General features: G+C 38.1%; 6 protein-coding genes across 7 annotated transcripts; 3 read left to right on the top strand and 3 right to left on the bottom strand.

Annotated features, from left to right (window-relative positions):
• Positions 1–5,340: 5,340 nt before the first annotated feature.
• Positions 5,341–29,259, top strand: CHGB (chromogranin B). Its single transcript, XM_053460415.1, has 5 exons — positions 5,341–5,492; positions 16,555–16,598; positions 23,251–23,341; positions 24,989–26,706; positions 28,852–29,259. The coding sequence occupies exons 1-5, from the start codon at positions 5,444–5,446 to the stop codon at positions 28,933–28,935; spliced, it is 1,986 nt and encodes a 661-aa protein (XP_053316390.1). The 5' UTR covers positions 5,341–5,443; the 3' UTR covers positions 28,936–29,259.
• A 2,963-nt stretch (positions 29,260–32,222) lies between these two features.
• On the bottom strand, positions 32,223–45,750 carry TRMT6 (tRNA methyltransferase 6 non-catalytic subunit). The gene is made up of 11 exons (XM_053460416.1): positions 45,510–45,750; positions 42,395–42,519; positions 42,197–42,306; positions 41,055–41,146; positions 40,242–40,325; positions 39,019–39,143; positions 36,540–36,910; positions 34,915–35,000; positions 34,079–34,181; positions 33,714–33,800; positions 32,223–32,617 (listed from the first exon to the last, which is right to left on the bottom strand). The coding sequence occupies exons 1-11, from the start codon at positions 45,611–45,613 to the stop codon at positions 32,450–32,452; spliced, it is 1,455 nt and encodes a 484-aa protein (XP_053316391.1). The 5' UTR covers positions 45,614–45,750; the 3' UTR covers positions 32,223–32,449.
• A 12-nt stretch (positions 45,751–45,762) lies between these two features.
• On the top strand, positions 45,763–65,805 carry MCM8 (minichromosome maintenance 8 homologous recombination repair factor). 2 transcript variants are annotated; one of them, XM_053460411.1, is made up of 19 exons: positions 45,763–46,134; positions 47,798–47,995; positions 48,578–48,664; positions 51,362–51,444; positions 53,238–53,384; positions 53,614–53,717; positions 53,796–53,994; positions 54,414–54,499; positions 55,654–55,805; positions 56,059–56,257; positions 56,498–56,528; positions 57,353–57,493; positions 57,961–58,102; positions 58,648–58,843; positions 60,246–60,465; positions 60,661–60,870; positions 61,233–61,309; positions 64,597–64,786; positions 65,613–65,805. In XM_053460411.1, exons 2-19 carry the CDS (start codon positions 47,818–47,820, stop codon positions 65,703–65,705), a joined length of 2,535 nt encoding a protein of 844 aa, XP_053316386.1. In that variant the 5' UTR covers positions 45,763–46,134; positions 47,798–47,817; the 3' UTR covers positions 65,706–65,805. The 2 variants fall into 2 exon arrangements, with proteins under 2 accessions (XP_053316386.1, XP_053316387.1); XM_053460412.1 differs by having other exon boundaries at positions 47,798–47,974.
• Positions 65,806–70,809: 5,004 nt separating this feature from the next.
• CRLS1 (cardiolipin synthase 1) lies at positions 70,810–76,318 on the top strand. The gene is made up of 7 exons (XM_053458914.1): positions 70,810–71,257; positions 72,005–72,142; positions 73,630–73,759; positions 74,231–74,316; positions 74,862–74,930; positions 75,171–75,262; positions 75,746–76,318. Exons 1-7 carry the CDS (start codon positions 70,922–70,924, stop codon positions 75,834–75,836), a joined length of 942 nt encoding a protein of 313 aa, XP_053314889.1. The 5' UTR covers positions 70,810–70,921; the 3' UTR covers positions 75,837–76,318.
• Positions 76,319–79,236: 2,918 nt separating this feature from the next.
• Positions 79,237–85,621, bottom strand: LRRN4 (leucine rich repeat neuronal 4). The gene is made up of 5 exons (XM_053460033.1): positions 85,520–85,621; positions 82,626–83,291; positions 82,022–82,223; positions 81,112–81,246; positions 79,237–80,585 (listed from the first exon to the last, which is right to left on the bottom strand). Exons 2-5 carry the CDS (start codon positions 83,272–83,274, stop codon positions 79,361–79,363), a joined length of 2,211 nt encoding a protein of 736 aa, XP_053316008.1. The 5' UTR covers positions 83,275–83,291; positions 85,520–85,621; the 3' UTR covers positions 79,237–79,360.
• An 8,108-nt stretch (positions 85,622–93,729) lies between these two features.
• On the bottom strand, positions 93,730–112,872 carry FERMT1 (FERM domain containing kindlin 1). The gene is made up of 15 exons (XM_053460132.1): positions 112,488–112,872; positions 108,227–108,389; positions 105,522–105,755; positions 103,858–103,998; positions 102,996–103,209; positions 102,779–102,881; positions 102,276–102,383; positions 101,714–101,845; positions 99,517–99,566; positions 98,741–98,865; positions 97,604–97,710; positions 96,542–96,763; positions 96,097–96,221; positions 94,428–94,569; positions 93,730–93,918 (listed from the first exon to the last, which is right to left on the bottom strand). Exons 2-15 carry the CDS (start codon positions 108,375–108,377, stop codon positions 93,745–93,747), a joined length of 2,028 nt encoding a protein of 675 aa, XP_053316107.1. The 5' UTR covers positions 108,378–108,389; positions 112,488–112,872; the 3' UTR covers positions 93,730–93,744.
• Between the last annotated feature and the right edge of the window lie 31,307 nt (positions 112,873–144,179).

Below are 144,179 nucleotides of genomic sequence, written 5' to 3' on the forward strand. Positions count from 1 at the left end.
CGAGGTTCCAAAGAAGAACTGAGATGAGGAAGAATGAAAGAAATAAAGGGGTGTGAATATCATTAAATATATATATTTTTCCAAGGGAGTTTCAATTTTTCCAAGGGAGCCTCCATTTTATGAAAACTGTTTTTTGTGTGCAAGTGGTGGTGATTTTGTAATTTAATGCACTGACAGGAACATACTTTATGATTTTATGTAGAAAGAGCCATTCTGATGGAAGATGCTACATATGGTGAAAACACCTAATGACCAACTAATCCTTCATATTCATTGGTCCACTATCACCATTTCCTTTTCTTGCGTTTGTTTGCCTATTACCCATTGTGTTCCTCCAAAATCAACATGATACATTAAAATAACACGCCTGTTCATGTTACGCCACATATTATAATGTTTGTTTATATATATATATATATATATATATATAAATATATATATATATATATATATATATATATATATATGTGTGAGAATGGAAACAATAATATATATATTAGTTAGCAGCCACTGGATTAGCAGAAAAGGCCTGACTGGCTTTGTATCGTTACCATGTCCCCTATCCTTTCTCTCTGGTGTGGCCTGGGTGTGATGTGTAGGTGCCTGAGCTACCTGTGCATGAAAGTAAATTCATTTGAGGAAACAAAGCACATTTTATACATTTTTTTCTATGTATTCACTAGTAGCACACTGCATAGATAGAATGTTGTTTCTTACCTGCAGAAGGCCTTATACCTTAATGAATAACAGGCCAGCAGTCAGTCTCAGAAGATATGACTGGATAGAGATTGCTTTCAAATGTCCCAACAGGAAATCTTGGCCATGGTTTACTGCAGACTGACTAAACCTTGTAGCTGCCCTCAAGTTAGCTGCTGAACTTGACTGAAATGTATGGTTTTTAGTGACTGCCAGTTAAACTCTGAGCCACTGAAGTTCACAGGTTCTCAACATTCTCACGTTCTTGACCAGTGTCTTATTACTCTGATACTACAACCAGGTTCATGGATACTCCATGTAAGTCTGATGCATGCCGAGGAGAACACAAGAATCTCATTAAGGGTTACAGAACGACACAGCGACATCCTGCAACCATTGCCAGCTTGTGAACCAGTCATGGCCCTGCTGATAATCATCAAAGAAAGCAGTGAGGCTGTATATTTTATCAATTATTGTTTTCCCAAAAAATACAAAGCTTTGATGTACTCCAAGTCAAAAAAGTTTAATTTGTTAATAATTAGAAACATTTGCATATATAGCAACAGAAGGCAAGAAAGTTATACCAAAGGCAATAAGCGTTCCTTAGATGTTCAAGAGCAGTTTTTCAGTTTTTCACCCAATTAAATGTACAGTCTACTGCCTCAAAACAGTTGATGAATACATATAAAGCTGAAGCATATCCTTAGCTTTTATCACATGCAATCTGACACCTACTGAGAAGAAAACATAGGAATACTTATAAGAAAATCAAAACAATCAGCAAAACTTTATAAGACTGTGTACAGATGATGAGATCCGTACAGTAAGTATAAATTATGTGCCTATGTCTCCTTGCCTAAAATGGTCCAGCCATTTCTTACAGGCATCTTAATCTGGAGTCACAATGCCAACTGGAAAGTGCGCTCTTGAATTTTATAAATCTCCAAATTCCAAATTCAGATGGCCACATGATGTACTCACCTCCAGTAAGTTCCAGCGCTGGCTCTGCTAAATGCTGTGTCCAAGGGTCTGTTTAGCCCCCGGTGTGCATGTGTAACGCATTCCCATTGATTCTAATGGGAGCACTTTCCTGGCGTTGATTGCCTGCTGAAGCTGTAATTAAGTGACAGGACATAAACCCATTGATTTTATTCAAAGTACTTGCTGACACACATTGACATCTTCAGCAGTTGATCAGAAGATTTTTTTCTTATCAGGTAACTTGGTTCTTGGTTGGATAAATGCATATTAAAGTAATCACATAGGGTTAGGGTTACTCACAGAGTAATGTGCATTCTTCTATAGTAGGGGTGTCAGGGACATTAGACTGTCTCTTTAATATAGTATCATATGCAAACACAAACATTAAATACCTATCTCTAAATTATTAATATGAAACTTTACCAGGACACCTTATTTTTAACACCAATAATGTAGGAGGAATGAAGTAGGAAATTACTTTTAGATAAAAACTTTTCTACCCACTCACATTTTTAGCCTTTGGGCAAGATCCTTCATTTTAAAGACCAACCCTCCTGAGGTACAGTACATAACATGCTGCAGCTGAATGTAGAGTATTTCTACATCCCTGTCTTGAAGTTTCTTTAGAAACCAAAATCATAAAGCCAAAGAGAATGTGGCTGGTGATGTTGAAGTATTTTTACATTGTTATCACTGAAACCCACAAAATGTATTTTCACGAAAATGTATATATATCACAGTTAATAAGTCTGGACAATATTAATAATTGTAAAAAAAAAGTTGCAGGTAAGCAATTGTTGTAAGAGTGCTTACGCCATTTGAGTAAGAAGGTAAACCAGGCTTCAGCCTGTCGTAGGGGACCTTATAGCATTTTAAGTTAGATAGGCATCTAATCTGTTCATTTTTTTTCCATCTGTAAAAACTGAGACCCTAATCAGCTCCGTCTTAGATTCAGGATAGCTTTATGCCTATCACATGCATGTAATTCTACTAGGAAACTCTATGTCCATGGTCTCCTACAACTTAAAAAAGCAGTATACCATATTTAACATAACTTACAAATAGACACATACACACATTTGTGTGGTATATGCATTGGTACAATATGTATGGTATGTAACTGGATGATATTATAGCTCAGATGGGGATGTCATCTACCTGTCTTCATAATAGGGTCTCATTATATGGTGTAACAGTATAGTTCCTGAAAGTATGAATTACTGGATTTATGCTGCCATATGGCATCGTACACTTTACAGCTTTAAGTTCCATTCCCTGTAATTGATCTCAGGCACTTCAATTTTCAGTCCAATTACACAAGTAACTGATTTAGAAATAAACATGCTTCCTCTAGGGCACAGAACGCCGCTACCAGAGACCCTGCTCGAAACCCATCATCTGGCACAAACAGGTAACCATAATACATTTAAAATGAATTGTTATCCAGCCTGCACCAAAACAGACATGTTAAACCCATGATACGAATCTCATTTTGTTCTGTAAAGCTTAAATTGAAAGGAGAATGAATCATTAAAGTAATTAACAAACTAAGCTTTCCAATCTCTGTAATTCTTATCCTAATTTACTAAATGGATCATGTGTTTTTACTGAAGATTGTGAAAACTTATACCTATCAGCCGTTATGATGTTACCCAGGGCAATGCACTCATCCAAATTCTGAAAGGTTTAACTTCGCCTGAACTCCTTGTACACATTAAACCATTATAATATGCTCACAGATGACACTCTCATATATAAGGCTCATAAGGACTAATCCTTCTTTATAAAATACATATTAGAAAATGAATGTACATTAAATTAATTAAAGGACGGCCATTTTCTGGGTCACAGGATCTTTTAAATTAATAAGATTCGCAGATTTGTTTACAAAGAACATCCACATGCAATCATTGGCTCAGTATTTTTCCATTATTAATAAAGTACCATGTGCCAAATATCACCAAGGTATTTAAACTTGGAGGCCCTGCAAAACAGCATATAGCAGACACTTATTGCTCATCTGGCACATTGGCAAATGCCCAGTAAGCCATTGCCCTGCTTCAAAGGCCCCCGATCTCCCACTCCAGTGGCCACCAGCTGGATATACCTGGATCCACGCTATGTGAGCATAAAAAGGCAATGTGCGACCCGCCATATCCAGCCGTCGCTTATGTCATTAAACGTCCGTCAGCTGTAAAGTGCCAGTGTCGCCTCGTTATTCCCAGGCCAGTCCTGCCAAGTAGTATCACATCTGGCATACGTATTACCCACTAAGATGACCATACATTTTAAAACCTCGGAATACCCTAAATAAAAAGTGTGCATATGAACATAGAAACAACCCAATCATGGTGGAAACGCTACTCATAAATAAAGTCTTTAAGACACTTCTGCAATTAAATGTGTTATTGCAAGTAAAGAATAATGTGTGAAGGCCAGATCAACATAAAAACCAATTAGTGATGTGTAGAAGTCTGTAGCTTCTAGATGAGTGAAAGTGAAGGTCTTCCTTATAACATATTACATTTTATAGTTGTGCTGTGCAACCAAGTGGGGAAAAAACCTTTTGGGTTTTTGAATAATTATAACATCAGTCTGGGTCTCCAAGCTTTTCTGTCTTTAATATTAATAGGGTACTGAGCAAACCAAAGCTAGGGGGTCACACAAAAATTCCTCCCCTATATCTATGTACCCACATCCCCCCTTGCTCACCACCCTTTCGCACAAGGGTTTTACTCCCCTAAGTGAAAGGACCTTTTTTTCCTCATTTTTAGCATATCTTTGTTTTCTAAAATACCTATGTTTGCCAAATGCTAGTTCATACATGTGCCTTGGCTAGTGACCCTGGGCAACACCACCTGGGCATGATTCTGGCAGTTTTCAATGACTGAGGCCACTGCTTGCTGACCCCACATATGTTGTGTTACCACCAGAACTAAATCATCTCTAGAATACTGTTAGTTTGGTGCAGGAAATATATATATATATAAATAAATAAATAAATATATATATATATAAATATATATTTGTGTGTGAAGATGGATACATTTATCTTATGATTAGTGAGATAAGATTTTATCTTTTTTTTTAAGGAATTATGCATTATCTAATGGATAATATATTTTATTACAAAAGTTAAATTTTATTCTTGCTGCATTGGAAATGTGTCAAAATAAAAACTCACCTGTCAATAATAGTTTGTATAATAAGACAGCACTGTGTACTTATTATTGTGTGTGTATATATATATATTATGTGTGTGTATATATATATAAATCTATATATCATTGGCAATGCATTACCATATGATCGGTATAGAATAAAGAAGACAGGAAAGCTAATTCAGGCATTTGTTTGAGGTTGTATGGTAATCAGATACAGGGGGTACACAGCCGTCTCATTTCTCTCCCATCTCCTAATCTCCTGTAGGGATCGCTCATTGATAATGGAGAAGATCGCTTAAACACACAGCCTGTTTGGGGGATCGTGGTGACGCAGGCTCTGGGCAGGCACATCGGGGTAACTCTCCGGGCTCTTTAACATGCAGGCAGCAGCCCAGCCTCCCACGCCTGCAGCTTCTCTTTAAATAGAGCCCGGCGCAGCAGCAGCTGTTATTGAGCTCGCAGGATCCGGCTCTAAAAGAGCTCTGAATACGGGAGGCGACACAAGAACCGGCTCTCTAAAGAGCGCAGACACGGGTCCCCTCCTAAGGAGCCGCATCCTCAGCATCTCGTTACCTAAGACACACCGGGCAAGGGCGGGGAAGATGCCGCCCGTCGTGGTGCTTCTGAGCCTGTTGTTGGGCACCCTGGAAGGTAAGTTATCCCTGGTGGACGCGGTGATGGTGGGGAGAGAGCGGCAGGAGGGAGCTTTTAGCAGTACCCTGGAGAGCAGCCCCTTCTCATCAAGGGACGCTGAGCTCAAATCCCCAGCTTCAGCACCAAGGACAGATCAATGGGATCCAGTCATCAGGATGGAGAACAGATTCTAGAATTCGGTTTGGATTTTTTTGGGGTAAAAGTTTTAACAATAAGTCTTTCGGGGCTGGAGGTATCTAGGGCTATATACAGGCACAGCCAAGTCTAGTGGGTTATAAATGGAACCACCATATGTAACAATTAGGACAATGTGGCACCCCATAGAACTGGCTACAGATCCAAGCAGGCTATTTCCTATACTGCTGTCACCAATCTGTTAAGTTGCTGCTTCTTTTTTTAGAGACAGTCATACAATATTAATAGAAAATCATTTTCTATGATGTTTATACACTAGAAATCACAACTGAATAGGAGCTATTGCTTCATTTTCGAGATCCACGAGAATCCCCAGCTTAACAGTGCTAGATATGTGCTGATTAATCAGACCCTATATAGATAGAATCTATATGCTCTGTTTCTATTGAGTACCTGGAAATCGAGTTGAGGAAAAGACCCAAAATGCCATTGGATTTCCAAAACCCATGTCAATTGCATATATTATCCTTAATAATATCTATACATTTGCCAAGTGTTTTCTTGCTAGCTCACTAAATTCAGTTGCTACCTAAATCTGTACATATATTTCCATACAATAAAAATGTATGGGGGGGTTTAAATACTTTTGAAATCTTAATTCCCAAATGCAAACATTTCTTCCTGGCTGTATGTCACGGCAGGCTATTATTATTGGTGTAAGGATATGTTAATACCTAGATTTGATCAACTACAGCTTTTATTACAGTGCTTCATAATAAAAAATACTTTGTAAATAACAGGGTGTGTTGTTTACTAATAAGAGGGACGCCTAGTGGCCGACAGAAGCACTGCAGCTTTTACATACACTACTGGACTAAGATGGCTGTAGCCTGATGATATCCGGATTGTTTTCTAGTGATAAGTTAATAATATATTCAAAACTGTATTTCCATGGAAATCACATATTTACAGTGGGTATATAAGTATCAAAGAACAGTTTTGTCCAAAATAATGTGAATATATATATAGAAATCAGCCACTTGCTAGTACACCTGATCTCAAGCAGAAATACTCATACAATATAAGGGGTTGATCTCTGTAACCAGAACTGGACAGCTTGACAGAGATGAAGGATTTTTTTCCAACTGACTTTTTAGGAATGTAATACGTGTAGGAGTTTGTTAATCCATTACATTTGAACAGCAGGGAGATGGATCGCAGTGCTGGGATCTGTAATTAAACGGGTTTACTGCTGTCAAACTGAATGTAATTCAAGTTTATCAATAGCAGTCTTTCTTTCTGCGTAGTGTATGCAGTAGGGCCATATTTTGGACTGGACTCATTCCAACTATTTTTTTTATTTTCAGTTTATCTTATCTAATGTCAGATTCTGTTCTATGGATAAGTTGTAGATATCTTGTGTTATCTGTTTCTTTTCTAGCATATTGTCAGATACTTGTAATCTTTCTAGAATTCATTATACTTTGGGCATTTAGGGCTCTTATCTAATTGTCCTCGAATTTCCCATTTGCGTTATCTGTTAAAAAAAACATGATACAGAGATTTGGAGAAAAAAAATTGACTAGCTAATCAGAAAGTGGGGGTCAGGGGCGTGTTGGAAAATATCAGATCTTGGTTACATATTGTATAGGATGAGACAGATGATGAAATTAATTCATTTGTTTTTTTCTCAGTTAAACTGTTCTTGACAATCACCGTGATTTAGGGATTTGCCTAAAACTTCACAATGTTTCAAATGCAGTCTGGGAAACATTTTCTTTATTATGAAGCAGTAAATTTGTATGTTAGGGTTCCCTTATATTCAAAGAGTCGTGGACCCCAGAGATGCTGTCTCTTGGGAGAAGAGGAATCTGTGTCTCTTTTAACATGGACCTCTGTTCCCCGGGTCCCCGGGGTACCTGGAGTACTGAGATGTGAATGATCAGCCCCTGTATAGCTCAGGTAATTGAGGAGAAGGATGGAGGCTCCTGGCTGCAGCACTAGGGACAAGAATTACAGGAGGTGCAAAGCGAACAGATCGTCTGTGACTTGGGGGCCACTCGCAGCATAAGCCCCCTGCAACCTATAGTATTAAACCACTAGAAACCACATGGGCTAAATATTACATTGCCCAAGCAGCGCATCAGGCGATATAAATATTCCTACTGGAATCACATATAGCCCCCCAGTTCTTTTTGATCTTCATCTCCTATGATCATCTGCCAGCCTGAACAAACACTAGTAGGAGTTACTCACCAGGAGAAAAAGCTCTCCTCTGCTTGTGATTTTAAAAGACTTTATAAACCAAAAACATTTTGTCCAGATCTAGCGCTGGCAGTTTGTAACGTGAAGCGCTAAGGCTAGGTCCCTTGGTTTTGCCAATCCTGCTGCTGACCTGGATTGTAGTAATTTAAAGATTTTTGCCGCCTTGTTTTTTAAGTCCAGTTCTAACATGGACATTTGTTGCTGATAATGCAATCATTTCAATCGCTTCTACTATTCTATCAGCTTAGTAACAAGGGTTCAAATGTCTGAGGGTTATTCATACCTGCATGTTATATATGAATATGATAATGCAATTATGTGTCTATTTATATATATATATATACATTACTTTGATTTTTACCAATAACTAATTATCCCATCTAATGCAATTGGTTTGGGATTACCACTACAAGGGGAGAACTATATAATATATATATATATATATATATATATATATATATAGATGTTTGAGCAGGGCCTGTCTCACCTGTTGTTTCTGTAAGTCAAATTGTTATGTTATATACTTGTTATGTCCTGTATACCCTTTGTACAGCGCTACGGAATTTGATGGTGCTACAGTAAACAATAAATAATATATATATTTAGCTGAATCATATCAAATATAAGTGGCTGGATAGAATGTAATTAGTCATTTATGCTGTAAATGTGATTGTGAAATGAGATTTTTATTGAAGTATATAGTGTTACTTTCTTAAAGCTGGAAGGTAGAAGAAAACGCTAATGCATCTGTATATTAAAGCCATTCCACAAGGTATATATATATATGGTGTATGAAAGATAAATCTACATTACCCATCATATATTTGCTAGATATATAAATTGTTAGTAATGTAAAAGCTTGTGATTAATGTAAAGGATTAAATGTCTTTAGGTGGGATTAGGGTGATGAGTGCACCAGTGTCTAAACATTGGACATCAATATTTTTGTTTGCAATTAATAAGTGTTATTGGAAGAATAACCTTTCATTTTGGTAAAGGAAACCATGTTCAGTTACATTTTGGGAAGAAGTTGGATAGTTGCCATTTAATGTACAATTTACATAAATTGCCTTCATTTTACCCTGATTTTACCCGTATCGGGACTGTATTGTGTTTTTTTTATTGTTTCTGTTGATGAAAGTAGAATTTTTATTATTTCTCACCAATTGGTTGTTGATCCATCCATACAAATTACAATTTAAACACCTGTTTCTGCCTTGAACTATAAAAGCTATTATGCAGTAAGTAATGTTATATCACAATTAGAGCTCAGTAATCAGAACAATCGATTCTTTAAATAAAGACCAAGCATTCAGTGACTGCCTTTCAGTTAATAGTTTCCAGTCTTATATGTGAAGGACACTGAGCCACCTCCTTTGATTTACAAATTAGTAACAACCACAATAAAAAAATTGAAGAAATTCAGTGCAATGCATTGTGATGATGCATATACGTGTTTTATATGTTTCAAAAGCACCGGTGGTTTTCTTTTTTAAAACAGTTATATATATATATATATATATATATATATATATATATATATTTTTTTTTTTTTTCCAGGCAGCTGCATATTAGCCATTTGTATGTGTTTTAGCTCTCTTACTTTGGTCGAATCTACTAGCCAAACTGCTTATCCTACTGCCCGTGGTAAACAATAAATAAGAGTCTCAATCACCCAGCCTGACATTCTGCCTATAGAAGAATTAAACAAGCAGAACTTCATTAGCATTGCCATAAAGAATCAGCTCGGTGTGGTGATTCGGCAGTGACCCAAAATATCACATGACTAACAACAATGGCGGCCTCTAAGTCTGCAAAAAAAATAAAAAAGACATAAACTGTTTTTTGTCAGACCTAGCCTACTTTACTGTACAGAGAGATTTATACTTAAGGAGAAAAAAAATCTTTTCCATGGTACCTTTACTATGACTGGCTGCCTGTAATTTTTTTCAAACGTGCCACCCTTTGCACTTACCTGTATAACAGAGCGTGCATTATTTATTCTGTTATTGTTGAGAAAGTCCTATATACAAGGCTGACATCAAGTCATTATAGAGAATGTACTGCACTCAACTGAACAATAAGCAGCTTTCTCTGACGGCAATACGGTGGGCATTCCAACCCTGAAGGCATGTGAGCAATTCTACCTTTTAAACCATTCATGAACAGATGTGTCCCGATAGACATGCACGTTAAGTGCTATTCAAAGGACTGAGTTCAGGCAGATTGTTTCAGTATTATGAAGAGTTAATCCTAGCGAGCTTCTACTGCAAGAGTAGCCGGACTGGCCCTGCATAATAGTGAATAGAGTCCTTTGGTACCAGCTATAACATCTCATAGGAATATGGGTACTATACAGCGCTCATCCAGTACCTGATCCTAATAACCATTTTCAGGATTGTTTCAATCACTTGTATCATGCATATACATGATTCCCATGAAATTCACAAATCCCGAGCATGCACCATTTAACCTCATACATGCATATTGACATGTTCTAGTACTAATGAGTAAAGGTTAAACGCAGAAGATGTGCGATGTTTGGGAAGGCCATGTTATGCCGCAGTTAACCTATTAAGAATTGGTGATGTTTTATGGTATCGTAACTTAGCCCCAAACAAAACCTGTCGCTTTTCAGTTTGGTTCGATAGATTTACCTATATAAGGTAGGTTTTATATATATATATAAAAAAAAAATATATAACCTACCTTATGTGTAAAACAAGGATTTTTCCTCCTCATTAAGTTATTCCTCTTTGGTGACTGACCCCCTTTTGTGCAAGCTGATTGTAACTATGGAACGAGGAGAAAGAATAGCCGGGGAAAGAAATTAATTAAAATGATAGTTTTGTCATGTTTTCCCTTAGATCTCAGCTTTCCTGAAACGCATACTGTATCTCCAAAACACCTACAAAAACCATGTGCTATAGCTATAAATTTACTGATCTTCATAGTAATCACTACCGCAGTACAACCCAAATACATGAATAAATAAATAAATAAGGTATTTCTTTTTGGAACACAAAGTTCCAAGAAGTGCAGATAAAGACATAGTCATGGCTGGCTAATCTATTAAAGGGTTAAGGGGCTGCTTCCATTAAGCAGGCACTGCATGATGGTGTAATTGTGGCTCTTGGATTTAATGTGCATGGCTGATTGTAAAGAGAAGTTCCTCCAAATTCTGCATAAAACGTGACAGTGGATTTAAGGTGACATTAATTATTAATAGCAAGACTGGAGATCAGACAGCGTATTCCTACAGGAACAGATCAAAGCATCTTGTATTATGAGCAGGGAATAATCATCCCTGAATTAACTAATGTATTTCTCATTTTGGGTTACCAAATATAAATTTGTTTACAGGCAAAGTAACGGAAGGGTAGCTAAAAGCAACAACGTCGCTATAAAATATGAAGCATTTTTATTTAGAAAGTTACAGAAAAGCTCAAATCCAAAAAATATCTTGGACTACCTTGTGTGCTGAGCGCTTTGGTCTCAAGAGCTTACATTATTCGTGCATCATATTTTCGGACTATCATTGTGAAGTCATGAGAATCGTACAGGCCAATGCTGACATCATATTGATTTTGTTAAGTTAGTCTTGGGATTTCGTAACACTGTATTCTTCTGGAAAGAGAAGATCACTTACTGGATTAATAGGGCAATGGCATTGACCAGACTCTAATGATCATTGGAATACAGTAAACATGACACACTAGGAGACCTATTAATTGGCAATAACCCGGTATTTCCACCCCATTGAGTGTTACTATGTGTTATGTTTCATCCAGAAAGATTTATTTAAGTTTTGTATCCCTAATGTTTGGAAATCCCTAACTATACAGCTTTCTTTTGGGACATGAACTTCTATAGGCTTTTTAGTCTCCAAATTATTTATAACATATTTTGAGGATTTATTTTCTTTAATATAAGAATCTTTACAGTAGCAGCCCATTTTGCGTCTGCTGGAATAAGTTAGGTAGCCTTAGCATAAATTAGATTTCCCAAATTGCTTTCAGCTTCAAAAGAGCACGCTGAATTCAACACAAATATATTGATACTGAAAGAACAGGCATCTGGTTAAAATTCATTCTGACTCTTTTTCTGCATCTCCTCTCTTCCAGCATGAAAGGGTCCGACGGCTAGTCTAGGCTCAAATGTACATATCTCTGCGGTAGGGAATGTTTGGGAAAAAGTTATACATACAGTGCATAGGAAGATTATACCAAATACATGCACTTAGTACTTGGAGGCACTTCATTCAAAATGTCTCTAATATACGTGTGATGAGTTTATTGTGTTATTGGAAAAACAATGCATTGATGCTCATCAAAGACTCAAGTATGGTAGCCCATTCCGAGCTGGCTTCAGACTTCTTTCCGATGTTTCCAAAGGTTACTGCTAATTTTACAGTTACCAGTTTTTGTAAATAGTATTCAGGAATGGTTGGAGAAATACATGGTTGTATAAAAATTGACCATCTGCATCACAGCTGCTTTTAGCATGGGTGACAATAAATCAGTACACAGACTTCATCGTTTGAAATTGCTGCAATAAGATGCATGTTTTATTAACATTACTGAGTTAAGTTCTTGAATAGAATGGGGGGGTTTTAAAAAAACACTTAATCCTCCTCACTATAACTGTGCAGTTAATGTGTGCTTAATTTATTATAATCTAATGATGACAGTAAATATACACCTTTGTGTATTATGTTTTTTTTCTATTTGTTATGTTGTATCATGTTATATTCTTCATCGGTATAAAATAAAATATATACATTGTTAAGGCTTTTTTCTTATAAAATTCTTTCAGTTCCTCAATCAAATCCTCACTTGTAATAAAGTTTTACGAATTCAAAAGGAAGTAAGATATGGCAATAATATGAATGTGTCCTATCATAGAAAAGGAATAATCTTTATATAGTTATAGATTTCTATTAGCATAATGAGCAGGCACTCACTGCTAACGGAGCTCAGTCTGCAAAAGTGGCAAAAATAGGGGAATATACTTACCTCACAAAAGGAGTCTTGGATGGCATCCCAGAAGTCCAGGAAAATGGGGGAGTAAACTTGGCACAGATAATCCGGAAAAAACTAAGCCCTCAGCAAGAAGGATTTGGGGCCTAAAGAAAGAAGGTGCGGTAACATTTTCTTAACAGAGCCCTCCCAACATTAAAATGATGCAGAATTGGAAGCAATCCAGTGATTTCCCTACAGAGAAGCAATGCCAATGGTTAACTGAGATTAGATTACAAATTAAAGAAGACATTGCTTCTTTTAAAGGCTTGGAAGATGGAATATCTGAATTAGAAAATAAAGTGGATGACATCACTGAGGTATAGAATTAACTTCTTGCTACCTATCTGGCTTTAAAAAAAGATGTTGGTAGACAACAAAATAAGATACTGGATCTGTAACACCATTCAAGAAGAAATAATATTTGCATACCTGGGTTTCCAGAATCTATTTTGGGTAAGGTTTCAAATTAATTTGTGCAAGATTTTTTTTTTTGCATATTTCCTTCAATCGATGTTCCAGTAGCAGATATTATACTTGACAGAACACATAGGCCACCCAAACCCAATGGAATCCCCACAGAAAACCAATGGGATGTATTAACCAAAATTCATTTCTTTAATCTAAAAGAACGGATCCTTAGGTGCCATATACAAGACGAGGAATCCCCTGAAATATATACAACATTAGAATTGTATTCAGACCTTTAACTGGGAATAATCCAGAAGAGAATTGGCACCTGTTACTTTATATATCTCTATTATTCTGACCTCTCTGTGCACTTTGGCAAAAGGGGCGGAGCCAGAGAGACAGCCTTTCCCCCATTCTGCCAATCAGGTTCTGCCCTTTTGCTGAAGTTCACCTGGAGGCCATGTCATCGGAGAAGCAGAAAAAGAAAGAAGAGAGAAGAACAAAAAAATGCAAGAGAAGAACCTGAGCTGCGTAGCAAGTAAAAAGGTTCCAAGAGGGTCTGTCCAATACTAAAAGAATACATTAAACATTTAATAGGCTGTAAAAATAACAATGACTCCAGTGATGTCACCATGACATCATAAGGGTAAATATCTTGTTCCAAGAAAATGTAAAAATAATGGTCAACAAAGTGTAAAAAATAATACAGATTTAAAAGTGATTAGTTTTCCCAAACCTTTATACCCGCCATTAGCAGGAATGATATCTAAAAGGCTACTGATTATGCATCTACAATACTACTAATGGTAGCCTAAAGTGAAATGTCTTATAAACTGGCTCATGATGTGTACTTTTCCCTAGAACAACTATTGAGGTGGGGTTTGAGACCAAATGACATCCAAAGGTCCCAGGTGCATAGTTATGTTACTGCAAACTAAATTGCATCCTTCCCACTGTTGCCCGAAATGGCAATGGCAACAGACCCGCCACCACTCACATTACTCAAAGCTAAATTATACCATTTGTTTAGGATGGATTGGGTGGACTCCACACTGACAAAAGAAAGTCCACTAGGAAATTCTTTACCATGTGGGGTAATTATATTGGATACGTTGGATACTAATGTTCAATCCTTAGTCGGGTCCACATCTTGGGACAGTCTTCAACTATTGAGGGGTAGGACCCCCATAATAATACTAGATGCTACATGATAGGGACATCGGTCCGAGGGGAACAGGGGTGGCGAGGGAGAAGAGGGATAATATGTTATTTTTTCTTTCTCTTTCCATTAAATATTTAACAACTTGGGACATTACTACTCATCAAGGGCAGAAGGGACAAGGTGACTTATCTACGCAATGCAGCATTTGACATGTATGGAGCAGTGGGGTTTGGTTGTTCGCTCTTTGTTTTAGTTCATATTCTTTTGAGTTTTGTCTCCATTTGAATGCTTGGATCCACTCCAATTGTGCACAGCCTAGTATGTAGCATTCCCACAGTGTGGGGCAAATATATTTGGCCTCATTGCACTTGCTATTTTTGAATGGTTCTGTTTAAGCAATATTGTTTTTCTGTAAAGGAATATTGTGCTGCGCAGCTACTGTGAACATGTGGGGTGGTGTGTCGAAAGGCAAATGCTGTGTGATGTAACCTTAATGTGCCTGATATGCAGGACCGCTTTTTGTCACTGCTTTTCTTCTTTTCCTTCTCTCTTTATTGTACATTATGTGATGTAATTTTGCATTGTTTTGTAACCTGACATATGAAAGAGCAGACAAAGCAATAAAAATAAAAAAAAAGTCAAAATAGGTCCGCTAGAAATATACCCAAAGTACAAAAATAAGAAAAAATAGTCTAGAACGTAAAGAGGGCATTTTACACCCTTATAAAATAGCAGTCAGCTACTTGCACTTACTATTACCCTTTGTAGATGAGTAAAAGATTTTTAAAATAAAAGTTAATGAAATATGAACTTTTGAAAAAATCAAATACAATTTATAATGTTTTATATGAGATGATCAAAATAATGTTATCTAAAGAATAGATATTTGCGTGGGTACAGCAAATGAGAATGAAGAAAATGACAGCTAAACACAAATATCACAGAAATATTAAAACAGCCATTCTCACGAAGGGTACAAATCGGTTAATAGACATCAAAAACACGGAATATCTGACGCATTCAATTCAAAATACAGTTAACGTATATGATCCTAACTGGGCTCCTTTGTCCAGAATTATTAACAACGAAGATCTTTAATTAGTTTGATGAAAAATAACAAACTAAACAAATTACTGAAAATGTGAAAGTATCGGTATAGAAAATACTATATATCTAGTATGAGATAGTTATTTACTAACTCACCATTTAGGTTTAAGGTCAGAAATATTTGGTTCTTTTTATTTTACCTCTTTGTTTTGTTACATTATAATTGTTTTATTAATATATTTAAAAATTATACTGTTCTATTACATTATCCTTGAACATTGTTATGTTAACATTGGGTTAATTATCTTGTGTATAAATTATGTGTAAATAGATACTTTAAAATTCTAATTCCCCCTCTTTTTTCCTAACAGGTGTCTATTAAAACAGCTGGGATATTCATATATGTAACTTCAAAGTCTTCTCTTGGCAGACAGCGTTCTCAGTTGCTTTCATGTGGAAATCTGCTTAATATTTTTGTCTAATAATCTAGCCATTTATTTTAATATATTTCAGAATACAAAAATAACTCCTGATTTATTGCGTTCTATTCATTTTGCTTTTAATAAACACTGATCACATCACATAAACATTATCACCCAGCGAGGCTCCATTTTTTTGGTGACAGGGTTAAATGTATAATGAACCTTAAAAACGTAATTCAAATTTTCATGTGTTTGTGATGACCCAGTGGAAATACCTCCAAAGCTGAAAGGGATGATTGGGGGAAAACCTCCTGTTTTTCCTCTATCTTGGAAACTATGATCCATCTCCTTCACAGCCTAAGCAGAATAATTCCCGGGGAAAGCTTTTGAGAGCGAAAACTCTATGTATTTCTATAAAATATTCAAACATTATATACAGATGCAAAGAATTTCCTTCTCATCTCCTACGTTGTCTTAGCAGGAAGAATGTTTTACTATCACATCAGTAATTGATGACCAATGGAATTATTGTTAATTCTAATGTGAGAATTAAGAACAGTAGGGGGTTTATGTGACCATTTTTTACTTTTCTTTTCTAGTTGGTGCGGCTCCATTGGATAAAGAAGAATATCCTGGAGAAATGGTAGGTTATTATTCTTTTTGTTTGTCTGTGATATTGATTCCAATATTCCTGGCTCCTTGGTTGATCCCCTGGGCATCTTATTCGCATTGATCTGAAATCACAATCTACTATATAAATGTCTCAATCGATGGACTACCACTTTTGGTCTTTGAGATGTAATCATAGAAGGGAATCCATTTTTAACCCATCTGTAGATAATCTAAAAACATGTTTTCTTTTACTTGTAAAATACCTATTATCCTGCTGTCAGTAAAATTAAACCGCCATTGTCTATACAATCCATGATCCACCAAACCACAAAGTGAAGACAGTGGGAAGTATAGTTTAGCAAAGACTTGGCTGAGGGTAGTTGATATCATGTAATGTACTGGGCAGATTCCTTACTCTCAGTATAACCCGTATCCACTTGAAATATTATTGTCCCAAATATAAATTCCTTCCAACATATTCTTCATGTCTGGGGAAAAATCTTTACAATATTTCATTTTTTAAATGGACGTTCTTTTTACTTTTGAATGGGGTATGTGGGTGACTTGTTTTTTTTGCGGCTCATTAAATGTGTATCTCTGCATCGCACATATCACCTCCCTCGTTTTACCGGGGTCTAAATATGTGCTTATGCCATATATATATATATATATATATATATATATATATATATATATATAGTGCCAATAAAGCCACAATAATAATGTTTTTTTGCATATAACATATTTTATGATTTCATGTTTGTGACCCTTTGTTCTAATGAGTGAATGGGGAGAGAGTACTAAATGTTATATAGATTTAATAGGAACTTGCATTAATGTAGAATATGATGCCCTTTTAAATCCTTAATTGGAATAGTTACTGGAAGATAAAAGCAGGCGCTGCAAAAAACCTAGACAACAAACAATATGAATTTTACAAAACATTTTTATATATAAATCAATGGCAAATCCCCCAAGTAATTATTGTAAACTGCCCATTCTATAGGATTTGTTTGTATTGAAACAGAACCAGCCTCGTTAATTATTCAGACCTATTCTTACTATTAGCTAGTAAGATCAGTTACCAGTTACCAAGGTGAACAAAGCAGTTTAACTGGTATTATCTTTTTTATGACATTTAAATATGGGCAATGAGGCAGTGCGATGTCTCTTTGCGGCTCCCTTTGTTCCTGCAGGTTTTTGGTCTTTACTCCATCGCCTTTTGTGTTGTCTTGGAAATTGAAGACCTCATGAGCTAATTATAGAATAGCTTATCATTGGTGAACCTTTTGTGAAAAATCAATTTAAAACATGAGTAAGGGGGTGATTGTGCTAGGAAAGTCAATATTTGGATGAGCCAACATGTTCCTGACTTGCTGTCTCTTGTGCGGGGAATGGTTAATGAGGTTGGAGAACCTGTATTCTTCTCAGTGTTGTTCCACTGCATCCCTGACCTAGAATATGTGTCATCGGAGACGTTTAGGGCTGTGGTTCGCTTCGCACGCTTTATGAAAATAGCAGAATGTTTCCGTAGCGGTACTAGACAATTTCTGGTTCAAAGTGATTCTCGTTACGTTCTCTTGCACTGTAGGACAAAAATACATATACCATTTATTCACTAGAGGTTAAACTGTTTTAACCATCAAGATTTGTTTCTGTTTCTATGGCAACTGCCTGTCAGTGCCTGCGTTTGTGTCACAAAAAAAAGAAGACATTTTATACAATTTAATAATTATTTCAGAAAAGGTTTTTTGGCCATTTAGCAACAATAGAAATTATTCTAATATTGGTTTTAGATATAAAGGTATAAAATTCACAGAGTAGGTAGAACAGCTCCGTTAGTAAATCTGTGTTATAGGTCTTTACTGATTAAAATAAGCAATACTATATATTTTATAATATAAATATTTTATAATATATCAGGTGGTGCATATACCGCCCAAAGCAACCGAGAGTCTTGATTACTTTAATATGCATTCAATAAACCTACTGCAGGAGGAGCTGAAGCTTTAGAACCTCAGTGCAGTCTCTCCTCTGTGGTCCAACAGTTTATGTCGCTGATTGTAGAGTGCTGCCATTTAGTGACAGGAGAGCTTTTTCTGTTCATGCACATCGGTAGTCTCATTAGACCCCTGGAATGCTCATAGTGCCAGTGTTGGAGCTGACTGGCAGTAAATATATCATGTTACAAGACTTGTCCATTCCAGCTACACTTGCAGGATGCGGCTAAGACTACCCGCCAACGTCAGTGGGCGTTCCCGCTGACCTAGAGGGACACACCCCCATTTAAGGGGGAAATGGGCGGGGAGCGGAGAATGTCAGGGCCCCGCTTCTGCGACCCAGAGAATTTGGGTGTCGACCCAGGGAAGTGGTGCTTCCCCGAGTCTCCAGGCAAAACCCGGAGAGTTCCCAGGTATGGGCATGGGTCCTGAGAGCCAAATAGCTGCTCGATAGGAAAAGTGGGAAATGCGTACACGGTATCCTGCAGATTCCCACCATGCTTTTAAAATTAATAGCTACAAAAAGGGGCAACTCAGCTATAATATCCTTTAAAGTGCATACAATGGCTGGAATGAGCCTTTAAGAGTATAATGATTCAGATTCGTACGAATTGCAAATTTACAGGATCTTGGTAAATACGGCGATTCGTACAAAGCCCTGAAAACTAGGCCAATTCCCCACGAATTGGACAAAAAGCAAAGCCCTTCATCTGAGGACAATATGACGGCACATTGCCCTCAAAATGGTGGTGCTTGTGGTGACGTCCTCTCCTCAGATTGGAAGATTGAGGAGATGACATCACAGCACCGTCACTATATTGCCCTCATTTCATGTCCCCTCCTCCGGATTGGAAGGTAGGACGTCACTGCAGCGCCACCCTTTTGGTGGAAGTTGACAGCTTATGTTCGCGGAGATGCAGATGAAAAAAAAGACAATTAAGGATTGAAGATTAAAGAGAGAAGAGAAGGGAGGAGATAGAAGATGAAGAAGAAGATGTGGAAGTGGTTGTTAGAAACGGTCGGTAGAGAATGTGAGAGAGTTAATGAAATGAGAGTGTGAGTGACAGTGTGAGAGTGAATGAGAGTGAATATGGGTACCGGGCAATAAGTTTAGTTCCCGGATTAAAAATGCCCCTGAATCTTTGGCTGAACCGAATCGGCAGGGAACAAAAATTGTTGCCCGAAAACGAATGGGGATAAAAACAAACCAAAAAATTGGGGCGAATGATTTTTAGGCCATTTGTGCATGTCTAATAGTAATATACTGTATTTTTGTGATTCTTGATCCCACTCAACTAACAAGATTCAGGGTGTTTCTGTGAAATATGGGTCAGTTAGCCTTTTTATGACTTAGATGAAAACCACTTTTAAACTATTAGAGATTAATGGTTAAAAAATGCACTGTGGTTAAAATTAGACATACAATCTTATCTGGGTGGCAGATGTTAATATCAAAAACTCAGCATGTGAAACTGCAATTTTAATTAAGAGCATGAAATGGAGAAAAGAAGAGAAGAAAAATCAAAGTGTCCCTCTGAGCTTTACAGTAAATATAAGCTCAGTCATTAACGATTTGCTTCGTGACTGAAATGGTTTTTTGTCAGTAAATTTTTTTAAAAGCCATTAAAATCATGGGTATGTATCAGAATAGAATGTACTCAATTTGATATAAACAAGTTCAATCAGGATTTAGGGAAATGCAAACAAACCAGAGTTAGACCCTATAGAGTGGCTGGTGGACAAACAGCAAGGATGTGTTAAGGCTCTAGGGACAAGGATATGGAAATAGGGTAAAAAGAACATTTTCATAAAAATAACACAATTCTAATGAGATGTATCAAAGTTTATGTGCCCTTTCTGTCCAATACGATCTTATTAGAACATTTCTTTGCGGTGACTCATATCCATTGGGACATGTATCGCGCAAATGACAAGATAACACATCAAACCTTTGCTAAATATTAACAAGAAACGAATCCATTTTTAAAGAATGGCTTCATTTAAGTACTTGAGTCTGTGAACACGGTAGTAGAAATGTAAGTCTGGACCACTCAAGCGATGAGCGAGTGCTAAAAATAATCAACCTTGAGGGCAAAACGCATTTACCAAACAACACAGTCAGCGCTCACTATCCAGTACTGAAACACATGTACAGGAAAGGATCATTTCATTGTATAGTGGACAATCATATTGGTTAGTGTTGTTGGCCATCAGCCAGTTTGCTTGACCAGTTTTGGATAAACTCGTCTTCTTCAGAGGCGTCATAGTTGATATGTTGTTTGGAAGTTGTCGTTTCAACTGAATTGGCCACCTTGAATTCATAATATGGCCTTAATGTGTGACTTGAAACCAGTCAATAGCCGTCATCACAAGAGCTGTTGCCACCTGAACACATAATACGGAGTAATAAGTGAAACGCATTGTAAGAACATGTTTGCATTGGAGCTAGGCCATCACCTAGACCTTATTTATGTTCTGTGTTAAAAAGACTGAGGTGGCTGTAGGCTTTTAAGAACGCTTTATAAATAGCCTGACGTAATTAGAAAATAAATAACATTTAACTAAATGTCTATTCCTCGTCTATTCTGCCCATTCTTCTATCATCTGTAAAAGAGGACAGAATGGAGAGGGGGTGTTATAGAAACATTCAAACACAAGAAGCGATTTAGCAGAAGTAAAAAAGGGAAGTTTATTTCAAAGAAGAAGAAATGTTAGAACAAGAGACCAAAATCTACAACAAGAGCATCAGAGAGATGTAAATTTGACTTTACCGAGAGGAGCGTAGATAAGTCGAGAAGCCCCCCAGTAGAAGTTGTTAACAGTAAATCATTTAAACATGCATAGGATAGGCGTATGACTGTCCTGAATATAAGATGAGACAAATGAAAGTCATTACAGGAGGAAAAAAGGGGTTCTTGCTGTCTAATTCTATGTTTCTATGTGAAAAAACATGTCATAATGAAACGGAAGCTAACAGCTGTCTCGTGTTGGCATTGACATCTAATGTTCATTGCGTTATACGACTTCTGGTAATATAGATTGCATTCTGTACATTAAGATATTCACGAGTTGACAGAAAGTTGTTTTCTGTGATACCTGAAAGATGCATTTTAATTAAGGCAGACTTATTTTGGGACACGTCTTTACTATAAAAAGAATGTTTAGGTTGAAAGTTAACACCCCTGTTTTTAGCCGTATATACAATTAAAATTTAGACTGGGTTCGAAAGGAAGCTGGAGCGGCTAGGAACTGATTTTTAAGGACTAACTGAAGAATTTGTGATTTAGTATTCAGTGGCGATTAATTAGGTTAGATTCTTAATGTAAAAATCAATAGGCACTGAATGTGCTTTGATGAAACATTCGGTTACGATAAATATAAACTGCCTTTTTTTAAGTTTTTCAATGAAATATAAATTCTGTAGAGTTTCATTTTTGCATAATTGCATTCATCTGTCATAAAAACAGGAGTGAGGATTGTGTTAGACGTGAACATTCTGAGATAGTCCAAACATTATTTCTGTACAGTTAATGCATTAACTTAAACATGAAGCCCGATGGGGTATTATAGGTGTTTTTAACAAATATTAAATCTGAAATTTTCAATGAATAATAAATCCCCCAGGGTATGATGTTCATATCCCACTCATCCTGAAGTCAGTATTTATCTAGCCTTGGATCCATGCCTGTGGGGTAAAAAAATGAATAGATTTATTACCGAGTTAAGTACCTAAAACTCCAGGAGATTCGGGAGCATTTCAAGTACGCCAGTGTCCTCAGGGCCCCTGTTCCCCCTGGGCATAGTGCTGTGTATGCATGAAGGTGTCTTGGGACTGTAGCCTCTGAAAATCCAATATGAGAAAAGAGAGAGAATTTTTTGTTTTTTTAAACTTGTGCTTCTCCGAAGCAGAGTAAATGATGGCAGCAAATATGAAACCAGCAAGACCAACAATGGAACAGGTCTTCAGTGTCACTTGTGCTAATAAAATAGTTTGTCCACTCTTCTTCTTATGCCACTGTTGTGCATTTTCTTTGGGAAAAGTGTTTGGTACCTTTACAACGGCTTTTCTATAAACTAGTACTCAAGAATTAAGTTCTTCTTGAATGGGAACATGACTAAGGAGGCAAACATAGGGAAAATTTACCGTATCTTCTTTGGTGAGCTGGCAATGCATGACCTGTTAACCTATATAGACTCCCAGGTGGACCCAGGCAAACGATCTTCACTCTTCGGTACTTTGACACTAGATGTTTCTTAGGAATTTTCAACAAAACCATGGGGTGAAAATCTCTGATTTCCACTTGAGAAATATAACAGCAAGTTCTATGGTGAAGCTGGGGTTTACTGAATAACACTCTCTTGCATCTGTAGTCAACAGTTAGTAGACTGTAATGCTTGTGGCTTCTGCATGTTAGAGTAATGATAATGAACCATGAAGTAGATTAGAAAAAATTGTCAGGAAAGCTACGTTGATATTTATTCTACTGATGCTGCATGGCAGTTTTTGCTCAGGAAAGGTCTGTCTATTGAAATAAACAGTCAGCTCTGTGGTCAACCCCTGCAACATTTTCTGGTAAACAAAAAATAGGTTCTTAGGTGGGTTTGTAAATATTAAAGCGTTTGGATTTGTAATGATGACAGTTGTCCACCAAACATTCAAATTGGTTGTACATTTATTTCTAGGTAACGCGGTGTATAGTAGAAGTACTTTCCAATGCTTTGGCTAAACCCAACGCACCACCAATTGATCCAGAATGCAAGGAAATTCTGAAAAGTGAGTATTTTCAATTATTTTTTCAGCTCATAACTTTGACATTGATTTGTCCAAATTTACAGTTGTATTAATATCTGGAAGACTGAATGATACATAGCTTACTTTTCAAAATATGTTTTTATATATATTTACAAATATTTATTTAAATAGCCCTATTCATGTTCAAGGAATAAATGAAAATATGCCAAATATTAGTCTTAAAAATCCTTAAAATCATTGCGTCAGTCATACTTGACTAAATTTTAGCGGTATTTCAAGGGTTTTGTACTAGATTTTTTTTTTCAACAGAACATCATTAACTTTTATATAGCTAAATTAAAATCCAGCTAAATCTAATTATGATCTTAGCTCCATTCTCCTATTTTCAAAGCTATTATTTCTGCTGGCCTGGAAATGAAAAGAAAAACTGAGACGTGAAATTAACATCAAAGTCAAATATCATAAAAAATTATATACAGATTAAGTTTCTTTGTGCAAATGGCTTTGCTCTTGTACTTGAAACAATGCACGGAAGAAACAAAAGTAAAATGTTTAATGTTCTATTGTAAAAATGTAAAAAATAGCATTGGATTGGAATAGGAAGGGTGTTACCCTTTTATTTACACATATAATAAGAGATCGGAGGCACAAATTACCTTTCATTTTGAATATTTCCTTAAAAAAATAAAATTATATAAGAACATATTTTTCTCTGTAATAAATAATGATAATGACTGAAGAACTGTGAAGAGAAAGAACACATTCTGGGCATGTTAGATACCGATCAGTATAAATGTGGCATATTCAGTAATCATCAAATTTAGATGATTACATTTGGAAATAAATCAAAGAAACCTAAAAGTGGATGAAAGTACTTGGCAAATTCAGTGTTCATAGAACATCTTTTGACTGTAAATGGGATTGAACGTCAGGTGCATGTCTTGAGTTTCCTGCAAACTGCATGGCTTGCAGTAAAAAATCATGGTACGTATTGGAGTAGTGACCATTCACAAAAGGTGACCATATGAGATGGGCTATGGTGGCCTTTAAGATATAGGTTTATGGCATTTTAAAAGACTCCATTGTCAAGAGCAGAAAATATTGAATATCTATTAAGGATACCAGCAATGGAATAGTCGGTGTGACTGCTGCCTGGAAAGTAACAGGAATAGAAGATATCAGCCAAATGGGACATAATTACATTTAACAAGTCAATTCCTGTATATTAAGAGTAACTTTGTCGCTGATGATTTGCGCTATTGGCTGTACCTGTAGCACTTGATATAATCTCTGGGATTGAAGTTCTATAAACAGGGTTCATGACTTTAAGAATTGGAGTCAGACTTGGAATTCCATATTCACATGCAAGCCCAAACTATCAAAATGACGATGGAATTCCCATGGAAAAAAAATGTTGGTGTACTAAGTGTAGAATAGCGCTGGCTTCTGCATTAAAACATTGTTAAATCTTGCAAAATGCTCCTAAAATTCCAGGCCCAAAGGGCCTTATTCAAGTAAGGTTTCCATAAATGAGGAAGATATTATAATTATCCAGATAGTCATTCTTACGTTAAAGTATATATTGTTATACCTTTTATACAGGTATGTAAAAGTCTGCAATAATTATATGTAAGTTCTTGTTCTCTAACATTGTAAGCTTGTTTTTAGGTACAAGGCTTGGCCGCAATGAAAAGCAAGGGGAAATACCACAGTTTGAAACAAGGAACCTCAAGGAAATGACCCTCACTGATAAACACCTACGTGAGACCAGTGAAGAAACTAAACAAGAAGCTCCAGAAGACAACATTTCACAGGAACAAGATGAAAAGAAGAGGCATCATGAACAAAGTGAAAGTCATGAGAAAGAAGAGGAAGGGAGAGACAAAAAGAACCATATTGAGGAAAATGAGGAAGATACAGGCCATTCCAAAGAAAGAGACTTTATAGAGAATGAGGGAGAAAATAAAGATCACAAAGACCATTATGAAAATGAAGAAATAACTAAAAAAGACAAGGGCAACCTTGAATCAAGACATGATATTTTTGATAAGAAAGTTCACACATCGGATAAAAGTGTGGAAGAGTTCTCTGAGGAAGGTGATGAAGAACCTAGAAACTTTGAGGAAATAATGAAGAGACACCATGGACATATAAACTGGAAAGAAAACCTAAAACGCCCAGAGGAACATCAGACTTCTCACTCCTATGAAGTATCTGAAGAGTCAAAGGAAGGAGAAGATGAAGAGAAAAGAAGTCATAAACCAAATCATGACTTTGGCCAAAGGTTGCTTGGTTATGAGGAAAAGAGAAGCCATGAAGCTGAACAAAAAAAACACATTGACTTACACGAAGAACAGCCATATTCCCGGGCACAAAAAAGATATTATGGATTAAACTCTTTTGAGGATGATATGAAAAAGAGTCACTATGATAAAAGAACACATCATGAAAACCAAAGCTCAGGAGAGTTAAAAGAAAAGAGGCATTTTCATAGAGGTAGCGAAGAGGAAAAAGAAAATAGTAACCAAAGCGATGAAAGTTATGAAAATGAACCAAACAGACAGCATTTCGAAGAAGTAGAGGAGAAAAGGCTCCATGAGCAAAGAAAGAGATGGCCAAATGGACGAAATCCAACAGCAAGATATAATTATGAACAAAGCAATGAAGATAGCAATGAAAGTAAAGACGATATTGACAAGCATTACTTTAATGACAGGGGTGACAAAGAGAATCTATTTGCAAAAATTAGGCATCAGAATGAAGGAGAATCACCATACAAGCATGATGTGAAAGAAGACAAGAGGCACTATGTAGGTGAAGAAATGGTAGATGAGATGAAAAGATTCTACCCAGGGTATTCTGAGGAGAAAGAAAAAAGACATAATAATGAAGAATTAAGAAACCATCACTTTGGGGGAAGTAAAGAAGATGCTGATGAATCAAACTACATTGACAATGAAAAATTCAAACGTCATTCTGAAGAAGAGGGAAGGCCAGTCAATAAGTATGGCCTCGCTGATAACCAACTTAAATGGAAGAACAAATATTTTGATAATGATGACTCCCAAATTTTAGACAGTGAGGAAGAAATCAAGCGTAACATGCAAAGCAAACACATTTTTCCTGAATACAGTGATTATGACTGGTGGGGAAAAAAGCAACTTTTGGAAGATATGAGTCATGGATATGGTGAAGAGAGAACCTCACCCAAAATAAACAAGTTTGAAGAAAAACGGCAGTACGACAGAATGGATGAACTTGCTCAACTTCTTAATTACAAGAAAAAGTCTGTTGAGATTCCAGATTTTTACGAATCTGAAGAAATAAGAAAACGTAATTTTAATGAAAGAGGGAGTCTTGGACGGAGGCCTTTAACAGAAGAGGAGGTAAAAAAACATCTAGATTAGTTTTAAATAATGCTAATAATTATAAGTTTTTAATAATGAGAGAGGGGCGTGGAGAGGGGTGGGGTGGGGTGGAGGGATACATAAAGTGTCCGAATCCAGACAGTGAAGCCTGTGGCAAGGCTTGTAGAAGATGTTGGTGTCTATGGGAATTTAGTAAAAATTTCCACTAATGGTGGCCTCCACTTGAAAGGAGTTTCATACTTCATAAAACATTGATTATATCACTAAGAAATATCCCATTTTGTCATAACTCGTCATTGTTTTCCCTTTCTGCTATATTCATTTTTATTAATTTGCAATATCACAAGGTGCATGTGATGCAATAGCTGAACTCTCATGGGATTAAATGCAATTAAATGAAGTGGGATTAGTTTTTGTGTCTGATTCCAGTTTTCTAATAGATAAAGCATTAAAACATTATCTTTCTTTTCACCCTACCCATCCACCTAAAAAATAATATCACATCTCTTACTTATAGAGAGCTTTTTACAACTGTTACGTTTTGCAGTTCAGTATACATTACTGTGTGTGTTTGCAGACATTATAAAGCAATATGTGCGTATATTGTAAATCCATCTTATCATATTAACGTCCTACTCTTGGGATTTGCAGAGTTAGACTATCCCAAATTAGTCTACCCATCAAGACCTTTCCTTCACCAAGTCGCACCCCAGGAGAGAATATTCTCTTGAGTTCCCCCTGTCGTTCTTTAACATAAATGGCATCATACCCAGGGGCAGGGAGTAGTTGCTCTGTCCCCCTACTCTCTGCAGCTTTGTCACTGCTCGGTGCTCTGCTCCCTGCATGTCATTCTGCGCATCACCTCCCTGGCTCATATACTCTGGTTGTGTATGCTTGCATATAATGTTAAACCCCATGCGATCACACATTCACGCATATTCCAACACGATACTCTGACAATCAAACACACACTCTAATACTATATGAAGACACCCCACACACGTTTACTCTAACACCATAAACTAATATCCAACACAATCTAACATTACACATTGACACTGCTATAGACACTCACCATACACAAAAACTGTACACCGACACTCCCCCACATGCCCATTCTAACACCGTATATTGATACCTCACACAGCTTAGCATTGTACAGACATATACACTCATTGTAGCACTGACACATACACAGTGTAACTTGTACACTGTCAACTCCCAAACACACATATTCTAACCCGGTATACAGACACCCACACACATCAGGGATACGCATAGACATGGCTCATGGGGGACATTTTCACAGTTGCTGTACCCAGCGAAGGACGCTATCAATTATTTTTAAATTACAAAAAATACTAAATAGTGCCCCTGGGTTAAATGTGTGAATCAGTTTATTCCCTTTAGGCCCAACGTAATGGACAGTCAAAATACCACATGTATACTGCCCTTACAAATGCATGCATATAAACATACACACACGCGTGCATTAATGCTTGCCCTTAGACACACCTTCAAAACACACACACACTCTCTCTCCCCCTTCTCATTATTTCTTCCCTCCTTCTTCATCTCTCCTCTTTCTCCCTCTACTTTCCTGTTTTCTTGATTCCCATGGTAAGGTTGTGAGGTCTGTTTCATCTGTTTTTGAAAGGTTGTGAGGTCTGTTTTTGGTATCAATTGCTAGCACGCTATGCAGGGGAGCACTCAAGCAGAGGTCTGTATGAACAGGACTTGTACTTCAGTTAGAGGGAAACCTCCCCCAACCGGCCCTGCTCCCCAGGGATGAGTCTCCCCCTGATTAAGGCATCACTGGTACACATCATCTTTTGGTGGAAGCAAGTTTTACCTGGCATCCCTAAGGGTAGAATTAAGAAGGATTCGAGGGTAAAGACAGAAGTTAATTGTTATGCAGGTTTTTCAACTAAACTTTGCTATAGTGCAATAAAATATATCTTAATGTTAAACCAAATCTCAAAAGTCTGAACTAAGATGAGACCAAGGACTGATTAACGTATCAGCAATGGGAAAAGCAGATGGGCCAACTTATTCTTATTGGCCATCAAATTATATGTTTTTATGTAGGTTTGTCTTTTTTTTTATTTATTTTTTTTAACAATACTTTTCTTACTCAAACAATGCATTTGATTTTTTTTGTAGGAAAAGGAGTTAGAGAATCTGGCCATTATGGATATGGAGCTGCAGAAGATAGCAGAGAAACTCAGTCATAAGCGGCAGGGCTGAGCCACATAAGAACTGCAATAACTCTCAAAGCTCTCCTATATTTAGTTACATTCCTTGTCAAAATCACTGCCACTTCAAAAAATAAAAAAAAACAAATGTTGTTTAGCGAAGGCAAGCAAAATGTAGTTTCTTGTTCAGAAATAGTATTTTACACTGTCTGAAATATTCCATGTGCTATTGATACCAAGATAGCATGATATATAGCATATATTCATCAATATACAAGAGACATTTTAATACGCTTGTAATAATGTTTTCGTGTTTCTGTACTTTAATACATTTACGTTTTGAGATTTGAAATAATAAAAATGCAAATTAATCTTGCTTAGTGTCTCGGTTTTATGTTTTTAATTTGGACAAAATAAACTAAAATACTTGCTGATACAGAAAAACTTCCGGGTGCATTTGTTTTGTTACTTGACTATTATGGCTGCCATGCAAACAAGCTCCTAAACTGTCAAATGAATGATTGCACAACCTTATTTAACCCCTTAATGACAAAGCCCGTACATGTACAGGCTCAAAATGTATTGTTTTCAATGGGTTTAGGGACCGCGCATTGTCCTTAAGGGGTTAAAAAAAAATGATTGAGGCATTTCTGATAACACAAACATAGGAAATGAAGAACCATAACTGACATGGGTTTGCTCATATTTGGTTAAGGTTGATTACAATATATGAGAGCATGTCTAACAGGAATGGACTTCAACATCATTAGGAGATAAGAGAAGATCCAAGAAGACAAGAGAAAAGAAGGAAAGAGAAAAGAAGAAAGTGGGGAAGGGGGACAGACAGAAGTTGGAGGAGGAGGTGTAAACTCCGTGTTCAGAGGGATAATCCTTAAAGTGGAGAGGAGGAGAATCTGCGTGTGGTTGACCTTAGGTGGCGTCAAACTTTCTTTTAATAAAAATACACAGAAACATTGCTTGGTATCCTAAATCACCCAGTAACCAACTCCTTCTTATTAGACGTACATCCAGAAGAGCAATGAGAATTTAAGTTGGGAACATTCTTAAGACCGGTTTGAGCAGAATTTAGAAGAAAAGTATTTGAGGGGATCTCTTATTTATCATTAAACCATTGTTAATATTTTTAGCTCTAGGCTTCATCAGGAAGCAGTCATTTCAATAATGATCAGTATTAGTCAATATCTTGCCCACTTCCAACCTCCTAAAAACAAGCGATTGTGTATATATATATATATATATATATATATATATATATATATATATATATATATATATATATATATATATATATATATATATATATATTATATACACACACAGACATAACCGAGAGCTTTGTTTCATGAAGCACATTTTATGCTGAGATGAAATACAGAATTTTGCATGTTTTACATGATAGACCCCAAACATATCTTGTTAAGGTGGCAAGTTCTAAAGATCTGAAAATCTCTCCACACCTACCCACGAGCATAAGCTGTGATGGGGTGGTCTTTGTCAAAATGGTATATTAATGTTACAGATCTACCTTACCCTGCGCTGTGCCAGAGACCGCCGAGTACCAGGATACGGAGTCACGTTAACAGAAGACTGATTAAGAACGGAAAAATTACTGGGTTCCAAATTTTAAAATATCAATCCTACTCCATGTACACATATTATCTAAACCAGGTTACGTTTTCTAATTTTCCTTCTGACAAATTAAGAAGCCAAACTAACCAATGGATTCATATCCTCAATGGGTTATGTGGAATTGGTCATTAAAATTCTCATTACATTCATTATATTACCCATTTGACATGCAAGTGACTAAAAAAAAAAAAATCCATGCGTGTGACCCAAACCACAATTTAAAACGAGCAATGATGAGATTTCTCCTGCCCCCTTATTTTACTCCCCCACTGAGCCAACTAAATTATTAAAAGTCTTTTGACAGCGCAAGGGAACGGTAACCTCTTGTAACAGTAGAGATTGAACAAGCAGTAACGGGGGATGGGGTGGGAATGACCAAAAGCATTTTAGTGTAATAGGAAAGAAGAAAAAAATATATTTCAGTTTTTCCTAATTTTCTCTAGCATACACAGCACAGAGAAGCAGACATTTCATTCGAGTTGGCTTCCGAGATCACATCGCCAGACCTAAATTTTATACCTGCTATAAAATTCCAGCCTGCATTAAAGAAAAACATCAACTAAAAACTATACATTTTATTTTGGACAGGACTTGTCTGGTTTATGCCCACTCATTCCTTCAATGCACATCATACATTATCAAGTAGAAAAAGCTTCTATAATAATAATAATAATAATAAAAAAAGTATTTTGGTTTTTCTAGCATAATCTCAGCAACAGTATGACTGTTGGTGGAAACATGCGGATCATCAGAATGCTATATACGCTTAGGAATAATAAATAAAAAAAAAAAATATATATATGATACAAAAAGGGCCAAACGTGTAGTGCTACTGAATAAATAATCCTCCATTAGATCTCACATTTACCTGCTGTAAGAAAAATATATACGAGGTAGCCTTACAGATTAAATATTAACGTGTTTAACAGTTAAGCGTGTGAAGAATAACCCAGCGAGGTGGTGATATTGGAATGAAAATTCTTGTAGCTGCCATGATATAAATGAATGTAACGCGGTAACTTCCTCCAGTAGCAAACATTACATTGTAACGCATATATACTTTCTTTTCCCACAATTGATTAAAGCAGACAGTGTGCCCTGTTCCTTTGGAGACGGCTACTCAGTGAGTTTCCTTTATTGCTCCTGCATTGCAGAAATTGTGCCACGTCATAAACGATCAGTTTAGGAGAACTAAAGCCCTAGACAGTGATACACGAGCAGGGTACTGCCGGTATGTTTTCTGAGGCTTCTATTCAATAAAACCAACAGAAGCTACGATTTACTGAATTTTAAAAATGTGTCCATTCTAAAAGAAAAAGAAAACTACTGTCAATTTGTAGAGGCAATGAGACCCAGGACAAATGACTTATTAAGCTGTCCTAAGGGGGGAAGATGATGTCAGCATGGGGAAGCATATAAGATGTATATTAGGAAATAGTTACATGACGTCATTTTTAAGGAAGCCTCATCCAAACCGACAACGCTTCTTTAGTTATTCTTTTAGTAATACGAGACATTTTCTTTGCCAAGATATTTATGCTATAGGTTTTCCTGGTTTATACATTTAAACAAGGTAATCCCACACATAAAAATGTTTACGTTTTGGGAAGTGGATCGTTACTTTGTGCTTCTTTCAAATATAAAAAGGTCCTCAAATATTCATTGTCAATCAATAAAAGATACATGATAGGCCAGTGATGATAATGTTTATTTATATTCACACAAAATAACTTCTGGAAACATATCTTTCAAAAGATATAGACTTAAAAATAAACTGGCAAAAAGATGTATATATTTCTATACACAATGGCGGCACCTGAAATATACATAAAAAAAAAATAAAATAAAAAATACGTTGCTAGGTCCACAACAGTAAAGGTTCCAGATGACCAAAATGTACGCGTTGCTTTAAAATGTTAGCTTCCGGACTCTTCCACCTTTATTTTTTTTGGTGCCGGTTCTTCACTCTTTTCTCGACTGCGGATATTTGACGCACTGCTATCCCTGGACACGGTAATCCCGTGGAGAATAAATCCACCGCCTCCGCTCATTATAAGTTTTGGATGACTTCTGTCTGGCAAAACCTGAAAGATCATTTTCAGCATAAATCAATAATGACAACGCTGATAAAAGACCAATTTAACACAGCCAACATTTAATCCTACCTCTGATGGATGGATGCCTGCTAATCTCTTTGCTATATAGGTAACACTTGGTACGAGGCATGGAATAAAAAAATCACAATGGACATATCTATGGCAACCAATTTAAACCATGCAAAGCCTCAAAATGCCATGGATTCAAGAAAAAAAAAGATTCTTGCATCGCCTATATTCCCAGTGTTTTATAACTAAATGCTAACACAAAAGATAAAGGCCTCACCCTATAGCAGGGAATTCCAGGATTATTATATACACGTCAATAGGATTAAAATAGTTCCTGTAAATCTAAATAGCACGTATTTACAGGACCAGGAATATGAAGTTGCGCGCTTGGTTGGCCATGCGTTGGACTCTACAGTGTTACCATAACGGCAATGACTAAAGAAGGTGATTAGCTCTTCAAATACAGCGACTCATACATCTAAGGAAATTATTTAGGAACATTCATGGTCTAAAAAAAGGAACACTGCTACATCAAAAAGTTTTACAGAAAAATTATGGTGATGACCCCTTCCTACTAGGCTCTGCCATCAATAAACAGTCTTATGCTATGCACGTACATTTACAACGGAGAAAATGGGTGCTGGAATCTCTTGGTGTAAAAACTATTCTTTCCTCCACGTACCAAGCATTGAGGACTGCTAATTCTCCACTTGCTTCGGCATCTTTATTTACAAATCATTTTTGGAATATCTCCAAAGCGTGCCATGGATAAATGAATATGCGCCAAGCTAAGGGCTAATAAAAACTGGGAATGGTCTCAGGTATACTGGAGGCACGGCTACATGTGGTCTGGGCAGATCTGCAGCCAACTGGCTGCGCTCCTGGTCCTCTTTCTAATGGTCTCTCCGTTCACTGTGATGCCGGTGTAAGGACCAGTCGCGCATCAGGAAGCAGGTATGATACGGAGCCCAACTCTAATTTGACTAAATGGTTACATAAAGTTTTTAATGTAGTACAAAGTATGTTCTGCCATCATGACATGACCAATGCACAGTATATACAGACGTCCTTTTACCTGATAGTTCCTCAGCCAAGTTTCAGAGAGCTTCATGTTGATGACACCTCCATTTTCTCGCAGTTTTGTATAACACTCAAGGAGAGGCTAGAAGAGACACAATTTTTGGAGAATGGCACATAAGACTCTCAGTGCTGTAAGTATACCACGCAGTCTAGTAGACCTGCCCAACGGTCTAATAACCAGCAGCGTGATAATCTATGGGCTTGGTTTCAGGTGATCCGCCAAATTTTCAGCCAACCAGATCCTGTCCCCCACATGCAAACTCCACCCTTTTCAGCTAGATAAGCAGGGGGAGGGGTGGATTCTAAACGTTGCTACATAATTCATACAATGTAACAAGGAGGGGTTTCAGGAAGACATACCTCTCTGTACTGACAGTAAACTACAAAAGGCCTGGAGGGAGCGACAAATTCCAAAAGAGAGAGTAGCATCGGCGTAGGATGGAAACGCGAAGCTATAATTAACCTGCAAAACACAGAAACATATTGCTTAAACTTAAAAAAATGTCCACGCAAAAAACCAAAACAAAATAAACCTCAAGCCCACATACATATGTCAAACAGAGTCGGAGTTATATAAAGTAAAGCTATTTATAAACTAGTAAATCTGAAACATTAAGCAGAGAGTAACAGCTGGGGTTACGGGTTGGGTTGCCAATATAATCCATTATTTTCAGGATACGTCTAATCATCTACATGCGCTGATCACACCTATAAAGTGCTTCACGGGATTACAGGTAATTGTGAGTTCATACATATCATGCACTGAAGGGCTGTACTGTAGGTGGATAGCAACACAATATGGCAACCCTAGGTAAGGGTGCGGTGTATGTGCAAGCCTTGATGCATCTACCTTTGGGGCAGTCCTCCACGGTCAGCATCCCAACTACAATAAAAGACTCTGCGTGTCTTTGGGAAACAGAGCGGAGCGATGATGTCATATCCCAGTGCCTAGTGTAAATAGGCCAGTTGGGACATCGGGGGCTTCATTGTGTGCTTTGAATGGTTTGGGTTTTACTGTTACAACCAAGAACATTAAAACGACTAAGATTGTGAAAGAATCAGTACGCTTTTTTTCAGAAATAACATGTCGAGATTTTGCATGACAATGAGTACAGTCAGCTGAAAAGAGAATACATTTGCCCTTGACATATTAAAAAAATAAATAAAAAACCCCAAAATGGACTAGTTAATGTTACCCATCAGCATTTCTGTCCTGCAGCAAAGATGCAGCTTCTGACTCCTTCCTCCTCCTTTCATCCTGTTTTCTTTTCTTTTCTATTGCCTGTAAAACAAGTCAATACAATTAAAGATAAACGTCTCTTTGTTTAGTAAGATATGGTGTGGCTGGGCCTAAAACACAGGACAGCTGCAGCTTGCATTTACTTCTGTTTGGCCTTCTGCTTACAATAAGTAAGGTGAGTCTTGATGAATGGTTTTGGCACCACTGATGTAGTATATACTCAAATCTCACCCCTTTAAAGGCAATACAGATTTTTTTTAAAAAGGAGGTAAAAATCTAACATTGACCTGTGATAAGATGTTCTTGGCCTAAGCTGGGGGAATTTAAATACATTTTTTGACGTGATTGTTTGATGTAGTTAATTAACCTGCTATCGAGCAAAACGTATACATTTGGGGTATATTCCATTTCGGTGACTATCCAGAAAACCACAAAAAGTAGTAAGAAGGAAGCCGCAACATTTCTGAAATGCAAATTACATATATTTTTGGTCTTATAAAGAGTGCTACCATTTTGTTATTCATGACAAGTGCAATTTAATTAGTACACGACTATACAAAATAAACTATGAAAATATCTTAAATTACATTAACCATTACAAATTAATTATACCACAACTATTACCAGGCCTAAGTATTCCAAGTAGGGATGCACCGATATATCCGTAGCCGAAATATATTGTCCGAAAAGGGCATTATCGGCAAAATGCCGAAATAAAAAGAAAACGGCACAGAGTGCTAGCAACACAGAGGGAAGCAGCAGGGCCCCTGCGGAAGTCTGCGAGGGAGGGAGAGATCTGCAGTTCAGGTAAGGGGATGAGGCAGGGTGTATGAACGAGTATGCGTGATTAAGGGAATGAATGAGTATCAGTGAATCAATAGTATCTGAATGAAGGAATTAATGCGTATCTGTGAATGAATGAGTATATGAACGAGTGAATTAATTAGGGTGTGTGATAGCATAGATGTGTAAGTAGGGGGGGGATAGCATGGCATAGGGAGGCTGTAATCACATTCCTGTCATGCCTGGGCATGATAGGAGTGTGATTTCATTTCGTTGCATCCCTAATTCCAAGAGGTATGTACACAACTAGCTGAGAAACCTACCTATGTATAAATATATTCTGGCAATTGTTAACTGTTAACACAATATATAAACAGCCTTCAAGAGGAAGAAGAAGAAAAAAAAAGCAATGGCGCATTAACTTCTCACAATTATTGTTCTGGTAATTTCCCTGCAGAATATTCCATTGTTTTCCCAAGGGCATATTTAACATTAAGATAGGATCAGGGGATAAAACTTATCAGCATGACAAACAGCTTCATCGTGGAATATGAATAATAATAATTTCTGTGAACAAATACTTGTGTGTGGGTGTTTTTAAAAACTCCCATAAGATAAATTGCGGTTCAAGGTTTATGTATCAAAACACACTAACAAGCTTCAAATCAGATGATTTCTGGATATGTGAGCTTTCCCTGCGTTTGAAATAAAGCACACTTTCAAACCAAGTCTGATGTCCAGAGACCCTGAATACACACACATGCATAGACACAGTTGTCTTTCAAAACTGAGACTTACAAAAAGCTTCTTATCTGGATTCTGTCCCTTGTCGTGGCCTAGTGGGACCTCAGAGCCTTCTGCCCCTTCCTGAGTTTCCTTCTGATTTATGTCCATCATGGCTTCTGATTCTGTGGCAGGACTGGATTCCTCATCCATGTCTGTAACGGGATCCTGCTTCTCAATGACTGATCCGTTACTTTCTTCATCAAGCGCTAGTTCCTGATCAGAATGAGCAGTCCGGGATGAGAAGGTTCCAGAGACGAGGCTCTGTATTTTGTTCAGAGGAAACTCATACAGGGCTTTGTAGAAAGACTGCTGAAAACCAAAACAGTCTGTTGCGGCTCTGACGGGTCCTCCACCAGGATACAGCTGTATAACAGACCCAAATCCTTTGGCAAAAAAGACAAGTACTGTAACACTGCAAGACATTCTAAACACATATTCTGCATGTTGGGCATTAAGCGGCTACACCAGTACAAATTAGTAAAATGTCATATCCGTGTGACCTGTTTGAGTCAACATCAATCAGAGCCTCAGTTTCCTCAGATCTCGACAGCATTACCTCCCAGTTATCTTGTGCTAACCATAACTTTACGAAGTCCAAATCTGGTAAAGAGTTATTCACTTACACCATCATTCCTGTCTTCGTTTCCACTTTCAACTTCATTCACCGTCACCCCACAGCACAGTGCTCTCTTAATGCCCAAGATCTTGCAACCAACTTTAACACAAAATCAACATGACCAGACAGGACTTCACTCCTCCGCAACATCTATCTATACCAACTGCCACCAGCTTCTCCACTCACCCCACCGTAAATGCTTTCTTGTCCTACATATGAAGAACTTGCCACTATTCTTTCTTCCTCACACACACCAACCTGTCCCCTTAACTCTATATCATCACACCTGCTCTCCCCCTTCCCTTTGTCCTTCTCTTACCCATCAATTCACTTTATCTCTATACTAAGGAACGGTATATTGAGGGCATGAAACCTGGAACAATTTCAAATGACAATCCTTCTACAGATATAAAAAGTGTGTAAGATTCCTTATGTATGTTTTGGAAACAATATATCCATTTCTCTGAAGGACTCTTGAGGATCACCGGGAGACTCCTATGTGTGACGCAGACTCATCAGAAAGTTACACTGCTGTAATGTATTTTTCCCACTTATAATCTGCATTTCCAATCTTATAAATAGAAGAGCACAAAGTGCGCAGATGGTGAAATAAAAGCACAGAGTTTGCTTTATTTATGTAAATTGTCGCTGTGTTTTTATGCTCAGCTGTGTCCCTGAAAACCCTCATGTTTTTTTTATCAATTTAGATTGCATGTCACAAGCTAAAGGTACCTCCAGAGGGGTTTATCCGAGAATGGCTTGTCCTCCACGTCATGGCTGTATCATTTACAAAGCTGTCTTTCTTTACATTAAAATAGGCTTTTCAATGGAACCCATTAGACATATTCTTTTTTGTTCTATTGACATCCCAATTAATTAAAACCGTGAAACATTTGAACCCCTTCCAAGATTTTGTACAGGAGTTCCCTCCTAATGACGTACTGCCATTAAATGCGAAGTTTGTGCTATCCCTTTCTATTGTGATGAACACTATTGTGCTTGTATTTGCTACCAGCTATGGTGAACACAAAAGAGGCGCAGCTGCTTCACGAAGCCCAAAAAATAACATTTCATTCTTATGTTGGGTCACCTGCAAGGCTTCCCTCTGCTCTGTCATTGATGAGCAATCCCTGTCTTCTGAATATACCGGCTGACAGCTTAAACTGAATAAACTCTGCTTACCGGCAAAGGGAACGCAGAGGACTGCAAGCACGCATCATTCATAGATACAGACGGGGCGAACGACAACACAAATGGGGAGTAAGAGGGGCTAGTTGGGATACAAAAAACACACTTTACTGAGGCAAGTCATGCCCAATACTGGGGATTTAAACCACACAAGGATGATAAAAATATATAACAAATAAATAAATATCTATATCTATATATATATATATATATATATATATGTAAATGAAAGAAGAACGCCGTTTGCCCAGGGCACCAGGTGCTGAGAATGGGGTTTAATGTAGAGGAATTACGTGCATCCTCTCATTACTCAATAATGGTCACATCTGGGGAGGTTTGAGGCAGAGTTGGCCTAAGCGCTTTATATTTGTATGGGGTGAAAAGGGGCAAAAAGGCCATGGACGGGGATTGTGGCGCGTTGCGTTTCTAAATTCTGGTCCTGCGACACGGAGATTTCGACTGTCGGAGACTTGACAGTGGGGCATGACCCCATGTATTTAACACACGTTACAGGTAACATATAACACGTGATATTATTCTGTACAGGGGTAGCTAGTGTCCAGAGAGAGGGGTTCTCATAAATACATACAAAATAATGTCATTTGATTACTACGATAATCAACACTATAGGCATTTTTGGCAAATAAAACTGTGTCAGCATTCATTTAGGCAAGTAAAAATTCTTACCTCCCATCCGCTCCATAATTGCTCCCAAAACTAAGCCGGCACATGTTTCCATTACGATGATTTTACTGTTGGCGTGGATATTTCCCAAGGTGAGCATCTGTGCCAAAGTATCGTATCTGAGCTGGCTGGCAAAATCATAAAGAAAGCGTTACGACGGGACGGGGAAACGTCTACGTCGCGAAATTCAAAGACCTCCTTACTCATGCATGTTAGAGAGCCCTTGTGTGCGTAATAAAACCAACAGCCTTATATTGTATCTGCCCAAACTGGTTCCATTTTCTATCAATATGTAAGATGTAGAAACCCAAATAGACAGGAAAGAATGTAGCTGAAAAGTGGAGAAAGGGAACTGAAACCAAAAATGATGTGAAGTAAGACTAAAGAATGGCAGAGGGATACTAAGTAGGTGCAGCAGGTTACCCAGGTACAAGACACTCTTTGGATATTTAAAGCCATCTTTTCAGAGCTACACCTGTTTCACTGCAGACATGCTTCAATATAAAACCGGCTCAGGTTTTTTTAAACGGCACAAGAAACTATTTTATTAGGAAAAGGGGACCTAAAAGAAGAGTATAATGGGTACTGGCTAAATAAACTCATCAAGACAGTACCCTAGAGAGGACACCTCTTTCTGAGACCCAGGTCAGACCCTAGTAAATGATGAAATAATACAATAGCACCTATAGCGTGCAGTTTTTGGCAAGTTCTAGAAGTAGTATCGGGTGCCACGTCCCATTAATACACCAGTTATACACAGTAGATTCTTTCATTCACAGTTTTTGCAAAGTTATTTTTTTTTGCATGTATATATCTAACATATCTTTGCCTAACTGATCGCACTATACTCAATACATTTATTTTAATTTAGGAGTTTAATAATTGGTTTTATGATCCCCCCCCAGAAAAGATGGCAACCAAACTAACAACTATAATGATAAAATGTTACAAGAAGTAACTGTGACCTTTCTGCTAAAGGAAGCGAGCGAAGAAAAGACTTCTAAACGATGGATGTTTTAAATGTCAGTTATTATAATGTTAATAGCAGCTTGGATAATGAGAGCAAACATGACGAGGTGATTAAACAGGCTGTGAACATTTCTGAGCCCGTGCTAATGTTACAGTCACCAGCCAAACCCGAAAATAGCTTTTGTTTTGACATTTATAGAGGCCAAGAAATATATAAGCAGCAAATAAGCGATGATACTAATAATGATGTGTCTTACCAGATCTTGCCAGGTTCTCTTGCATAATACATCATTGACAGTATTCGAGTGGAGGGCCTTAAAATCGTGATGACTGCTTCATATCTGAGAATGGGAAACAGTCCTTAAGACTTAAACTAAATCGGAATACATAGATCCTTAACCACCATCATGGGCGTCCAAGTGTGCCCTTGGGCATCACAAACCAGCCATATTTATAGGAGTTCTTCAATGTATAATTATTTCTGCATTACCGAAGGATGTGCTCACGCGCTATCGGGGTTATTCAGAAATACTGTTGTGTTTGTGGCTCCTGAGGACAGGGCTGGACATCCACGATTACAGGATGAACAAGCAGTTAATATCAAGCTGGATAAGTATGAACAACACAATGCCAACTGTGTGTTGTCACCTTGAATAGGGATAGTAAATATTTGTTTTATTGTAGGTCCACATGTGGCAAATGAGTAGATGCAGCTGGGATTTATTCACTAAAGGAGGAGTTTGAAACTGACAGGTTTCTCCAGTAACAATGGCTGAGCTGGCCCTGTACAATGCATAGTTTAATGGGTAAGGAGACGTGGAAGAAATCTCAGGGATTTGGACACATTATACCAGGTCTTCCTGCGGCAGAAGCTTATTGGGATTACTGTTCATAATGATGAGTGAAGTTAAGATGCTGAAACACAACTCTCCTGCAAACTCTCCCTTTAGTGAATACACCAAACAGTAATAACTCAACCACCCAGTTGCATTCCAGGATAACTTTCAGCTTTTATGAGCATATCCCATGTACGACTAGCAGACTGTGTGCTGATATTTAGGAGAACTTACTTTTTCTTCTTTTTCTTAATATACTTTGCTTGCGCGAATTCTGTCTTGTCACGAAATGTAGTGCTATTTTCAATAAGCTGCTGAACAATCTCCTGTGAGAAAATATATAAGCAAAACATGGTTAAGTACATTGAGGAATGAAGGCAGTTCTTGGAATCTTAGCACCAAACCATTTTCATAGCATTTATGCACTAAAATCTTCTAAAATCTCAGTATGTATGGTTATCATGACCAGTTATTTAAGGTGTTAAGACTTTCTCCGGCATCATATGATAAGCACATAATATTCTATGTTAACCCAAAACACACCATGACGTTACTGCCTGAGCCCCTATCATAATGCAGGGTCCCCTCTCATACCACCACATAATCGTTACTACTATGAAGCAAAAAGTAAAGGACATCTGGCTCACTGGGTGGAAGTAAAATGTTTTTATGCAAATAGCAATAAGGCATCCTAAAATTGCTCAATCAGTAGTACAGACACGTACACAGCATGGTACCCGGTCGCTACCTATGCCATAGCATATATGCCACACACGACAGCTTTCGTTTCAAGGGGAATTACAGTCACAGTTTCCACAGTTTCATCTAGTCTGTTCCCTTCCTACTATACCTAAAAATCACTACTAGAAAATTCTCATTTGGGTAACTATGTTACTTTGACATCAAACGTTCTCTTCTCTGTAATTATATAAGGAACAGCGATATTGTACGCTTGACACAAAGTAATGGAAAATGCCATGTACCTGGTAACCCTTTGTTACATTGTGTCGATTAACCTTTGTTTTCGCAGGAAGACTACAATTATCTTGATCATTCACAGACATGATGTTTTTTTTCCATAAGAGAAATAGCCTTTTACAGAATACCAGCTTCTCGTAAGCAGCTCCAAAGCCCTTGGGCAAGATGGGGCTGCTAAGAGATTTTGTAACAAACTATAAAAGATTCATGACTTCCACAATAACGCAGGTAATTGTTCAAAATATTAGTTTAAAATAAAGATGCTGTGTAATATCGGCAGATCAGACAGGGGACAGTAACCTATCGCCCGCACAATTTGTGCTACACAAGTTAAAACGGTGAATGTGTTCATCAAAAATCAAACCCTATGTTTTTTGATTTAGGCAGAGTGCACTTACCTGGCCCTTAATGCCCTTTTCTTTTAAGGCCTCTATATCATCTCTGGTGAGTTTCTGCGATTTTCCATCATCAATTATATTCCGGTTATCAGCACCTGCTTCCTTTGGCTCTGGCGAGAGAAAAGCGAAAGAATGTACGTGTGTGTGTATGATTAATTGCCTGGGTAGCTGGCATTTTGTTGAGAGAGAGAGCGTTACCTGCTGCTGTTATTTCTTTTTTCTTTTGCTGAAGATTTCCTCCGGCAGATATTTCAAATGTGGTGCCATAATTTTTTCCAATGGCATTATCCAAATATATCCATTGCTTTTCAAAAATAACTTTTCTACGAGATAAGAGAAAATGGAGAATATTTGTCAAGCTTTCATGGGTACCAGCAGAGACAATCTGCACGTGTTGTGTGAAACAGTAAAGGGAGAATCAGAAACACAGAATTCGACAGCAGATAAGAACCATTCTGCCCATCCGGTCTGCCCATCAGTCCTTGGTCCGGTCCCATAGTCAGGACAGCTTTATGTCTATCCCATGCATCCCATCTGCTGGGAGACTGTTCCACTTATCTACCATACTCCCTGTAAAGTAGAACTTCGTTACATTACATCTAAACCTCTGACCGCCTAGTTTTAGATTATGACCTCTTGCTGTAACATTTTTCCTCCATTTATATAGATTGCCTGTCGGAACTTGGTTAAATCTCTTAAGTATTTGAATGTTACTACTACAAATCCCCTCTGTCTTTGCTCCTCTTTATACATATTAAGATCCCTCAGTCTTTCCAGATCATTTCTATCCTGCAAACCTCTAGGTGAGGACTGATCAGGGATCTGTAAAGCGGCAGAACCTCCTCCCTCTTCCTGCTACCAACGGCTCTCGCTTTACAACCCAGCACCTTGCTTGTTTTTCCCAACGCTTTATCGCAATGTCTGCTTACCTTCAAGTCCTCAGAATTATTCCTAAGTCTCTCTCTTCCATTGTCACTGACAGAACAACATCTCCAATACTATATTCTGCCTTCAGATTTTTATGTCCCAAGTGCATTATTTTACATTTATCAACATTAAACTGCAGCTGCCTCACACTCAACTATTCTTCCAATTCTCAGTCTGTTCTCAGCGGTCATAGAGTTGGCAGGGGCTCATATACACAATGGGGGTGATTTAGAGATATACCTCACAGATGCATCAGGAGAAATAGGAAAACTACGATTGACCCAACGCATACACTGCATAACCATCTGGCTGGATTTTGCAGCAATTTGTTAATAAAGTAATAATTGGAATATCAATGTAAATGACAGTAGAGATTCACTGCGAATAGCGAGTCAGATTAGATTTGTTTTAGACAGTTTATATGTTAATACATAGTTAATACTCTTCAGCCCACGCAAAAGGGAACCCAAGGGTGTTCTATTAGAGTGCATTGACCTAAATTACAGATCAACATCTCGCCCTGAAAGGGAGACATTGGTCCAACGGACTCTGCTGTTAGACTATATCACTGTTCACACAAACACACAACATCCACGTATTGCCGAGTATGATAAAACACTGACATGTAATAGCTAAACCGAAACAAATTGTGTAAATTGACTGTGTAAATGAATTATAATACTGAAATAAAAATAGCTATTATATAACAGTAAATTAGATTGTTACAATGCAAATTTTTCTTAAAAAATAAGTATTTTCAACGAATGCATCTTCTATGAATGACTACGCATGGCTCTGCTCTCCAACAGCAAAACCTTCAGGGATGACCCTCCAGCTTTCCCAATCAACTACCCCTATAAGTAGAATGTTTTTTCCTCTAGCCGTTGTTTTGGGTGGTAGATAAGACACTCATCCAGTCTACCCATTTTATTCCTTTTGTAAAGAGTAAATGGTCGTTAATCTTGTCCCTCATTGTATCAGCCTTCCCTCATAGCAAAGTAATGTGATGATTTACATGATTTTTCAGCCCTAAAGGGATACTTTAGTCCCCAAATGCACTTAATGCACATGATAGATGTGAGCTCTCTTTAATTTGTTGTGTTGTGTTTTGCAAATGCATGGGGAGTTCTGCAGAATTCCCTCTTATTGGCCCCTTTCTACACCCCCAGCTAAATGTGTTTGGCCAACTACAACTCCCTGCACGTGATGCACTGCTTCAAACAGCCAATCAGCTGCAAGAACAGTCAAGGTCATGGAGGATGAGGGCAGCTGCTGCAGCAGCAGGGCTGTCTCTTCTGTGTCAGGTAAGTGCTTTTTTGTAGTTTGTTTTGGAAGACTACATATTAAAATACCAACAGAGTACTGTGATATGCTTCCTTTAATAGGGGGAGTCAGGGATATTAAATTGCCCCTTGAGGATATAGGTATAGTGGTGTTTTCCAGTGTAATAAGGCTCTATGCCACTTTTAAAATCTCCAAAAGCAGTTAAGCTCACTGGGATAAAAACATCAGCATCGCATCCCACACACGCGGGAAGACGCAAAAGCATACTGGGATTCTGCAGAATTGCCCCATTCGTTTACAAGAAGGACCTCATGAAAACTTAAAGGGAGCATGTAGTTATCATATGCATTAAAGGGCATATGATGGCTTAAGTATCGCTTTAAAGTAACTTACATACATACAGTGTTACTTGCCAATCTAGGGCCTCCCTAATGAAGCTTTGGAGTTGAAGCCACAACTTTCCAGAAACCCCCCTTCATTACACCTTTAGGGAACAAAATCCAGATTTCTGACAAAAGTAAAGATGAGATGATATACTTTTGGTTTTTATTTTACCTGTCAGGCGGGCTACCCACACACCTACAGTACAGTTCCAAGCCAGTTATCCTTATTATGGGTCTTACTTACAAAGTTCCAGCTTAACAGCACACTGATGGCCGACATACCATGTGTTACCTATACATTATGCTAACACAACACACAAAAGAGATGTCTTTATTTGTAAAGCATGCGTTACATTCGTTCATGACACCTTCGGTGTAACATTACTACAGTAGATACCAGCAGTTTTTTCTGCAGGATCCCTCTACTAAATTTACCCTTTTCATTTTCTTTTTTTTTTTTTTTAAAGATCAAGAGGCTGAGGCCGAAGCGGAAAAGCTGTATTTCATCCATGCCAGCTGTATTCCATCCTTAGATCAGCCATGGGCAAAGGACTGCCAGTCAATTTAATGTGTTCACCGACTACAATAATGCTACGCACTGGTATATATGAGACATTAGAATGTCGGACTAAACTACAGATGGCTTCATCTAAGACAGGACTATTCGTGTCGCCGTCTCCCCCAGTAAGCATCCCCCGAGTCACGTCATTTTAACTCACTTCCTCCTCTGAACCTGCACAGCTTTAAACACCTCCTCTCTTTTCAGCACCACATAGTCGCCCTCACTGATAAGCTGCCCACCGACAGGCGCAGACGCCTCCATTCCTTCTCGTGTTAACGCTGTGCGATTCCTATCACGATAACAGCACCGGCTTCGGACAACTAACAACCCACGTGTTGCACACAGTGCTTCCGGGGTCCGCAGCAGCAGACGAGAGCAGCAGATTGCGGAGTGAATCGAACTCACAGACTTCAGAGCTGCCACGTGACTACGAGTCTATCTTTTTCTTTCCCTGTTAACGGCGTTGCTGCGTGTCACTACTAAAACGAAAGAATGCACTAAATCGTTGTGGTTATAGGGATTGGTAACCCAGCAACCCATATGGGAATTAAGACGTTTATTAGCACATTATGTTGCATACGGACATTTCTTGTGCGTAAAGACGATATTTAATATTTAAACAAAAACACTCAAGTGACGCAGATTTCAAATGCAAATTAATTTATAAACTAAGGCGTACGTTGCTATGACAACCCAGTGGGCCCAATCCCGGAAGTGACGTCACGCGCGCGGTAAAGTAGATTTGCTGGCTGCGACTGATGGGAGGAATAGAGTGAGAGGAGGTAATTTCCGAGGCTGTCAGAGATTTTGTTTTCTTTTCTTTTAACCCGTTAATGCCTGCTTTTGCGCGTGCTGTCCTCTTCGTTTTGGAATATTTTCTCTGAAAAAAAAATATAAATATTTTATATTGTTAAAGCAAAGTTATGCTTTTATGAAGTAAAGTGAATTCTAGTGCCTGGAATGGGTTGGTGCGTTGTTACTAACGACAGAGGGTATGAGAAAGTAAGCTGGGAAGCTGAAAACACCTTGGTCACTATATTTAGCTGTGATATGGATTCCTTCCGTTCTGCTATTCCTCTGCAAATGTATTTTAAAATAAAACCCTTATTTCCCCGTAGAAGCCCTCCTCTTGTTTATGGTTTTTTGTATTATGTGAATGACTCAGTAGTACATCACTTAAAAACGTGTCGGAGCTTCATTAAAACATATTTGTAACATCATGGTTGGTTATATGTAAACACATCTAGCATATACGTTTCTTAGTGTTTGGGGATTAAAATAAGCAATCTACACCTATCAGCCGTAACATTAGGATCACTGACAGGTGAAGTGAATAACAGTGGGTGGGATATATTAGGCAGCAAGTGAACAATTCATCCTCAAAGATCTGTTAGAAGCAGGAAAGGCATCTCCAAAACTGCAGCTGTTTTGGGGTTCCCGGTCTGCAGTGGTTGGTACCTAACAAGTGTGATCCAAGGAGGGAAAAGAGGTGACCTGGGGACAGGATCATGGGCAGCCAAGGCTCATTGATGCACACGGAGGGCGAAGGCAGGGCCGTGTGTCAAATCCAACAGACGAGCTACTGTAGCTCAATTTGCTGAAAAAGTGCTAGAAAGGTGTCAGAACACACAGTGCATCGCAATTTGTTGCGTATGGGGCTGCGCAGCCGCAGAGAAGTCAGGGTGCCCATGCTGACCCCTGTCCACTGCCGATAACGCCTACAATAGGCATGTGAACATAAGAACTGGACCACCGAGCAATGGAAGGAGGTGGCCTGGTCTGATGAATCACATTTTCTTTTACATCACGTGGATGGCCAGGTATGTTGCTTACCTGGAGAACACATGGCACCCGGACGCATCCAAGGAGGACCCATCTCGCAACTTCGAGGACCTCCTTCTTAGTGCCAGATGCCACAGCACACCTTCAAATGTCTACTGGAATCCATGCCTCGTCGGGTCATAATGGGGACCTACACGATATTAGGCAGGTGGTCATAATGTTATGGCTGATTGGTGTATAACTGTCAAAAACATGCATCATACGTATACCGTGGGGAAATACATTTTTCTTGTCCCTGTGATCTGTAAGATTGCTTCTCAACAATGTAGATTACTTAAACAGCAAATCAATGCCACACTGAAATATATATAGATCCACATATAAAACATTGACACTAAACACACTGATTACACAAAAGGTGAACTTGTGTGACCTCATTTATTATTAACTAATACATTCCAGGCTGGAAGTCCCTTTCTCAGAGACGACATGCATGCAATAATACTGATTTTGTTCATTAAAAGGACACTCTAGTGTCCCATGCAACCTCACTAAGAATTAAAGTACTTTTGAATAGCAGACTCTCTTCGTGGAATAACCATGTGAAAAGGATTGAAAAAAATACAGTATGATTACTCTTACATTAAATAATTATGTTCTTAGTTCCCGACTAGATTACTGTGATGAGTGAGAGTTGGAGCGGAGGAGGAGGAGGAAGTCAAGGATGGAGAGGACGTAATCACAGCCCAGGAGGATGGCGAGGAAGAGGAAACCACAGCTCAGGGGGCTGGAGAGGTCGTCCCTGGAGAGGAAGGGGACATGGAGGAAACTGGAATAAAAGTACTGGAAGAGATTCTAACTGTATGTGTTTATTAAAACACTCAGTTGAATGCCATGTCTTAACACCAAACCTGAATAGTAATATATTGGCTTTAAAAGGATTGTTTTGGTTTTAAAACCTTAGGACTCACAAAGGGTTGGAGTCACAACTGAATATCATGTATATGGTGAAACTCTAGGCTCCCTCCGCATGATCGCTACATGCAGTTACAGAGAAAATGTTTCTGTAGGGTAGTGGAGGCTGGTAGTCATTAGACCCTGTCAGGATCTGTCCATTCTAGTCATTCAACCCCATAGATGAAATCCAAGCAAGCTCCAGAACTTGGTCATTTCTAAAGTGTATCAAAATTGGCAAAAATAATAGAGTTTAATGGCAGATAAGATATTTGACCTATGTAGTCTGCCTATTTTTTTCTCACTCTATTTACCTGCAATATTACAACTAGGCCTCTAGCCTTCTTGTCTAGGTTCTTGTCTTAACATTTACCCTTCTTGAAATATAATTCCCTCATGTATCGTTTATTTTACCGTTGTAGATAACTCTAATTTTTTTTCACACACACACATGGAAACTGATGTTTGTTTTTTGTTAATTATTTTTAGGTTTTGCAAATGCCAAGCATCAATTATCTCAGAGCACGTTGGATAAATACATTCCGTACAAGGGCTGGAAGCTTTATTTCTCTGAAGGTACAATTGAATGAGTGACATTTGCTCATGTGAAAGATGTATTAGAGCAGGGCAATAATGGAAAACCAATAAAAGACTGCTGTCTGTCGCTGTCTGTAACAAAAAAAAAAAGGATTTACTTTATTTTCGTTCCATCAATCAACCTCTGTATCTTCTGTTTTTCTATATTTCATCACTAGTCTTTTGCCAAATAGAATTTTTCAAGTCTTTTGCCATGATTACTTGTTCTGTATGAAGGCATCAGAACAATTTCTCTTTGAACACAACGCTTTTAATGCAGCATATCCTCTTAAAGTTGAAGCTTAAAGTCAGTAAAAACACGATGTGGTTAGTGAAATTATGGACATTAAGGACAGACTGTAAAAGCCAGATTACTACGATGATTCGTTTTTTTATTTGCCAAAAAGAGAATAAGCTCAAATTTCCTGTGTGCAATTAATTGCCAGGACCAAGCATAGGGTCACTGATGCCTGGGTACAAGCAATGTTTGACACTCCCAGGTGGGTGTGGTTATATTGGTAACCCCTCCCCCCACGAACATAACACTTCTAATCACATCTATATTCTATGGCAACCCTTCCACCTCTTTGGGCCCCTCGACTTCACTGAGTAACATGTCACCCACTTCCCACAGTTCCTGTTTTGCACCCAAACAGCTTGTTAGGGCCATCTTTGCCTCCCCAAACAGCTTGTTAGTGACATTTTTAGTGCCCAAACAGTCAGTCAGTGTCATTTCCCTCTTAAACAGCATTGCCCTGAGTGTGTCAGTGATATCTGCTGCTTGGACTGTTGAGCACGAAGGGCAGTGCCAGTGGTCTTTTTGGGCCTGAGACAAGAACAGAAAATACAGCCACCCCCCCACAATATTTTTACAGAGGTTATTTTGAGGTAGGTAGATAAGTAAATAGCAAGGAAATTAATGATATTAGAACTACAGATAATTAAAAAAAATAATTGTAAAACTAATTTCCCCAAACCCAGTGATTTATTTGCATTTTGTGCTGGTCAGGGCCTGAGCCTGTTTAGCTTAATGGGACATTAGGGACAATGGGACTGTAGTTATGCATATGCAGGTGTTATAGCATAGCCCTCACCAGCTTACGGTTAGCCACACATAGATATGGTGCAGTGTAGCTCATAGTGAACATACGCACATAGTCAGCCTTGCCTATATGGTACAGCATACCCTTGCGAAAAAATTACTGCAGTTTTTCTGAAGTAATACTGCAGTTTTTTGGACATGAAATACTGCACTTTTACTGCACATTTACTGCAGTTTTACTGCATTTATACTTCACTGTACTGCAGTTTTACTGCAGTTATTTTTGTAAGGAAGTACAAATGCAATAAAGCGGCAGTACATTGAAGTACAACTGTAGGTTTGCAATATAAAAAAAAAGTGCAGTAATACTGTAGTAAAAGTGCAGTAAATATGCAGTAATACTGCAGTAAAAGTGCAGTATTGCAGTTTTTTCATGTCCAAAAAACTGCAGTATTCAAAAAAACCGCAGTAATTTTTTTCGTAAGGGTAAATCCCATATTTACTATATATAGAGAGCTGAACACTGATGGTTGTACAGCATAACTCCCATCATTATATAGCAAGCCAGACACTGACAATGGTACAGAATACCCTCAGACACTGAGGGTGGTTCAGCATAACTCCTATCATTATATACTGAGCTTGACAGTGATATACTGCAACTCCCATCATTATATTGTGATCATGACACAGATGGTGGTACAGCATCCAATCACTATATACTAAACCAAGCACTAATGGTGGTACATAATGACTCCCATGATACAGCATAACTCCCATCCCTATATACTGAGTCAGGCCCTGCTGGTTGTTCACCATAACTCTCATTTCTATTTACCGAGCCAGACATTGACTGTGATGCAGCATATCTCCAATCACTATATACCTAGTCAGGCAATGCTGGTTGTACACCATAACTCCCATCTCTATATTCTGAGCCAGACATTGACGATGATCCCATCTCCCATCATGATAATTTTCATTTGCATTTTGATGCTTCTTCACACACCCTCACTCTTATTCACACTTAATCACTCACTCTTACTCTCTCACCCTTCCTACTTGCACTCTCTCACACTTTTACTCACTTTGTCTCACACGTATATGCTCTCTCCCTACCTTTTTCTGCTGACTGCTTTCACGTCCCTGTCTCTTTTCCCACGGCTCTTGCCTCTTGTTCTTCTCTCTTTTTTCTACATCCTGCTTTTCCCCGGTATCAGCTCTATTGCTGATACCTGTTTCTCCTTAGTATAAACACAGCTGACCAGGCCTCCCGGAGCGCTTACTCGAAAGGGCAGAGCAAACAGGGAAGAACAGGGAGATGATGTCCACATAGTGTGGAAGCGCTCTGAAAGGCCAGGTCAACAGGTCTTAGCACAAGAAGTTGTTTTTTTTATTAGTCAGAGCACAGGGGATTTCTACAAATGAACAAATTAACTACGCAGGCTGAGCAGTCAGGGCTAGGAGTCCAGCATTCACCTAAATTTCACTATTTTACAACTCGTCGTTTAAAACCTATATCTTTAATAAGTTCGTTTTTAAATGATTTTGACTTTAAATAAGAGTTTCTTAATAATCTCTTTTTTTGGTCTTTCAAGACCTAAAAATGTTAACTATCGTTTAATGTGCGGCGTGTATTTTTAATGTTTTAACAGCATACAGTGACAGTTCACCGTTCCTGGTGAAGGTTCAAGCATTTGAGAAGTTTTTCAATAGGCAAATCGAACTGTACAATAAGGTGAGGCATAAAAGATTTCAACTTAACGGGATCATAATGTTGGGTGTCTTCATGCTCACTAACTTAGAATTGAACTGTATATAGGGATAATGCATGTTTTGATCTTGCAAATATCTTCCCTCTATATGTTTTGTTGTTTAATACAATAATAGGTAAATGTTAATAATCTACCAGCATTAGCATGCTGTTCATTACAACCATTACAAGAATCACAGCTTGCGGTAAGTTGTAAGAAAATGTTCCCTTTAAAGTACCACTCAAAATATATATTTTTCCAGTGCCCTTGGAATCTTTAGAAAGCTATTGTACTGGATAAGGTACCGGCTGCTTTTTTGCTGGCAAACCAGCTGCCTGCACAATCACGCACTACTTGCTTCGTGAACAATGCTATTTTCCGCTTATTTGTATTGAAAACAAGTATTGCTATTTCTCTATGCAAATATTTGGAACATAAAATGGAGAAATAGAGGAAACCACTGACCCACTTTAAGTGTTTTTCTCTTGTTCTATTGAATTATTGTCCATTGGTTTTCTTTTAGATTTGGAGTCTCTCGGGGTAGTTTAGCAGATGTTTTTTTTTTTTCCCTCCCTTAGGTTTTCCTGCTTACGTAAATTATATTAACACATTTTCTCCTCTGGTCTGATTTCATCTGTGTGGGTTTGTGTATAATTTTTTGCTGGAAACAGTCACTGCGGCATTTGGAATAATTTCTTTGACTCACTTTGCCAGAAATACATGGCAACAAATGTAATATCATGCTCCTGTTTTGAGAAATTGCTAATGGCGTGACACATGATGATGATGATTAAATATAGAGGCCGATACCTTTTTAAATCCCTTATTACTTTCCTGCAATGTTTTGTAGGTTCTAGATCTTGTTGTGTGTTCATTGCTAGCATTTTCTTTTAATAATTCAGCTGTATTTATAAATATTTAGTATATATAAAAATGTAGTGCTCTATAAAAATTTAGAAGAGGGGATCCGGTGCATGTTGCCAAATATTGTGTTCTAAACTGTTTACCAGTTTAAAAAAAGATCAATTTAGCATATGGGCGTATTAAAGGGACATTCCGACTGTCATATGCGTCTATAAAAGCTGGGAGGTCATTTAAAATTTCTCCGGTGTCCCTTTTTCAAATGCATTGAGGAGGGGTTCAATTGGAGTGCTTTCCTTAATTTGAGATGAAGATGAAAGAATGAAATGACAGATCTGTCAGGGTTCATTTGCCTATTATGATGCCGAGTGCAGGAAACAATCCGTGGAGCAGCATCTTTAAATCCAAAATAGTTGGGGTTCCAGATATTCCTGTCACTGTCCCAGAACTCTGGTAAAGTTCATCATGCTAAAATAACTCTGTATTTTTATATATATTTTTTAAATAAAGCAGAAACTCTCCATGTATGTAACTTGCTGTTCTCAGGATCTACATGATCACTACCTATTGTTAGGGTATGGAGAAGGGAGATGATTTAGTATCCTGTAAAATAGAATACTGCACATTTGGAATTTGTAATGTTTTGTTTAATGACAGGCCCACATGAATTCGTAGTATAGCAGTAAGGTTTCAATACTTTTTAGAGCTCTTGTTATTGATAGATCTATGTGCCACTGATAATGATATTGTGGCATAAAATCAGCTTCACTAACATGGAAAACACTAGAGCACATTACAAAAGGACAGTTGCTTAGTGAAGCCGTGCTCCTGAATATAAAAAGCCTGAAAATGCCATTTTCACAGCTAATATTTTATATTGGGGACAAATGCTTGAGGAACATGTTGTTTTCCACAGGATGAAATTGAGAGAAAGGGAAGCATACTTGTGGATTACAAGGAGCTCTTGCAGGATAATGAGCTCACAGCATGTCTATCGCTGTCTACAGAATTAAGGGAAATGCCTGAAAAAATACTGGATTGTATGGGACTAGCAATTCACCAGGTATGCATGCCTTCTTTAGCAACATAGGTTTCATATCACTACTTTTTGTTTATTCCATCAGGTTAATAAAATGGACACATATGTGAAGTCCAGTGTATGTGTTGTGCGTGTGATTCATGAACACAAAGTGGATGATTCATTTTAAGTGACATCATCTTCTGGCTTTATCACTTGATCTTGGACTGCGTTTAGTATTTACACCCATTTGAAAGTGTTGTTTTGTTTACAGGTATTAACAAAAGATCTTGAAAGACATGCAGTTGAATTACAGGAGCAAGAAGGTCTTCCCACAGATGAAGCACCCATTGTTAATGTGCCACACATTCATGCAAGGTAAAGGGATCTCTTGAAAATCGAATTCATTATCAGTTGCAATATGTATTTGCGACCTAACGTTCTTTCCTTTCTTAGGGTGTATAACTACGACCCGCTAACCCCTCTCAAAAATCTCCGAGCTAATTTATATGGCAAATACGTTGCTGTGCGCGGCACTGTGGTGCGCGTGAGTAACATAAAGCCGCTGTGCATCAAAATGGCATTTTCTTGCAACATGTGCGGGGATGTGCAAAGTGTTCCCCTGCCGGATGGAAAGTATACTGTCCCGACAAAGGTAACTACCCCACTTTATAAATGGGCACCTTTTTAATTATGTGCTGGATACATCAATCAAGTCCAGTAAACGTTCAGTACCCCAAAACACATCTCTTTGGATTTGTTTGTCCCTTTAGTGAATATTTATATAGGGATAAGTGGTCAGATAATAATGGAAAAAATGGCTTGTAATGTTTAATACATTGTGGGTAATGTATAAAAGAAATCTGAAAAGTCCAAACAGTTGCTAGAATGTTCTTTTTGGTTTACCACAGTTGCCATGGTGATAGGATGACTTTTTAGGCTTTTACCTACTGTTGCTTTTTACACATAACCTGATTAATGAAAATAACTGGAAATGGGGAGAATTGTTTTAAAAATGTATAATGACATACATGTATTTAATGTGAAACAAAAATCAGGACCTTGCTGTTTTAGTGCCCCGTGCCAGAATGCCGCGGGCGATCGTTCACTGCAAATAGAAGCTCTCCGTTAACCGTAACAGTGGACTGGCAGGCTATCAAGTGAGTACAGCGATCATGTCATAAGCGGGTTACATAATAATGTACGCATACACAAGTTCCTCCTATTTTCTACATTTTCCATATACTTGCTCCTTTTGAAGTGTATGGCACATCAAAGTATTGGTAAGTAAATCAGTCTCCTTTTCATGCACCCTATAAACAGATTCACTTGTGTTCCTGCTCTGTTAATTGCAATCTCTATTAAACATGAGCCTGTCATAAAAGAAAAACCCGGCTTCGTTTCCATACTAAAGATGCAGAGTTTGAACATATGTTCCTGTCAGCGCAGTCACTGGGTTATTAATGATTTAAAGGTATTCTCTGTTTATTGGTAAATACCATTAATTGCTATGGTAATGTATTGCCTGCCACCTGTGTTACTCAACAATTTATAAACTGGAGTAACTGTGTTAACAATCATAATTTTACTGTCATTGTGCTTTAATAATGCATGTTTTTCTTCTTTTTCTTGAACGACACGATTTTTCATCTTAAACAGTTAACGTTTAATGTCCCTGACAGTCCTAGTGAGTGATGGTTTAATATTAAAGGAGTTCTTTTAATATGCGTTCTTCTAAAATGAAAAAAATCACTTATCTGCGCTAGAAGCTGCAGCTCTGAAGCTGCACTCTTTCTCTGTGATCTGAACATTCTTGTCACCGATTGGCTGCTTGAAGTCAGGAAGTCAGTGAGAATGCTTTCCTAGCCTTCAGTATTCGGCGAACTGGCTTACTTGCGTTAAGTATATCACATATAGGGAGATGTCTTCAGCAGAACTCTTGCAATGCAAATAGCGGTGGGTGGGCAAATGCTTTATAAGGAGATTCTGCAGAATCCCATGTGCAGGGGGAACATCACAGAAATTAAAGTGTGGGCCGGGTTTATTCATTTATTTATTTAACTGTCAGTATGACTTAATAGTTGACATTGAAATAACAGAGCAGAAGCATTTAGCCTAAGGTATCCTTAACACACCAGATTCTATAGCAGAAGCCTTTACTTGAGTATCCTTTTCATTTTGCAAGTGTGTTTTCTCCAGTGTGGCCCAGTGTTTCAGAAAGCAATTTAAATATTTCTGAATTTTCTTGTAATTGCCTTTTTCCCCCTTTTTTTATTTACTTATTTATTTATTTATTTCCCCCCCCCAATGGCAGAGTCCAGGAACTTATGTCTGACGATCAGCGAGAGGCGGGTAGAATTCCAAGAACAGTGGAGTGTGAATTAATTCAGGATCTGGTAGACAGCTGCGTCCCCGGAGACATGGTGACAATAACAGGAACTGTTAAAGTGTCAAATGCTAGAGATGGTGAGTTCAATGCCATCTTCTTAATAAATGCTATCATTTTCCTATATTACAAAATGCCCATTTTTTTGTTGTATTATAATGGCCAATGTTTTACAAATTCTCTATACAAAGAAATCAATTAAAGTCTCTCGCTAAACCTTTTTGTTTTTTGCATCCTGCCTTGTCAGGAAAATAAACTTAAAATGAAACATCAGGCCACCATAAATATACCTTTTTTTTTGGTTATATATGTGCTGTGTTCGCTTTCTTCCAGGAGGATATAAAAATAAAAATAATAAGTGCATGTTTTTGCTGTACATTGAGGCAAATTCTGTCAGTAATAGCAAAGGTCAGAAACGCAAGGACTCGGACGAGACTGTAAATAATGGAGCCTCTATGGATTTCTCACTGAAAGACCTGTACGCAATCCAGGAAATACAAGCCGAAGAAAATCTGATGAAACTAATTGTGAAGTGAGTATCTGTTTTACCGTTTTCTCCAGTTCTGCGTATCTATGCTAATAGCAATTTAGAGCAGTCAAAATCAATCACAGCATAAATATTTGGTCTGTTCATAATACATGAATACCAACAAGATATGTCTATTGTTCGGAACGTCTGTGAAAATGATTTTTTTAGAGCAGGTCTGTCTGACACGCCACTTGTTTTGTGTATTTAAGCACTTTTAACAGTTTTTTTGTTTTGTTTTTATAGCTCTCTTTGCCCAACAATATATGGCCATGAGGTAAGCTGCAGTTCTTGCCATTCTGATTATCCTTTTACCTTTTCAATACCCTTGTTAACATATTTTCTTGGTTAACAAGCAACAAATCCAGTTGCCATCTGCATGCTTTTTATCTTAACTGGGTATACAAGGCATCTTCAGCAGGTAGCTAACAAGCGGCACGCTCCATGCGCACTGCAAGCACCAGAAATGGCGTAATTATTTGTTCGATGTGTGCAACATGTTAGATTAGTCTTGTATATAGATTAATGGCTTTTGGTTCACAGCTGAAAATAAAAATTGACATTCCTAAAGGATATTTCCCATTTCTCAATGTTTCTTTTTCACCCCAATAAGGTGCCGATTAAATAGCTGCTTGACGGGTATCAATAAACGGCACTGTGGCTGGTTTTGAGCCAAAATCAGTCTGCTGCCAGCAGCTAGAGAGCTTACAACTTCTATTTTCTGTTTAGACATTTTAAGAAAATGTTACTGAACTGATACTTAAACATGTATTTCCTCCTAATAATATAGTATTAGATTAAGCTAAAGGTAGCGCTAGAGTAAGAGGTGGAATGTAAGATTTGTCACGCTCAGACAGTGTATGTGTAAAACATATAGGGATAACATATTTCCTTAGAGTAATATTACAAATTTCTGGCAATCGGGAAAAAATATATTGATTTGGTGGCAGACAAGCATGAGGCTTTAAACGAAGACTGAATAAATAAACTGGATATCTCCTTTATTTTTTTAACAAACGATGTAAGACATTTGCAGAAACAAATGCCTTGTGCCAGAGGCTTATGCTTATTATTAATCATACATATTCCTCTCTGTTACAGGTTGTCAAAGCGGGTCTATCATTAGCATTGTTTGGAGGGTGCCAAAAATACGTGGATGACAAAAACAGGATTCCCGTCAGAGGAGATCCACACATACTGGTTGTTGGAGATCCTGGTTTAGGGAAAAGCCAAATGTTGCAAGTATGGATTCAGTTCATGTTTGAATGTTTTTGTTTACTCCTTTAATCTAAACAACAACTTTATTTTGTAATGTGATCCAATGGTTATATTATACCCTGTTATACAAATGATCACATAACTACAGTCACTAGTTTACTCTGAACACTGGGCGCTTCACTACATTTTGAATAATGGATGATATTTGACGCCATTACTCCATCGTATCCATGATTCATTTGCCACAATGAAGAAACATTACTGTACAGCATTATTTATTGTTGCTATAATTGTAGATGTTACTGCTGGAGTGGGCAAATTAGTTGACATTGTGCTTTACATCTTAACTCCTCAAAGCAGGGAACTAGCAGAGAGTAGCTTAAAACACCATATTTTTTTTTTTTTTTCTTTGCTAATGGGTCCCGCTATTTTTTCTGTACACAGAATATATAAAAATATAATGTGTTTATTAACTATGTATTTGTTTGAAGGCGGTGTGTAACGTTGCGCCGCGTGGTGTTTACGTTTGCGGAAACACTACAACTACCTCTGGGTTAACGGTTACACTATCCAGGGACAGCGCGACTGGAGACTTTGGTTTGGAGGCCGGGGCTCTTATTCTTGGAGATCAAGGTTGGGATAAAATCTACATTTTAACACATGCACAACACGTAACCATTAGGTACATGAATTGTGTCCTAGAAACATTATTAGGTCGATGAGTTGTGCCTCAGACACATTACTTTTATGACAAAACTCTCTAGTGATGTGATCTTCCTGTAGACGCGCCACAGTGAGTGTTAGAGAACTAATTTCAAGGTGTCGTTCTTTATACCTCACAAACATCGCTTAATTCATCAGCAGTCACATTAAGCATATATTTTCAAAGTGGAAACAGAAGAAAAGCCTATAAAACCGTAACCTGTGCAGGCGGCACCGGATTAAAAAGGCTAAACATTCTGTCCTAGAATGGGTTTGAAATGTCTTGACAAATAAACACTTCCTGACAGTTTGAGGTTTTTAGCTTGTTTCTAACACATCATTATGCACTGTTTAGTGAATAGACTATTTACTATTTTTCTACGCGAGGCAACATATGACTTTGACAAATTTTTTTTTCCCCTACTGAATAGGAAACCTCAGAATGCATATAACCACATTATGTGTTGATTTTACAGGCATATGTGGAATAGATGAGTTTGATAAGATGGGTAATCAGCATCAGGCTCTACTAGAAGCAATGGAGCAGCAGAGCATTAGTCTCGCCAAGGCTGGCATTGTCTGCAGTTTGCCCGCACGAACGTCCATCATTGCAGCCGCAAACCCAGTCGGAGGACATTATAACAAAGGCAAGACGGTGTCAGAGAATTTAAAGTAGGTGCCAATTAGTAAATTGTGTGGAAAAATATAAATGTTTTCTGTCCAAAGGAACCTGTGTTTTGCTCTCCAATTGTTTCACAGCTGACACAGAACAAGGTAAATTGAGTGGTTATTCATTAAATAACAAATGAACCTATACAATACTTTAAAGGAAGGATCTTGTTCATTTTGGTGAGTCATTGCTGAACGGAGATCCAAAGGAGGGGGAAGCAGTTAATGAAGCAAATCACCCTATCTGTCTTCATTGATTACTTTTTGCTGCATGTTGAAGCTACTGCAGGGTCACGTTACATCACATTATATTTATTTATAAAGGGCCGGCCGATTCCGCAGCGCTGTTACATTCATTAGAACAATTTATAAACACATACAATAACAAACTGGTGCAAAGGAGAAGAGGGCCCTGCTCTTGGGAGCTTACAATCTAGTAGGTGGTTGAGGGGAGTGAGACAATAGGAGAGGACTGCTTGGATGGGGTGAGTTGCGGTCACGTTATGTCACCCTAGAGAGAGAGAGAGAGATCGCTTCTGGCTGGTCAGCCATGGTTTGGTAGCAAAATAAATTATTTACGTCTGTCTCTAAGTGAGCTGTTCATAAGGTTGTCACCTAAATTGTTTTTATTGAATAGTTTACTATATCAGAAAATACAATATACAGTGTGGTACGGGAGCAAAATTCATCATCTGTACAATCGTAAAGTCAGGAAGACGATGATCGTACTGCGATACAGAGCAGAGGAATACGTACAGTACGACTTCAGATTAACGGAAAGTCGCCTTCTATGGGGAAATGTGTCTGGACTCTTGGCAGTCAAAAACTGCATTTAAAGAGGAGGTGGCTTTCCCCAATTCTTCACGTTACTGTTCTGTACACTAAATAAAACCATGGCTTTTACCAAATTAAAAACAGTTGATTGGATTATGAACACGGATATCAGGCTCCGTGACCTTTAACATAGGGAGTTTTAATTTATTATTAAAACAACAATATTGTGTTTTACTGAGTGGTGATGTGACATTGTTTCAGAAAATAATGGTTAGTGCTGAGTGTTAACTTTCAAACTTCCTTCATTCTATGTTCAAAGCAGACTTGATTAGTGTCGTGGATCTTCAAACTCGGAATTCTGTATGTCTGTTATATAATATCCGTGATGATTATGTACACGTCGCTTATCGTGACACATGACATGAGAGTGACACCTGGTGGTTGTCAGGGATACAGCCATGTATCTACTACGTATATGAAATTCTATCACATTAGAGTTAATATGACAAGCTGTGGGTTGCAGTGAGATCAAGCCTTTCGCCTCACTAAATTAACTAGATGTTATGCAATTAATATCAATTAATGTGTAGTGAGAAGCAAAGAAATTGTTGACCTTTCTAATGTGTTACAGAATGGGAAGTGCTTTACTGTCACGATTTGACTTGGTGTTCATCCTGCTTGATACTCCGAATGAAGACCATGATCACTTGCTCTCGGAACATGTAATGGCCATGAGAGGCGGCACCAAGGAAATATTACGGGGAGCAAATGTTATGCGCACAAATGCCCAAGATTCCAACACCTCCATCTTAGAAGTACCATCCGAAAGGCCTTTAAAGGAAAGATTAAAGGTATATATTTTAACTTCCAGCCAAGTGGTGAGGTCAGCTGTCTGATACCTGGACACAGCGTAAGGATCTTGGTGTCTGCCTAATATTTCTAGTGGGGGGGTTTAAATAATGTACATGCTAACCACATGTGAATCCACAGTGTATTCCTTCAATTTTGTTTTTGATTATAACTAGCCACTCTTTCCTGTCTGTTAGCTCTGTCCTGGAGAACATTTGGATGCTATACCACACCAGCTATTACGAAAGTATATTGGATATGCGCGACAATATGTACATCCACAGTTATCTTCAGATGCGGCGAAGGTTCTACAAGATTTTTACCTTGAACTGAGGAAGCAAAACCAAGGCATAGACAGCACCCCCATTACCACCCGACAACTGGAGTCTTTAATCCGGCTGACAGAGGTATAAGGTGGAGAAAAGTTCTACGCAAACGTTCTGTATTCTGTGAACCGCACACAATGCATACCATGCTTTATCTAAGAGGCAGGTTGGAGCTGTGTTATACATTGATCTAGTTGGGCTAATTCAATATATATGCCTTAGAATTTTTATAGATACAAAAAAAATTGAAACCACAAAAAAGTGGCATCAGTACAGAAATAGTACAAAAATAGGTATAATAAACAATAAAAATAAGTAAACAAGTGCACAGTGATTTAAAAATCCCAATTATGATAGAGCAACCATTTAAACCTAAACCATTTAAATTGTGTTTACTTAAACCTGTCACATTGTTCATTTTTTTAATTCTTTATCCCAAAAAGGCACGAGCAAGACTAGAATTAAAAGAAGAGGCTACTAAAGAGTATGCTGAAGATGTTGTTGAAATCATGAAATACAGGTGATTTTTTTTGTTTTGTTATATAAATTAAACCCGATTTCTCTATAGCGATATTCTTAACAAACATCGGACTCTTGTGGTCGTCATAAATGGCAGAACTTGAGGATATACGAAATAAGTAAAATGATATAAAAATACGATATAAGTTAAACATAGAGAAGAGTCTGTAGCTCCCAGCCTTTCACATGTGAGTTTGCGGTTATTTTGGTGTTGGCTTTTTAGTTGAAGTGTAAACTTACCTGATAAAGTTCTGGCTGTATTTTTTAATTAATGTAAAGCAGCTGATGTTTCCCGGGCTTCCCTTTCAGTGCTTTCGGTTCTTTCTATTGATCTGTGGATTGTAGTTTCAATTTAATGAAATTTCCTTCTTCTGAATGTTAGAACTCATGTTGAATTAAGGTGCTGAAAACCCATAATGCATAAGTATATTTATTATTTTTTTTAAACAACCATATTTTGCGGTACACAATTTGCTAATGTATATGATATATGACTATATAGTAATTGTTTAAACATTTTGGGGAAAAGTCTACAGTTTGCTATGAAAAGTAAGTTCTTTGTAAAAACAAAACCAAATGCTGTAGAGTTGTGTAGATATTGAGTTTGATATATGACTTTCCTCTCCATGGAGCCTCTTAACCCCTTCGCGACCTTTGCCGGTTCAGGACCGTCATGACAAGAAGGTCACTAAATGACCTTTGACGGTCCTGAACCGTCAAAAAGTTAAATAAGCTTAGAAAGTGATCAAGGATCACTTTCTTCGCTTAAACGGCCTTGCTGCAATGCCTCGATGTCGAGGCATTCAGCAAGGCCGAGATCGGCATCGGGGGCCATGTCTGGCCCCTCCCCGGGGCGTCAACAGCCGCCATACATTGTATGGCGGCGGACGCCCGTTTTAAAAGCGTTTAGGAGGCGATCAACGATCGCCTCCTAAACTTAAATGGTGTCGCTGGAATGCCTCGATCAGGAGGCATCCAGCGACACCAAACACTTACCTTTAGGTGGGCTGTGACCGCTCCGGAGAGCGGTCACAGCCGCAGCTGCCGGTGATCTTCGCCATCAAGTAAGATGGCCGCCGCTCTGTAAAAAAAACAAACAAGAAAAAGTTTGCTAGATGGTCTCCAGACCCTCTAGAGAACTGGCTCCACTTGCTGGTTGAATATAGGTACTGCATTCAACCATGCAAGTCAATGGAGCCCAGCTTTCTAATCACTATGTGATTAGTAAAATATTAAAAAAAAAATAAAAAAAAAAAAAAATGTGCTAACATTTAAAAATAATTATGCAGTGATGTCACTAGATGAACCATCCAGTACCAGCAAAATGTGTAAAAAAATATAAAAAAAGTATTAAAAAAATAAAAAAAATAAAAAAATAAAGTTTATTATTTTGAGCAAGTGCTAAAATTTCTCAAAAATCTCAAAGAGTTAAAATAAAAGCACTTCAAATACCCAAGGGGTGTCTAATATATATAAAAAAAATGGCTGATGGGGTAAATTGGAGTGGCCTAGCTCACAGATAGGGCATAGGTACAGACTGACCAAAATGGAGAAAAAAAGCGCACTTCCCAAATGTGGCATTTTAAATCTGAAACAACCCGACAAACCCATGCATGTGGGGTATCACTGCACTCAGGAGATGTTCCTGAACACATATTGACATATACCAGAACCTGTATATCTATAACTAAAGTACAATTTGTGTGAAAAAAATTACTATTACAAAGTTTGACAAAGTGTAGTTCTATAATTGGTGCATGGAAAGGGTTAAAATAACAGCATTCGGAATACCCTGGGGTGTCTAGTTTTCCAAAATATATGGTTTGAATGGGTTACATTGAGTTAACCGGCTTCAAAGATATTCCAAAGAGGAGATGGAGGCAGAATGACCAAATGACCACCTGAATTACGCATGCCCCAAAAGTAGCCTTTTACCAGCCAAACAATCTGACAAACCCATGCATGTGGGGTATCGCTGTACTCAGGAGATGTTCCTGAACACACATTGGGGTGTTGTTTGATAGTGACACATACCAGGACCTGTATATCTATAACTAAAGTACAATTTGTGTGGAAAAAAAAATAAAAAAAATTACTATTACAAAGTTTGACAAAGTGTAGTTGTATAATTGGTGCATGGAAAGGGTTAAAATAACAGCATTTGGAATACCCTGGGGTGTCTAGTTTTCAAAAATATATGGTTTGAATGGGTTAAATTGAGTTAACTGGCTTCAAAGATGTTCCAAAGAGGAGATGTAGGCAGACTGACCAGATTTGTTAAAAAAGATTTGGAAATCATAAAACGCTGCTTGTACTTATTGCCCTATAACGTACAAAAAACAGCAAAAAAACATAAAAACATTGGGTATCTCTAAACTCAGGACAAGTAGTAGAATCTATTTAGCTAGTTTTTTTACTTGCTTTTTTAGGTGAGTAAAAGATTTTTCAAATAAAAGTCATAAAATGTCTTTTTTTCAATTTTTCACCATGTTTTTTTTATTTTTTTTATAGTAAATAAGATGATACGATCAAAATAATGGTATCTGAAGAAAGCCCATCTTGTCCTGAAAAAAACAATATATAACTTATGTGGGTACACTAAATGGGTGAGGAGAAAATTACACCTGAACACAAGCACCACAAAAGTGTCAAAACAGCCTCGGTCCCACAGGGTAGAAAACGAAAAATGAGCCCGGTCCTTAAGGGGTTAAACAATCAATGCATGAAAAAAAGAAAAGAAACATACCTGAAGGAGAAGCTGTAGCTTCAGAGCTCAAGCTTCCCACCTCTTATGTGATCTTGAAACAGAAACAGGAAAGCACTCCTATTGAATGCCAACAGTATTCACCGAGCTGATGGTGGAGCTGCTTGGCGGTTTCCGTAGATCATGTAGATCTTTGCATAAGATTATATTGCCATAAATAGCAGAATGCCTATCTTATCAGAAACATCTTTGTACTGATACAATATAAATACGAGTTCTTTCCTGACATTCGAGAAACACTCTGTAAAGCTATAAAACCATATGCTGTAGTTGTAATGTGGAAAAAAGCCAACACAGAAAGTAAAACATACGAGCGTAGAAATAAACATACAATAAAGCACAATATACAGAGCTACGCAGCAGTGATACGCTGTAGTGCTGTCTCTATAGTGTCCTCTTCTAAATACATTGAACAGACTCTTAACGCTTCAGTGAAACTAACAGCACTGATATTTTGTCTTATTCTCTTTCACGAATACGTGGTTGTGAGAAATGATTGATGTTTTCTCTGTTATTTGCTCTAGCCTGTTGGGAACATACTCAGATGAGTTCGGGAAGCTGGACTTCAATCGATCTCAGCATGGCTCAGGAATGAGTAATCGATCGAAGGCCAAGAAATTTGTTTCTGCACTTAATCGGATTGCGGAAAGAACCTACAATAATCTCTTTGAGTTTCAACAACTTCGACAAATCGCAAAGGAAGTCCAAATACAGGTAGGAGATTTGAAAACAATTTTTCCCAGATTATGTGGCTCACAATACACAACACATTTAACCTGAGTCACTTTTTTGTCTGACTTTTTTTATTTTATTTGGATCCATGAAATCCATAAATCTTGCTATTCTTAATGTTTAAAATGTTGATTTAAGCAGCTAAAATAAAAGTGGAATGAATATATACATTTTATGAATTCGAGCCATGTGTAAGCAGTCTTGTTGGGCACCATCCTGGGTTGAGGCAATGACGGCACATCTACCTTTACTGCTTATTGGAATTGGCAATCAGTTTATTTTTTTTTCAGATACATATTTTATTTAAAAGTTTAAGTACATCAGGGCTGAAATTGGTGCCAGGGTTATCTCATCCAATTCCTGTCCTGAAGTTATCTCCCTCCTCCTCATACCCACCCTGACAAACACCAACTAAACCAAAATACAACTTAATCGTAAGGTTCAGAAAACTTAATGGGGAGGAATAATCATGTGGATCCTTGGGGAGGCAAGTTAGCATACCTTCAATTTTTATAGGTGCTTATTGCAATATGTAGACACGGTTACATAGGTTTATTTTTGTATATAGAACTGTGAAATGTATAGGCTGCCAAATGGATAAACAATGCATTGGAGTCTAGAGTCACCCCATCTGTAGTGAAACATGTCCCATGATGCTCACAGCTCGCTTATGGTCGGCGGATCATCACAAGACCATCGCTTGAATTGTAGTTCGATAACATCTGGATAACCGCTTTGCATGAATGGTATGAAGGATTTACACAAAGTGTGCCTCGGAACTCAACATTATTGTTTCTTTCTTTTACAGGTTTCTGACTTTGAAAGTTTTGTTGGCTCCTTAAATGATCAGGGCTACCTTTTGAAAAAAGGTCCTAAGGTTTATCAACTTCAAACTATGTAGCTTTTGGTGTGAAAAGCAACATGGAGCACAGAACATACACGGTGTTTATTTGTATAGTTTGTGAAGACTGTAAATAAAAAGGACCTTTAATTAGTTTTTACGTTAATTGCGATAGCCATCTGTCTTTTGTCAGTTGACTTGCCGTTTGAACATGTAATGTTTCACATGTTAACGGTACATGCCAGCCCAGCTCCCGTGTTTAATGCATATTACAATCTGTTTTCTGTGGATCTCTCTGCATGCAGATCAGGATAGACATTCTTTGATTCTTTGTTACTGGAGAATTCTGTTTCGTTTAACTCCTTGGGGGCTGCCTCTGCTGAAAGCAAGATGTGTGTGTGCAGGTACACTTCCCGCACACGCTCAGTAGCACTCCGCTGCATGTCTGCTTTGTTTTGCGGTTATAGGTGCATCTTGATGCTGCCTTCCTTTGATGTATATGGGAGCTGAGCAGTCCAGCCACTGAGCACATTTACCCTTCCTGTTTCAGTAGAGGCACTCAGAGGAGAAGTATATAAAAAAACCAAAGAAGTCTCCCCGTCTAATGACCAGCAACTAAATAATATCTGCACCCCTGTGGTCGCTGGGAAATGAACTCCAGTATGCATTACAAATAAAAAATGGAACTAGGCTGACACTTCAGGCCATCTTATCCACTTTAATGCATGTGATAGCTGGGTGGTCTTTTGTGCGGTCCATTTGAAAAATGCTTCTGCAGCTAAAGGCCCTGCAAGGGATGTGTTGAGCCGATCTTTCTGCATGTGATGTACTTTCGCGTGTAAGGGGGTCTGTCTAGACTGTTGCCTTTCTGTCATCTCAAACCAGTCTGCCCATTCTCCTCTGACCTCAACAAGGCATTTTCGTCACACAGCCGCAGCTCACTGGATATTTTCCCAGTAGATCAGCAGTTTCTGAAATACTCAGACCAGTCCGTCTGGCACCAACCATCACACCACGTTCAAAGTCACTTAAATCCCCTTTCTAACCCCATTCTGATGCTCGGTTTGAAATTCAGCAAGTTATGTTGACCACGTCTACCTGCCTGAATGCATTGAGTTGCTGCGATGTGATTGGCTGATTAGCAATTTGTGTTAACAAGCAATTGAACAGGTGTACCTAATGAAGTGGCCAGCGCGTGGACATTCCCTTATGGTAGTCCCTTGTATAAATATTTACTGTATCGCTATGTATAATGTGTGCGTGTAGATAGTTTTGAGGTCATTACAAAATGTTTCAGAAGGATTTACCGTATTGGCTCGAATATAGGCCGCACTTTCCCCCCCCACTTTAAGTCTTAAAAGTGGGGGTGCGGCCTATATTCGGGGTCTAACACCCGACGCCCGGGACATGCATCCTACTCTCTGATATGCTCAGACAGCCTCCCCTGCCGGCACTTTCAATGGGGGAGTGCCGGCACGGGAGATTGTGTAAGCGCATTGTGCAGACGTTCACCGGCAGCAGCGATGCGCGTAAACAGCCCCCACTGCCGGCACGTCTGCACGATGTGCGTTAACAATCTCCCTTGCCGGGAATTCCCATGGGGGGAGTTCCCGCCAAGGGAGATTGTTAAAGCACATCGTGCAGACGTGTCAGCAGCGAGAGGTTGTTAACGCTTGCATCGCCACAGCCGGTGAACGTCTGCGCGATGTACGCTAACAATCTTCCTTGCCGGCACTTCCCACGGCGGAAGTGCCAGCACCAGAAGTTGAATACGCGTACTGCGTAGCTGTCCCCCGCCGGCCCTGCAAGACCCCGGGGAGTCTGCACCGGTAAGTCTAGGGGGGGGGACCTCTTGGGAACAGAGTGGCAGCATATCTCAGGGGGGGATAGAGTGACAGCATATCTTGGGGGGGCGGCGGCACATCTCGGGGCAGAGTGCATATCTCAGGGGGGGATAGAGTGGCAGCATATCTCGCGGGGGCAGAGTGGCAGCATATCTGTTCCACTAAGTGTTTTTTTTTTTTACTAAGAAATTATTTTCTTTAACCACTTAATGACAATTGCCAGTTCTGGCACGGCACGGAAAAACAAGTCGTTCGATCTACGTTCGCTTTCTGCACCCAAACGGCGTTGCTGTAATGCCTTGACCTCGAGGCATTCAGCAACGCCACGATCGGCACCAGCGGCCATGTCTGGCCCCTCCCCGGGGCATCAACTTAAATGGTGTCGCTGGAATGCCTCGATCAGGAGGCATCCAGCGACACCAAACACTTACCTCTGGATGGACTGTGACCGCTCCGGAGAGCGGTCACAGCCGCCGCTACCGGTGATCTTCACCATCAGCAAGATGGCGGCGGCCCGGGAATAAAAACAATAAAGATGAAAAAGTTCGCTAGACGGTCTCCAGACCCTCTAGAGAACTCTGGCTCCGCTTGCAGGTTGAATACAGGTACTGCATTCAACCATGCAAGTCAATGGAGCCCAGCTTTCACAGTGTGATTAGTAAAAATAAATTAAAAAATAAAATAAAATTAATAATAATTAGAAAAAAATAGTAAAAAAAACAGTAAAATGTAAAAATAATTTCCCACTGATGTCACTATCAGGGGAACCTTCAAGTTGAAATTTTTTTTTTTTTAAGGCAAAAAAAATAAAATATATATATAAAAAATATATTTTTGTGAGCAAGTCCTAAAATTAGCACATTAGCTTAAAACAATTCTCGCATGGAAAGAGTTAAAATACTGGCATATTAAATGCCCATGGGGTGTCTACTTTTAAAAAATGTATGAATTGATGGGGTAAATTGAATTGGCCGGGTTCAACAATGTCCCAATTAACATGGGGGGAAGGATGGCCATACATCTAATTTCCAATTAGAAAAATGCACACGTACCAAATGTGGCCTTTTAGTTCCCCCCAAAAATGACAAACCCATGCATGTGGGGTATCACTGTACTCAGGAGATGTTGCTGAACACATAATGGGGTGTTGTGTGACAGCGGCATAAACCAGGAGCTGTAAATTCATACATAACATAGGTGTGTGGGGGGGGGAATACACACAAAAGAATACTACTGCAAACTTTGAAAAAATTCTGGTGGTAAAATGTGTGCATGCAAAGAGTTAAAATACCATCATTCAAAATACCCTGTTGTGTCTAGTTTTCAAAAATATATGGTTTTGTTGGGCACACTGAAATGGCCCAGCTCAAAGATGTACCAAATAGGGCATGGGCAGTGGATCCCCAAATGCCAAAGTTCAACATTGAAAAACGCGCATGTCCCAAATGTGGCCCTTTTGCCCCCAAACAGCCAGGCAAAATCATTCATGTGAGGTATCGCTGTACTCAGGAGATGTTGCCGAACACATATTGGGGTGTTTTGTGATAGTGACATATACGAGAACCTTTTAATTCATACCTGAAGTAAAATGTGTGTGAAAAAACAAATGCAAAAAAATGACTACCACAAAGTTTGACAAAGACTGGTGGTATATATGGTGCATGGAAAGAGTTAAAATACTAGCACTTGAAATACCCTGGGGTGTCTAGTTTTCAAAAATGTATGGCTTTATTGGGCATACTGAAATGGCCCGGCTCAAAGATGTACCAAATAGGGCATGGGCAGCTGATCACCAAACGCCAAAGTTCAACATTGAAAATGCGCATGCCCCAAATGTGGCCCTTTTGCCCCCAAACAGCCAGGCAAAATCATTCATGTGAGGTATCGCTGTACTCAGGAGATGTTGCTAAACAAATATTGGGGTGTTTTATGATAGTGACATATACCAGAACCTGTTTTTTCATACCTGAAGTAAAATGTGTGTGAAAAAACAAATGCAAAAAAAATTACTACCACAATGTTTGACAAAGGCTGATGGTAGAATTAGTGCTTGGAAAGGGTTAAAATACTAGCATTTGGAATACCCTGGGCTGTCTAGTTTTCAAAAATATATGACTTGATGGGGTAAATTGCATTGGTCGGCTTCAAAGATACCCGAAATGGCACATGGGAGGAAGAATTACCAGATTTGGAAAAAATGGCTTTGAAATAGCAAAACGCTACCTGTACTTATTGCCCCATAATGTGTAGAAAAAAGCAAAAAAAAAAAACATAAAAACATTGGGTATTTCTAAACTCAGGACAAATAGTAGAATATATTTAGCAGGTTTTTTCATTACCTTTTATAGATGAGTAAAAGATTTTTCAACTAAAAGTTAGAAACAGTCATTTTTTTCTAAATTTTTCACCATATTTTATACTTTTTTTAATAGTAAATAATATGATACAATCAAAACAATGTCATCTAAAGAAAGCCCTTCTTGTCCTGAAAAAACCAATATATAATGTGTGTGGGTTCAGTAAACGAGAAAGAAGAAAATTACAGCTAAACACCAGCAGCGCAGAAATGTTAAAACGGCCATTGTCACGAAGGGTACAAAAAGTAAAATCAGCCTTTGTCACGAAGGGGTTAAAAAAGCACCTAACTTTTAGGGTGCGGCCTATATCCGAGCCAATACGGTATATCGATATATGCATTTAAATTGTAAATGCTGCCCCGCAATTTAAATATCCAACGTGCACCCAAGCACAGGGGAACATGTCACGGAACCTCATATTCATTACACAGCATGGCAACGCTACCCACACTTTTATCTTGTGCTAAATTAAAGACGAACGTAGTCCCGATGACTAAAGTGAAGTGTATAAAGCTGAAGGTATTTTTCTAGCTCAGTCCTCAGTAACGCTGCAGAGACTTTATCACATTCAAGAGATAAATTCTTCGGGAAAAAAAAGCAAAGAATTGGATGTGGGGTTGGGCCCTTATAGCATATAGTGAATAAGCGCATTCTGTCTCCACCTTGACGGTAACCTTAATGGATTATTCCAAAGCTGCACACTTTGCTAAGTGTAACCATGGCAACGGGGGGGGAGAGAGATAGATATGGGGGGCGCTCCGTTACTAAATAATGCATCGGCCTTCAACAGGAAGAATTCCCTGTGATGTTTGCTTCTGCTTTACGATTAAATGTCACCCTAAAGTTACTGTAGTTCCGACACGAAGAGCACGCCTCACACCCCCGCCGGTGCGACCTGTACACCCTCACAGCGACAACCAGCTGCCGTGCCTTTAAGGAGTGACAGGGCGCGCTACACGCGCTCCTGCCGTAAACCGAGGCATGTCGCAAACACAGGACGGGTGCTGCTGCGCCCCGCCGGGCTGTATGGGGAAGCCGTGCTCCCCGGAGCCCTGAGGCCGACTCTTACGGTGTCATGTCGGTGCTAGCTGTGTTGCGGAGGTCCCCGCTCTCCGTGCTGAGCTGTGCGGCTCGCAGGGCGGGCGGGAGTCGGGACCGGCTGCCAGAGCTTTGGGCCCGGAGCCGCCGAACTGAATGGCCAGCGCCGTGTGCCCGGCGAGCGAGTGCGGACTCCCGGAGACTTTTGCCCCGGTGCCTGACCCTCAGGCCGCTGCACTCACCCCTACGCCCCGTGCCGCTAGGGGGGCAAATCAGCGCGTCAAAGAGCCGGCTCAAGTCTGACAAACCCGCCGTAGAAAACCCACCAGGACACGGGGAGGACGACAAGGCGAAGGGCAGCCTCACGGAGCTGGTACGGGGCAAGACTATAGCCGGGGTCGGGGTGTAACCCCTTTACTACCCCCTGGGGCCCGTCACAGTAAGGAGCGGGACTGACGCCGGCCCTCAGCGCATAATCCCGTCATTATTATTATTATTTATCATTATTATTATTAACGGACAGAAGTCACTCAGAGAAAAATAACCTCATTCTTTCCGTTATGAGTGAAAATATTAAGTGATTTATTGATAAACTGATCCGTGCTTATACAATTACAGCCCAGACCTACTGCCCCAAGGTCACCGTGACCCGGCGACGGGATGGCCTTCCTATTATTATTATTTATATAGCGCCAGCTATTTCTGCAGCACTGCTTACAGCCCACACATTAAAAGGGACAGAACTAGAACCGACAAAGAGCAATCCATACATTGGGTACAGCGGGACTTGCTCCCAAGAGCTTACAGTCTAGTGGGCATCCATAGGGTTTAATGTGGTCAGTATAAGTAGCCCTAGACCTCCGGTGTACTGGCTGAGCGCAATGGGAGTTGTGGCTCGCAGGTAGATCACTAGTAGCTGCGTGTTCTGAGGTGTAATCCGCCGGGACGTCGGCTTTCATACAGAACTCTGTTATAAACCCAGATACGGCGAATACTCGGCCGGAATCGATTTCATTTGAAACGTTACAAATATGTTTTTTTTTTTTGCCGTAGGTTTCACCACTTGCTCTGGAAGGCGCTTGTTTCAAAACTTTCGTTTACTTTTTGTTTTTCTTCGTAGTATGAAAATCCGTGGACGATTCCAAACCTGCTGTCTATGACGAGGATCGGACTGTCGCCCGTTCTGGGCTATCTCATTGTGGGTGAAGATTTTAACATGGCGCTTGGCATTTTTGCTCTCGCGGGGGTAACGGACTTGGTGAGTAGTAAAGCCGCACAGATGGGGGGGAGTAAGGAACGTATAAATACGCAGGGTGGCCAACACTTCTCAGTACATACAGATAATGGGTGCTATAGGTGGTCCGGTTTAGTTAACTCTGTATTGTACTGTTACTGTCATACATTTATGGTGTTGAGATGCAAGCAGGGGACTGTATAGAAAGTGCTGCCATTCATTCCAAAAGGAGGACTTTCCTGCCAATGATTGACAGCCTCAAGCAGCCATTCAGTGACGAGAAACATTGAATTATGTAGGGGGAGGGCAGCTGCTGCTGCAGGGCGTTCTGTTCTGTGTCGGATAAGTGCTTTTTACGTTTTGGAAGAATGCATATTCTAAAGTAGAGGGAGTCCCAGGGACATTTTCATGATGGCGCAGAGGAATCCAGAAATAGTTTGTCCTCACTTGGCCCTGAAAAGGGGTAGCGACCGTCTAGCTGCGGTGTAATAATAGTAAACTGTTACCTAAGATGATCCATGAGGTTGGCCCACAAGATCCTTTCCAAAGACTCTTCATAATATTAATACGTTCGATTATCAGGTAACATTGTTAGTAATCAGAGCAATAGAAGAAGTAATCTCGCTGTCTTTTTTTTAACCCCTTAAAAAAAGGCATTGTTTTCAATGGGTTTTGGGACCGCCCATTGTCCTTAAGGGGTTAATATAGTTGGTGAGCTGGGTTGTGTGTTTTTGCGTCTTGGTCGGACTACTGGAACTGGAGATGTATCTTTGAGGGGTGTTCATTAAACGGGGAGTTTACAAGTTAACTGATTGAATGTATCTGCTCACCGGTTTCACCATACATTGTGAATGGCCAACCCCAGTACAAAACGGAGATCTAGCCCTGCATAATGCATAGTTGAGTCAATGAGATGTCTTGAAAATCAACTTACCATTTTAACTGACCGTTATAAAGACAAAAGTACCCCTCTTACGCAAGAATTGAAATATTCAACTCTCATGTGAACTCTTGCTTTAGTAACTAGACCCCATTATGGAGCAGTCTAGGCGCCATAGAGTTGGCCGTGTATAACAGAGAGAAATAATAACATAATGTAAACAAGAAATTTCCCCTTCCTGACTGTGTTAAACTGGATCAGTTCGGTCGCAGGTGAAGATCGCTGGGGATAGCAATTGCAAGCTTTCAGGACCAGGTCTCTTCTCACTTGTTAAAGGGTATCATCTTTACTTCACTTTTGTGTTGCCAGACAGACACGGCATTTGATTTAATGAAAGCAACATGTATATTTGATAACCCCTTCACGGAGCACAGACTGACACAGTGGCTCATAAATAGTAACACAAATCTGTAGATTTCGCCCATTCTCTGGGGCTACGTCACAAATTCAACAGCAATACACCCACAGATCTGTTTATAATATCACACTGAGACGTAGAATAAAATGTGTCATGCAGAGTTATAATATGTGGGTCATGCTTGAATTTGATCACCAGTACTTGTGTTTTTAGCTGGATGGATATATTGCACGTAACTGGGCTAATCAGAAATCTGCGTTAGGAAGCGCCCTCGATCCTTTGGCTGACAAAATACTCATCAGCGTCCTGTATGCTTGTTTAACGTATGCAAGTCTTATTCCAGGTAAGACGGTGCCATGTTCATAGCTCTGAATTGTTTTTTATAACTCTCAAAACATCAAGATGTTTGCCGTGCTCTTTTGTGTTGCATCCCCTTGCTTACCCAAGAAATGCTTTGTAGAGCCGCTAAGCTCTTCTTCCAAAGCACAGCTGTACTGACCTGTCTAGCTAGCTATAGAGCCAGCAACATCAGTGTAATGCGTTGTATATGTGCATGAACTAGCGGGTAAGATAGGGCTCGGAGCCAATAAGTCATCCGCTTCACTGACCCCTGAAAAAGGGTATCGCTACACCTTTCAGTTATCTTCCATTGATTCATCCATTAGGGGAGGTACACCAGCGGGTTAATGATCATGGAGAGATATTTAATTCTACATTCAGACACATGGGATCAGTAGAATTGTTTTACATTTTATGTGTTGTTTTTTTCCCATGAACGTTTTATTTTAATACATTTTCTTTTGTTATTTTCCAGTTCCCTTAACAATCATGATCATTTTAAGAGATGTAGCCTTGATTGCTGCTGTTTTTTATGTACGGTTCAAAACCCTCCCTCCACCAGTAAGTAAACTTCACTAATACTCCAGTGAATGAATGAATGAATCTTTAGTGAGGTTCTCTGCTTTTATCTTGTAGTCGTTTGTTGGTTCAAAATCTAATCCAAAGAAATCTTTTATTTCTAAAAAAGTTAAGAATACAATTAAAGATTTTTACAGCAGAAAAAATGGGCAGACTTTGTGAGCTCCATGTTTCTCTTCTACCATTAAATTTTATGTTTCTGTTCTGCTACTAAAAGTGGAGCTGTTAGCGTTCCACGGCAACAGAGTCTGCACCACTTCTTTGCACCAGAATGTCTGTATGTATAACCCCCAGTGATGCTCAGAGACCATTTCGGGGATCCGTTTAAGACCATTTAGACCGTGTCTCGGATAGCTAATGCTTCATTCACAGGAGGAGCAGATTCTCGATCTTTGGTCTTTCAGCTGGCCGAGAAGAAAAAAATAAAAACAAAATAACTTAAAATACCCATCATAACTTGTTTTGTGACTGTTTAAAAGTTCCTTAATGTTAGCGTTAAAATGTGAGTTTCTTTATGTTGTCTGCAGAGAACAGCCAGTAGATACTTTAATCCTTGCTATGCGACTGCACGACTGGAACCAACCTTCATCAGTAAGGTAAGACGTTGGCGGCAAATGTACTAAATAATTAAACTGAATATTAGCCCCCGTTTGTTTAGTTAGCATTTTACAATTATAAACTTGGCAAATGTTGTGCTGCATAGCAGTAATAATAAATCCAAAGTGTATACAAGGTGTTTGCATCATGATACTTTACTGACCTTTATTTTGTATCAGTTTTCTTGTTTAAATGCTCTGTATTTCCTGACAGATAATTGTGTTCTTTTCATATCCTAGGCGAACACAGCCGTTCAGTTAATTTTGGTGGCAGCCTCTCTAGCAGCGCCAGTATTTAATTTTGTGGATAGTGTTTATCTTCAGGCGTTATGGTGAGTTTATTTACTTACAAGAAAATCGGTTTTGCTCGTAATTCCATGAGGCTGGGCTCAACAAATTGTTTCCACACGTAGGAGCCAGCTTCAACGGCTAGGAGCGGCCTACTACTACTACTACTACTACTACTACTACTACTACTACTACTACTACTACTACTACTACTACTACTACTACTACTACTACTACTACTACTACTACTACTACTACTACTACTACTACTACTACTACTACTACTACTGCTACAATGTCACATGACCTCGCTGGGCTCCAACCTCCTAGAGGTAGCCGGGCACGCACATAATCTATGAATGGAGCTGGTTTGTGGGTCCAGCAGATGACGCCCTAGGCAGCAGGACCCAATTATTAGTCACATTGGTTTTGTCGAGCCTTGTCCTAGGATAGCCCTGTAACGATGTATTCATTAAATGAAAGTTTGCACTTCCTCCTTATAAATGCTAATGTGATTCTTTCTACAGGTGTATAACAGCTTTTACAACTGCTGCCTCTGCATACAGCTACTATCATTATGGACAACAAACAGTGAAGATTTTGAACAACAATAAATGAACAACATATAATAAAATTAATCCATGAGAAGATCAAATGTGTATTTAAAAACCAAGACTTTACCAGAACTCTCTTGTGAACTTGATTTAAGCTAAATCACAGATTGATTACTTTATTTATACTCTAGATGTTCAATATTTGAATTTTGATACAATAAACTTTTGGTGGATTTTGACATTTCTGAAAAATGGCTTCCAAGATATTATTTCACGTCTTATATCTTTGGGTCAACTTAACTTATCCATCTAACATTCATTTTTTTTTTTTATTTGTAAAACTTCATCCACAAGTTATGGAGGTTAGTGGTCTTTAGCTGGCCCTTCGGCATTTCTCTTTTTGCGGTTCTAGTGCCTTTTCATTCTTTAATTACTGTAAGATTTATATAATCAAAGCGATGTATGCTGGCTGGATCATTCTAGCTGGTTTTAAATGAGTAATAACCACTTCCGATTAATGTATTATAATAAATAGAATTTTCTAACGTGCCTGGTCACAATGTTTTTGTTCTTCTGCTTAGGAACAATCAACCCTACTATGTTTATACAGAATTGACTCCCACCATCCCCATCTGTCCCATTGGATAACATTGTATACTGTCCTCTATACAGTGTGAGTCTTTGGCACTGGTGGCTGCCTCTTGACTTTAGTCAACCTGAGAACATGACAGTATCTGCTTTCAGTGTTGGCAGATGAAGCTTGGATTTCTTCTATTAACTTCCACAACATCAGCAGATGTATTTTTAACATGAATCTGGTGTTATCAGACTGATAAATCTCTTACATGTTGATCATCACTGTAGAAAACTTGCAATGCTGTTTGTGTTTCCTGAGAGTAATTTGCAAATTTTATTGAGGCTCCGTATAATAATTTATATCCCTACAAAATTCCCTTGACCAGGAGTTGTCACATTAGCTCTTCACACTGCAAAGTCACTTATGTCATACATTTTGTTTAAAAATCTGTCTGGGATATATTAACCGTTTAATGACAAAGCCCGTACATGTACGGGCTCAAAATGCATTATTTACAATGGGTTTAGGAACCGCCCATTGTCCTTAAGGGGTTAAATTCATTGTGTATTACAAGGCGACAACTAGCATCTCTTAAGCCACTGTAGGTTTTAGCCACTAGAGATAAGAGTTTTGGTTTAAATTACTTGACTTCATTATACATTATGAAGTGTCAACCCCATTGAGCTTCTACTGCAGTAAGATGTTGGCTGGCCCTGTACACTGCATAGTTAAATTGGTAAAGTGTTTCCCCCCAAATGTCTCCTCACCCATTGCGTTATGCAGGTTTCCGCTCAGAACTTTTGCAGGTTAAAAATGCTAGTTTGTCCTGCTTAAGAAATAATAAATCGAGAGAGTTGAAAACAGTTCTCTTGTCTATACTACCTTTGGTGAATAAAGCCCTAGGTTTCTGAGTTCAAGAATAGGACATCACTGATGGTCTTTTATATTTCTAAGCTTATCCTGAAGATCATAAAGGAAATTCGGTCCACTAAGTAGAAACCTTACCAATCCCTTAATGCTGGATAAATCTGTATCGGCGCCTCCAGCACAGCATTTTACTGTTTAACAGGGAGCTGTCATATCCTAAATAAAATCTTAATAGAAGATGCAACGCTGCGTTCTATCGCTTATGTTGTCCATCTCTTTAACTTTTTGTCTAAGTTTAACACCCACCAGAGGTACGACCAATGCATTTTAACGCAATTTCTCCTTCAAGTCCCATGAGTATATTGCAATTCTGCTATTAGCCAGGTAAAATGTAGCAAACTTTCTGGATTACAGATTGGACCCAGCCCCCGATCACTAGACATTTATCGCCGTATAATTTGTAATTATGTTCAGTATCAGAATTCATAAAGTTGAAGAACCATAAAGTCTTGTGAAGCTCCAGTAGTGTTTTGGTTTTTTTAATTCCACCTCACTTTCTTTGTACTTCTGAATATTGCAGAAACATATAAGCAGACTTATGTACATTTTAAACACGTATTTGCTTTTATTTCAATAATTTAATACAAATAAACACAATGCAAAAATTGTCCTTTTTTATAAAAATATCAGAATGGGAATTAAAAAAAAAAAAAAAAAAAAAAAGATATGTACCAGCATTAAAGTTTTACTACTAAAGCATGAGTTTGCAGGAGAAAGGGTTTAGCATTTCAACTCCGATAGTACTATGCGTTATGCAGGGCTTACCCTGGTGGGCTTCTACTAGAAGAAGACCTGGTTGTCCCTGTATAATGTATAGTAAATAACTTGTCAGGGTTGTTCCTTTGTAATGTGTAACAAAGTTGGTGAGTTGAAACCACAATTCCCTTTTAAACCTCATCTATAGTGAATTAATGTCATTATTCCTATTTACAAGGGACAGACACCCCCTCACAGTTTGTGACATAAACTGAATAAGAAAATGGAAATCATGTACAATTCATCTTTAGTAGAAGTTCATCTATTTTATTTCTCCAATATAGTAAAAGATGTAAAGTTGCATAAGCTATCTGGACATCTCTGATGGAAAAAGAGACCTCTGAGGTCCCCAATGCTTGCCATTCTACACCCTTTCCTATGTTGACCCTATAAACAGCTATCAGCATTGGTTGACTGCTATGAACTGATGAACATTCATTTAAGAAGGAAAGACTAAAATTTTGCAGACATGAGCTTTAAAGGAGCATTATCACTAAAATGTCCAGAAAGTAATACGTTTGCCTCATTCTCTTAAATTGAAAGATGCATTACATTGGGGTAAAAGACTAAGAAAATATATTTACCATCCCATTTTGGGACCAGAGCCACTATCGTGCCCAGTTGTGGGCTGTCTCATGGGTCTTGTAGTCTTTCGCACACTGGGACTTCTCTGACAATAACCAGTGATCATCTCACCACAACTCCCTATTTAGTGAATAAACCCCACTTAACATTATTGTTAGTACTGAATATTGTGGATCTACTGAACCCTGTCCCATTGTCTACACTTGTAACACTTCATCAAAAGGTATCAAAATAAATCTATACAAAACACACAATTCTTCTCAAATAACAAAACTTAAATAAAAACATCCTGGAAAGATTATTGGAAAACAAATCCAAAATATACCTTTAGGTTTTATTTTCCCTTAAAACTCTCACGTACCAAACTCTAGAATTGCAATTCTTGGTTAACCAATATACCCTAAAACAGCCCAAAGAGAAACCACGCAATGTTTTTTATATGAAAGGAAAAGTAAAAACCTCCATGAGATTTATATAAAAGGTAAACCACCTTAATGACAATATGGGATACAAGGGGGGGGGGGGCTTTAAGGCATGATTCGGGTTTGAAAGTTTAAAATCACCAATGCAACAAACAGAACTGTCCGACCGTCAGGATAAATTCTCATTGAGAGAAGCGATTGTTCTAGAACTTTTAATTTCTACAAAAATCAGCCATTCATTATGAGCTAGTAAGCCGGTACGATTCACCCATGAAATTGAATAAACTAATGGAATGATGATCACGTAGCGTTTTACCAATTTTAGTTATACGATGGAATGTTTAATTGGAAATCAAATGCGGGGTTTTTATAGGAAACAAGGTGGGTATCATATTGATTGCCCAAGCTATTTTTGCATGTCTTATATAAGCACAGTGACAGTACAATGATGACGGCTAAAAATAATCCAATCAGTGCACTTAATACAGCCAGTATAATAACATAACTTGGCTTGGTTTTGATTTCTGCACACGGAAATCTAGTCAAGTTATCATTCTCCGGAATACTGGCCCCCGCCTTATTAGCCGTAACAGCACATATATGATACGTTGTATCTGCTGACAGATTGTATAGGGTATATTGCCTCGTCGTAACATCTATGTTATCGATAACCGCCTGGTTCTTGCTACCTTTCACATAATACACAAGTTGGTACTTTTCTACTACAGAGTTTGGTGCGCACCAGTGGACCTGTACTGATGTGTCTGTTATCTGGGACACTTCATGAAGGCTTGGTGGATCTGGAATAACGTTTTCCCCCGTTAGGCCAGGACACGAGCATTCTGCACCCTGCTGAAGTTCAAAGCAAGGTTTTTGAAGATGTCTACAATGATCGTAATCACAAGGTACCATCGGTGTCGTGGCCGTTGTTGTTTGTTCTATAGCTTCTTCATCTTCATATTCATGCATGTAGTCAGAAGGTATTTCAGGCAGAGGAGTGATCTTCTTTTCTGTAATTGCAGTTGACGATGGTTGACTTACTTTTCCAGCCGTTACAGTACTATCTATACGTAAGAGCTTTGGAAAAGGGGTGACTGGAAATATAGCATTCTCCGTTCCAGCGGTTGACGTTATAATATCATTAACAGACAAGGCATGGCTTTCTTGAGCCGTTTGTGAAATGCTTGAGCTGGTTGTCGGCGTGACATCAGCAAATAAGTCTATACTAATCATGGAGGCTGCAGAATCAGAGTCCGTAGCAGAAGTCTTGAAAACGGTGATAGTTTCAACAAAGGATAGATCATCTTTTAACACCTGACCAGAAGTACTAGTCTCCGAGGAACCTGTGTGTGGTGTTTGGAGATCAGGTTCTGTGGACGTGGCCATGTTGGACCCGCCAACGCTGATATTTCCGCTGGTTTCAGTTGTGGCTTCATTACGTGTGATATCTGTAGTTTTTAGCTGACATTGGTTACCTTGAAATAGATACAAAAGTGACGGAGGGGGCATGTCGCCTTGGAAATTGCTGCATAAGGTTTCATTTGCTCTAGAATTAGAAAACAAATGTATTTAATATGTGAATCCATAGGTAGTCAACCTATTCAATCTGGTTTATTCACTAACTCACTTCTCTGGCCCTGTATAATGCATAATTCAATGGGTGAGTTAACTACACATTAGGGCCAGCCAAGCTCTTTGGGCAGAAAGAAGCTCACTGCTCTGCTCATAACGTCAAAAAGTTGAAACCACAACTCTCCCTTTAGTGAATAAACCCTTAATAGGTACATGGTGAAGAATAATGGAACATATTTATACAAATGAGTTGAAATTATGAATTGCTGCATATTTTTTCAGCTTTTTGTACCTTTCATTATAACCTTTTATAGTAAGTTAGTAACATATATAAAATATGGTTGACATTTGGTTATAAGCCATCTATGAGGGATTGATACAACAAGGCATACAGTATATAGGATAAACCTGATAATCTCCACAATCATCAGACTGAATCTCAAAATGAACTTTGAAGCCTTTGTCTTCATAAAACAGGAGGAAAAATGTACATAAAATACCTGATCAGAGTTACGTTTACATCGCCTGAAAGCAGCCAAGAAAGTTCACAATTACAGTTGAGGGGATTACCCCGGAGATCAATATCCAAATGACCCGAGGTTACGCTCCAAGGGGATAAGGTGGTCAGATTACAGCTACGAGGAAGAAAATATATCATATATTGAAAATGAATAATTCTGATTAGTAAAAAGCATGAGAAAATAAAATATACAGGCAATGAAATAGTTTCAGAGAGAAAGGTTAAATCCAAGATATGTATGTATGCCTTTCTTTATAAAACACCAACCTATTTCAGATTAATGTATAATCCCCAGAGTCAACTAAAAACAACTAGTACAAATCCATGAAATATGGACACAAGGGTAGAAGGTGCTCTTCTCCTTCAAAAATACTTGACTTGGTGCTCTGGGAAGGAATGGCAAGCAGAGATGGGACGGATATTGTGTAAGACCTTCTGCAAGACGCCTGTGGAAGTGTAGAAACTAGACTTGTGCATTCGAGAGAACATGAAAACGAAGACGAATGGTGTGTTTTCATTGATCAAACCAAATACTGAATAAACTAATATGGCGACATGTAAACGTACACGAAGAAGCACAACACCAAAAATCTTCGTGCTCCTCTTCGTTAATATCTCCTAGCCAATCTCCCTGCTCCCTTCCCATGGCCTCTAGCCTACCTTGTCTACATAGCATCACAGAGTTATAGTAAGGAATATTAGGCCTCCAGTGACTGAGGTAGCCACGTGGTTATGCCGCTACGATTGACTAGATGACTAAATTTGTCCTTATGGCACCTTTTATAGTACTCCCATCATTTAAAATTACATTGTGGGGGATTTATCTATATATCTTCTGTATTTTTTGCAAACATTGACAAAATGTTTCTTCTCTTTTCATGATCACTTACTTTTGGAAATCAACGTATTTCAGATTAGGCGCCTTTTCAAACATTGCATCCGAAACAGAGCTCAGAGCTTTAGAATCCGCACAGTTTAGTATTTCCAGTTGAGGAAACGCGTTCACGAGGCCATCCAAATTCTCCAAATTGGCCATTCTCGTAATATGAAGCTCTTTCAGGTGCGATATGTCTTTACTCCATTCCTGGTCAACTAGGATATTTAAAAAATAGTTAATATATTTCCCTTTTTTATGATATCACAAGTTCCAAATGCATGCCTTTTCTAGGGACCATAGGTCACTGGGAGCTCTAAGCAGCTGGTTAGCCTGGTAGGGCCACCCCTGAGTACTGAAAACGGATAAATTATGCTCAATATTGGCCCTATGATAAAGGCAAACAAGGAAGCCGCCTAGGGTGCGGGGCTGGTGGAGGATGCAGCCACCAGATTCTCTGCTACGTTAGCCAACAGGAGGGCCCACCAGGGACATACATCATCTAGGGCTCTGACTGAATGTGATATAGCTATTCAACAGCACTCTTCAAAGCTTTAGGAACTGAATTTAATTTAACACATCACAGTGACTGCATTTACAGCTCCCCCTCCATAACCTACCTTTTCTGAAGAATGTCCCACTTAGGTCAAGTGTGTTGAGAGACTTTAGAGCGTTCTCCTGGGTCACTGTCACATTCAGGGCAAATGCCAAATGACTGATGTTCTCAGAAGTGTTATTCCCAAGCAAAGTGAAAGATAAATTAAGAAACACCAAATTTGGAAAACAAGTGAAGGCATACGGCTGGATTTCTGATATTGGATTGTGTGCAAGAGACAGCCATTTGATTTTCTTCAGCATAACACACTCTGGTACAACTGATAAGCGGTTATTGCTGAGGTCCAGGAACTCGAGATTAGGCAGAACATTACTTCCAAAGTCAATCTTGCTTATTTGGTTGTGTTTCAGATTCAGCGCATGTAGCTGGGAGAGTTCAGAAGTGTCCTCTTCCCTGATTACAGTAAGGTTGTTAAAGCTCAAATCTAAGACCTCTACTTCTCTAGGCAGACATTCAGGAATCATATCCAGACTGCTGTTGGACAGAGTTAGGTTAGTACATGGCTTGGAACAATGGCAAGGTTTTCCGGTAGTACTATTAAGGTCCATCGGTTGTGTTAATGTAAACAATGTTTGGTTTAAACTGTAAGAAAGATCTGCCATCTCACTCAGACTTACAAGTAGCAGCAAAGGAAACATCTTGGGAGGTATCATGTCCAGCAGAACGTCTTCTGCAAAACAGATTAAACACAAATATGTTTCAGTAAAAATAAAAAAAGAATATCATGAACAGACAATGGAGTTTTTATAATGGTGATGGACCAACCACCTTAGGCTGTGCGTTTTCATTCAATAAAACCACATAATATCCAATCATTATCTAGACACATGGGGTAATACTGTACCCAACACCCCAACTTTAAGGAGCACCAAGACGTGTGCACACAGGTGTTGGTGGCCCTAACACATGCTACTATTATTTTACTATTATTATTATTATTATCTTTTATTTATTAAGCACCAACAAATGACACAGAGTTGTACAATTTAAGTGGGCAGTTAACACAGATAACAAATACACATTAATACAGAGGGACACATCAGGAGTTGAGACATTTTTTACATAATAAAATACACATAAAATATTTCACTACCAATAACATCCCACATCTTACTAGCGTTCACTAGAATTACTAGCAGTCGGCACGGCCAGTATTTAGAACAGCGTTCAGGGTTTCCGATCAAATCAGCGAGGAGGCATGTTTCAAATCACAGCCACTTAACTGTGAGGGTAACAATGTTCTGTATGTATAATCCCATGTGCTGTGCATGCGTTTTCATTTACTGGTCCATCATGGGCTCATTTAGGCTGAGACATTACTTGCCCCGCGTGTTGTTGCCTGCCACCTCCACCTTCATGTAGTGAATGTAACAGTGATTGAGATGATGGGGTGAAATACACAGAAATGTTACGTTTTGTCCAGGTTACAGATAATGAAGCTTATTGGATCCAGGTTTTGTCAGCGCTAACCTACATTACTGTAAACACTGGATTTTTTGTGTATATTTTTTACATGGGACATTCCCTTTAAAAGTTTAATATGGAAATACCCAATCATTTGCACATTCCAGCATGAAAAACTACAAAAAGATTTACATCTGTATTTATGAAATTATTGTCATCTTGTGAACCTCCATAGAACGACATAGAGTAGAATGAGTTTTTTTTTACTAACTTTCCTAGTTTAACAATACATTATTGTACGCAGTTTTAAAAAGGACATTTAAGTAATGAGCCATTGTTTTCAGCATAATAATTTCACTGCGACAATACACCACTTGTAGCCACACATTATAGCCATACCTGGGTTTTTGCCCCAATATCAAGGTCTTAGGATGAAGGGGCAGATTCTCAGGGTCCAAGAGCCTGGGGCTGACTCCTTCCCATTCTACATGGCTGTGATCTTATCCAACTGTTGCTTTTTCTACCAGTATTTTATGGTTGATGTCGCTGCTTACATGGAAGTGACTCAATGAAGTGTATCTTTAAATGATGACCAGTCAATGTTTCCAGGAGGACAGTTATTTAGTTAACACGTTTGGTAGCGCTACATAGAGTTGCTACGTAGAATGTTTATGATGGGCTATTAAAGTGTTAAATATTTCAGCTTATAAAGTCAGATTATTTAGAAAGTTCCCAGGTATGCTTGTATTGTATACAGTTATATAGGGGCACTTTTAACCCTATAGGTGAACAGTTAACCCACTGGAAGGGTTAAATAATGTCATCAAAACAGCAAAACCATCATGCAAGTCAGAAATAATACAGAGGAAGAGTTCTGAATAAACCACTGATAAAGAATAATACTATCTTTATTTACAGGCAAGCTATTATTGCTATAATTATAGGTAGGATTAAACACAGGCTGTAGAGCTGGACTTTTATTCACCAAACCAGGTGATTAACTGTATTTGAATTCTCCTTATCCTTCCCCCCCATGCCACTGGAAACAATAATCTGAATTCTTTATTGAATGGTCTCCAAATCCATGGGACTGCAGCTCACATCATTCTCAGGTAAGTACTGCCTGAAGATGATGAGTGTTGGCATAGCGAGCCAAATAGCGCATCCGATCATAGAGTAATAGGTGAGAGTAATATAATCAATTGTTTTCGAATCAATGAGACTGAAATACAACCAAAAAAAGCGAAATCATGATTTTTATTTTTTTTTATTAACAAATTGTTAAACCTATATCCTCCATAGCACCGACTTAAAGCATTTGACAAAACACAAGTACATTTCGCAATAAAGTCCTTTTAAATTAGAAATTTGTAATGTATATTATGTACAGCCTTGAATTTTTTTTCTAAATTTAAAACATAGCTGTTGTAATAGGTAGCGCACAGTCGTACATGTAAATAAAATGAGAACATGAAAGATATAATAGTTAAATACCTGTTGGTGTTCAAAGCACTGTGTTGGTGATATTCAAGCTGTGTGGAGGTCTCCGGTTTCTGGATATTCTTTAGGGTCTGAGCCAAATGTGTTCCGTCAAAGTGCTTGCTTTCTTATCTCTCCCACCTAGGTCCAGACACTAGTTTCTTTGGTATGTAGTGGGAGGTCTTTGTTTTTCTTAATGGATAGGGTAAGCATGGATTTGGTGGAAATAAATTATACTTTTCTGCGAACAGAAAAATACCCCATTCCAGCTATTTTTTTTCATTTATTTTTTTATATAACTTGTTTCATTACAGAAATTTTGCAACACATTTACTTCCATACTAAAAAAATGTATATTTTAAAAAAAATTTAAAAGTTAATAAAGGTAAAAAAAAAAAAAGATACTTGCTACAAGTTCAAAAATCTTTACAGGGTTATAACGTAGCCCACTGCAACCCCTATGGAGCAGAGGCCCTCCTTATATCTTAAAGAGCCCCCTGTACTTTGCCCTTAAGATAGTGATATGATAATGGCTAGTCACTTGATGTATTTACCTATTAGCCGTGTAAGGGAGTTTTTTTTATGCTATTTGCTGGGTATGCGCTGAATTCTTGCTTTGTTTTGTGTATTTATTGGTCATTATTATTCTAGCAGCAACCCAAGAATCTGAATTTTTGGGTTGTGCGCTCCTCTGTTTTTGTGTATTTTTTTGTGCTAAACATAGGGGGATTGACCACAGGGTAACCTCGGTTGCTCCTGGGCAAATGGAGAGCCACTAGGGACCAAAGCAAGAACTGTAAGGTTTTGTTTGCACGCTGTGGCCTCTTTATACTTCCCAGGTGTCTCACTGAGTTAAATATTATTTTTTGTGGGAGACTGTCCTTTATCATTAATACCAAATTTTTCCTTTTTTCTAGACCGTAAGCTTGGTTGAGCAGGGTCCATCTCACCATTTGTGTCCGTAAGTCCAGATGCACTGCTGGATATGATGGTTTGAGATATTAACTTTCTGGTATAGAACAGGACTTTTTTTACACCCTTTATCAATATTTCTGATAAAGACATTGTCAGAACAGAAAATCTCTTTCCCTTATTTAGAGTCCCTGAGAGTAAATCTCATAGGTGTAAGTGATAAGAGCAATGATGAAATTGTTACACTATAACCAGGGATCAGCTCCAGACCTTCAGATGCCGAGAATCTGCCAGTTCCACCATGAGTAGAAACCCTGAGAAATGAGGTCAAATTATTTCAGTTCCCAGGTATGTCATGGTATGTCGTCATTATTTGTTTTTACAGAAGAAATAGAGCTAATCGTGACAAATGACTGTGTTGAGGAGACACATTCCGGTGACCCTCATCTTGTGTCTAGAATGATAAGCAAATAGGTGAGGGTATTTTTTTATTTATTAAAAAAGGTTTCTGGTGGGAAGTCTCTGCAGCCATTATGTGAAGGTGAAAAAAAACCTGGAAAACCTTGAAGATAGAGACAAATACTGCAAATACTCTCCATACTTCCCAGATTTTCCTAGACGCATGCAGAACAGACCCACACACACTTTAAATAATACATATAAAGATTAAGGATTTTTAGACAAGGTATTGGGGGAGGCTGAGGATGCCTGAGCAATGACAGGGAAATCCTGGCCTTAAATGGGGTCATCATGGTAATAAATTAGTTTGTATCTCTAGATTGTAAGCTCGTTTGAGCAGGGCCCTCCTCACCTGTTGTCTCTGTAAGTCAAACTGTTATGTTACATGCTACTTGTTATGTCCTGTCTACCCATTGTACAGCGCTACGGAGTATGACAGCACTATTTAAAACAGATTATGGTAAGAATAACTATAGAAAATAGAACTTTAATACTTTACTGATTTGGCTACAATGACAGCTTCACTATGGTTCTAGTGGACTTGGAGTGAGTTGGGCAGATGATAGCAATGTATATATTCACAAAGTCAGTTTCAGTCGATTTTTTGTATTGACATTGAAAAGGAGTACCAAGTTGACCAATATTCTACATTTAGAAAATGTGGAAAAAATAAACATTTACGAGGATAGTGTATTTGGCACGGACTCTCTCTCATTCAAACGCTGTCTGGCAATGGAATTACATTAGACAGTGGAAATTTTAGAAAAAGAAGGCATTTAATTAGACGTGGGTCTAACACGTAGGTTAAGCGTATTTTAGAAACTGCAGGGTAATGTTTATACAGCTGACGTATTATTTTCTCTTAATTAATGTAAAGTTATTTTTAGTCTCCTTAAAATGTTTTCTTCTTTATTTAAAAACCCAATTTACTGGGGAGGTGACTTGTGGGGGAGTCTGTTCAATCAGTCATTTTTTTCCTTATCATAATGAGCTATACTCCACCTGTGAGACATTTATTACTACAGAGGAAAGCATTTAAAAGTCTGTACTTTTTTAGCCCCTTAAGGACAATGGGCGGGCCCTAAACCCATTGAAAACAATGCATTTTGAGCCCATACATGTACAGGCTTTGTCATTAAGGGGTTAAAAATGTGGTTACATATTGTTTGGAGATTTATTTCTACGAGAAACTACGTGGAAAACATACATTTTTATTCTAATAACCTTGGAGTTGCCCCGATAAGTACAAAGGATTAGGCCATTGCACTTCTATTTGTTGCCTCTAGTGCAAAAATAGCTTTATTTTATTTATGTGTCCTGAAGGTATTTTCACGACCTGTCATGGTTCGTTGATCACCTAGCAAACCACGGCTTAATTATTGGAGTTGGGAGTACATAGATACCAAAATAGAAAGGAATCAAGTGGAACAGATTTTAGGTTTAGCCAGCCCTTGTCTATGTAGCTGTAAAGTACAACGTGAACTCGCTTCTCTTTTCGTTAAATACGTTTTGCTTTAAGGCGCTTGCTGACGAGGCTATATGCTTTAGAATCTACTGGTGGGTAAAATGTTGTGGCAGAGAAGTTAATGCAACATTAGAGTGACTGGCAAGTGAAGTTAAATAAACTTATATTGATATGGACATGTCTAAGACATCATCCGAATACAGCTGACCCAACTTTAGAGCATTACGCAGGGTTGGAAGTGCATGAGCCTCGTTAGATCTCATTAGTGCAGGATATGATCTTCTCTAGATCATGTAAAAGACTCTTTAAAATAACCTGGCCATCAATTTTGTATGCTTATGATGAGTCAAAGCCCTTATGCCAATATGGACATGTGTAGGACTAGACACATCTATAGACTAATCATTTTTATTGTGGTTACATACAGGAAATTAAGTGTTGTAGCCTTTCCTTTAAGGACATGACGGTTCATATTCCTGACCCAGCCAGCCACTTGAAAATTACCTTGAGCGTTACAAGAAAAAATAATAAAACTTGCTAAATATTTAGCATATTTCCTTAATTGTAATATCTATTTAATATTCAACCACAAATAGAATCCAAAGATGTCGGATAATTTGCTCATATAGAATCATTCTCATATGGAAAGCAAGGTGCTTGGGTGTTGGGTAGCGCAGAGACTTATCTTAATCTTGCTTGTGCCTTTGATACTCTCTTGCTCCCACAGTCAAAGGAGGATCAGGCCTCTGGAATGTTAAGGATGAGCCGCACATTCTTAAATGACAGGAAGAGATAAGCAGAGTCTGAGATTAAACATTTGTGGGACATGGTACCAGGTTTATGAGTCTCCAACACGAAATTCCAGGAGTCCGCTGAATAGCCAGGTGGATTCTGAAACTCCATAAAGATATTTAGCAGGCTTTCTCATAAGCGAATAATAGTTCCTTACACAAATGATAGACTACAGTCATCCAGGCCGATTATTCCAAGCTAACGCGAATATTTGGTGGAATATTATTTCCCTGTTGTGCTTTGTTGGTTGGCATGTTGTTCTAAGGGGTGGTAGGTAGCAGCATGCCTTGCATTCCCTACTTTGCATCAAGATATTACGTATTTTTGTAAAATATACTAATGTATTGTTTTCTGCTTATTAAGAAAGCAAGTAATATTCGAGATCAATGATCTTTAGCTCCATAGCTGAAAGGATCCAATCCCTCACCAGCTACAAGATGAAAAGCAGACAATATACTCTCGCTTTGAAGTTCTCATTTGTTCTGGAATGGAACAGAATTGTAAAAATAGTTTCTGAGTAGGGTCTTCTGCCCCGATATATGTTTCCCTATATAGATTGGCACCATCTTTTGTATGAACATGTCTGGGTCTATCTAAATGAATTCTGATAATTATAAAAAAAGAAAGGAAGATATTTAACCATGAAAATATCCCAAAAATCTGGAATCCACCAATATTGTAATCCTTTGAGGTCTACAGATACCGGGATTTAGCAGTCAGGAAGTTGGTTCCAGTTTTATGACCCCTGTGAACATGCATATTGCAAAGTTAAAAAAAGTACAGGGAAAAGGATTTAAAAAAAAACCATGAGCAGCGTCATGTTCCAATCTTCCATGTTACAACTGAAATATTCATCTCTGGCTTTTTTCACTTGCCATCCCTGTTAGAAAAATAAGACTCCCTGGCTTAATGCATGCATACCATTCATGGTGTTGGGACTACTCTGCTGTTAAGTTAAGGTTGTGAAACACTTGACAAATATTTAGTAAATGCTATTGTACAAATGTGGAACACTACTCAAGATTATAGGAACCTTCTAATAATGACCATCGAATTGCAAAATCAGATTTAAATACCAATGTTAATTTACAAGTGATTAGTTGTACTTTGCGGTATTTCAATTTGTTTGCTCTGTGTACAAATTGAAAGCCACTAGATTAGTTTCCTGGCAGTGACCGCTCAGGCACCCAGGAACCTGCTGAGGATGAATCACCTTTGTTTGTACGTTGGCCCTACAAGCCGGGTAGGAGAGTCGCCTTGGTTCCAGTTTGTGCTGCTTTATGGTTGTCTTCAGCACCAAAAATCCCCAATACTTACAGCAATAATATTACGTCTACATGAAACATTTTGGTTTTCATGGGGAAAACTGAACTACATAATTGGATAAAATGCTCACTTTCCTCTGTGTGGACTGACCTCCCCCTAAAACTTCTATCCCTGGAACTTATTAAGGCTTACTGTAAGGTCTATTTAAAAAGGATTCAATTAAATCTTTCTGAACCTAAATTAGCGTTGACTGCGGTTTAAAATGAAGATTCAACTGCCTAAACAAATCCTTCATTGCCTTTCCGTGTTAATACACCGTGATCACAAAGACCACTGCATTGAAATCAATGGAAAACAACCCCTACTAAGTAATTCAACGTGGTGCGCATAATATTTTTACACATACATTCCAGACCACACAAAATGTTCCAGACATAATAAAGAAAGCTGAAGTAAACAACCCGCATATGTGTAGATTGGCAAACGGGTGCACCAGTGCCAATTTAACGCTTTCAATACCAACGCAACGAGTGTAGAAAAAATAAGCTACAATGTTACCTGTATGCTAAAGTACATACAGCTAAATATGTCACTTCAATACTGGCTCCTGCTGGGGACAGAGCAGAGTACAGGATATAACTGTAACTGCAGAATCATCAGAATATACTTTCCCACTCGCTGCCAATAGTGCATTTGTTTTTCAGAAGATTGGGCACCTCGATAGAGGTGAGGCATGACTATTTAGGCATATAATCTGATACCCCCAACAAATAAATCCTTTAAATAACGACAGGGCACTGTGACGCGGGTTATGGGAATTGGCTTCAGCTTTAACTTCTCCAAGACAGCATCAACGGGAGAAAACATAATCCTCATGAACTTCCGGCTGCCAAGCCTTAGCAGGTCAGGAAGTTCCTACTCACTAATGACCAACACTCTTTGCACGAGGGGTGCCTTAATTTATTAATATTGCCCAAATGAAGGACTGGCTAAGAAACACAAAGTCGAGAACAGGCAGCAAAAACAAATCACAAATATACTTATAAATTAATAACCAAAATTGGATGGGTCGTGGGTTTCTTTGGTTCTGCTTCACAAGAGCTCAAGGTAAGTCGTAGCCCATCAGCAACACCCCGAGTTAATACAAAGTTGAAGTGCTTTGCAAATTATTTAAAGAAGGAGAACTACTGGCACGACCCTTCAGGCAGCTTCAGCCTCTTCATTAATGGTCCAATGGTCTGTGGGTGTTTTTATTGTGTAGGGTGTATTTTGTATAGTATGTTGTGTAACTGCACACAACGCTCACTAACTCTAGTGTCCTGGAGTGGGATCCTGGGTACTTATTAAGTATACTGATTCCCACCTCCATGGGTTGTGATTTTTACTCCTTGTGTTCAGCTCTTGTAGTCTCTGGTCTTGGTTTATGGCTCCCTGAAGAGACTGCAGAAATATCTGCGCCTCGTCTTCTGCTTCTTCTTGTTTTACCCTCGGGATCTCTTGATCTCCTTTACTGCCCCTTACTGAGAAATATGAACATTTATAGGAGAGGGGTGCTAAGATTTATGAGGTCTGTTGATGCTTAGTAGCTTTCAATAGCAACTGCATCAAATATTTGAAGGACAGAATTTTCCTTTTGATTTCCCAGGTGACTTGCAGTTCCTTTTTAGCACTGCTGAAAAATGTAATTATTTATGTATCTTTTTACTTTCTAAATACAATATGACTCATTGTGATAGAAGTGCTGCTCATGGACCGACCACAACAGCTTTACTTTGCAATGATAAAGCATTTCTCAGCTTTGATGTTTGTTAGCTGCTTAAACATGAGAGTTCTGCCTTACCCACAAGATCCACACCACCGGTTAATGGTTAACTCGCAAGTGGTTAGTCATTACTGATTCATACAGGCCAACTACGACTAATTAGCAGTGTGTACGCCACGTCCACTGAACGGAAGAGATGCCAGCATCATGCTTAGAAAATGTAGTATGACAAAACAATCGGACAGGGGAGATAGTATGAACAGAATAATGAGAAGGGGTGAAAAAAAATGATTTCTGGCCATGTTATTTCAATGACGGGCATATACAATAGACTTAAATATTTATACAAAATAATAATTTTGTGAAAATTATCATTCTGGTATTGAAACAATATTTTGATATAAAAAGAAAAATTATAATATTATAGTTTAAGTAATAAAATTTACTCTGTTCAACAAGAACTAAAAACTACCGGTATTTTGGCTACTGGTTGCCATGTGATTTCTCCATTAAGTTTTAGGGATTTAAGTATATCCGCTCATGTTTTATATTCATTATCATATTACCAGTTCTCTGAATCATTGCATTTACACCAATTTTATTATTTTTACTTTACACTATGTTACTGGCTGTAAGTGTACCAATATAATCTCACACAGGATCTCAAATCCTACTATAAACCATAGAAAGTTTAATTAAGTTTAATTAGTGACACTGCTAATTTTGTTAAAAAAAAATTCAATTTATTTTATTTCATGAACCATATAATATATCACTGGTCACCATTTCCTTAAATCCTGTGACCTTGTGGGTACCAGTGTTTTTTATGTACACTTAAACATTTATGAAAAAATATTTACGACACTGAAAAAAAGCACTAAACAACAGCAATCATGCGGAAAAAAAAAAAACAGGCTTATGTCTATATATTAGTGACACACACCCTTGTCAAATAATAAACACTTGAAAAAGTAAGTAAAATCTGCAATTCATTGTAATCCATAAAAAAATATTATCGTTTTTAATATAGTGGGTGTTCATTTAAGGATTTATAAGTGTTTTGTTACACTTTGGCTAAAATGTGTTCCGTTATTGCCAAATTGATAAAGTGTGATGCGTTTAAATTTTATTTCAACAAATTGAGAGTTGCCATCAATATTGCCTATAAAACCTCCAGTATAGTTATTAAGTGGAACATTCGTCAAAATTTGATAACCTACTAATGGGCACTTGAGCTATTGACGTGAAGAGGTATAAAATCTTCTGATACAGTTTGGTATTTATCTGAAGTGCAATTTAGCAGAATTATGAATAGATCTGTTCACAATGTAATGGATCAGAGAACTAATGAACTTAATGAGTTTAAGAGTAAAATTAACCCTTACAAACCCCTGAGAATCAAAAAATACACAAAACAATAATCCCCACAGCACATTCAAGCTGAGATTCACTCACTGACTGGTTATATATAACCAGTGCCATAGATAATACAGTCTAGTATCTCACGTAATATCCTGGAATACCCTCAAAGAATTGGTTTCTTTAAAATGTCCATGATTAATGAGTTAATGATTGTTATTGTGTTCATTCTTGTCCTCCAGTAAGCTTATGGAAAAGGTCTTCATCCAAAGTTTCGTTCTGGTCCTTGGATCGCGTGGATAAGAAAATATAGCCTCCTATGTACTCGTGAACAATTTTGCAGTTGGCGCTTAGACATTTAAAAGTGATGGTTATGTTTGGATCAAAGTCGACAGTGACCTGAAAAACAAGGAAAATGTAATAAAAAACAAACTCTATTTCTATCAGCCTTGTTTCAGAATAACAGCAAACCTTAGCAAACCATAGCGCAGTTTGCAAATGAGCACATACATGCGGTAAATAAGCAACATACAAGCTGAAGAAAACTCTTAGGCTTCTAACAAAAAATAATTCTAATACACTGTATAGGCATATGCATATATATGTGTCTGGACAGAAGCTCAGGGCTGTGTGGAGAGAATGGGTTATTGATTAGCAGAGAAACCGAAGGGTTATAAGAGTAAATTTGAGTGTCTAATAAGATATTTTGGGAACATATTGATTAATAAGGATGAATACATGAAGTATACAGGCGTTAAAGAACAAACGTAATCATATAAAATGAAGGTAATGGAGGTAATTGCGGAAGGCCTAAAGGAGGAGAAGGCAATGTAAGATGGCCATTGTGGACATAAAAACATTCGACTGAACTTCAAACGGCCTGACAGCCTCTTGGCGATTACTCCTACCTGCTGCATTTCCCAGTGCACATTCCACTGCTTCATACTGGAGTATCTCCACGTGGTAATTGGGTCTCCAGTTGCAATGTCTATTCTTATCAGTCTGTTGTAGGACACTCCAACAATATCATCTTTTTTGCTACCGGAAAACCTGTTTTAACAATTAGACACAAATATGTAAAACGACCGTATTTGTAACATTTAGTAAGAGTTGGCGATTCTTTATGTAAAGGTGCTGAACCATTAAATGCACTCCCTGGCAATTATACGTTAGTAGATTTTTGTTTTCCTCAAAGGTTTAGTAACCTAAAAACAACTCAAACATGCAAGAGGCTTTTTCTGTTTCTACGCCAATAACGTATCAGTGCCTGGTGTCACATGAGAATTAAGTGCCCCTGGTCCAAATTGTGAATGAGATAACATTTTACTTGATTAAGGCATTTTTAGAAAAAGTTTCAGAATTAACTTTCATTCAACAGTACTTCGAATAATATTTCGAATGTATTTTTTCACACTTTTTTTTTTTCACACTTACCTAAAACTTTTGCACAGTACTATATATATATATATATATATATATATATATATAGTACTGTGCAAAAGTTTTAGGTAAGTGTGAAAAAATGCTGTAAAGTAAGAATGTTTAAAAAAATAGACATGTTAATAGTTTATTTTTATCATTTAACAAAATGTCTCATAGGCCTTACACAAAAGCAAAATTAAATTAAATCAATATTTGGCACGACCATGCTTTGCCTTCAAAACTGCATCAATTCTTCTAGGTACACTTGCACTCAGTTTTGGATAACTAACCACAGGTATTCTGTGTATTTAGGCCGCCTCAGTTGCTATTCTCTGTTCATGTAATCCCAGACAGACGATGATGTTTTTGATGTTGAGATCAGGGCTCTGTGGGGCCATCACTATCACTTATAGGACTCCTTGTTCTTCTTTACTCTGAAGATTGTTCTCAATGACTTTGTGCTTGAGTCGTCACCATGCGATCAGATGCCTTCCTGATGGTATGACATGATGGATAAGTAGAAATGCAGCCTCAAACTTGCAAGGAACATTCATCATGCTTCACTGTTCACTGTAAAGGCTTTTTTCCACCGGCCACCAGTCGTTCAGCGAACAAACTAACTTCTGCTACAGCCATATATTTTACATTCTTTTACAGTCCAGAGCACCCGCTGCCTTTTTTCTTCTCCCCAGTTTCCGTGTTTTCGTGACTAGCTGAGTCGCATGGTCTTTTCAAGTTGAATGTATGGCTTTTTTGGCCTTAAGTCTTCATTAAAGACAACTTTAGATCAGACTTCTCTGGACAGTAGTGTCCTTTTTTGTGCTTCTTCAAAGAGCTCGGACAGAACATCTGGAAACCCCTGTCTGCCTTGATATTTCAGAAAAGTTTTATTCCTCCTACACAGCTTCAGTTAATAATTGTGTTTTACCCTACATATTAAATTGATCCTTAGCACTTCTTTGATATAATTGTTTAAACATACACCTACAAAATCCCTTTGTGCAGGTGTACTTGGAAAAACTGACGCTGTTTTGAAGGCAAAGGGTGGTCACACCAAATACTGATTTCTCTTCTAGACCCTGATAACCGAATCTGACTGTCCCATATAATAAGGTGCAGCAGAATCCGTTTTGCAGTAGTTTTTAGAATAGTTACCTTACAAGATAGTAGGCCAAGCCAAACTCGGGCAGAGACTGCCACGCTTGGATGAATCTTAATTTTGCCTCGATGAGAGGTATTTGTGCAATATTCTGTTGCACTTCCAGAATGCGAGACGCCAACTGTAAAAGTAATTAGGAGCAATCATTTTGTGTTAAATATTAATTTTTCAAAGAAAGAGTTGATAACAATCTCTATAATTAGAAACATTCTAATGAAATAATTGAAATGTTAGAATGTTAATTCCATCTCTACCTCCCACTAGCAATTAACTTACTATATTAACAATAACACGACCGCCTGAAGCAAACAGTGAGTAGCGATATGGCCACCATCTTTTTGTCTTGTGGATGAGTGATTTTGATTTGTAGACTATTACAGATGTAGTTTGTGTTGCATTTGTTTCACTTCCATTAAGCACATTGCAGTTAAACTTATATACCTGTTTGGTTTTATATTTCTTTGCATATTTTGGTGAAACAAAGCACTCTGGTTTCATGTCCACGGTTTCAATGTCAGAGGGTACTTGAGAACTATTATTTCTGTTCTTCATCCTCAAAAATGAAAGAATGCTCTGCACTTCAGGTCGATATGAACTGTCTGCCATAGTCTTTCCTTTTGATGCCAGCATGCAGGCAGCCATCCACTTAGCATACTGTGTTTCCTGCGTTTAATAAAATACAAAATACCTGGTAAATTTATATTTTATGCACCGATACATGTTAAAAATAAGTTTGCATTATTTGTTTTGTGTACATCCAATATTCACTACAATATAAAGTAACAACCAGCCTAGAAGAAGATATTGGATTGGTAGAACATGTTGGCCTGGAATATTTCTAAGCATCAGGCAAAATAAAAAGACTACCTTTATGTAAAGTTTACTTTAAAATAAAATGTTAACACTAAATAGTGGTTTTGGTGATTTTGAACCTTTCTGGGCCATCAGGGGAGATCAGAAGATCAGCCCAACTGCCCCATGGTCCCACTGGTGGACAGTGGGGTAAATAACCAGGACAGTGAGACATTGCCCTCCGCGGCCTAGTGTATAGATAGGAGGGTATGTGCATGCTACAGGAGCTATTGTTCTGTAAAAAGTATAATCTCTTGGATTGATATGGCAATATTAACTTTTGCAATCTACGGAACAATCTGACCTAAGAGAAAGCAGTAAAAAGACATAGCGCTCTGAAAGTTGTAAATTCCTGTGATTATATCAGCCAGGGCAATACACAGAATAAATCTTCACATACTATATATACACATCATGGGAGCTTCTTTGTGGAACAGCTAGAGAGTTACCTTTGCTATAAGGCAAGCATTGCACAAATACACCTATACTATACTTAAATACTTATAATATACTCATACTTTTCTGCCCAAGATTTTTTAAAATAACAATTGCCAAATCCAAAGGATAAATCAAAGCCTCGCTTAAATAAATGACCAAACACTGAGTGGGTATACTAAATCACCGTACTGCTAAGATTGATTTTATACTTACATTATCACATCTTAAGTATAATTCATTCATTCCTTCTGCAGAAGGTATTAATAATTTAATTCCAAATTTCCTCTGTGCCACATTTACATCTGGTACCATTTCACATCCTGAAACAAATAGTAACAACTTTGTCAGTCACTTCATTTTTCAAAATCAGCAATTCGTAAATGTTTAGATATTTGTATATGTGTGCATGCATATGTATATATATATATATATATATATATATATATATATATATATATAACATATATGAGCATGTATGTGTAAGTGCTGTTAGATCGAGTGTGTGTGTTTGAATGAGTGTTTACGTGTGTTATTGAGTATGAGTGTATGTGTTAGCATATGTTCGTGTGCCATTGTGTATGTTGGAGGGGGCAAGGGGCAATGATGGCACAAAGAAGATGGCACAGATAAGATGTTTGAGGGCAAATATGGCACAGGCAGGCTGTTTGGGGGCATAGGAGGTACTCATAAGCTGTTCGGGGGCAAAGGTGGCACTGTGGGACATGTTACTTGGTGAAGTTTGGGGGCAATTTTCGCACTGGGGCCCTGTGCCTTATAGTTACATCCTCATCAGGCATTCACCTTGTTTGCCAGCCCAGGCATTGTGGTGCATTTAGAAATAAGGCTATTTCTATACCCCATGCTTGTATTATTATGGACTCTTCAATATGTTAATACTATGGGCTCTCCCATGTCAGTACCCTCTTGCCGATAATCTAATGGGCCATCCCCTATGGCCACAGATCTGTTGGAAATCAACAAAAGTAATTCTAATGGCTTCTTGTGAAGATAAGTAACTTAGAAGTGGTTCCTTTATTTGATGTATGCAAATATACATACATATACCATATGCGTGATAACGTTATCTTAAACAATCATTTCTACATTTTTATTGCTGCTGAGCATTACGTTTTGGCCATTCTTCACCAACCATGTCATACATATTGCATGTTCATCTAGATAATCTTGTGGTATTCACCTTTTGATCAGAACAAGATACCACTATATTTATAGCCAGTAAAATAGCCCCCATAAGCACAGTAAAGCCACCTTCCTGAAACCCCTTGAAAACGAATAGTAATTCATTCTGCCCCCCCTGTGTGCCGGACACCGGATTATACATTTTCTTACCTCTAAGATTCAGCTTCTCGACGGGTTCCCCGTGTGCAGATTCTTTATTTTTGAAGTAAGATATTGATGTATCTTTAAAAACAAACCAATATTTCTTGTAAGCTTTTAATGCTAGCTTTTTTGGCCTGAAAGGTAAAAATAAATCTTTAATCAGTTATGTCATTCAAAGATTAAACAAAAAACAAACCTTTGACACAATGAGCTTACTGATAAATGCATTATATTTGCGTGGCTGGACCACACCTACGTATCCGCTGGGCATTTTCTCCTTGTGTTTAGCAGGTAGATAGCTTTTTAATTAGATTTTATGACTTACAACTTACAATTATGTCATTACACTTCACCAAACAATATTTCATATTTAAAAAACAAAAAATAAAACAAAAGTTTCCTTGCTGTATTTCCAGCTCCCTCGACCCCTTAAAACTTACCCCTGCAAAGGATCTGTAAAGCAGTGCTTTCCTGCTACTGATTGCCTGATTCAAACACACACACACACACACACATACATACATACATAAATACATATATATATTTATGTTTATATATATATATATATATATACTGTATTAGTAAAATCACACCTAATTGTTCCTGTGCAGTGTTGTCATGCATACGGCAGAGCCTGGCAAAATAAGGTTTTACAAAAGAGCCAAAACTCTCAATCTTATATAAAAGCATAAGAAATTACTTTTACACACATGGACACTGTGCCAGTAACTTTGTGCCACACAAATACATGTCAGTTTGTATGGCGCACCATGTCATTTGCTTACCTAAAAAGTTTGAGATTATCTGCAAGTTTTGGTATGTCTGTAATATCCTCCTAGAAAGAAAAATATATCACAGATGAAATAAAAAAAAACTATCAATATCAAAACATTACTTTTTGTGACACACAATTCCTTGGTTCCACGGGCCTAAGATCTTATGTCAGCAATAGAGGGTTAAATGCCATCTGTCTGTGTCTTAAGGGATACGTTATGAAGGTTGTTGTTTGTGTAAGGCTTATGAGACAGGGATCCTTGAGATAATCTTCCTGCACTTTTGCTTTGTTGTCATGTCAGGATCTAATCACAGCCCATAAGGCCAGAAGCACATCGCTTGGTTTCAAGGGCTACAATGTAATCAGTTATTCTACAAAGCAGAATACACCTGAGAATAAAGGGGTCAGACTGAAAGTAGAAATCACACCTTTGTAGCCTAGCCTTTACTAGGTTTTATTCTTGATTATTTTGTTTTAAATTGGGAACAAATAGCAAAAAGCAAATCTCTACCAAGGCAGACATTAGCCACCAGTTTCTAGACTGTAAGCATGTTGTGCCTTTTGCCCTTTTGTTTCTGTAAGTTGAAATGATTTACCCAGTGTGCATTGCTGCAGAATATGATGGTGCTATATAAATCAACAAACAATAATATTGCTTGCTTTGTTTTTCAGGAGTTTTAAATTGGAAATTTTATCACCCCAGTCAGCACACGGCATTACTTTCAAAGCCCTCCCCTGCTTACATCTCCTCACTCATCTCTAAATAAACTCCGAACTGGTCTCTCCGCTCATCCGATGATCTCCTTCTATCCTCTCCTCTGATTTCTCACTCTCCTGCACGCTTACAAGATTTCCCAAGGGCTGCCCCTATCCTCTGGAATGCCCTCCCCCGGTCTATCCGTCTTTCCCCTGCCTGGTCATTCAAAAAAATCCCTCAAGACCCACTTCTTTAATGATCCTTACAACATAGCACACGAACGCCCTCCCATACTCCCATATTCCTTTAGCTCACCTTTCCCAATCCCTCTCCTGCAATACTTTTACTAGTTTAGCTGCTCCATCCGAACAACGGCGCTTTTACCTATTGTGTAATACACCCTAAATCCCGCCAGATTGTAAACTCGTTTGAGCAGGGCCCTCCTCTTCTGTCCTGTCTGTACAACTTCTGTAGTAGGCCTAGATAAAATGCATAACCTGCTATTTAAATATTTACAATATTAACCCTAAAATGTTTTGTTCATTTCGTATAGATCAGTGGTACTCAAACTACGGTCCTTGGAACCCCAGGACCATTCAAAGTGGTAGATAGGCAAGAACAAGAGAAATTAGCAAACTGGAGATGATAACTGTGGCCCAAAATATGTTTAGGAGACACCGTGTCCTATACAACACACGTTCAGCAAAAAGGAGTGGACAGAAAACCCATGTCATGGCGTGAATGCTTCTCAAAGTCTAAATGTGTAACAGAAAAAGCTTATGATTGCTCAAAAAACTTAAAATCAAAGCAGCAAAGGAGATATTTGCCCCTCTATATTCCAGTTCCCTGCCCTTCTTCCGACTGTAAGAGAAAGAACATTTGCCTTTAGATAAAAATGGCTGCGTATGCAAAATCCAAATTATAGTGCAAGGGCAGCTTGTTACCTAGACTCTTAAACTTGCTTTTAAGCTATTTGGTTTTGACAGAAAAGGTATAATAGATATAAATCTTTTCAAAATGTATTCCCAGGCCCGATAGCTTTGATAAGCACTGTTCTAGATTTTATGCTGATATCACTATATTTGGCTACTGTGCGTAAAATTTTATTAATAATTTAGAGCGGAGAAGACAGATGAGCCTGTGCATGATGTCCCAAGGTTCAGTCTCTAAATGAAATCTGGGAAGATTTGTTGTTTCTTATTATAATGCATATTATTCAACTCATTTTTATTTATCTCTGGCGTGTTTTATGTATCGCAAATGCCACTGAAATCCCCGAAAAGGCAGAATTCTCTATGAAATCTAACACCAAACAGATGACTTTGTATTAATAATTTCATACCTTTCTAAATAATGCACCAACAGGCTCATCAATACATGTACGAGAAAAACAAACATGATAGGAACATATTAAACATAACCGCACATAGTTAATCAGATCTGGAGTTAATTAGTCTATGCCATTTTCAGTCCTGTTCGGTGCCAGGCCCTCCGGCAGATAAATACTCACCAGTACCCTCTCTCTTTTTCCTCCTTCCAAAGCCACCTCTAACTTGGATAGCGCTGCATCTATTTCATCCGCTTCTCCATCCGTGGTCAACTCAAAGGCTTCAGCTGATGACGATAACTTGCTTATGTGATACTACATTTGGACACACAACATGTTACCCTTAGGTTTACAGGATGTGTAACTTATATTAAATATTAATATTCTAGATGTGCATGCGGTTTATTCACTAATTGTAGGTGAGTTGCATATTAACAGTGAATTATAAAGACCACCCGCCGGTTCTCTTGTATATATGGCCGATTCATCACATCATAATGTACCATATAGTTAATATAGTTAATATAGTTACCATTAATTTGAGCAAATGCTTATTTCTATATTTAAGTCATGGATTCTGCCAGGGAATCGTCCCAACACAGACCGCAATAATTACAGTGAAAAATCTTCATGTGTACCCCAAACTACGCAATACTCTAAAGGAATGAAGAGGACTATCTTGCACAAGCAACATACCAAAATCAGAAAGGATAAGGTAGAAATGATAACCTTATTACAGACTTACCTGTAATGCTGCAAACATTAGCATCTCCTCCTCAGTGCAGTCAATTTCCCCCAACAAGATACCCCACCGTGCTTGCTCAAACAATTGGTTTATCCGAACGGCATCGTACTATGAAGCGAAAATATATTATTTAAAGCTGTTCTGCGATCACAATACTGCTATAACAAGAAAAGCGCAAAAAAAAATCTTTCAGGCATCCTGGCGGTTATAGAAAAAGCCTTTACAGTGATAATATATAATATCACGGTTCTGTAATTTGGTCATTTGTAATTTGGTATAAACCATCCATGTAATTGATGTATCCTTGACTTTCCTCTTTGTACATAGTAACAGAACATACTAGCAATTTACCATGAACAATTACTCATTTTGTAACTATTAAAAGGATAGCTAAATTACATCAATGTCCAATTCAAGAGCACCATCGTTATTAAGAATTTAAACAACTAATTCACAACCAGCTGGTTTGAAACTTTTGAGAAACACGGAAAGTGGGTCTTTACCTTTGGGTTGAGATCAAAGAATGAGTAGTATTTAAATCTTAGGTAGAGTTGATCATCCTCCTGGATTCCTTGTTCCATTAGAGATCTAGAGGAGTCCAACCATCTGTAAGAATCACATGCAAAAATGAGCCTGTGCTCCAGCAGTACGTGTGCCATGTGTGCTTTTGGTCGACCACATTCAGCAGCTAGTTGAAATGTGCAAATTATGCAAACTTACCCTGAATTTAGTTTTGCTTTATCCAGCAGCGTCCGTGGTTGATACATTTGAGCGAGTATTTCGGGGGAACAGTTTGGCTGGCTCACTGCTAACATGTTGCAATTTTGTTCTGCTAGTGGACTATCCGTGAACCAAGTTATTGTGGAAGAAACTGGGGTGCCATTGACTGGGTCATACATGGGAGTCATGGTCTTGCTGTATAGCCCAGGGCTTGCTGCATGAGATGACAAGTTAAAACATAAAACATAATAAAGTGTATATAATTCTTAATTGATTATATATATATATATATATATATATATATATATTACTATATTTCCTCAATGACATATTTTCTCCTAATCCTCGTTCTTTTTACCGCAGAGGTTATTATAAACAATGAAGCTTTGCCCACCCAACCGCACCATGCTCATGGCCATTAATTTATCTTCATACCATGTATCTAGTTTGACTGGATGGTTTGACTTAATGTTCTTGATTGTACTACATGGGGACAGTGCTGAAATCAGTTATATACAGTTACAGACCAGATTTACAAAAAGTGTTTCTGGTACCAATTGTTAAATGCTGAATTTGGTAAGAAGGTTCTGTTGGTCTGCTTGGTGATTTCTCCACTTTTAAAACTGTCCCAAAATTGCTCATTTTGCTAAGGCCATATCTGCCGCATCTCGTTTTGGTCATGTAGAATGGTATAACATTATGTGCGGAATTATTATTACTCATAGAATGGAGATCAGAAACCAATGACAATTATATTCCCTTCATCCCATCCCTGACATCAAAGTAGACATTTGAGAAAAATGTTACATTAGCAACATGTAATATTTAGCAATGTTATTATCTGTCAATACTATGTTTGTACCTAATGATCCTGAGTTATTTTGAGGGTTGTCCAGGTTGATAATCTCATCTAACACCGTTTCTTTACTGTCCTTTTTCTTTTTCTTTTTTACATAATCTTCCATGGGCCTCAACAAGGATAACTCTTCTGGTCTCCTAATATCTAAAAAAGATACCGTGAGTGTTATCAACAGCCATGCACAAAGACAAAACACTAAAAGAAAATACAGAATTAGGAACAAAAGTTTTTTCTAGCATGAAATAATTATTTATGGGATAGATTAATTTATAAATGTAATTTAAAAGAGACAACTAGTATAAAATAAAGTACAAAAATCTTACAGCACATCTGGTCCCATGTTTGCAAATGAAATTATACATTTTGGACATATGAATAATTTTCATTTTATAATAAAAATAAACATCATAGTTATTTATTATCAGCTTTTAAATGCATTTATTAGTTTCAGTAATAATAACTTTTTTTGGAGTGTTTATCATTTTGTAATGGATCCAATGCAAAGTCAACTGGCTTCTCAATAACAATAACATAAAATATTTCAGATATGCCCAAATTAGGAGCAAAACTTGAATTCGGTATAACAGGCCTTGCACGGTCTTGTTTTACATAGCTAGAAATATATATGAATTACTCAATGAAATCCGGTTGAGAATCTCTCTGCATTGTTTTAGGATAGAGGCATTCATTCCATATTTGTTTTGAATGAAGATCATGTTCTCAGTAGTACAATGAGCATCATTTTATTAAAACAATAAGCCTTTCTATGTCCGTGTCCACAGGCAATATTATGTGAATTACAGCTGGATGTCTCTGCTACTAGCGTAGAATTAATTTCTGCTGCTACTATGCGTTCTTCTATTTGTGATAGGAGGATCGCTAACTATGAAGGTACAAATATTATCAGTATGTTATTTTAAATTATGAGATTAACAAGGTTCACTGCTCACGCTGTTCTCTTCTAATGGTCCATGTTTATAAAAATAAGAAAACATTTTTTTAAGGCAGAAGCGTGGTCTCTATTCTTTCATGTCGGAAAAATGTAAAATATAATCTTAACTGGAGAAGCAATCTATTTAAAATATTTAAAGCGGTAAGAATCCAAATATGCAATATATATTCTTTGTAGAGACTTAGACGGTTAAGTAATGACATCATAGCCCTGTACTCTGAGTCATCAAGTGTCTAGACCTGCAGGGGGCAGAAGAAGAGACATCTTTGTCCGTACCGGCAGTGATCTCCCTGTTCTGTCAGTGGAACTCCTCGAGAAGGGGGTTGTAAGGGTACAGTAGGGCTACAACATTTCTAGTTACTCCAATATTGCTGTTTTTTTTTAAATATCTTTATTTGCCTATTTTTTTGTTGTAGTGAGTGTGTTCTCCAAAAATAGTACATTGCAAAAGATGTTAGAAATGTAATGCTTTGGTGAACTTTCAAACTAAAAAAACCTCTGGATCTCATGAGAATCCCGCTTATGAAAGGGAGTCTCTTTGGAACACGATTTCATATTTAACATTTAGCCACGTATTAGGAAAGAGGTTAACCGTATTCCAGAAGTTCTTCGTGCCCAGTAAAAGTCCTTCAAGAGCCAAGTGCTTTAAAACATTTATATGTTTGGAGCATTTTACATAATAATACAAAAGATTTGGATTTATCATATTACTTACTTAATATTTTGCAGATCTCTATTACAGCTTTCAGCACAAGGGCGGAAAAGCTAACCTTTAACCTCACGGTTTTCATGTTTGGTAACCGGAGACGTAATAGTTTGTGCTGAGGTGTGAAAAGCAGCTTAGCGTCGGCCTGTACGCCATACTTGTCTAACGTCCAGTGTGTTTTCAGCAGCCAGCAGTTTTTCTGCTCCCACCAAAGGCCATAGTCTGACCAATCCCTGGCGATCCCTAAAAAATAAAAGGGAGCATTTTTAATATACTCGCTGGTAGGAGAACCATTTCAACACACATAACGGCGAGAAAATATAATACAAAACCACAGCTCCCAAGATCATTACCCGGCCATGGTGATTTGTGGCCATACGTTCGCACATATACAATATAACAATAATCCTAGAGGGTGTAAAGTAGGTAACACAATAGGGAGAAAGAACTTAATGTAAAATGGAGACAGAGAAAAAATAAAACAGTAATAAACAGTACTAAACAGTACTAAATAGTACTAAAACAGAGATACAATGTCCAATTGCATTAAAACACATAAAAATCACAGTGCAACCACAATACCCACCAATAACATGTCCCTATAAATTAATTAAAACATTTTTTTTGGAAAATTAATTAGTTAAAATAATTTAACTTAGTTTGCTAAAATGTAATTTATGCTACATACATAAGTAATCTCTAGCAGTACAGACAGTCTAGTCTTAGAGCTGCGGTGGCCATATGCATATCCCATGCATGTTAAGATTGCCTCACTGTTTTAATGAATACCACTTCTGCTGGGAGGTTCTTCCACATATGTACCACCCTCTCAGTAAAGTTAAACTTCCTTGCGTCAAAACCTCTGTCCTTCTAGTTTTAGATCATGACCTCTTGTTCCTCAGTTTCTCCTCCTTTGAAATAAACCCCGTATTGTATTCAAACGTTTCTATCACATCGCTTCTCTCTCTCTTTTCTCTTCCAAGGTATATGTATTTATTTGCATAATACAGAAGAAAGCATTATATAACAGGTGCGAGATGGAAAGATGCAGCAATAAGTTGTGTGTCCTTTCCACACACCTGGGTAGAGTATGAATGACAAGCTCTCGGTTCATTTCCTTGGGTGCCTAAGGCCTGGAGTGAGATTATGTAGCTTTGGCTCACATACAGCAGAGATTGAGTATCAGACAAGTTTCCATTGTGTCAAAGACTTTACCTTAAGGCCATCCATTCAATATATACAAAACAATAACCAAAATACTTCTGCATTCCGGAACTAAGACAACATAAGTATGCGCAACTAAAAATGGCAAACCCTTCATAGAAGTAGCAGATATGTGTGATGGAGGACTTTATTGAAATTTTGCTAAATTATATTCTTGATTGTAAACTTGTTTGAGCAGGGCCAAGGAGGGGCCTCCTTATGTTATGTTTCTGTAAGTCCAATTTGTTATGTTATGTGCAATTCACAATGTCCCGTTTTCCCATTGTACAGTTCCGTGGAATAAGAAGGGGACATACCTAGACATTTTGGACAATGCTATGCTGCAAACTTTGAGGGACGGTATAACTGTGTCCACGTTCACAAACCAAGGCCCATAAAGTCATGGTTGGATGAGTTTAATATGGATGAACTTGACAGACCCGCACAGAGCCCTGACCTCAACCACATCGAACACCTTTGGAATGAACTGTAACAGAGATTGAGAGCCAGGCCTTTTAGGTCAGCGCCTGACCTAAAAAAAACGCTCTAGAAGCCTTCCCAGAAGAGTGGAAGCTGTTATAGCTGCACAGGGGGACCTTGTTGGCGTAACGGTCAGGTGTCCAAATACTTTTGTCCATATAGTGTATTTCAATAAAAAAAAAATAGTAAATGATTTCTCTACAGAGGAATTCCTTTATTTGGCATAATAGAGTCATAAGCATATCATCATCTCAAAAAGTAAGAGACAGAGACAAAGACAGAGTCAGAGATTGGGGTTTGTAGGCAGCTATGTATGTTGGCCTAGACACAGGGTGGCAGGTCACGAGGGGTGGACGTCTCTCTGCCGCAATACTGGGGGACAGAATGCCCCACCAGGGTGATCTGACCCTCCTCTGTGCAGGTGCTCAATGGACTGGTTAAAAGGAAGATCTCTGGCACAGCCTTTATAGGGTGCACTACAAGGCGCTGCACAGCTTTAAGACATGGAGCAGCGGGATATGGCGTTGTATCCAAGTGCTTTGCAGCAAGGACGCTGCCATGCAGGGGGTAGCTTGGAGCTCACACCTGGTTTATGCCAAGGGCAGTGCCAAATGTAAATACCTTGCTATTTGCAGAAGAGTTGCAATTCCATTATTTCATGCCCCAGCATGGTTCTCTTGCTGGATGAGTTTAGGCAGCTCCATATAAAACAACATTATAGCAAATACATTTCTTTGAAGTCAAATGACAGATTCAACAATTTAATATAGTATTTGAAGCGTGTATATTGTGCATTATGTGCATGACCCCAGTATACAGTGGTTGGAGGAGTTAAGAATGGATGGGATTTAGTTATGTTCTGAAAACTTCAAAAACATCAAGCAACAGTTTAGCTTTTTTCCATTTCCATTGGAGAAAAAAAAGAATATTTTCCATTCGGTAAACTTACCTATTACCTGTGACAAGGGGGAGACATTATTTGGCCACATACATTATTGAATCAGACAGAATAAAGTATGAGGTCCACCTACCAATTTGTTCTACAAGTTTGAACATTACTCCGCCAATATGAAGATCTCCTGATACTCGAATGGTAACTTCTTCATTCTTCTCCTCATTTGGTTGATCAATGGCAACACGAAGTTCCCAAGAAGCTGTTCCAAGAGCAGCAGTGTGGATCATCTTTGAAAAGTTCTACAGAACAATAAAAAAAACACTTTAGATAATTCTACAGAAATGTGCTCTATGCTATTGTATAAGCAACAAAATCTGACATGCATGATGTGTTTAAATATTATGTACCTCTGAAAAAAAGAGGGCAATCAGTTAGACATGACTGGGGCACTTGGCGATGGGGCACCTGGTGCAGTTTCCCCGATTCCCACATGGAAGTAAAGGCTATAATTAGTTGCATTATTTGGTACATTTACACCTAAATAAAGGGGCCCGTGCAGTCCTTAGTTCCCATGTATTATATACCTGTGCAGTGCTGTTTACAGATAAAAATAAGTAATTCATGCATTCAAAGCCTATCCTACATGTATACTATGGAATCCGTGAGATCGGGTCTTCATTGGTATTCTTCTGCCTTTTGATGAGTTACTGCAAAACTGTGCCTGGCACAGCAAAGGTGTTCATGAATGAGCAAGATATAAGATCCAGATAAATGTGGTATTTTATATAGAAAATATTCACACCAAATCTCAGTAACGCTGCATCCATAACGTGATGGCAGATTAAACTCTTGTTGTTTTTATGGATATACTAAAAGGTATTAAGAAAAACAAATGGAATCTACAGTTTTAACCAGGAAGATCCACTGAATGCCTCAGGAGATTCCAACACTCCATTTCTTCACTTCATGGTAAATCTACCGTGTGTTTCCTTAAAACATGTATTCATGGACGTTGATGCTTCATCTACTGTCCCTGAAATCATAAAACAACTTAACAAGCGAGGCCTCACACCATTACTGTCAGTACTTGTCTTCCACCAGTCTAGCCGTTCTCAATACAACGTGCAGACGCATGGAGTAAGAGTATTACAATGGCGGCAAGATAACAGATAATATCTTACTGTTTTCTTAAGTATCTTTGAGGGATACATAGACTGATGGCGGTGGAGGCAAAAGTGGTAAAGATGGCGCAGTTGCCTAAACAACTAATGGAAACGTCTGGAGATTACTCTACTTTGCAGAACTCCTATGAGCTTTATATCATTATACAGTGATATTGGATGCAAGGTGGGATTAAGGATCTTGGGGCCCTACAGCACTTATGCTAAGAAGCCCCTCTGATCTTGCCCCCAACTATTTTTACAACCAATTAAACGATTGTAAATTAATTAATGTAAACATGGAATCAAGTGATATAAAAAAAAACAGTTTATTGGAGCTCCCTCTACATTCCTTCATGATGTCACACACTGTCCATAGTAACATAATAATAATCATAATAATAATATTAATATAATGAAGCACCCAACATAATATTACCACTTAATCAGGTAATACAGATACATGCTGTGGAGCTGGCTCTTCTCTGTTAGCGTCTGACAGCCTGATATTAATCAAGAGCTTATAGGAAGCAGAGGCTACTACAAAATAAGTAAGTCTACTACAAGATGGGGACTCGGGGTCTCCTACCATTTTGGGGGGCCTGAAGCTATTGCTCCATGTGCCCCTGGTTAACCCAGCCCTGATTAGATGACTGCTGGTATAGCCAGGATCTAAATCCAAAAAAGATCCAAGTCTGCACAGCTGGTGTTCAACAATAAATGGAACCTTATAGTATAATCCTTTGCCAAAAATATAAGGCTACAATAATTTCCTTCTTTTTACTTTTCTTTTTTTAAAAGATAAGTTAAAGCAATTTAATAAGCATATATTGGTACATGAATTGCGTTGATGAGTGCTTGTCCTGCACATCTAAAGCTTAACAATTAAATAAGATAATAATTAAAAAAGTAAATTGTGAGGACGTTTTCAACATTTTGCTAAAAAAAATTATGTTTGAAAATGCCTAGTTTTTTCTGCACAATAGTTACATGTTAAGTGTGAAAGAACACGAGACTCTGAATCTTTTAGTTGCATATGATGGCCTGTTAAATGGGGTCAAAAGCGCAGAAAAACAAAAATGTAGAATCTGATGACAATGAAGAGACATTTGGTCGATCTAGTCTGTCCATTATTTATACCTGTACTAAGACTCAAAACATAATTACTCCTTGGCTTAGTCTTATGTCCAGGATAGCTTTATGCCTATCCCAATAACCTCTACCACTTTTCCTGGAAGGCTGTTCCACATATCCAACACCACCAGTGCTTTCTTACATTATATCTATGACTCTGACCTTCTACTTTTAGACAATGGCCTGACAATTCTCCTTGTTTAAAATATACTTCCCCCTTTTCACTTTATTTACTCCATGTATATCCCTATATTGACACTTAAAATGACCCGTTTATCAACATGACCCTGGTGAAAGAAACCATTTTTAAGAAATGTTAAAGATGAGTTATGGACCTTTTTTTTACGAGAATAGCACCTAAACACAAAAACTTTTTAAAAAAACTTGTCAAATTGTCCTTATGAAAGGTATATGTCACAAAGACTGCAAACAGTATGGTGATGGAATGTCGGCTCGTATATAGCAGTCCGCATCTGTAATTTCACACCTAGTTTAAAAAAAAAAAAGCCAACAGGTTGATCTGCATTCCTGCCGCTAACCTCCTGAGATCTGTCTCCCCAGGGCGAACTTTGTACGCTCAGCCTCCAGGGAAGCAAGTTCCTGCTTGTTGTGCTGGGATTCTACAGTAAATGAGAGTCTAAGAAGGAACTAGAAATGCAGAGAAGAAAAAAAAGAAAAGAAAGAATTTTTCATGGGAAATCTAAGAGTTATTTTCCTACTACTATTTTTAATAAAGTAAAATGCGATTGTTATTTCTTTGCCGCTGTGGAAGCTCCCAAGCTCCCTACATTCAATCAGTTTTTATGAAAAATCTTACATATTTGGTCGCATGGTTGTATTAAACATAATTCATGGAATAGACTATTCAAAAGGCAACCCCCCCCCCAACATTTCAGATACTGTAGCCTTTCATTTGAAACCCAGGTTGAAACTTTACAGAATGGAAACACTTCCTGGGTGGCTGACCTCTGAATAAGGGTCAAGTATTAATCCATGAACTCCCAGGTCCCTACATGATTTAGCGATGTGTTGCTTTACGGCACCAAAGAAGAATGTATATTAAGGTACTTTAATATATAAGAGGGAAGTATATTTTAACACAAGTGACTTAACTCCGAATCACCCATAATGAGTTTTATAAGGACTGTTGTTTAAACCATGTGGCTGCCACCTTTAGATTTACCAAAAAAGGTTGAATATCCAGCTGCTGCCACCAATGGCTGCAGAGCAAGTAGAAAACTACCAGTAATCTTATTTTTATTAATAAATCCACAACAAACCATGAATAAATATAGTGATAAATGTGTATCTTTTTAGGATCATCGTGTTAGAAATCTGACAAAAAGTCCCATTGTGAGAGTAAATTCCACAGATTCTTCTCTCTTTGTTCTCGGTATAAAACTCATTGAGTGACTTTATACATTCCCAGAGATGGAAAAGCAAAAGCAGCGAAATATGATAACTATATAAGCCAAAAATGCTTTACTCTCATTGCCAGAGGCAAACGTATTCCTTGGCTTGTCTTAGGGAAGAATTTGGCATATTTTATGGCCCATTCTCCTTCAGACCCAATACACACTAATTCCGTTTACCAAACTGAGTCTTCAACCCCCAACCGTAGTGCGAGTTAATCAGTAGCTCAGTAATTTTCAGATATACCTGTGACTAACGTATTCATAGCACCTGGTTTGTTATAGGAAAAAGGGTTTGGAAAACAGAGATACACTGTATCCTTAAGAGACTCGGTCCTTAGTATACAATACATGTGTGTATCCATATAACAATCATATAACTCAAAAAAATTATTTATCTATATATATATATATATAAATATAAAAAAAACTGTGCAATGGGCAAATAGTACATACCAAATGTACATCACATAACAATTTGAACTTACAGAAACAAGTAACAGCAACAAAGCCCCTGCTCAAAAAACCTATGAACATATAGATATTTATAGATATAAATATATATTTAATTTTTTTTCCCTGGTTAAAGGTCACATCTGGTCACAGACGGTTAATTATACCCAGTAAGATCTGAGCGGCAAGCAATACTGACACTCTTGTGTCTACTGTTTGCATGAGCGTTTCTGCTTACCTTTCCTTCTTGCACCGGGGTTTGTCCACCTGGATGATCTAATGAATAGTAAATGAACAGTAGATTTTAGCTTCTTGATCTCCACCCAGCTGTGACTAGGAGAACAGGAGAGAGGGCCAGGTTCTGAGCGAGTGCCCTCCGCTTGTTTACAGTACGTCCCGCCCAATCAGTTTGGCAGCATCAAGACTTTTTATCGCTGCAGGTAACAACACGTTAGAGAGTAAACTCTGCTGCTACTTACAGCAACGGTAACTCAGTTGCAGATTCCAAGAACTACAATATATTTCCCATGTATTTATATATATATTTCAGCTTGGCATGTAATCTTTCAAAACGTGAAGAAAAGTCAACATGACATCGTTCTCTTTGTAGAAATTACAGAGATTCCAGAGAAAGCAGGAGACAGTGCGAGCATGGTCTATGATTCATGTAGAATAGGAAGTCTGGCCTCCAGGCAGTGGAATTATGTTTGGACTTTAATACCTGCGAGCTGCGTTCCATTCAATCTTTCTTGTCGTTAACTTTTTCTCAAGAAGAGATAAGAAACAAAAGGAACATAAAAATGTACTAGTGAAAAAAATGATCACAATGTCTCCCCTTTTAAAGAATGCCTAGGAGAACACATACGTATACAACCCAATTTTGATCTTGCTGGCTCCATAATACAGTACGACCTGTTATGAAGCCCTGCAAGAGAGAATGAGTTGGCCTTTTATAATACATAGCTAAAACTTATTTCGGATTATCTAGGTGTAAAAGAAGCTTAATTGGGTTTATGTTTAATAATGTAAAACGTAAGAGAGTTGAAACCGCTGCACACTTCTAGAGACCATGCTGGGGACTGACCCCTTAAAATAACACATCCAGTCACCAGTGATGTATTACAGTCAGGCATTGTTCTCGTCTCTGAGTGCCGTTATGTGATGTCATTTGCTCATTCTCAGAAATGTCCCTTGTAATTGGCCCATTGATCATCAGCGCGCTGTCGAGACCGATTACCTGATATGATGACCTGTCCCTAGTTTTGTAGTAGAGGGGCAACCACCCTATGGACCTGCTGCCCTACACCTATTCTATATATGTTGTTAGTCACCCTTCCAAAAGCACTTCTTTAAAGGGAGCTGCTAGAGGCACGGGGGACACACTTCCCATCTCTTTTTGTAGCCGCTTCACCAATTTTAGAGCTGTGCTCCACAAGCTTTTTAAGTTTATTCTTAGAAGGTTGCAGCCTTTAGCGATCCTTGTGGCCACGAGTGACTAAAATGTAGAGATGAGATCCTAGTCAAATGGCAGGCAGCACAACGTCATATCTGACAAACAGGAGTCTTACCCAGAACACATTAGGGAATGCCAACTTTTTCATCCTGGAACAACTACTGGCTGTTAGTTTCTATTGCAGCAGAAAATGCTATGCTTCCCACTCCCAGTGTGTGCCTTGGAGCATCTGTGCGTAGAAACCACTATTAGTGGATGCCAATTTTAATGTGTAAAAGTTTAGATAATGAGTTCTACTTATTTGATGGTTCACGGACTAGCCCTCAGACCTTACTAATTAAACAACTTGCTAGATGCAGGGATTCATTCACTAAAGCTGGAGTTTGCAGGAGAGTTGTGGTTACTCATCAAGTACATCGCACAATATAATGGGCTAACCCTGGCACTTTTCTCCTGTAAGGTGAGTTGAGATGGCCTTGCTAGTAAGATGATGTTTCCCCCCCCCCCACTCCCCACCCAATTCCTCTTCCAAACCCAATCCATTTAATGCTATTTGGACACTACCCCCTGTGAATCCACTGCCTAAAAGGAGGGAGAGCTCTGGGTAGCCTGTCTTGGGAAGCTCCCAGGTATGGCCATATCCTGTCTTCACATCCTTCCATCAGCATGAGAAACAAAGTGTTCTTTTGATCTAACAAACATCTAACAAAGAAATGTGAAACATACTCATTATATTGCATGGTGATTTACCAGTCTGAGTTATTATATTTGCACAGTGTGATATTACAACACACAATGACATATGCTCCTGCCGCTGGAGCCCACGATATAATATGGTTGTCGGTTTCTTTAATTACTCATTGAGTGTTTATATCGTCTGGTTACACCCTCAACAGTTATGTCTAGGTATGGCTAGAGAACAGGAAAGCGAGAGTCATGTTACAAATGAAAAGGATGTGTGAGTAGTTCATTCATCATACATACCGTACAAAACAACTTATGAATAATGCTTTTCTCCAATTGGGACGTCAACGTTGAGAAAAAAATGCATACTGCCAGTTATCTTATTGTTGCATTAAAATGATATGTTTAGTGCTGAATATTCAGATCTGGATTGGGCAGATCAAAAGATCTGTCCTACCTGTAGGGGTGGCTGACCCAGGCATAGTTCTCACAGGTGGGGCTCAGTGGGGTCATGTAATGCAATGTTACCTGACCCAGAGGTAGTAGGGAGGCAGTCCGCACTGTGTACAAAATGATCAGAGTAAGATCAACATTGTAAGTGAATGAGTTTGTGAGTTAGTGAGTATGTATAGCTCGATAGTCGCCAGTATACAATAGTATATATAAGTCGAACAACCAGCCTTTAAATATAAGGATACATATATATATATATATATATATATATATATATATATATATATATATATATATGTATAACTTTTAATTGGCACCTGTGGGGGATAACCAAGTTCAATGAACTCAAAATATAAGGTGATTTAGTGCCTTTTCATTCATGTGCCTAACGTTTGCGGCATGTTTTGCGAACAAAATAAATCTGTTGCAAAGTGCTTTAGAAATCGCTGTAATCGCAAAATACTAACAGATACTTTTGTGACTCTGACATCTTTATACGTTTATCCTTTATTTATGTTGACTTAATTTAAAAAAAATAAGGGGGCTCTAGGTACGAGAGGCTCTTCTTGAGAAAGCAGGAGATCCTACCCATTCCTACTTAGCCCTTGACGCACTCTCTACAAAGAAACATAGAATCTGTCAGCAGATAAGAATTATTCGGTCCATCTAATCTGCTGATTTTTCCTGATGTAAAAACTTACACCGTAATCAGTCCTGGGTCTTGTCTGAAATTCAGGATAGCTTTATGTCTATTTCATGCATGTTTAAATTCCCTTACTGTAAATATAACGTAGAAACCCGCTACCAATTTTAGTCTCGTGAGTCTACACACTTTTTCGAGGCTGTCTATTCCCGGTCAGGTAAGGATATAAAGAAACCCTGGAGTCATAGGCGTAAGGGGAACATGACCCTGCCAGCACTACAGGACGGTGCACATGGTATTAGGGCAGGAAAGGGTTAACTCAGCAAGGGTTAGCACGAGGTGAGAATGCACAGGGAACGAGGGGGAAGTCACAAGGAACGTGACTGTAGGGGGAAGGGGACAGGGCTATAAAGCCCCTCTAAGCACACGTGCAAGGGGCAATTACTGAACACCACAGGAGCAGTTTCCCGCCCGCCCTCCCTCTTTTTGTCTTTTGCTTTGTGTTTCTGTGTTGGCTTTGTGTGTTTTTTCTTTCCCCCTTTCCCTCTTTCTTTTTGCAGGATCCGTTTCTTTGCTGTGGCGGAGGAGTTCCCTGGAGAAGTTTGAATGATAATGGGAGTGGCAAGTTGATGGTTTTGGTTAGAGGTTAGAGTTAATGCCCTCCCTGTACAGGATTAACCAAAGCGTTAAGGTGGAGCTCCCCTATCCGACCCGCGGTCGCTTGGGCGATTGTCGTATCCGGCGGAAGGGGTAGTGTGAAGCCATTGTTTTGTGTTTAGGTTGGGAACCCTCAGCTGTTTGTACACAGGTGTACAGAAAACTGTATAGTATTTATACAGAAGTTATTATTAAAGTGTTTTTACAATAATTTATAAGATGTTAAATAAAGTTATGTCGAGACATTTGTTAAATAAATGTCTCGGCCTTTTCTAAATCCAATCCTGCTGGTGTCTGTCTCTTATTTCGGGTTTGAGAAATGGGGAACCTCCTGGGTATGGGCAGTGCAAGGGTCAAGCAATTTTAGAAATAGTGGCATTTTGTGCTATAATTGCATGAACTGTTGGTCATGTTTACAGTATGTTTGCATGAGTGCAATCTGGGTTCTATTGCTTTAATTCTGTTTTATACCGAGTAAAATAAGGTGGGGCACATAAATAATAAACAAGACTGAAAATGATTGAGAAACACACCAAGACAGGGTTAAAACCACCGTGGAGAGTCTTTTAATTGTTCAATAACATATCGTAGTTCCAGATCCAAACATGTAGATACTTCTCAAGACAAAACTGGAAGATTCCTAGTTTAATGACCTGAAGCAGAAGTTCCAAATGCAAAGTATGAAGAGTACTACATAGCAGCCAATAGTCCTGAACTTGATGAGACAGTCCCAGGTCAGCGCAGCAGTTCCCCTGATATCACGACTGCTGCCATCTCCAGACATGCAATGACTAAATCAGATTTCCTTGAGTAGAATGTCCTGTTACCTCCAGCTACTTCTCAAATAGAGGCCAGACCTGTATTGTGACGACACACACACACACACACACACATCCTGATGTGACGCACACAAACATTGGTAAGTACAGTATATAATCATCAAGGACAGAGAGTGCCACCTGCTGGTTTATTTTTTCCATCATACAATAATCTAAAGATTTGAAGATGAATGGTTAGTAATGACAGGCACTCTGTGCACCATTTTTGGCAACGGCTATTAATTATCAAGTTCCTTGCCAAATTCTGCCACTTTCATCTGTGAAAGTCTCACCAAGAGACTACTTAAACATACATTTCCTTGGGATATCTCATCTAGATTATTTAAACTCCCTACTAACTGACCTGTCATCACCTTTCACTGCTCCAATCCATTCTGGACACCTCTGCCAGACTTCATTTCTGCCCTCTCCAAATACCCCAAATAGTACAGTATGCCCTTCCATCTTCCCATGACTTGCATTTCTCTTCATCTGTTGTCACTTTTTTCCCGGTTGCATAGCCATGATTTTACCCGTGCCTTGCCTATTCACTGAAATACGCTACCCTGTTGTGTTAGGCTGTGACTTCTCCACATGACCATCAATACAATGAAACAATCCTCACCAAAGCAATTCCTTACCTTCTGTCCTGTTCCCTCTCAGCTGTACCTGCCGGTGTGCGGCAGCACAAGAGTCTTTACATAGGCCGTAAAGACATGGTTGGATGAGTTTGATGTGGAAAAACTTGACTGGCTGCGCAGATCCCTGAGCTCAACCCAATTGAGCACCTTTGGGATGAACTAGGACGGACATCGTGAGCCGGGCCTTCTCATCCAACATCAGTGCCGGATCTCGCAAACACTCTACTGGATGAATGGGCAAAACTTCCCACAGAAACTCTCCAAAATCTTGTGGAAAGCCTCCCAGAAAAGTGTACACTGTTATAGCTGCTATATGTTATAACTACATATTAATGTCTATATGTTTAGAATGCACTGATAAAAGTCCCTATTGATGTAATGGTCATATAGTGTCCATATAGTATACGTGTGTATATGTGCACACAGGCGCGTGCATGAGTGTACAGTGTTACTGTGTGTATGTTAATCTAAGGTGTTATTGTGTGGAAGCATATGGTGTTAGCATTGGTGTGTTTGTTACTGTTTAGTGTGTGTGGACACTTCCATAAGCTTCAAATTGTCTAGTCAAAATTTAAACAAGTGTAGTGGTAGCTCGTGAAAGTACATATAGAATAATTATCACCTTTCAACATGAAATACCAATTCTGTTCTTACAAGAAAAATCAAGTGGCTCCTTGTAACGACAGATGTAGCTGTTGATATCTTCATTGTGTTGGTTTGATAACTTTTGATGACAGGGACATGTTAACAAAGGGAATGAGGGTCACAATAACCCTTATGAGAATGAAGCAGAGCCACCGCTACAATCCTGCCGATGTGCTGCATAGGAGGAAAAAGACTTTTTACCGGCATGACCGGTTTACTTCTTCTATCAGACTAGGCTATTTAGAAAATGCTGCCATTACCTGGAGATGTACTTTAGAATGAAGGCGCACTCTCCCCCCACGTGGTGCTAGTCCTTATTAATCTGGCATCTTCCATGAGATTTGAAAATAATTAAAATACTTCTCATTCGGTGTATGTAATAGATAAGGGGCATCTCTGCTGTTTGCTTGTAAACGTATTATGCTGACTATGCTGAATATTTTCTCATTAGATCCTGCAAGTACCTGAGCGCGTAGCCATTACACCGCGTCTATGAGAAGACGAATAAAACTGACAAACTCTGCTAAGTGCTATAAAAGACACTTTTCCTAAATTACAAGCACCTTCACATGTTTCAGAATGTCAAGCAATAACTGTATAGTTATCATGGAAGAAATCTTATGGCTTCTAGAATGTTCTACTATGCATTTTTGAATTGTTCTTTTCCGGATTCCAAAATCTTACCTGTTTTCTCGCAGTTTCTTAGGAAGGGATTATTGATAGCACGCCAACAACAGGTAACTTTGTGCAAAAGGTCGGCCCAGGACCTCAGGCATTAGCTATGAAATATGTATTTTCACACTGGGGACGTTCCTCCCAAGGGTATACCTACATATAACAGCCCAGGGGTTCAGAATGAAATGGATAAGAACGAAACATATGGTACAGCTGGCTTTTAAAACTTGGGTTTAAGTAATTCTTTAAAAATATATAAATCTTGACTTGCGATTAAAAACCTATAGATTAGATCTATGTTTAAATCTGTTACATTATTTTTCATTTCAGGTCTTGTTTTTAGAACTGCATTATACTTAAGCTGTTACTGTAAATTCTTAATAATCACGTTTCCCTTTACAACAACTACCCAGCAAAGGCTAGCCACGTGTGTGCAGGGGTGGATTACGAATTGCCCCAGTGCCTCTGCTCTTTCTGCATTAGCCTACACTGCAGAGTATGCATTGTTGAGATAGGTGATGTTGGAGGTCAGGTGGGGCAGTTGTTTTATATACAGTTGAGTATGTATTTATGTGGGAAAATCTCTGTATGAATGCATGCGGTGAGCGCTGGCCCTTACATGGGTCCAGGTGGGTCCATGGGACCAAGGTGGCACTTTGACAAGGGCAGCACTTTGCTGTCCCAAGACATGTTCTTTGCAGATAGATCCGTGGAGAAAGAGAAGCGTTTCTGCACCTCTCTTTCTCCACACATCTGTCTGCATTATTCTGGCTTCTCTTGCACTTCTGCAAAAAAGGAACAGCCACAGGGTCAGCCTCTCTCTTCCGTTCCTCTAATTGGAAGAATATGGTGTGCTCTGAAGCTCTACCTTTTTGTGGAAGTGCACCAGGAGCAGAGGCGTACTATGGGTGAGTATGGATGTGTAGCTGTGTGAGCATGCATGTTTACATGTGTGTTATCATGAATGTGTATGGGTAAATGTGTGAGCATAGATGTGTATATATGACTGTGTATGAGCATGCATGTGTAAATGTTGGCGAGTGAGCATGGATGTGTGTTGGTTTGACTCTGCTCTCTACTTTAAGGGTTAATAAAGTCAGAATAGACAAGAGGGCATAATGGTACAAACTGCCCCGGTATGGTTCAAATAATGAAAACACCCCTGTGTCTTGTCAATCTCTCTACATACGCACTGCACATGTTAGAAAGGCAAGCTTTATTTTCTATTTTAACCATCATTTTCTGTCTCACAAACTATTAAAACCAACCAAAAAAAGAAACATAAAAACAAACAAACATAAATTGAGCTCTTGCACCACGAATCCGTGGCTCAAGACTCTAATATATAATTGTGTAATATTACACCTAACAAATGGTTAAACTTTGTAACTCCCAGCCATCTATTTGGCTTTTTTTCTGTAAACATAGATAAGCCATGTTTAAGTTTCCCCCCTTGGCCAGAAAGATCAGGTAGCTAGAGGATGTCTGGCAAATAAATGATTGCTAATTTAATACAAATAAAGCAAAAGTATGTTTCATTTCCACACAAATATTTTCATTATTACTTCACTCATAAAGAGTCATTATCGTTTATAGGCTGACTGTCAAAATTCTCTCTATCACCAGTTCTAAACAGTACTGTAATATATCCGGAGGTATAATGTGCATCTTTGTGAGAATGAAGAACGTGGTTTATGTCAACTTTCCAATAATGAAGTACAATCTCTATAAATATATTTATAATCTGACTTTTTAAGCAGTTGTGGTTTTCTTAGAAAAATCGATGTCTTGGGAGTATTATTTTAGTCCAGACCCTGCTTAAACTATTACCGCCTGTCACGCAGTTCAGGAAATTATGAATGACTTAATATTATTTTTATGAATAAAGAACACTTATTGAGTGCCGGGTATACCCATTGGAGGATCTTTAGATTTCTTTTAAGACTAAATTAATGGAATTTTGGCAACATTATGATTATTAGTTATTTCAGATGTACATGACATTTTGTGTACTTTGTGGGACAATAGTGCCTCCTAGTGGAATTCCTGTACATTGCAGCCTCTAGTTAGTAGTACAACAGGTTTTACCTTTCCATATGTGTTCTATAAAAAAGGTGGGTGGGGGTCTCTCTGTAAGTAGCTGAAATGTGCATTAGTGCTGTTACAGTTAGAAGTGGGCAAACACTTCCACCATTGCTGAAAAAGGGTAGAAAGTGGCACCTACTGCCCCAATGGAAATGTCCGGTAAAAAAAGTTTCTAAGACCAATTGTGTCACATGCATTGAAATTTTAAATTTAAACAATGATGCCAACAAGCGGAAATTATTTATTTATTTATTTATTTCTACATGCATCGGTGTTCACATGGGAGTTACCAAGAAGGAAGACAAAATTACAAGGTCACCCCCTAGGAAACAAATTCCCAAAAGTTTCATTTATAAGACGAAGCAGAAATATTCTGTTTATTCTCTCATTCTAGTAGGCTTTCCAAAATGCACAAAAATGTAAACTTATGTTCCAAATCCTTAGAGCCAAGGTTGTGGATTCCTGCTGCCCAGCCTCCAAAAAACCTTAGTATGTCTCCCAACCACTTTCTATAAGACACATTTTCCACCTCTGTCCACATATTCCTAATTATAAAAAGAAGCTACATTATTATAATCTGAAATATGAAATATATTATAATGAATATTAGTGAAATTTTAGTAAAAGCTAGATAACAATACTTCTTATGAAATAGTTACTCGAAGAGCCACTAGGTGGAGTTGTCTGCTTTTCTAAACTTTACCAAATTATAAAATTACTGTAGTTTACTTATGAATAACTTGACACTAGGAAATAGCAGTTTTTGCAAGATATGTTAACTAGGTTCATTAATATAATTTTAATAGATTAAAAAAATAACAGTATTTACATAGTCTGTAAATCTGGTCTGTTTATACATTGAGAAAATTATCAAGCACTTAGGAGCAATAATGGGCCACTAAATAAAATTAAATGCAATGTCTGGTGCTGCAGCCCACTAGCAGCAGCTGTGTTAATGTGACCATCTGATCTGTTTCACAATGCGAGGGATCCACAAAGTGATCAGGGTGACTTCACTGACTTCATTCAAGTCTACATGGAGACGTTACATCTTATGACATCACATGACATGCTGAACCTTGTACAGTACCCAGCTTTTATATATATATATATATATATATATATATATATATATATATATATATATATATATATATATATAGCATTTGTAGTGCCTGCCTTTTGAATATATATATATATATATATATATATATATATATATATATCTCCCTGCCTTTGGTGCCCTTTATGTATGATTTCTGGACATGTCACTGATTTTTATCCGCAAATTATATGCTTTATGTGTGAGATACACGTGTCATGGAAAAATATTCTTCCTGCTTAGTGACTTATTTGGCCTGGGGACAGGGGGTAAGGAATGTAACCATGGGCCCTATGGACATCTGGGGTACTGCTTTGGGTCACTACCCACATCACTGGCCCTATGGACACCAAAGGATTTGAAGTGCAAAGTAAAAATACCTCCCCCACCCCAATGGAAAACAGCGTTTAATTCTGTAAAGGTTTCAAACACACTTCATACAGGAAAATCTTGTCGGATATACCAGCATCCATGTCACTGTCAAGCATTAACAACCCAAGCAAAAACCACATAATAAATATAATAACAGACAACATATATTTTTATGAGGCGTCTATTACTGGCTATAAACAAGAAAACAAAAGGAACATATGAGAAAAGTCTCTGAGAGAGTAGACGGTTCTTTGTTTTGGACAAAATAATCACATACACTACACATAAGGCCAAAGATCGTTTCTCACTTTCACTTCACTGACCCTACAATTTCAGGCCTTTGAAATGTAATCCCAGCTAATTTGCAGTTAAGGATTAATGTTTTTAAGGACATGCTAAGAAACCAGAAAGATTTTTTTTTTCTTTGTTTAATTCTACACTAATTGCTTGGCGTTTCGTTATTTTTCCCTCAGTGTCATTGACACTATTGATTTTTCCCATGGAATATTTAATCCTGTTATGTCTAATCTCAGTCACTCTTTTAGATGTATTCCTCAAAAGCTCGAATGGTGAGATGTAGTGGAAATGTGTTTTATTTTAGCTGTACGCAGAAATTATTTATTTTAACGGGATTTTTGATACGTGATGTACACAAGTAAACGTGATTTTAATACAAAGTAATACCAAAAAAATCAAAAATGTGCACACATAAAGATACTCAGTATTTGGAGTATTATTCATTATTCTCTCTCAAGTGTCAAACAAAAGATTATGAAAATGAACAAATAACATATACTACTGTTCAAAAAATGCGTTAACACCGCAAAAACCCAAGCTCCATCTAGAACAAGATCTTTTTTCAAGGTCGATTTTAGGTGTAAGTTTGCGCCTGTAGAAAAGTTAGAAAAACAAAGATATAGATGAAAAGAAAGAGAGAGCGGCTTCCAATACCAATGAGCAGTTCCCAGTACTCTCAAGAAGAAGTGGTATGGATGCAATGGATTGATGTGAGCAGATATAACAGATATATATATATATATATATGGACAGTTTGTGATAAAAAAATATCTATACAATGTATACAATGTTACAAAGATCATTTTATACACAAAAGTAGATTGCTTGCAATTTAACTTTTGTAAGTTTGTTGAACAGCCCGACGCGTTTTGCACAGCACTGTGAATCCCATTGATGAAATTTAAAGCAGCTGATCTTGCTTTCCTCTCTACAACTGTTAAGTATATACAGCCCAGGTACTTGGATCTGACTGATACATAGGTGGTCATCTCCCTTGCCAGCAGTGCTTCAGTTATAGGGGGTAAGCTACTATTCCCCATTTATACGTTTATCATAGTTCCAGCATACATACTATTCACATTGTGCTCCCATATTTCAGTTACAGCTCTCCGCTCCTGAACATTACCAGCTTATCACCACTCCTTTCTGTATTAATACCCCTAAACAGGTACACATCTTCCATTTTCTTACTACACTCTACTCATAATGTATGCACTTCTGTATATTTTATCTCTTCTATATAAGGCACTTTGAAGCTGTACTTGACACTCTATATTTGTACCCTCCTAATGGAGATTCAATCCCACGCTAAATTACTCTCACTTTGCACATCTTTTTCCAAATGTACCCACTAATTTACTACTATGTCACACAACCAATGTGGACTGAGTTAAAATCAATTTATCATGTCATTATTATGTTTTATGTGTATAGTGTTCATATCCTTTTATGTCAATACGTCTATGCTTTTATTAAACATTATGTAATATATACAGTGTTGTATGTAATGTTGCCTTATATAGGGTTTGTTGTACATATATATATATAGTTTTAGCATGTGCTATTCATTCGCCAATCCTCGCTTATTGATAACATTTTACAATGTGGGTAATTATTTCCCCCGTACGCAATTGGTTGTGTTTCAATTTTATATAACAATTCTGTACCTAATCTTCTTGCCTTCTCTCCTTACTTTGCTTCCTCTATTCTTCTTATCTTTAGGAAAATTTATAATTTTTTTCCACTTATCCCTGAAGAAGGCCGCTGTGGTGAAACGCATCAGGCTGCAAATATTACATTTAAGACTAAAATTGCTGATGCTAATGTAATGTCATGTCATCCAACCTAGGAATTTCCCAGGGTAGTTTCCCTCTTCTGGGCAGTGGCTTCGTGAACAGGCGGAGCTAATTGCATGTAGGGGTGGAGCTAATTTCCCCTGCCCAGAGAAAGAAGAAACCGACCCAGAGACCCGGGAAAGCAGAGCTTCACCCAGAGACTCTGAGTTTAATTTTATTATTATTTATAATACTAGCCTAGATAGTGCCAACCATTTCAGATAGACTTTATACACTGAATGGCCTTTAACAAGCTTTATTATTTTGTCGTATGATATTCTGTTAAATGAAACTATTCCTTTGCAATTTTAAAAAAATAAAATAATTTTAGATGGCGATTTAATGTCAACTCAATTTAAAAAAAATTGGCAACAAAAAATGTGTAATATGAGCAACCTGCCAAATTAAATTTAGGTTGCAGTTTCCTAGCTGAAGTTCTAAGAAAAAAAGTAACATTAAATAGATTGGAGACTCATAACTATGTCAGCACATACTCCGTGACATATGTGTTGCAGTACATATTTGTAAGTGCGTAATGGGTTATAGAGGGGGAGGCTCAAAATATCGCACCATTTACCTATGTATTCATGTTGAAATCATGCAGCCACTAAACCTTTCTATGTACTTATTTTCCATGAAGATGAATCATTAGGTGCACACTGCTGTAATTATACTAACTGCTGCTTTTGATCTATTTTTTTCATAAAGGTGCTGACTTTTCCCATGTTTTTTCTGGCTTCCCCTTTGCAATTACGTTTTGATGATTTTTTTTTTTACTAGCAACAAAGAGGATAATAGAATATGTGCAGCTTTAGATGTTCTGATAGTGTACACAGTGTGATATCAGCAACATTCAATGCTCTAGAGCAGGGGTGTCCAAGTTTTTTCTGCAGTGGGCCACTTCATCAGAATTGTATACGTGCGCGGGCCGCACTCATTTTTCACTGTGACAAAAAACATGGCCTTTAATAAAATATGCAGATTAAAATAAAGTAAAATGACACAAAACCTTTACTTTTCCTCTCACTGATTTCTGGGCCTAGAAAGTTTTGCGACTACAAATTCAGGATTCCCTAGATTTATTCTAGGGATGAACTAAAATGAAAATTATGGACCAAAACATTCAGGGTTCACTTAGCCAAAACCGAAAATGACCCCCACCTTTAAAAATAATAATAAAAACTCACATTTTTAATAAAAGTAGGTAACACACAATTGGACAAAATAAGCAATATGACTTGGCAACCAGTAAATGCAGGCAACCAGTAAATGCTGGTACCTAGGCATGATGGGACTGTGCTCGCTGTGATTGCTGTTAGCAATCACAGTCCTATCATGCCAAGTCAGCCAATACATGCTGGTACAGGGTGGCTGTAAGTGATGTGCAGACCCCATACTGCTGGCAGCATCACTACACAAGGGGGGCAGCTAGCTAGGTTTCAGCATGTACTGGCTGACTTGGCATGATAGGAGTGTGATTGCTAACAGTAGTCACAGTCCCATCATGCCTAGGTTCCAGCGCTTACACATCCATCCAGTAAATACTGGAACCTAGGCATTATGGGACTGTGATTGCTGTTAGCAATCAAACTCCTATCATGCCAAGTCAGCCAGTACATGCTGGTACAGGGTGGCTGTAAGTGCAGACCCCATACTGCTGGCAGCATCAATACACAAGGGGGGCAGCTGGCCAGGTTTCAGCATGTACTGGCTGACTTGGCATGATAGGAGTGTGATTGCTAACAGCAATCACAGTCCCATCATGCCTAGGTTCCAGCACTTACACATCCATGCTATCACACACACACTCATTTATTCATATAATCATTCATTCACAGATTCATTCCCTCAATCACACACTCATTCAAACACCCTCCCCACCTCCTTACCTGCAAGGCAGCTCCTCGATGCCGCTTACAGACTTCAGCAGGGGGCGCGGCCTCCCTCTGCCTTCTCTGCTAAAGCACAGAGGAAGTAGGATGTCACGTGAACTCCGCTTCCTCTGTGTGCAGTCCAGAAGTCCCTCCCACAAGTAAGTAGCAGGGCTTGAGGTGCGGCTCGCGTAAGATCGGTTGCCCTGGCTGCCGATCTTACGCGGGCCGCACCTCGAGGTCTCGCGGGCCGCATTTGGCCCGCGGGCCGCATGTTGGACGCCCCTGCTCTAGAGACATTTATCCCCGATCCTAATTCTTAGACATATAAATCTACGCAATAAAAACAGGGCTGGCACCTTCTGGCCTGGGGGCAGGTACAGTCCAATGGACACCTATAAGATACAAACTCACACAGACACACTCATTCTAACATATACACACACTCTGGGACACACAGTCACATATACACTCAAATAAAACATACACACTGCAGCATCACACCCTACACATCACAACCTTACCCGTAGTCTTTCGCGAATTGTGCAAGCAACCAAACTATCACCTCAGGCTCATGTAACGTCACATGATGTGATCCCACCTCTGCAAGTGGGCCGGTCAAATGTATTAATCATGTTTGGTTTGTATCATTACTTGAATATCTATCTATCTATCTATCTATCTATCTATCTATCTATCTATCTATATTTTTAATAATTCTGGCTCCAGTCTACTAGTCAAACATGCTGATTCCTAGTGGGGAAAAGGATTTACTAGATAAGCAGGACCAAGAGACAGCTGGCACTAAGGGGCAAGCCAAAGCCAGGGGCCTAATAAAATAGTGTCTCAAAAAATTGGTTAATGGCAGGGGCAACAGAATTTAATGGGCACAATCATGCCCTGCTCAATGCATACGTGACAAAATACATTACACAAAAGGAACAAAGAAGGGGTGCAGTCTAGATATCCTGGTGGATATATGTGAAACTGCAGATAAAAAACAGTAAAGCGACTCAATATCTTCAGATCACGACAGTCCTGGGGACTGGAACAAAATTAAATAATAACCTCCTTTCCTTTGGGGCGAAACTACCCCACTATATAGAACATATAGTTAGTGCATAGACAAAAATAATTACTTTTTTCTTTAAAAACCCGTTGTAATAATACTGTTGTGTTAATAATTAGGTTTTACTTTTTACACAAGAATATTGATCAGCTTGGGCATAGAAACCACTCTTGGTTTTGTTGATTAGTACAGCATTGCATTGGTAACTGCTTGCACACTTACTGGAATTATACGCCAAACCAGTGACCATTTACCACTCCTGAGCTCCAATGAACTCTGCTTGGAGAATAGCGGTCTCACCAAAAGCTTTGATCTTCAGAGTACATGTACACTATTACCTGCAGTACCAGAACAAGCAAAATAACATTACCTCCTTTTGTCTACAGGTTCCTGAAGCAGATTTATTTTAAAGCATGCTTGGCAAAAATGGTTGCTCTTCTCAGTTGTTTCTGTGGTGGTTTCAACTTAGCAAAATGTTTTATTTTTTTGTCAACAGAAGAGCATTAAAGCGTGATCTATATTATAAATATTCACTTAAAGATGTGAATTGGAACAAATATACAACACATAAAAAACAACACTGCTTATAGAGTTCCGTGCATTGGTCCTGATAGTTAACTTCCCTTTTAATTCTTGTATAATAAATATTATAACGTGAATATGTTCTTTAATGTTTACACAAAATCAACATTTCCATACACTTTGTAAGACAGTTTCGTCCTTGTACATCCACGGTTACTGTGTCAACAATCACAATGGTCCAGTGTTTAGAAAACATGAGGATCAAACAGAAGACAGTTGATACAATATAACATTGATTTTTCACGGAGAAGATAGCTATGCCAGAGTTTGGATAAAGTTGTCATTACATCCAACTGGGCCTTTAATTATAACCAGATGCACATATTATTTTAATCATGGTTCTATATCTGAACAGTAGCTCACAAACGTTCACACAAAGCAGAGGACATCAAAAAGAATTTAAATGCTAGTGCAGGACAGCTGCCAACCTTTAAGGAAGCAATTGATCACATCCTGTCATCTTAAAAGGCGAAGGAATGCAAAACAAACACTTGAGATTAGTGTACTAAATGCGGTTTATCAGCTTAACTCTGATAATTTATCTATCTATTTTTAATGCTCTGTATTTCTTATCTTAGCCTCTATAATTACAGAGCTTCAGGTATTCAATTTTTTCGTCTTCCTGCCTTTGAAATGATGTTCAGGGCCTGAAATTCAGATACTATCAGCTAAGGGTTAGCAGAAAGAGTGGTATCTGCTGAGAAATGCTACAGTGGTGCTAGAAAATGACTGCAAATCTTATGGTTAAAACAAATCATATGCAAGCAACAGACTTTTTAATGAAAAATTGGGAAATGAGAGTAATGATGTATGCTTTTTTGCATTAAAACTTAACTTGTGCATTCGTATTCAGGCAAACATGAAAACGCACGCGAAGGGTGCGCTTTCGTTGTTTAGCCCGAATACTGAGACATACACATGAAACATAAATGAAGACGAAGACACACAAAACGAAGAATCTTCGTTTTCGTTTTCTTTTCTTTTTTTAAATATATTTTTTTTTATTCATTTATAGCAAAAACAGTTTTTTAGACAAGGCAAAAAATATAATACATGCCTTTAGGACATATTAGACAATACAAAAAAACAATTTTTTAGACATGGCAAAGAATATAATATATGCCTCTAAGACATACTAAAAAGTACAAAAAAAAACAAATAAAATATACAATGAGATGCAGCAAGAGATGGAAAACCCAGAACCACTCATACTCAGGCTTCCAATAGGTTTAGTATTCTTTCCCATTTCCTAATTTTGATTATGTTAAATCCATTTAATTTGATTATACCCAATTCCATTTTACAATGGTAGATTGTACTTAATTTTATCTCCTCCCAATTAGGCAATTTTTTGTTTTTCCAATTCTTCGCTATGAGTAGTTTGGTAGATACAAGGATATGGGTTATTAAGCTTCTGTAGGGATTGGGAACTTTTGGCCAATCTAGATGTAATAGAGAGCAGTCTGGTGTAAAAGGTAAGTATACGCCAGTTGTTTTCTCAATCTGGCTGAAAACCTCTTTCCAGAGAGCCTCTATATATTGGCAGGTCCACCAGATGTGTAAGAAGCTTCCAGTTCTCACATCTCCAACAGTTGGCCTTAGTGTGTACGTACATTTTTGCTAACTTTGTTGGAACAAGATACCATCTATAACAAACCTTAAAAAAGTTCTCTCTCATATTTAAGCAATGGATCTCGTTGTTAACCGATTGTATTGTAGTTCTCCAAATATCCCTTCGTTTTCTAATCTCCCTGGTCCCTTGACCATCTAGCCTACCTTATCTATGCAGGGGTTACCGTAAATTTGCCGTCAGGAGTTAAGGTCCATAAGAGCGACAACCAATAGAGTCGCTCGCACAGACCTTTAACATCTGAGGTCTTTTAACATTTAAGGTGCTGCGTAGTGCTTACCTCATTAACCCCGTATTAATCCCTTCTACAAAAAACAACAAAAAACTAAAATAAACATGAAGAATGTACACGAATATTTGCCCAAACCGAACACAGAAACGGGTGAATATTCGTGGAATACAAAGATTTTTTTCCCCACGAAGACGGACACGAAGAGTTGGCCGGTGCCCAAGTCTAGTTAAAACACACAAATATCTAAGAGAAGAATTGGTCTGTGTCCTGGCAAAAGCAGGGCCCTCTTCTCTTTCTGTACAAGTATATCTTAATGTGTATTAGTGTTATTGTCAGTTTTGTATATTGTCAATTTTAATGTTATTTAGATTTTTTTTTATTAATTCATGTTTAGGCATGATCATTTGGCTGCTCATGGACTTCTGAACATTTGAATAAAAATAGATCTTATGATAATTAAACACAATTAAGTGAAACAAAGCTATAAAATTGAAGCACATGTCTCAAAATGAAAATAAAAAAGGAGTATACTATATGGTTCAAATCAATGACCATTATTTCACCTTTCAGCAGATTAATTTAACCCAAGATAAATCCTAATAAATGTTCAACTACATTCCACCCTTTGCCATTTGGTTTCAGAGTTATATGTTACTTAGTGAAAAACATTTACTTAAGGGCAAGCACATAAACTCTCAACCAGAGGTAGCTATGGCTACAATGGTAATTTTACTCCTTCACTCATCCCTTTGTTTCCAATCCATGGCCGACCACACATGGCTTTGGTGCATCCATAACTTTTGGATCCTCGTGTGAGCCTTCAACCTTAAGATATTATATTTTTGTTCATGGAATCAAATAGATTATCTAAAATATATTAAACAATGAACAGAAAGGAATTCATGTTTTTTTCTCAAATTCTCTCCTTTCACCCTCTTGCCTCGCAGTTTTTTTACTGGTCTTTACCCCTTGTCTTTGCCTTATCTACATCCTGTCCCATTTTTCTTTCTTTTCTAAGTTTAATTTTCTCTCTCATTCATTCACCTTGTAGAAAATACCCAAAAGGAGCTGCCAATCTGGCATCTGGAAGCCAGGGGCTTGCGGGGAACTATTATATGATGTTATAGGTTTTAAGTTTGAAATAAAATTGATTTATATTATTATTAATAATAAAAATATTGCAATTGATTTATATAAGACAACCATATCCCACAGTGCTATAGAATGGTTAAACAGGACATACAAAGTCACAATGTAGATTTACAGAAACCGAAAGGTAAGGAAAGCCCTGCTCAAACAAGCTTATGTTCTTAAGACTAGGCAATATCTCATAATATCTACAATAAGCTGCTTCATTTGCTCTCTCGGTTAATTGCAGATTTTGTAACATCTTGTATTTTTTCTTTGATTGGGTCATCAAAATGACCTCAGAGTTCCCTTCTTGAGATGGGGAAAAAAGGACAATGTGGGCCTCCTTTACAATATATTTGTAGTCCACAGAGATGCATTTAAATGCAGGATATATAAACATTTTCCTGAGAATCCAATGCACAATCTTCCCATTTTACTGGCTAAGACAAGCATATTCATTCATTGAAGTTAATGTGCTGAAAGGCAGAGGAGAAAGATGACAGAAAGCTGACAGGACTGGCACACGTCTCCTCTCCTAACTGAAAAGCTGACAAGTAGATTGCACAAGACAGGCACTTACAGGTTACTCTGTCAGCTACTTGAATGTCTTGTCTGTTATCTGCCACCTTCCAAAGGAAGAATCGGAGAATGTCTTACCCGCTTAGTGATCAGCCTCACATCGGCAGCTCATCATCTACTGTAAAACATAGATCTTAGGTATGTGTTCAGAACAAGCCATAAAAGGTTTATCAGCGTAACGCGGCATGCCATAGAACATTCTCCATACTAATATTAAGTGTTTATATGAATCATTCGGGGAACCTTAGCGATAAATTGCATGTCAAAGTAGCATCTTCACATGACTTAGAACCAGTTGTTTTACTCAATAGCTTATTTAGTCACAATTTATAAACATACATTTTTAATATAATTAAAAAGGAAATCTTCATTAAAAAAGGTATACAATAAACATGGGTCCTATATTTTTAATACATGTTCCTTTGAATCACACAGAGGATGTCCATAGTAAAGATAAACATTAGGATGTGATCGTCTAGTATGCTGAGGTACAGGGCCGGCCCGACAATGGAGCCGAGTGGGGCAACCGCTCCAGGTGGCACTTTTGAAGGGGTGGCACTTTGCCGCCCCAAGCCCTTTTTTTTTTTTTTTAAGCGAAAGTGGTGAGTCTCCCTGTTCGGTCTCGGTGCCGAGTGCCGGAAGATTTCCTCATTTCCGGCTCAGCATTACAAGCCGGCACCAAGACCGAACAGGGAGACTCGCCGCAGGACTGCTGAAAGGTAAGTACAAGGGGGGGGGGGTAAGGGCAGATAATAGGGAGGGAGGGAGAGGAAGGATAGATAATGGGGGGGGCGGCAGGGACGGAGGGAGAGGAAGGGTAGATATGGGGGGGGCGGCAGGGACAGAGGCAGAGGAAGAGTAGATATGGGGGGGGGCATTTTTAAATTCGCCCCAGGCGGCATTTTGCCTTGGGCCGGCCCTGCTGAGGTAGTACAGAAATGATTGTGAAAAAAATAAATTCCAGTATGTACCGACTGTCCACTTTCCTGAGTATTGTGCTGTTTATTAAAACTGTTGGAGAACCTTAGCATTTGAAATGAGGGTAGAGACAGATGTTGAAAGTCCCTTGACAAAACAACCCTACTGGTATATTGTGGGTGGGCATACACATAATGTTATTAATCAGGTAATACGAACAAAGAAAAGGAATCCCAGCACTCCAAACAGCTTCCAATCTTTAGGATACTTTATTTAGAGAAAGCAAAAAAGCAATGTTACGGCCAAAGAGGGCCTTTGTCAGGTAATAAACATAATATCACAATAAAAAGGTTAGTAGGAAGTAAACATTATTATTATTTTTGACAAGTCGGCTCACCTATATACACAGGCAGACCTGTGAGCACTTCACTAGGCCATACCAACCAGCGTAGAAGGTTACTAGTGGGAAAGGGAAGAACAATGCCAAACGATATCATATTAAACAGTTATCATTATTTATGAAAGAACCACTAATTATTAAGAGGCTGGCAATGGAGCGCCATTTTCCATTGGTTTCACCGGACTAATAAAGGATGGTTTTGTTTTATGAACTTCATGCTGTTTTATTTTAAATAGGCCCATTTTCTATGTAAAACCCCTACACTGCCTTAACTGGACTTAAAATGGCCTGCAAAGGAAGATTTGACTGTTTACAGATGACACAAAGATTTGTAGACGCTCTAGGACAAACGATCTGAGGAAACTAGAGGAATGCACTATGGTTTGGGACCTAATGTTTAAATAGGCATTTTGAAAAAAGAGGTCTACCAGTACTGGATGGCGTGATTAACAGTTAGAGAGTAGAAGATTGGGGACAATGTTATATGAGACAATTCTATGTTACGGAAAAGGTAGTAGATACCCGAATATACATCTATGGGTCATGCAAAGAAATTCAAAATTGAGATATGCAAACACTACCCTGAAGCGAAATCTAAATAGCTTTGCTGTTTACTCCTCGGAGATCTGTCCTCATTGGTAAACGGTATGGCAACAATTGGGCTTAAGAGGCTAAATTCTGGGGCAGTTCTGAGTACCCCAGAGTAGTTTTTTCTTGGTAGATTTAATAAAGTTTACCGTGTGCTGGCAGGCTACCAGATCGGAAGGTTTTCCAGAGTCACTGGGTTTAGTTGGCTTGAGATTCAGTGCTACAGTTTAGAAGATCAGCCTGATGATATAGGTGGACAGACAGAGGAAGAGTCAGAAAGTCACATTATTTGTAAATATTACCCATAAGGAAACTTTAAGTAAGTTGAAAAAGTTATATATATATATATTTTTTTATATATATATTTATAATTTCCTTTTTTCACCATGGTTGTTTTCATTGCAATTACAAGCTATGACAAGATTAAGGTCCAAGGTGATATTTGCATAAATCAAACTATATTTTTGTGTGATTACTAGGAAATATTTCTCCTGAAATTTAGCCAAGGTTAGCGTGACCCTGGGTTTTCTGACCCTGGATGAGTCCATTCTACATGTCAAGTCTACAAAGAATGACTTTTACTCGCACAGCCAAGGTTTTTCAACATTTACAAATTATGACAATTCAATTTATCAGTGGATTTTTATTTATATAAACTGTACAATCTGCCCAATGTTTTTTCGCCTGATACACATTACTTTTTATCTTTAACAAAACGTTTTATCATAACAAGACTGTTTTCTGCAAAAGAAAGGAGTTTTAAGATCTTTATGACTTGGTTATTTATTGGATGCTTAATCAAGACGGCAGTCACTAGAAACATACAGAAACATATGGGAAATAAATTCTCAGATCAATGTAATAGGCTCTTTATGGTTTATAATATAATGAAAGGGAAGGTACAATAAATGCAGTCATATAATAAGTACAGTAGTCTCCAGATATTTTGATATATATTAAGAGATCAGGTCCATGTCCATTAGACATTATCTAAATACTAGTCTATGTAGTAGTAGGAAGTAAGCACAGACTAAAATAATTGATTGTTGCATATAGAGTACTTAGACCAAACCGAGGTCTAGCACATTGGAACAATACATACGACCAGAAAGCTTTGTGCGCATGTACACATTACACCGCTACCATAGAACAATGCTATTCACTTGAAGTGAATTGATCTTCACTTTTGCACTTATGGTGTTCAGAGAGGCACCCAGGAGCTGTAGGTTGGAGAAATGCAGCAAAAACAGGCTCCAGGTAGGCACCCTAATCACACATGCTCCACACATGCTCACCTATACATAATAACTCATATCTACATGATCAGCCATAACATTATGTCCACCTGCCCATATATTGTGTAGGTCCACCTTTTGCCACCAAAACAGCCCTGATCTGTCGAGGCATGGACTCCACTAGACATCTGTCCACTAGACAGCAGATCCTTTAAGTCCGGTAAGTTGTGAGATGGGGCCTCCGTGAATGCATCCTGGTGCCATGTGTTCTCCAGGTAAGTGACGCACCCAGCCATCCATAAAAGAAAACATGATTCATCAGACCAGACCACCTTCTTCCATTGCTCCTTGGTCCAGTTTAGATACAGCGCCAGACGAATCTGTGGTGCTGTTACAATAGTAAATAAAACATTTTAAATATAATTAATAGACATTAAGCATACTGGTACAGAAGGAGAAGAAGGATCTGCTCTTGCAAGCTTACATTGTAGTGGTTGAAGGGGGAGCAGGACAGTAGGAGAGGACCAATTGAGTAAGGATGAAGTTCATCCAAAGTGTATTTGTATATGAATTTTTTGGTTTGGTTTTTGTTCATTTGTTTTCGGGCAACAAATGTCATTCCCTGTCCATTCGGTTCGGCAGAAAATTCAGGAGCATTTTTAATTTGGAAGCACAATTTGTTGCCCTAGCAAAACAAAACAAGGGACCACACAGCATGCAAATTGTATTAACATTTTTCTTTTTTTTTTTACAGTTTTTAATACCAAATTTGTACCAAGATTATCTGTCTTATTTATGTAGATGTGTGTCTAGATAATTCATGGTGCCACCGATGACTTATCGAGTTATTATTTAATATGGATAAAAACTGGAAACATGAAAACCAGATATTTGTCCCTTTTATATACCTTTACATGATTTGATCGATCTGTAAATATTTAGTAATGCTTGTGGTAGGAAGGTATATTTTAAAAATATGAGATACCTTTCACCTAAAACACTTTAGTAAACTATTGACTGTATCTAATTGGAGATGATAAGGAAGAAGTGGCCTAGGGGCACTTTTGACATTTTACCGGATAAAGTTAAGAGACAGCTGACCTACCATGACAAGTGCCTTTTTCAAGTCTTTGCTAATAGCATTGACCACTTATCTTTGGGTTTAAGTGAAATGCCATCAGGGGTGATCCGAACAATGTCAAAAGTCTAGCGCATGGATGAACAAGCTATACAACTCAACAATGCAAAGCCAACAGCTGCACGTGAAATGCTTATTGTCTAAATAATTAACTTTAAAGGACCTTTGTAGAGGAATAGTTTTGCTTATATATACACCTTTCTGCTGGCTGAATTATAACTCCCAGCTTGAACAGACAGTATGAGCCCTCTGGCAATATCATTTCGCGCAGTTACATCAGTTTTTGACCACTTAATGAAATTCCCATGAGTATGAGAAATAAAACATATGAAACAATTTTCAAAAAGCAACTTCCATGCATTTTCCCCCGATCGAGAATAAAAGGGTATCAATTATAGAATTCAATTGATTGAAACATGGAGAAAATGGCATTTCTTGCTTCCGAGCTGGAAATTTGCTAAGGTGTTGTGGACATCTTTCATGGATTAAAAACATTTACAGATCAATAGAAAAGTGTATTGTGGAGTAAAATATGAATCTCTGTCCATCTTTGTTACTTGAGTCCCCACTGAAAGCAAAGCAGAATCAACCCACGATAGAACCCTAATGGAACCACAAATATGGAGTCATGAGTGTGTAGTTAACGTCCACATTGGTGGGTATGACGTATTTATACATGTCCTAGCTCTGTAAAGTTAACCCAATCTAAATAATATTTTTCAGTAACATTCTTCTTTAAACTGAGTGGTAGTAAATTCACCACCTTAATTTGAAAATTATATCAGTTTATGATGATTCTTAAGATGCTAGAGTTGTGTAACGGATGGAGAGCTATTGATGACATCAAGTCTATGATGCTGGTATTGTAATTTTCACAAACGTATCAGAGGGAGCGTATTTGTTTCTTTTTTTTTGTCTAGGAAATAACACATGAAAATGATTAATTATATCAGTGATTTATATTACAAAATCTGTAAGTAAATTAACATTTTGTCATCAACAATAAAATAGAACACTCATTAAACAATTAAGTGCTTTTGTCTGCTTGATTCCTCAGAAAGGCCACAGGACAATCTTTATAAGTAGAACAATAATGCCAGAAGAGGAAATTCATTCATCCCAGACTACCAAGTTTGACATTTAAAAGCTTGGCAGATAGCATGCATCACATTTTGCCGGCGGGATAATAATATTGCTGTATGCCGAAATAGTAGCTAGGTGTTGTCTGCTGTCGGGGATGTATTAGAAAAAAAGTGTTAATCTTTTCTGCTCTTATGAAACAATGTTTCTGTGACATGTCCTGGGTGGAGACGGAGCTTTTTACAACATTGCTTTAAAGTTTAGTCGAAATAGGCAAGCTCTGACTTATGTATTAATCACTTGAATGCCATGTTAGGAGCATGACACATAGTACAAAAATTAGCTACTTTCCCCTCTGGTGTTCCACTGGTTAAAATCATGTATTTGTTTCATTCCGCATATGTTAATAATTGTATTTCTACAACAGTCTAGTTATAATACAATGATTAATCACATATTCTATTTATTCGGGGTCATGGAGTTATACAGTAATACTCATAACAATTTTAGTTGGGGGACAGATGTCCTTAAGTATGGATCTCTTGCAGTGTTAATGCAAGATAATAAAGGGATCCCGCAATAAGAAAATCTTCTCTTTGCCAACAATGCACATCACATTTTCCCATGTGCTATGATTCCTCTTAAATGCCGTTACACCATATATGAGAAACGACCTGCTGAGGCTTGAAATACTCCATGCTGGAAGCCAGGTTTTCAATTAACAACATGTTAAGCGAGGATGGGTAGAAGCACATGAACGAAACCGTTTTTGAAACATGAAAACATAGAATTTGGTAGCAGATAAGAACTATTTGGCCCATCTATTTCTTTTAATGCTGAGTCAAACCTTAATCTGTTCTCGGTCTAGTCTTAGTTCTAGGATAGCTTTATGCCGGCCCCATGGATGTTCACATTCTGCTACTATACTGTTTAACATATTTACTGGTTTTGGGTCCAAACACAAAGTTTGATGAAAGATGATGAGCATCAGATGAGATGAGAGTGAACATGTAGAGGTTGCAAACAAATGAGAGGTCCGAGTTTGACATTCACTACAGTGAAGATTTGCAGAAGGTCTGCTAATACCAATGCCATGGGTGTTATTGTGTGTACATAACCTCTTTTTCACTGAAAATAATCAGAATTTTATACAGGCAGACTTGAGGAACATTGCACACTTTAAGTTGATAGTAATGCAAGTATCAGGTCAATGCTAGTCTCATCGAGATCTGGTAAGAATGCGATCCTATCTCAAATGCATTAAAATCCCCTTTTTATACATATAATTGCCCGGTATTGGTCTCAGCACAGTTCCCTATATCTCTAACTTTTAACGTGTTAGGCTCCTGACCTTACGTGGACAATGGATTCTAGGGATGTAAGGATCATACCTTTTAAGGAGGAAAGATGAGAGAAATGAAAGTGAGATGGAAACATAGTGAAAACGGCACAAAGGTTTGTGAGATCATGATTGTAGATAGTGTTGAGAACATGAGATCTGATTGTAAGGAACAAAACAAAAGGGACATTCTTATCTTATGGGAATCCCAGGAATATTTGCTTTGTTTTATGTTTTTATTTTTATTTTCTAAGCTCTGTTAAAGTTTTATGTGTGATCTACCAAATGTTATGCTGGAACTTCTTCATTTGTTAATTTTAACCTTCTCATGATTGTTTCTGCATCAAGTACATTGAAAGTAAAACTTTCTTTCCCAAGATGCATGCCATATTTGACTCTAATTGAGCTCCACCTCAGTATTATTCAATGAAAGACTCTCAGTCTTAGGTTAATCCTCTTTATTTGGTTTGCAGCTGGTTATCAGGACTACTTATCACAGAAGGACTCATTCTTTAGGATTAGGATCTGTGCTAAAAGCAATCTGAAAGTCTTCCCAAAATGAACATCCTTCAGGTATTCCTAATTTCATGAGAATGTTTCAGTTCAATTACTACATTTTTACAAAGAGCATGTATTGTTGCTTTTAGTGGGGATTCTTGTATTTTTGTAACACTTCAAAGAGTATTTTTTTCTAAAAATCTGTCCACCAGTTGCATTAAAAGTGTGAGAATTGTACATGATATTTTACAATGTTGGTAACAAAGCCATATACAATACAGCATTAAGTAATTGGCAGCCCTTGCCTACAGACCTACTACTGTTAGGTCTAAAAATCAGTACATGCCAGAGATGACAACATGTCCATAGATTTCATGGATATTCCCCAGAATGGAAATGTGGCATGAACATTGTATGAAATTATTATTTATTCACCAAAAAATGTACTAACAATAACTTCATATGAGCAAAGGCTATTTAAATAAATCACAAAAAGGAAATACAACACTTAGCAGTTTTTTTTGTTAATAGATATATTTGTCAATATTTTCCTAGCCCCATTAGTAAAGGCTATATTTAGTTGGGGATTCCCTGGGTAAATTCCATTTCAGATGATCATAAGAGATGTTTGGCATTGTAGCAGGCGACAGATTTGGCAGAATGTCCCTTTCACAATAGCCTCTATTCATTAGTGTTTCCCATACAGTAGATTTGTACAAATTTTCAAGGGTAAAATCCTGTTTGGTCACTGAAGGAGTTCTAGACGGGTTGGGCTCTGGAAATCCAGTTGTTTGAGGTCGATAACGGTGTTTGGCATGAGAACAAATAGCAAACCTGGTAGAAAAATCAAATCAGCTCCCATCAATCTACTTTTAAATGAAATGTTCATCTACTTCCGAGATTATTATTTTTTTGTATTTGATGTCATTGTGTATGTTTGTTATTAATTAAAGGGAAAACATTTGTGTCATGGTGTAATGTGAAATACCAAATATACAGTAGAGCTAGACCTCACTCTAGAAATATGAAGTCTCCTGAAAATTATCTTGTCATTTTAACAACCCCAGGTTGATATATTATTATACTATTTGATTTTGTCGTCCTTTCTAAGATATTACATCACCATTAAAGCTGTAACTGAAAGGGTGAGGAGCTGTGAGCCTTTAAGGTTCCTACTCTGGGCCTGATGAGGAGATCAAAGAATCTTCTTAAAGCAACCTATAAGGCTGATCATAGGGTTTGTGCAACCAGTGGCACAGACTTCCCAAACTATTACCTTGTACCTTATGTGTGCTACCTGATGTAAGCAATAAGATACAACCTCACATCACGATCCTTTCTGTTTGGAAGCACACAGATGCAAAGGTGAGTTATAAGGAAGCCGTAGAGGCACACTCTCCGATACACCATCAGGGAGGAGGTCCCGCTCCTACAAACATATACATCATAAAGTGGTCTTAACTCATTAAACGTGTATATCCTGAACATTCCCGAAGGACATGTGACATTCCTCCGGCATTATTTGGCTCTGCTGGCATATATCCCTGCCAATGAATGGGATATGACCGTGTCTGATGACAGCCTGATCTCCCTTCTGTTAGCAGGGGTTAAGATGAACATAACTAGAATGTAAGGAAGGAAGCAAAAAAAGCACCCAACATTAAATCAGACAGAGACTAATGCAGTGCACATTTCTGTTTATTTTCTCAAAACTAGTCATCAGTTAACTTATGCCCCCTTCATTGCCCTTGCAGATTATTGCAGAAAGCACATCTATGACTTCGAACAGTGCACAACAGTACTGGGTATTCTTAGCACAGGGCTGGTGAAAGACGTTCATTATTCTAACATAAGAGACATCTGGATATAGAAAACAAAGTTTTTTAATGGAAATTCAATTTTCCTCCATTAAACTATGTACAATAAGCAAAGACAATCACCTCTAATTACAATACTCATATATAATTACCTTGAACGCACCATATGCAATAACCTACCTAATGAAAAAAGGAAAGTAAATGGTTGGATCGCCTTTGAAGTGATCAGAGCCCTGTTATTAACAGTTGGGGTACATTACTTGCTATGTAATTCTTGACCCACTGTATATGCAGGGAAATAGGGAAGGCGGACTCTCTGAGGTTAATAGCATATTTGAGTTTATTGATATCGCTATAGTCTTCAGAGAAGATGCCAACACACCTGCAGCTCATGAATGCATGCAATCAAACAAAGCATATTTTGTATTCTTATGATATATAGGACTAATATATTCTGATGCAGCATTCTCGATTTTGCTGCATGGAAATTCAATATGAAAACATCAACAAAACGTGTTGTAGGTAAAATTCATCAAAACATTAAATGTAGTGATTAATTATTCATTGAGAGTGCCCAAAACATTACACGCAATGATTTAGACATAGATGCCTAGGACATATGTCCAGATATGCTCCAGAGAAAGAAGAAGCGGGAAAAGGAAAAGACGACCATTCACACCACAACTGTCAATAATTTAGTTCCATACTGAATTATGGGTGTATTGGGATATTAAAAGTCGGTATGAAATCAGCTCCCACCCAACAACAAAGCATGATCCCTTTTAGAATGCCTTAAATTACCAGCCAAATAACTATATAAAGATCATGATAAAGGATAGAAAAAAAACAGATATATCCCACCAATGTATAAAAGAGACTTTACTCAGTGCGCACTTATTTCAGATGTCAGATGTTGCCTTGATCCAGATCCCTACCTTCCTTATCAAGACTACTTCAGTGGCAAGTAATAGTGGTCTTTAGACTTGCTCTTTAACCCCATCACTACTGAAATTATTTTGGTCTTTGTTTCTCCTCATTAACGCATGCATTGCTGACTACTTTCCTGAACTTTTGTCAACTTGCTTTTCCCCAATAAAGAAACTCTATTGCACTATTCATATTGCCGGTGATTTCCGGCATCTCGATATCCTCACCCTTGATCTTAACATCAGGATTCACCGAGCATTAAGTAGTCTGGGACCAAATAAAACCAAATCCTGTAATCTTCTGTTTCCAAAACCTCTTAGAAACCTACTTGGAGTTTGACTCAACAAAGCACAAAAATATGAAACAGAAGATCAGTACACACGCAGCATTCAAGGGGCAGTTTAACCCCCAAAATAGTTTTATTTTTTAATGCACATATGAGTCTATTTTCTATGGAATTTTAATCCATACAAATCAGTGCTGGCATCCTTTAGTTACTGGAGTTAGAAAATGGGACTTTGGTCTTATTTTCTCTTCCCCGTGGCTGCTTCTACTGAAACCAAGAAGCGTAAGCAATGATGAACAAGCGCTTTTCGTGCGCAGCTTCAGTTGCACTCCTATTAAAGTCAGTAGGAACTGAGGTCCTTAATGAGGGTAATGGCAGTCAATCATATGTATGCCATTGAAACAAGTTATTAGCTGCTACTACTATTGAATTTATTTGCTACTGATCATGTGCAAATATCTTTCTTAAGAAAGAGAGTTCAACGTGGACTCCAACGTGCATTTTACATGAAAACAGGGTAGTGGTAGTACTTTAAATCTGGTATTTTAATAGTAATATATAACTATATTGTATTTCCATGTTACTTGGTGATAATATATGGCTGAGGATATCCATACTTAAAATCTAAATAAACACCCCTTGTTATAATGACATCTAAAAGCAAGGTTATTTCTTCAGTACCATGGACAGGGGGACTCTACAGAGCAAAGTGATTATACTTCCTGCCCAGATATGACACCCCTACATGACAATAATAATACTCCAAATTATACTTCTGTATAATATATCAATACTTATACATCACTCTTTCACCAAAACTCAGCTCAATATTAGAGGACGTTTGGACAAAAATATATTGATCAGACAATTATGACCTTGCAATAAAAATACCATAAATTTGAGCTTCCCTGAAGTTATACCAAACCAAACATTTCTAAAAAAAATGTACTGGCTGACAAATAACAAGACAAAATCTTTAAACTTACAAAAAAGAGAAAAGTAACTTACCTTAAGGAGAAGCTGCAGCTCCAAAGTTATAGCAGAATACCCCACTGATTGGCTACTTGAAGCTTGGACCTTTCAGCTGGGGGGGGCAGAAGGAGGGGCAAAATGCCGATTCTGCAGAATCCGCCATATGTTTGCAAAAAGGGATCTCTCAGCCATCATATACATTAAAGTGTATAATATGGCTGGAGTGTACATTTTAAGATATACATCTATATTAACCGTTTAAGATCTATATGAAATATTTTTGGTTTGCACTTAAAATATTTGCAACAGTTTTCATGTGGATTTTGATTTTCAAGGCAAATACCTGGGGGATGGGTAAACAAAACAAATGTTCATAAAGCATCTTGAGGAATCCCCCCATATATTTGCAAAGAGGCTAATAAATAAGGTGACACTAAGCTATTATATGCATTAAAGTGCATATTATGTTGGAAATGTATTTTTCACTATTGTCCTGATTCTTCTCTTTTTTTTATGTGATCCACTGGATTTGGCACATATCCTTACCTCGGTGGTACCTGGATTGGCACACACAGCAGCTGGTACCCTAGAATATTTAATTTGGGAATTACTATATAATAAATATATTTATTTTCTAAATTGGCATTGTATGTAAGGAGAGTTGATGGAAAAATATATTGCATATATCGGTGTTTTTCTTGAAACAATCCTTAAAAAGGCTCAGTTTCTGACTAAATCAGATTAACTGATATAACGTTGTATGCTTATTAAAAGTGACAGCAGAAAGTAGTGTTTAAATATTTAATTTCTTGACGATTGGTTACTTTGAATTGTATATGGCTCTGTGGTTGCTATTTTGCCCCATGTTCCAATTCATATTTCTTAATAAAATACACAGGAAGATTATTGTTTCAGTGATTCTAGCAACTTGTTTATGTTTTACTTATTACCCCAACGGAGGGTATGTTTTTCAATGCAATGTCAAAGATTTCTTTCACTGCTTTTAATGTTGTTGGCAAGTATGAGATACTTTGATTTATATAGTGCCAGATCCAAAACATTGAAACCTTGCGGTTGTTTTTCATAGCTACTGTTAACCCCCATTGCCCTTTTTAATAGGATTTTCACAGCGTTTATTATAATAGCCAGGGATGGAAAAGCTAAGTTCCAATTCAAAATGTTCTGCAAAAGCCTCGTCTCGAGAGACTGACCGTACAAACCAAAAACGGCAAACGCGAAAAAAATAACAACTCATTCATCATTCTCGAGGGTTTAGAA

The sequence above is a fragment of the Spea bombifrons genome, chromosome 3, assembly GCF_027358695.1.
Source record: "Spea bombifrons isolate aSpeBom1 chromosome 3, aSpeBom1.2.pri, whole genome shotgun sequence".
In the NCBI taxonomy this organism is placed as follows: Eukaryota; Metazoa; Chordata; class Amphibia; order Anura; family Pelobatidae; genus Spea; species Spea bombifrons.

Coding starts and splice junctions, on each gene's coding strand:
- CHGB (XM_053460415.1), top strand. CDS start 5,444: ATGCCGCCCGTCGTGGTGCTTCTGAGCCTGTTGTTGGGCACCCTGGAA. Junction 5,493..16,554: donor GTTGTTGGGCACCCTGGAAG/GTAAGTTATCCC, acceptor TTTCTTTTCTAG/TTGGTGCGGCTCCATTGGAT. Junction 23,342..24,988: donor ATGCAAGGAAATTCTGAAAA/GTGAGTATTTTC, acceptor GCTTGTTTTTAG/GTACAAGGCTTGGCCGCAAT.
- TRMT6 (XM_053460416.1), bottom strand. CDS start 45,613: ATGGAGGCGTCTGCGCCTGTCGGTGGGCAGCTTATCAGTGAGGGCGAC. Junction 41,147..42,196: donor AAAAGGGCATTAAGGGCCAG/GTAAGTGCACTC, acceptor ATTTTCTCACAG/GAGATTGTTCAGCAGCTTAT. Junction 33,801..34,078: donor TTTACTGTCAGTACAGAGAG/GTATGTCTTCCT, acceptor TGTCTCTTCTAG/CCTCTCCTTGAGTGTTATAC.
- MCM8 (XM_053460411.1), top strand. CDS start 47,818: ATGAGTGAGAGTTGGAGCGGAGGAGGAGGAGGAAGTCAAGGATGGAGA. Junction 53,718..53,795: donor GTGCCACACATTCATGCAAG/GTAAAGGGATCT, acceptor TTCCTTTCTTAG/GGTGTATAACTACGACCCGC. Junction 58,103..58,647: donor TCTTATTCTTGGAGATCAAG/GTTGGGATAAAA, acceptor TTGATTTTACAG/GCATATGTGGAATAGATGAG.
- CRLS1 (XM_053458914.1), top strand. CDS start 70,922: ATGTCGGTGCTAGCTGTGTTGCGGAGGTCCCCGCTCTCCGTGCTGAGC. Junction 72,143..73,629: donor TCGCGGGGGTAACGGACTTG/GTGAGTAGTAAA, acceptor TTGTGTTTTTAG/CTGGATGGATATATTGCACG. Junction 74,317..74,861: donor TCAAAACCCTCCCTCCACCA/GTAAGTAAACTT, acceptor TGTTGTCTGCAG/AGAACAGCCAGTAGATACTT.
- LRRN4 (XM_053460033.1), bottom strand. CDS start 83,274: ATGATACCTCCCAAGATGTTTCCTTTGCTGCTACTTGTAAGTCTGAGT. Junction 81,247..82,021: donor AAATACGTTGATTTCCAAAA/GTAAGTGATCAT, acceptor TCTTCCTCGTAG/CTGTAATCTGACCACCTTAT. Junction 80,586..81,111: donor GTAAACGTAACTCTGATCAG/GTATTTTATGTA, acceptor TTCTAATTCTAG/AGCAAATGAAACCTTATGCA.
- FERMT1 (XM_053460132.1), bottom strand. CDS start 108,377: ATGATCCACACTGCTGCTCTTGGAACAGCTTCTTGGGAACTTCGTGTT. Junction 103,210..103,857: donor AAATAACTCAGGATCATTAG/GTACAAACATAG, acceptor CATCTCATGCAG/CAAGCCCTGGGCTATACAGC. Junction 96,764..97,603: donor TATACTTAAGATGTGATAAT/GTAAGTATAAAA, acceptor TATTAAACGCAG/GAAACACAGTATGCTAAGTG.